This window comes from Phallusia mammillata, chromosome 1 (assembly GCF_965637545.1).
Source record: "Phallusia mammillata chromosome 1, kaPhaMamm4.hap1.1, whole genome shotgun sequence".
Classification (NCBI taxonomy): domain Eukaryota; kingdom Metazoa; phylum Chordata; class Ascidiacea; order Phlebobranchia; family Ascidiidae; genus Phallusia; species Phallusia mammillata.
This window is the reverse complement of record NC_137252.1, coordinates 25,875,195-26,009,063: the sequence shown is the minus strand read 5'-3', so window position 1 is coordinate 26,009,063 and position 133,869 is coordinate 25,875,195. Positions and strand designations below refer to the sequence as shown.

At 37.1% G+C, this 133,869-nt stretch overlaps 12 protein-coding genes, 2 non-coding genes and 2 pseudogenes across 16 annotated transcripts; 8 read left to right on the top strand and 8 right to left on the bottom strand.

Moving 5' to 3' along the window:
* Positions 1–1,893: 1,893 nt before the first annotated feature.
* Positions 1,894–4,119, top strand: LOC145208998 (microfibril-associated glycoprotein 4-like). Its single transcript, XM_080079250.1, has 6 exons — positions 1,894–2,209; positions 2,337–2,476; positions 2,587–2,683; positions 3,275–3,371; positions 3,595–3,662; positions 3,771–4,119. The coding sequence occupies exons 1-6, from the start codon at positions 1,921–1,923 to the stop codon at positions 4,004–4,006; spliced, it is 927 nt and encodes a 308-aa protein (XP_079935376.1). The 5' UTR covers positions 1,894–1,920; the 3' UTR covers positions 4,007–4,119.
* Positions 4,120–4,305: 186 nt separating this feature from the next.
* Positions 4,306–6,679, top strand: LOC145208995 (cyclic nucleotide-gated channel beta-1-like). The gene has a single exon (XM_080079248.1). The coding sequence runs from the start codon at positions 4,680–4,682 to the stop codon at positions 6,447–6,449; it is 1,770 nt and encodes a 589-aa protein (XP_079935374.1). The 5' UTR covers positions 4,306–4,679; the 3' UTR covers positions 6,450–6,679.
* Positions 6,545–8,692, top strand: LOC145208997 (iron-sulfur cluster transfer protein NUBPL-like). The gene is made up of 10 exons (XM_080079249.1): positions 6,545–6,844; positions 6,960–7,100; positions 7,192–7,285; positions 7,346–7,385; positions 7,455–7,545; positions 7,641–7,734; positions 7,804–7,889; positions 8,175–8,295; positions 8,353–8,435; positions 8,510–8,692. Exons 1-10 carry the CDS (start codon positions 6,545–6,547, stop codon positions 8,564–8,566), a joined length of 1,107 nt encoding a protein of 368 aa, XP_079935375.1. The 3' UTR covers positions 8,567–8,692.
* A 678-nt stretch (positions 8,693–9,370) lies between these two features.
* LOC145208993 (splicing factor 3B subunit 3-like) lies at positions 9,371–21,230 on the bottom strand. Its single transcript, XM_080079246.1, has 26 exons — positions 21,052–21,230; positions 20,738–20,937; positions 20,408–20,501; positions 20,104–20,324; positions 19,183–19,389; positions 18,998–19,108; positions 18,750–18,880; positions 18,275–18,440; positions 18,052–18,147; positions 17,770–17,842; positions 17,554–17,705; positions 17,057–17,212; positions 16,305–16,460; positions 15,852–15,989; positions 14,496–14,606; positions 13,967–14,133; positions 13,715–13,889; positions 13,141–13,296; positions 12,444–12,653; positions 11,897–12,022; positions 11,200–11,412; positions 10,655–10,753; positions 10,441–10,584; positions 10,213–10,317; positions 9,703–9,798; positions 9,371–9,512 (listed from the first exon to the last, which is right to left on the bottom strand). Exons 1-26 carry the CDS (start codon positions 21,152–21,154, stop codon positions 9,468–9,470), a joined length of 3,651 nt encoding a protein of 1,216 aa, XP_079935372.1. The 5' UTR covers positions 21,155–21,230; the 3' UTR covers positions 9,371–9,467.
* Positions 21,231–21,866: 636 nt separating this feature from the next.
* LOC145208994 (nck-associated protein 1-like) lies at positions 21,867–38,599 on the bottom strand. The gene is made up of 27 exons (XM_080079247.1): positions 38,341–38,599; positions 38,064–38,174; positions 37,893–37,985; positions 37,521–37,577; positions 37,309–37,451; positions 35,967–36,057; positions 35,755–35,892; positions 35,436–35,538; positions 34,467–34,572; positions 34,094–34,220; positions 32,306–32,442; positions 31,923–32,064; positions 31,270–31,401; positions 31,006–31,151; positions 30,507–30,759; positions 30,008–30,150; positions 29,579–29,710; positions 29,308–29,429; positions 29,136–29,229; positions 28,667–28,818; positions 28,123–28,220; positions 26,991–27,084; positions 26,662–26,744; positions 26,148–26,228; positions 25,506–25,595; positions 23,506–23,730; positions 21,867–23,129 (listed from the first exon to the last, which is right to left on the bottom strand). The coding sequence occupies exons 1-27, from the start codon at positions 38,464–38,466 to the stop codon at positions 22,887–22,889; spliced, it is 3,462 nt and encodes a 1,153-aa protein (XP_079935373.1). The 5' UTR covers positions 38,467–38,599; the 3' UTR covers positions 21,867–22,886.
* A 187-nt stretch (positions 38,600–38,786) lies between these two features.
* On the bottom strand, positions 38,787–40,838 carry LOC145208996 (cytochrome P450 4F2 pseudogene; annotated as a pseudogene).
* A 3,697-nt stretch (positions 40,839–44,535) lies between these two features.
* LOC145222690 (stomatin-like protein 1) lies at positions 44,536–46,352 on the top strand. The gene has a single exon (XM_080088875.1). The coding sequence runs from the start codon at positions 44,537–44,539 to the stop codon at positions 45,710–45,712; it is 1,176 nt and encodes a 391-aa protein (XP_079945001.1). The 5' UTR covers position 44,536; the 3' UTR covers positions 45,713–46,352.
* Positions 46,270–57,552, bottom strand: LOC145222673 (AP-1 complex subunit gamma-1-like). 2 transcript variants are annotated; one of them, XM_080088854.1, is made up of 19 exons: positions 57,276–57,552; positions 56,879–57,003; positions 56,336–56,477; positions 55,492–55,588; positions 55,345–55,421; positions 54,745–54,870; positions 53,813–53,992; positions 53,315–53,370; positions 53,000–53,113; positions 52,840–52,923; positions 52,370–52,481; positions 50,327–50,470; positions 50,198–50,272; positions 49,700–49,827; positions 49,200–49,455; positions 48,480–48,774; positions 48,065–48,225; positions 47,603–47,701; positions 46,270–47,165 (listed from the first exon to the last, which is right to left on the bottom strand). In XM_080088854.1, exons 1-19 carry the CDS (start codon positions 57,474–57,476, stop codon positions 47,064–47,066), a joined length of 2,574 nt encoding a protein of 857 aa, XP_079944980.1. In that variant the 5' UTR covers positions 57,477–57,552; the 3' UTR covers positions 46,270–47,063. The 2 variants fall into 2 exon arrangements, with proteins under 2 accessions (XP_079944980.1, XP_079944990.1); XM_080088864.1 differs by having other exon boundaries at positions 54,745–54,840.
* A 278-nt stretch (positions 57,553–57,830) lies between these two features.
* LOC145209751 (uncharacterized) lies at positions 57,831–73,380 on the top strand. The gene is made up of 27 exons (XM_080079942.1): positions 57,831–58,517; positions 58,677–58,780; positions 58,832–58,909; positions 58,977–59,127; positions 59,797–59,941; positions 60,578–60,785; positions 61,608–61,785; positions 63,266–63,488; positions 63,999–64,431; positions 64,784–64,903; positions 65,091–65,242; positions 65,701–65,839; positions 66,341–66,498; positions 67,043–67,295; positions 67,678–67,896; positions 68,351–68,594; positions 68,814–68,915; positions 69,335–69,515; positions 69,870–70,100; positions 70,720–70,909; positions 71,180–71,339; positions 71,458–71,623; positions 71,683–71,821; positions 71,925–72,049; positions 72,147–72,400; positions 72,543–72,639; positions 73,075–73,380. The coding sequence occupies exons 1-27, from the start codon at positions 58,505–58,507 to the stop codon at positions 73,244–73,246; spliced, it is 4,635 nt and encodes a 1,544-aa protein (XP_079936068.1). The 5' UTR covers positions 57,831–58,504; the 3' UTR covers positions 73,247–73,380.
* Positions 73,381–74,973: 1,593 nt separating this feature from the next.
* LOC145222657 (uncharacterized) lies at positions 74,974–96,808 on the top strand. Its single transcript, XM_080088833.1, has 15 exons — positions 74,974–75,118; positions 75,450–76,164; positions 76,444–76,720; positions 77,933–78,120; positions 78,916–79,094; positions 79,346–79,486; positions 79,572–79,621; positions 82,458–82,659; positions 82,927–83,043; positions 84,125–86,214; positions 86,456–86,545; positions 87,885–87,919; positions 90,419–90,497; positions 92,415–92,498; positions 93,625–96,808. The coding sequence occupies exons 1-14, from the start codon at positions 75,022–75,024 to the stop codon at positions 92,478–92,480; spliced, it is 4,326 nt and encodes a 1,441-aa protein (XP_079944959.1). The 5' UTR covers positions 74,974–75,021; the 3' UTR covers positions 92,481–92,498; positions 93,625–96,808.
* Positions 96,809–97,730: 922 nt separating this feature from the next.
* LOC145222712 (mitochondrial uncoupling protein 4-like) lies at positions 97,731–100,484 on the top strand. Its single transcript, XM_080088895.1, has 2 exons — positions 97,731–97,799; positions 97,858–100,484. Exon 2 carries the CDS (start codon positions 98,650–98,652, stop codon positions 99,574–99,576), a length of 927 nt encoding a protein of 308 aa, XP_079945021.1. The 5' UTR covers positions 97,731–97,799; positions 97,858–98,649; the 3' UTR covers positions 99,577–100,484.
* A 3,464-nt stretch (positions 100,485–103,948) lies between these two features.
* Positions 103,949–106,551, top strand: LOC145222701 (mitochondrial uncoupling protein 4 pseudogene; annotated as a pseudogene). The gene has a single exon (XR_013859372.1). The product of XR_013859372.1 is annotated as a mitochondrial uncoupling protein 4 pseudogene (transcript).
* Positions 106,263–119,489, bottom strand: LOC145222666 (DNA ligase 1-like). The gene is made up of 25 exons (XM_080088844.1): positions 119,242–119,489; positions 117,697–117,943; positions 117,546–117,615; positions 117,271–117,350; positions 116,744–117,096; positions 116,539–116,667; positions 116,363–116,419; positions 116,172–116,305; positions 115,805–115,908; positions 115,362–115,463; positions 115,104–115,180; positions 114,947–115,038; positions 114,758–114,857; positions 114,520–114,605; positions 113,444–113,583; positions 113,154–113,225; positions 113,005–113,091; positions 112,437–112,532; positions 112,065–112,209; positions 111,915–112,006; positions 110,725–110,868; positions 109,389–109,477; positions 107,118–107,223; positions 106,861–106,953; positions 106,263–106,476 (listed from the first exon to the last, which is right to left on the bottom strand). The coding sequence occupies exons 1-25, from the start codon at positions 119,442–119,444 to the stop codon at positions 106,393–106,395; spliced, it is 2,982 nt and encodes a 993-aa protein (XP_079944970.1). The 5' UTR covers positions 119,445–119,489; the 3' UTR covers positions 106,263–106,392.
* LOC145209668 (5S ribosomal RNA) lies at positions 106,687–106,805 on the bottom strand. Its single transcript, XR_013855184.1, has one exon. It is a non-coding gene; the product is annotated as a 5S ribosomal RNA (ribosomal RNA).
* Positions 109,991–110,109, bottom strand: LOC145211277 (5S ribosomal RNA). Its single transcript, XR_013856583.1, has one exon. It is a non-coding gene; the product is annotated as a 5S ribosomal RNA (ribosomal RNA).
* Positions 119,490–120,195: 706 nt separating the features above from the next.
* Positions 120,196–126,697, bottom strand: LOC145221791 (ubiquitin-conjugating enzyme E2Q-like protein CG4502). Its single transcript, XM_080088053.1, has 3 exons — positions 126,422–126,697; positions 124,853–125,058; positions 120,196–121,415 (listed from the first exon to the last, which is right to left on the bottom strand). The coding sequence occupies exons 1-3, from the start codon at positions 126,591–126,593 to the stop codon at positions 120,879–120,881; spliced, it is 915 nt and encodes a 304-aa protein (XP_079944179.1). The 5' UTR covers positions 126,594–126,697; the 3' UTR covers positions 120,196–120,878.
* Between the last annotated feature and the right edge of the window lie 7,172 nt (positions 126,698–133,869).

Sequence of the window (133,869 nt, the reverse complement as noted above, 5' to 3'; positions counted from 1 at the left end):
AGCATTGTTAGCAGCTGTAACACGACGGGTTTGCGTATTCACTCGGGGTTTGGAGTAGTGGTGATCAAAATTAATCAACTCCTTAAAGGAGTTTATTTGTTCCACAGTAACGGGTTTGGTTACTTGTTGCTCAGATCCAATGCATTGGTCTGTGGTGCAACTTCCGATGAGGGCATTCGAATCAAGACTGGAATCGATTTGTTCGAGCAGCACAAGGATGTCTTTGCTTTCATTCGTTTCTGTGCATGAAGTAGCGAGGTCAACACTGGCGCTTACGGTCAAGTTTAATTTCATTGTTTATACTTTACTACCACTCTGCTACTTCGTTTAAAAATATTGCTTTAGCTATAAATTTACAGACCTTGTAAAAAGCCAAGTTTATTATGATACAACAAAGGTACCATACATCTAACTAAAATCAAATTTCCTGGAATACCGACATGAAGAAACAACGTAAAACAGGCTTTCTAAATTATTACCACAACTCGTATACAAAGAACATCTACATAAATACGAAAAATAGTGTTTATTTACGTGCATTTTTTTTGATAACAGATCGTTTACATCCCAGAAGATATCTCTGCATACAGCAATCAACAAAAGTCAACTGTTCGACCCGTGTTCAAATTCGACATGTCATCTCATTTCCAAAATATCAGTAATGAACATGAAGAAGGATTCGTTTCCATGACTGAAGACTTTTCGATTGGTATACCTGTTTTTTTTTGCATTTGAGTAATAAAGCAAGTTTATTTGTTGTTGTTGTTATTATCTGTGGGCAGGCAACACCTGAATGGGTTAAGTTTAGAATTAGTTTATCGTCGAGCTGTTTTTTTACATGCAGTTGAATCGTATTCAGGAGTTATGTTGAGTCAACACGATAAAATGGCATTTACAACAAAACATCAAGATCATGATCAATATAGTACAAATTGTGTGGTGGATGTTGGTGGAACTTGGTGGGAATAGACACTTGACAAATTTAAATGGAAATTATTACAACGGAGAAAGAACTGGTCTGAACTCCAATAGATGGTATCCTGTTTCGCAATCACTTTTATAAATATAAAAATAGGTCCATAATAAAAATCAATTCATCAAAATTTAATAAACCATGTATAAAATAGTGTTAAAATAATCTTGATCATTTGGAACAGGTCTTTTTAAAAAAAAAACGCATGTATTTCCAAATGCTTGATTGGGCCTTTTAACATTTTAATATGAAAGCAGCAGAATGGAAATTTGGTGCAAACAATTAAGTACGTGTCACATGTATAGATTTTGCCTTGCTTATTATGACTACAGTTCGATAGTCACAAGAGGTTGTCCTGTTTTCTACTATGTTTTTTTTATAACGCATGACGTAATATCCGTGACTTAACATTAGGGCGTGGCCCAACGAGGCAAGAAAGTCAGCAGTTGTTGCTAAGCTGGAAATAGGAATGCAATGCAGTTTTTTCTGTACTGTTTACCTTTTTACAGTTGTTCATATAATGGAAATTTACATTTGGGTACCACACTATTCAAAACAGGAGAAGTGTTACAAATGTATACAAAACAAGAACTTTTGGCAACAGAATAGAACATTGAAAAGAGCATAGGCCTACTTGAGTAACAGTTAGTTATCGAGCAAAGTGTTGTTGTTATTCCAATTTATTTGTGATCATTTTGCATCAGACGTCTGCAAACCAATCAATTGACTTGGCTGTAAATGTGTTCAAAACACTGTCGGCATCAAACAAACTCCAAAGCGAAATTTTAAAAATAGCATATAATTAGCATAAAATTTTTAAAAATAGTATAACGAAGCATATAATTATAATTGAACTACAATGGTACACATTTTTTGGGATTGGTGGGCTCATTTGTTATGTATTTTTTACAGTCTTAAAATAAGCCATTTACAAAACTGTTTGCACAATGTCCACTACAATTTTAAGAGTGACAATACTGTGCATCTCAACTCTTACAATTTCCACACAATGCCAAGGAGCAAATCAGGTGATTCTTACTTGTGGTGGCAATAATGAAGATCCCATACCAGGTCCTGCTGGTCCTCCAGGAAAAAGAGGTCCCCCAGGTATGACTGGGCCTCGTGGTTTGCAGGGAATCAAGGGAGAACAAGGAGCAAATGATACTTGGGAAGATGCATTCAACAAAATGGAAACAAAAGTGAAATTATTGGAAGATAATCTCCAAAGCGCTCTGGGTGCGTAAGGTTGTCAGGTGATAATGTAACACAATTTTTAATCATAATGTATTGTGTAGAATTGCAACATATCAAAGTTAAGTTCTTTGTCATTGTTTGTTTGGATACCTTTCGTTATATTTTACAGAAACTATCGCTCGTTTGCAGTCAACAAGTTGCAAAGATGCAAAAAGTAAAGGTTTCAACAACAGTGGTATTTTTTCTCTCAACTTACCGTATCCATATCAGGGATATTGTGACATGGAAACAGACGGTGGTGGATGGCTGGTCAGTTTCCTGTCCAGTTTGTGAACTTAAATCACGATTTAATGATACATTGTAAATTTATCGTGAGCAGTATGCTTTTATGTAATGACACAATGTGTTAATAATTTCAGGTTGTACAGAAACGATACGATGGTTCAACTGATTTCTACAGAGGTTGGGATGAATACGAAAGAGGATTCGGTTCACTGACTGAAGAGTTTTGGATTGGTAAATAAGTCCTTTTTCTGGCGCCTGAAACTATTCTACAGAGTTTGCTTCGGTAGACATTTTTTTCCTCTTCCTTGTCACAATTTCCCACGGCGCCCAGCTCTTCTTAGTCATGTAACGCCTGATAATATCGGTGTAGCTGCAGCGCATATCAGCCAAATCAGTTATTCCGGGCCTTAAACCTTCCCAACGTTAAACGTATACCTGAATTTTCAGCTTATGGCTCGTTCTAGTCCAGTTGTGACGATGCGATTATTTTCACCGAGCAAAATTAACTCAACTCAACTCACACAAAAAAGTTCAATTTTTGATCTTTTCGTTTCCGCTGCCCTTTTCCGCTCTTTACAACATAGTGATAATTTACACACTGTTGTTTCCGCAAGACTATTTTCGGAGTTTATAAACTATCGACTTGCCCAAGCGTTTTCTTTTAGGAACGGGACCAAACCTACCTTAACAAACTTTCGAGACACTGTTGCAAAAAATTGACGGAATTAGTGGCTAATGTAAAGCAAACAAAGCGATTAAAGGTGGGCAACTAATCACGAGTGAAGGGGGCAAATGGGCTATCTACTAGTTTATATTCATCAGGTTTGCAGTTGATGCATAAACTCACAGCTTGGAAACCTCACGAACTTCGGATTGACTTGGAAAACTTCGATTCAACTAAAGTTTACGCAAAATATAGGTGGGATAAATGAGTTTGATCCGTCTTTGATTAAATAAGCAATTTTTTGCATCTTGTTTGTGTGTCCGTGTAACAAGACGATTTTATTGCATCGGGAATAATGTCGCAAAACAGATTCTTATGCACAGCTGCTCTGTAACTTTTCCTGCATTATACGTAGGCTATTGTTAGTCATTCTGCATTTTCATATAATAATATAATTTCATCATTTTTTATCAAACAGCAACTTCAGCATTGGATCTGCTGACACGTTTTACCGCTTGACTGTCGGAGGATACAGTGGTAATGCAGGTATGCGAAAGTTTTTGTCTGTCGAAAAATAATAATTTTAAATTTGATCATTATAGAATCTCTGATTTGTCAAGTTATTCATGCTTCAAAATATTGCTGTTACTTTAGGTGATTGGTTGGATTATCACAATCAAATGGAATTTACGACCAAAGATCAAGATCACGACCGAGGTGGTAATACGAATTGTGCGGCGCAATTCATCGGAGCGTGGTGGTACAACCATTGTCACTATTCAAACTTAAACGGAAAATATTTTAACGAACAAACAACAGATGACACGTCAAATAAATGGAATCCTGTTTCTCGAAAACGTTCAGAAATAAAAATCAGACCAAAAGTGTAAAAATTGAAATATAACCATATTATTGTATATATTGTAAAGTAGCGTTATTTTGTTTGTCATTGTTTAATTTGAAAGTTTAAATTGCTTTGTAAAAAATAAAATAACGACACTTTCTTGTCAGTCCCGCCACTTAACGCCCTGGTTGTCAGAAAGATGTAGCTGATCTGCAGGGAGTTTTGCTCCATCAAGTTAAATGATTTCGTGCGCTTGCTGAAACCAAACTCGTGGCTGAGCTGTCCAAAACGTAGGTAACTTTACTGCTACAGCATTCTCGTGAGTCAGACTTTATAAGCCGCTGCTTACAATCGAAAATACGGAAGATTCTTTCGTTACCCAGTTTTAAAAATTGCGACTCAACTTCATGTGATGTCTGTGTAACCGCGTGCAGATTTGTTTATGTCCTAAATCAGCAGAGCGTATCATGGGATTTCAATAATTCTGTAATCGGATAAAACGAAACGTAACGCACGTAATCCCACTAACGCCTGTTTAGATGGATTTACGTCCGAAACAACTGTTCATTGTACAGCAGATAAAATAGCGCAGTGCAAATGCATTTCAGATCCGTTTTTGCCGTTGGTTGGTATTGTTTTGAGCGTTGGCCAGCACGTGAATTGTAATCAGGTTAGCCAATTTTTTCAGTTTAAATTATTGCACATGCAAATAAACTACAATGGATGAGCAATCGTCGTTTATGGACGATGTGGACATTGATGTAGTGAAAAAGAAATGTCAATCTCCGGCAGTAATACATGCCTATCAAAAGTGGCACAAAAAATGTCATGTGCGGGCAAAACGTATGGAGAAACATTTGTTTGAAGATGACAGCAGTTCCGGAGAATCTGGTGGTGAAGAAGAGGGTGAAAACCATGGAAACAAGGATTCTATGTTTCAGAACCAGGAAGTTACGCACCGCAACTTTCTTTCTGTGATCATTAACTACAAGTTTCCAGATACAATTAATCCAGACACGGATACAGTATACTTAATATGGCAGTTTTTGGTGACTCTCTGCTTTATGTACAATGCATCGTGTGTACCATTAAGAATGACCTTTCCATACCAAACAAAGGATTCTCTGCTCAACTGGCTCACAATGGACTATGTTGCTGACAGTGTGTATCTGATTGATATGCTTGTATTTCAAGTTCGAAGGCAGTATTTATTAGGTGGAGTGATTCAAACTGACCAAAAACTAACTGTAAAATATTACTTGTCCACTTGGCGATTTCGAAGAGATGTGATTTCTCTTCTGCCTACTGACTTGCTTTATTTGAAGTTCGGAGTCAATGCAGTTTTCCGAGTTAATCGTTTATTTAAACTGGACTCATACTATGAGTTTAATGACAGATTTGAAATGATTTTGAAACAGGCTTATGTTTTTAGAGTGTTTCGCACAACTGGGTACTTGTTGTATGTCATTCATCTTGATGCATGTCTGTACTACTACATCTCATATGTAGGTGATTTCAAAAGTCCTTGGGGTTACAATTTGGAAGGCAATGCTTATGTGAGGTGTTATTTTTGGGCATTTATGACAACTATAACTATTGGTAACGTTCCTGAACCAGACACCACTGTTGAATATATGATACAGCTTGTTAACTACTTTGGTGGCTTGTTTATTTTTTCTGTTGTAATTGGTCAAGTTCGAGACTCAGTTCATGCTGCAACTGCAGCGGAAGAATTGTATCGATCTCAGAAAAATTCGTGTATAAATTACATGCAAAAGAATCACATACCAGTTGACATACAACGTAAAGTTCGCCTCTGGTTTGAGTACACCTGGAATACTCAAAGAATTCTTGACGAAAATGCACTACTTAAGCAAATGCCAGACAAAATGCACACAGATTTGGCTATTAACGTGCACATGGATGTCCTGAGCAAAGTTGAAATTTTTAAAGAATGTGATAGACAGTTGCTGTATGATTTGTTATTGAAACTGAAGCCAGTTCTATATCTGCCTGGAGATTATGTGTGTAAGAAAGGGGAGGTGGGCAGAGAAATGTACATTATAACTAATGGAATGGTCCAGGTGGTAGGAGATTCAAAGTCAACCATTTTTGCTTCTTTGTACCCTGGGACAGCGTTTGGAGAGATCAGTTTATTAGCTATTGGGGGAGGTAATCGAAGAACAGCAAACATCTACAGTCCTGGTTATACTACTTTGTTTTTACTGCTCAAAAATGACCTTAATGAGGTTGTGAAGAACTATCCTGCTGCTCAAAAAATTCTTAGAAAAAAAGCCATGAAAATGTTGAATAAGGACAACAAGCAACCGATAATAATCACAAGATCCTCTGCAAGTCGGTATCACTCCATGCAAAGAAGTAACCTACAAACTGGAGGTTTTCTGAATACGATGCTACAAGTAGCTAAAATGAGAAATAAGGATTTAAACTTTGTAAAAGACATGGTTTTGAAAGTAAAAAAATCATAATCCATGTTATTATTACATACTGGTATTTTTTCTCCAAAAATTAACATGCTGGTGTATTTTATTGTGTTGTACTCAAAAAAATTGCAAATCATTGCATGTTGTGCTTTTGTCGATATACGTCAGTCAATTTTTTTAAAGAGTGTTGTTTTGTGTTGTCTTTTACCTTCATTGTGCAATATCATTTTTCAGTGTTTGAGAATTCACTAAAATTTGTAATTTGTTTGTGTAGATTTAGGTTTGTAATAGACTACACCAAAGCAATATATTGTGGAAAATTGGAGCACTGTTTTATCAAAATGTTGTTTATGCGTAGTTTTAAAAAAATTACAGAACAAGTGGTAAAAAGGAATCTGATTGCATTCTGTGCCAAAAAACTTTCATCGCAAAATGGAAAGGTAACCTAACAAAACATCCTAAAAAATTTTTGTGCTATGTATATATATATATATATAAAATGGAAAAACAGTTATTTTTTTCAACAAACCGGAATTGCCTTTATGTCGTTCAAAGGATCAGCAAAATGTTATGGGAAGAGGACTGCCAAAAAAGAAACCTATACCAGGGGTTAAAGATATTATTTTAGTTGCTTCAGGAAAGGGTGGTGTTGGAAAATCAACTATCAGTGTAAACATTGCGTTGGGAATGACACAGGTTTGTAAAAATTAATTTTAATGTGAAAATTGAATAACTCCGAAAACAACATGTGTTGTAAAAAACCTTATTGCTTTTTGTAAACTTATAGAATGGAGTCAAAGTGGGGCTGTTGGATGCCGACATATTTGGTCCATCAATTCCAAAGCTAATGCAGATCAACCAAAAACCAGAAGTAAACAAAGGTTTGTAGAATGCAGTCAACCACCACTAACAGCATAGCAACTTGGTAAAATCTCTTACAGATGGTCTGATGATACCCCCCTTTAATCATGGCATGCCTTGGTAATTGAGTGCTGTACACTTAAGCTTGCAAAATGTTCATTCAGGATACATTGTTTGTGTATTTTAAAGCATGTCAATGGGATTTCTGATTCCCGAGAATGCCCCTGTTGTATGGAGAGGAATGATGGTTATGCAAGCAGTACAGCAACTTTTATGGAAGGTATCAATTTTTTCCATGTTTTTTGTGCACACCTCAGATTAATAAAATAGTTTTTCTGTGTGAGTATTTTAATGTATAAATTGCATGTTTTGTAGGTTTATTGGGAAAATATTGATGTTTTGATTGTAGACATGCCCCCTGGCACAGGTGATGTTCCGTTGTCAATCATACAAAATGTTCCAATATCAGGTAAACATAATGTTTCATTGCTCATTTATTTTTCAAAAATTCATGTAAGCAATTATTTTTGGTGTTTAGGTGCTGTGATTGTATCCACTCCTCAAGACATTGCATTAACTGATGTGCGGAGAGGAGTTGAAATGTTTAAAAAGATGAGTGTACCAGTAAGTCGCAGTATTTATAAAAATCACATGTGAATGAAAAATTTAGCGGATTAAGCTTATTTTATGTGGTTGCAATCAGGGTTTTTTTAAGGTTTGGTTTGGGTGACCGCTAAGTAGTTTTAAGAGACCCCAAGTGTTTCATTTAAATACCAAAAAATAGCCATATTTGCTTTTTGGGAAACCCCTGGAAAAATTTGGGGACACCCAAAACACCTTAAAAAAACACTGGTTGCAATAACTGTGTAAGAATGAGACTGTGCTGCAGTTTCACTAGTAAATTTTTAGGTTCTAGGCCTAGTACAAAACATGAGTGTGTATTTGTGTTCAAATTGTGGACAAAAGACTCACATTTTTGGAAAAGACAAGCTTGAGAAACTTACAAAGATCATGGACTTAGAAATACTTGGTAAGATCAAATTGGGTTTGTAACTTCAGCCAAAAAACTTATGAATGTTTTTAACAGGTGATGTGCCACTACATGAAAATATTTCCGAATTTTCAGACAAAGGAACTCCATTTGTTATAGAAAGCCCCGAGTCATTAGAGGTAGTTTAAACTTTAAACGTATTGAATTGTGTTGGTTTTAAACATTTCCTCAAAATGTTTTTTTTTCTTTACAGGCACTAAGTATTCGGGCTATTGCACAAAAAGTTTGTGAAAAATTATCAAATAGATGATGGCAACAATGGTTGCAAAATGAGGAAATATTGATTAACTGCTGGTCAGTTTTTGGTTTCAGCACACTGTTAAGCGGAGAGCTTGTTTCGCATTGGAGCGTAAAACAATAAAACTCTTTTACTCTGTTTATAAACTGTTGATTGTTGTGTTTTTTGGGGGGTGAAAACACTGAAAGGTTTAGTGGTTTGTGCAAAATAATTTATTGCAGAGGGGAGTAAAAATAAGATCAAAAACCTACAAAAGGGCAAAACAAAAGGTGTCCTGATATTACAGATGTATGTTAATCACCTAATTAAATGCTTGAGACAGAGCAAATAAAATACAATGTTTAAAAATTTCATTCAACTGTACCATCTCAGTAGCACATGTGTCTGGAGAAAGCAAAAAAGGGAGCGGTAACGGCTAAAACTTTGTAGCCTTTAAATAACATGCCTAAACAAGAACAATACATTGATAGAAATCTCATTTGGAGCAGAAGGCTTAAGAACTATGGTTTCATGAGAACCTACAAACAATTCCGCTTCTACCATTTAACATCTTTGACGAGCGTTTCTCAACCTAGGGGCTGCCAAGCACTTTTGAGAAGGACGCAACCCAACTCTAAATGATTTTATCTATATTACAAAAACCTTTTCCAGGACTGTTTAGCAAAGCAACTCACAGGACTGTTTCCAAACCTTCCAGTGACATTTGATGGTAAATTTATGTGATGATCCAACTCTGGTAGTAAAACTTCTTTTATGTGTTTGTAAAGGGGTCATGTTGTGTTAGAAAACCTCTAAAGGGCATCAACTCGATCAATGTTTACAAAATCTGCTTGTATTTGGTCATCAGCACATTTTTACTGTACACAATTTGAATCATATGATGGTTTGTACACCCAAATCACATTCTATGCTACTAGAAGGCATATCTGGTCCTGATGTCTTCCAATTTTTTGGAAACCTTTGAAATAAAAACAACAACCACCTTATCACCAACTCATAGATGTTTAAAACCTTTTCTACAGCCTAATAATTATGTTTTAGTGATCAGATTAGAGGGACCATTGTTCTTCAAGTCAAATCTGACAAAGGTCTATCATCATATTAAACAGAAATATTATGCACATTTGTTTTGGAAGCAAATGATTTACCTCGGCTGGAATTCGGTCTAGTTCCTCTGCTACACTTTTTTGCTTCGAGTAGTCCATGGAGTTGAAGAGCTCGCACAAATCGCCATCAATAACATTCTAAAAAAACATTTGTGTACAACTACAATTTGAGCATTTTTCATGTTGATAAATCACTACATGTGTAATAAAACATTCTAAACCAAGCCTGTCTTCACACAACCTAATTCTTTTAAGCACTCCAAGATAACAAGTGGGAGGCTGAAAATTCTTGCTTGCAATGAAAAACACTTCCTACATTCAGTGGTGGCATTCAAATTTTTTGTCAGACGGTTCTGTCAGAAAAGTCTTATTTTTCAGCCAGTTCTGTTACAAAAAGTACATTGACAGTAACCAGTAATGCTAACCAGTTCGCAGATCTAATAAAATATCATGAGATGGTTCTATAGAACCCGTGCGAACTGTGGCCAATAAAGGATTAGGACCTTTGTGAACAATGCCAACCACTATTTTACAGGGACTATTTAATGTTACCTTGATAGGAAAGTAAAAAGATCTGTATGCAAGATGGTCACGACCAAGCAATGGCGGATTTTCATTTCTCATGTGCATTTCCAAGTGTTGGAAAAAGTCATGATCCTTTTGAAACAAACATTTTATTTCACATGAAAAATTGTTTTCCAATTTTTATTGACAGTATTATTGTGTTAAAACTGTCACCGTGGCAATGGCAACCAAAAAAACATACACCACTGACTTTACCTCATGTGAAGTGAAAGGTACCAACATTCCAATCCCTCCAGACAAAGTGGTGTATACAAGAGATTCTGAGCCACCAGGGATAAGTGTGGTCTTTTGCAATGACAAGATAGTTTCACCCACATGATATGAGCACAGCAAGTCACCCTTAAACATAAACCTTTTAAATAATGAGGGCTATATGAATTATGTGGCCTAAGTAAGGGTTTCACTCCACTTTTTGCATGGCTCCATTTAAAATTCCTCTTGACCAAAGGGCTTTTGTTCCACTTGGGTCGTCTTGTACATCATCATTTGTGTCAGAAGGCAGACGAAGCTAAAAGTGGAAAACAATGTTTTATTACCAATAAAGCAGAAGAATGGATAGAAGGTTTTATAATGCAAATGTGTCTAACTAAAAGCAAATCACAGTATGTCAAGAGAGATGCAATATACAATCAAGTCACTTTCCTACATGGTCCAGAAAATCTAACCTGCGATGTAATTAAAACCTACCCAGGGCTTGCTAAACTAAACATGTTTGAGATTTGATCATAGTATGCCAGGCCTATTAAAAGCATTGTACCGAATCAGCCAGTCTCCCAAACATTCCCATATGGCAAGGCGATTGGGGTTTCGCTTCAGGTGTTAAAATTAAAACTAAACATTTTATTTGCCATGTTAAAAGTATAGCACAACTTTTCACACAAAAATATAGTCAATAATTGTAAACAATACAGTACTTTTTATGTCTTTTCTTGAATTCTATGACAAAACACTTACTATGGCAATATTTCCAAATTTGTCTGCCAGGGCAACAGTGTTCCAGTCAAGTATTGTCGCACAAGTCACCCATCGTGGATAAGTGTCATCAGCAAATACAACTAACTGGTTTTCGTGTCTTCTGTATCTAACCCAGTGAACTGATTCTTGCACATCACAGACCAGAATGCGGTGTCCAATTGAATGAATGCTTACTATATAGTTTGGGATGTGCTGTACAGAACAAATAGGATATTGATTCTAATTCAGTGTCATTGGACTATTTTATATTTAAGTCCAGTCAGTTGTCAAAAATAACACAAGTTTTGCATTTATGCGACACCAATGAATATCCAGAAATAAAAAAATGTACAAATCTTATGTAACGACGAACGTATTCACAAATTGCCAGTATGGAAGAGCACAAGGGTTGGCATATGTTCTTGGCCCAACATTCATGTCCTGCATGATGTCCAAGATACTTTGATTTAATTGGATTAGGACCAAATTGACTCATATGCAGTGGTGGGATTCAATTTTCTTGTCAGCCGGTTCTGTTACAAAAAGTCCATTGACAGCCACCAGTAATGCTAACCGGTTTGCTGATCTCATCAAATTTCGTGAGACGGTTCTATAGAACCGGCTGAATCCCACCACTGCTTGCATGCAAGAGGTATGACTATGCATCAACTCACCTTCCTATGAAAAAAACTTTTACCTTGTTTTCGCATTTTCGCAGAAGTTTCTTTTTTCCAAGGTCATACACTCGTATTAGTTTTCCAACTCCAATTAAAACCCGGCCTTGGAAAGCACAAATGGCAGAAGGTACCTCATCAACCATAGTCTGAATTAACATTACAAGGTTTAAAAAAGTTTTTTATTATCTAGCTGTAATTTGGATACAGTTCTAAATATTATGACTACGACAATACAAGTTAATATTTGGTTTCATTTCATCTGATGTTTACAGCATAAATGTTGAAACATTATGTATTTTACACAAATGTTGGCTTGTATTTTCTTGCTAGTTGTAACTTGATTCGCTAAACCTCTGTGCACTTAATGGTGAACAGAATTGGTAACAAAGACCAATTTTATTATTTTCCAGTAAAATTAAATTGTTTAGTTTGTCCATTTATTTGCTCCCTCAAAAAAAAAGTCGAAAACTTACAATAACTTACTGAAATGCTTGATTACCAATTATTTATTATACTTCAACATAGTATTTCACCAACTTTAAACAGAGTTATGCAAAAAACAGTCACCTTGTGTAAAAGTTCAATTTTTGTTCCTTCATTATTGATGGAATAAGTGTGAATTTCGCCTCCTCCTTTAGGCTGTCGTGGATTAAGCTGCAAATCACAGGCCACCCCCACCAATATAAAGGTCTGTTCACCATGGTTTGCAAACTTGCACATGCAGATACTGACTGCTGCCTCATTCTGGTTTAAGCACGCCTTATCAAGAGTGTCGCCCTGTGAAGTGGATTAAATGTAAGAAAATTCACGCCAGTCATTCCCTACTTGGGAGAAGTTCAGATACAGTTGGAACAGTGTTTTAAGTTCTAATAGCATTTTTGTTTCAAGTAGATGTGACATCCAATTTAAATGATATTTGTTTAATTTTCCATTTGCTACTAACTTAGTGGTGTATCAGGAAGGAAAGAAAATATTTAAAATGATGTATTTATCAAAAAAAGGTTGAAAACATTCAAAGCTGTGACAATGATGGTATTGTCAGTTAAAAGTTTAAAAACCCTATCATTATTCACACAAAAAACAGAAGAATTGGCAGCATTTTCCAAGTTTGGTTTTCAATTTATTTTGTAAAGTATACCAATATATTGAAACTGTTCTACATAGCATAGTCATGAGTAGGCTTGCAGTTTTAGCTGAAGCCCCTTTTATATGGTATATGATACTCCCACTATAAAGTTACTGTAAAAGCTGGAAAAAAACTTACAGACACAGGGTTAAGGAGCCTGATTTGGGATGCCCACATTCCAGGACCTGCTTTTGGAGATCCGAATTTATCTTCTGGCAAATTCTCCCTTAGAAAGGCAGCTGTCATTTCTGCGGCTAATTCTTTTTCATCTTCTCCTGCTGCCTCAATCATTTCCTATCAAAAAAATACCTTTATGCAAAAAACAGAGCAAAGGAAAGTTAAACTAAACTAGAAGGGTGGATTAGCACATTTTTGCCATTGCATGCTGTCTAAATTTCATTCAATTCCAACACTGTTTAAAAAAATCCCAATAAATGACCCAATAAACAGTCCTATAAAATTTGTCCACATGGGCCAATGTCAAAAATTTAGACCACTAGAGGTGTTGAGCAACAATTGTTAATCTGAAGTCAAAAGGCTGTTAACACGCAAATGTCTACCAAACACTGCGCAAACGTCTACCAAACAACCCACAAACACAAATAATGTATGTCTGGTTGCCTTAATAACACCACAGATACCTTTCAATTGAGGTGACCTAAAAATTACAGCAACACACTGTAAAAACTAGATGTTTTATTTATTGCACAACCTCTGCCATTTGTTGTTTTCTTCTCTCTTTCGTCTCGTCTGTGTATGTGTTGTGATCAGTTTCGATAATCACGACATGATTTGATTCAGCGTGCACAGCAAACCTTCTTGGTGTATACTGAAGACTAGTGGACACTTGGTTAAAAACTGTGCCCAGCTTTTCAAGTGCCAAAATCCTATCACAATAAAATATATTTGTCACAAGTACTTAAAAAACATGTGAACAAATATGTCCTGTGAAAAATGCACACACCTCAAAGTGTTGGTGGAAATGGCAACAATTCCTTCTGGACATTGTTCTGATGCAAAACCTGAAGCAAACTCGAGGCTGTCATAGGAAAGTGGAGTAAGATGGAATCTGTTCTGATATTGGTAGCTCAACCAAGTTCGACTTGACATACCAAGCACTGCATCAGAACCCTGTAGAAAAACGAAGAACATTCAAACAACATAGAACCCGAAAATTGAGTTGCAATGAATGCAAAATTTACACTGTGTACAAGTAAATTAATGAGTCAAAATTGCTGTTGCTTGTAAAAGGCAAAGTTAGCACACTTATTTTAGGATGATCAGAAATATATGCCATGTAACAATCTATTAGTTTTAGGTGTAAAAACTGTAAAGTTTAGATTTAAAACTTTAAAGATGGTATTGTTTGAAAAACTTGAAAGAAAAAAAAACAGTTGATGATTTTTGCGCGCTAAAACTATTAAAAACAATAAATATTGCAACATGTCATGAATAGCCTATTGATTTTACAAATGTATTAATACTTGGTTTACCTGCATGAGCACTTTAAATAGTTTCACAGGTCGGGTGCCAAGGTATCTGGTTCTTGTGTCGGACAAATCTCCTGTCACACTGTCCAATGCAGTTCGCAGCAAAACACCATTCTAATTAAAAACGAAACAATTTGAGAAACAAAAAACACCAAATATCCTTTTTATGTATTCTCGAAGCCAGGGCTTCTCAAAACTGTGGGGAATAGAATTTTGGGGTCGCGAAACATTATGCGTTATTATGTCAGTCCCAATAAATGGTATATGTGCGTACATTCATTGGCACCAGAGATGAGTTTGTGCGGCCGTGGACATGTTTATTAGAATATATGCACTGGCGACAGTGACGTAAATAAAAACTCAAATTATTTTGATTTTCAAAAGAGTATTACCAGCCTAGTAGCCGTATGCGCCATACCAGTAGCCGTATGCACCATACCACAAATGTCAGAATATAGATTATGACGTCATAAAAGATCAGACTGTCAATCTGTGTGTCAAGTTTTTTTAGGGGCTATTAGATGGTATATATTAGGGATGTGCCGAGCCGAGCCAGTACCCGAGTACTCGGTACCGAGCATCGCTGTTTTTAATGCTCGGTGCTCGGCCAAGCAGTTGCACAAACTGACCCGAGCGTTAAATTTGCATATTCATGCCTGCTAACATATGTAACTAGTGTTCCAAAGGGTGTCTATGAACAGATACGAATGATTTTTAAATGCACTTTGATGGTGGAAAAACGCGTACTTTATGGGCACGTACAGCTTAATAAAACACCGCCGGTGACGTAAGAGGCCTTAAAAGCTGTTTGGTAGATCTAAAACGTAGAAAGGGGATTTTTTGTGACGTCATAATGCACCGAGCCTGTTCGGCCGAGCACCGAGCATTAACGTGAGATGCTCGGTGCTCGACCAAACAGAACACTTGCAGTTTTTGCACATCCCTAGTATATATATACATATATAATATAAGTATTTCTTTACATCAGTAATTTTAAAACCAAAGCAAGCAGGCAATTGTGAAATAAAGATATGTGATGCGGCTGTCATAGCGAAAAGGTTGTGCACCCCTGGGCTATACCCATCAATGGGGTCGCAGGGAAATTTCTGTTTTGAAATGGGGTCGCAGAGCAGGAAAGTTTGAGTAGCCCTGCTCTAAGCTAAAAAAAAATGCTAAAAAACATGTCTTGCTGTCCGAGTGTTAAATTGATGCATCAAAGAAAGGTAGGTTTAAAACGCTGCAATTAAGATTTACCTTGTTTAGTTTAAAAACTGTATTTGAACAAGTCAACATAAATTGTACTATAGCTGAAACCGTTACCTAGAATTTTGAACAACCCTAAATTATTTCATCATTTACCTGAAGACCGATGTTGAGCATAAAACCTCCAGATGCTCTTTGAGCTCCAGTTTCATCTTCACCACCACCGATTTCAATGATGGCTACTGATTCTGGGGTGGCAGGCAGAGCTTGCATGCTTAACGGTTGCAAACAGTCCTACAAAGGGGGCAAAATTTTTTGTGTAGAACTTAAACTGAAAGCCATGAGTACGAAAATTTGCTGAAAGTTTAACACAATTTTTGTACCAGTTGCACTGTATTGCAGATTGTGGTTCTCAAACTTTTTAGGGTTGGTTCCAAAATAAGTGGAAATATATTTTTATACAGCGGAATTGTCATTTAAGCCCTAAATAATGCAACAAGAATTGCCTCAGCAAATAAATAGTATTTCGTAGCACTACACAGTGCTTGATAATAATCAATGGTTAACATTTGGTCAGTTTTAGAAATCAGCTTTACGATAGGAACTTGCCTGTGGGTCCAGAGAAATTATTCGTACTGTGTTGTCAGCAAGGCCAACGGCCAAGAATCTTGTGCGTTGCTCGGTGGGAGGAACTTTACCAAGGTCCATGCAAACCACTTCACTGTTCATCTCCTTTCGCTCTGTATATTCATTCAGTTGACCAGACTGTAAATATAAAGAGAATTAGAAGTGTTTCTAAGAGACTCAAAAAGTTAAAAGCATTTTTTTTTTTGTTTTTTATGGTTGCATTTAGCCTGCGCTGAGATTCAAACCCATAAAAGAAGCCTTTCCATGACCCACTCTATCAACTGAGCAACACAGGCTCAGTGCTAAGCCCCCCAAAGGCAAATGATATCATTTGGCGATTTAAAGTTTTAATAAATAACTAATCGACTTAATGAACTAATGTTAATTAAAGGTGTTTTCACAATCATTGTTAGTACAAAGTAAGTGTCTGAATGGAATCACTTTACTCACTTTTGATTTTTAAATGCATTACTAGATTAGAAAACACAGACTTCTAGGGTCTATACAACCTAATACACCACTGGTGACGTAATGACAAAAGTAGCATGGAATATGGAATGTTTGCAACGTCACAATACATCAAGCGTGCTCAGCCGAGCACCGAACATTAATGTGCGATGCTCGGTGCTCGACCAAACAGAACATTTGCTGTTTTAGCCCAGTCCTAGTACTTAATATTATATCCGATGCAGCATGTTTTGGTAAAAGTTCAAGAAAAAGGTAGCAACACTTACTGGGTCCATTTCAAAGTACACCAGTTCTCCACCACTCAAAGCTATGACAACTTGTCGTTGATTAACAGCACATTTAAAAATAGTTTTCTTTCCTGGTGTTTTCCATTCATTTACACGCTTGTCAGCTCTGATGTGTCGAATTCCATCTGGGTAAACCTTAATTTGAATAAGTAACAAATGTTTTAACAAAGTGTTACCATATACAGCAGTCAAAAATGCATTACTCTATTTCTGGGTAAAGTTGCATAAATTGCAGAAAAGCTTTCAAAAAGCAGTGGATGTATTCTTTTTTAAACTCAGATTCTTGAACCAAAACTTCTAATTTGTAGAAACTTTTACACCTACTGTTTATTAATTTATGTGAAGTAGTCGTACTCGTTGGTATTATTTATAGCACTCAGTCTAGCACAGAACACCAGGTAGCTAGTAATGAATATAAATCAGTGGCCTGATCATTCCCCTGCCAAGAATACATCATTTCAATGATTCCTTCCTACCTGCACAAGAGCATTTTCACCAAGTAAAGAGCAAGAAAGGGTTGGAGTTGTGCCAAGAAATCCAGAATCAGTAACTTCCTCAACTGTTTCTCCGATGGATAAGACAAGGGTGGCATTAACGAAAGACACAATGATGTAGGAATCATATTCCTCTGCAAGAGATACATGTTAAAAATGGTTTTAATTCTGCATTTCAAAATTGAAATCACATCTTACCATCATCACTGGTCTTTACCGTCCAAACAGCATTAGGGTTACCTGGCAGTTCAGATACAGCCATTTCAGAAACCTGTTAATAGACTCAATGTTGTTTACTATAATACTAAAACATGACAAAAACAAACATTTAAATTTTAGGAAAACTGTTTTCTGGTAGTGGTATGTCACAATAATTTCATTAGGTAAGAATAACCTTTATACTTCACGCTTTAACACAGTCCAAATTCTAAATACAAAAACTAGTGCAATAACACATATGGAATGAGTTTTATGTTTTACCTCAAGTCCATGCCTCAGTACACGAAATGAAGACCTTGGCCCTCTCCCACATGTAACATACATTTGAGGGGTGTCTTCATTTGCAAGATCAGATATCTACCCCCAAAAAAAACCTTATCATTACACAACTTAACAATATTTTCTGTTAGAACAACATGTGAGAACCAAGTTATACACTATTTGGAAATGCCAAAAAAGTAGTTTTATTGGACAATATGTTTACCTGGCAGGCCATGATTGGTGAAAGACTGTCAAGTTCATCTACAAGCACAAGATTTCTGAGGGGCCTGGGAGCATAGAAAAATGTGTCGCCTTCTTCAAGAGGCATTGCACTGGAAAATTCTGTTTCATCATCATCATCACCCAAATGAGCAATTTGATATAGGCAGCTAAAAGCAAATGATTCAATCAGTACTTACACCTGTTTTTGTGAAAGTGCACTCTTATCTGTATGTTTGGTCAATTATTTTTTTAAGGCCAATCGTACAATACAATACACAAGCAAACATGAAATATTTGCAATAGAATATTTGGTGTAAAGGTTATTACTGAATTCCATTTAGCAATATTGAAAAAACAAGACTTTGAACTTGTTTTTTTTTCCTTATGTCATTTCTTACACTGTGACAAAGGTTTGTTAACAAAACCTTTTACAACCCTACTTGTTTGTCTGGTTTGTCTTACAACAGCCAACTTACTGATTTCCATATTCAGCATTGACAAAAAGGAAACCTGTTCGCAAAACACACATTGCACATGCAACAGGTACTGTGTCAAAATATTTTAATCGAATCTCTGTGACCATGTCCTCGTCTGTTTCAAGATTCATCTGAAAAAAAATATTCATGGTTTACAAACTAAATAATACATTTAGATGTCTGTACAAAAGATGTGAATAACTTGACATTTTAATTAAGATATATCTACATCTACATGCATGGTTTACCTTAAAAATGTCTCCTTGTTCAGTTTGTATGAGAAAGAAAAACATGGATTTGGTTTTATGGGTAGCACTGCAAACAATGATCATACCACGTTCTGGATCATCAAGATCATTCTATATAACACAAAAACATATTCAAATACTTCAACAATCCTACAATTGCTGCAATAAAGAAATAAAATACTAACCCTCCTTCTTGGAATAGGCATTCTTATGTCTGGTTGGTCACCAAAATTTTTGTAAGTGACATAGTTTTCAGCACACACCAGAACACCTCCAGGGCCATCATTTCCACCTGGAACACAAATCAGGTGGTTGGCTCGGTCGTCGAGAGGCTCGCTGTACTTTCGTACAACATGATTGAGACCAAGGTCAAGTTCATAGAATGTGAGGGTCTGGAACACAAAACTAGATCAAAAGAAAAATGTCCATCCTAGTTGCATCATACATATGAACAATAAAAGATAAAAAATCCTGCTTTTTTAAGACACTGCTAAAAATCGTTTAACACTGTTAACAGTTTGTCTTTCAAAAAAATGATGAAAGCCTACTATATATTTATACAATGTTCAAGCTCTAACAAGCAACCAACTAGATTGTAACTGGTTAGCATTAGGGTTGGGACTGGATAACTAAAAACTAAATTTTGGGATTCTTACTTCCATTCCCTGGATGCCAAACTAAAAAGATGCCAAACTAAAAAGTATGCTTAAGATTGTTTTTAGCTTAATGACACAGTTTCGGACAGTGCGCTGTTTTAAATGATTATTTACTCACTGGAAAAGCATGTTTGATGAATATATCATTGTTTACCCCAAGTCTTAACATCATAGTTACTAGTAGAATAGCACACAATAATTTGTTTTATTTAAAATACCAAAACTTTGCCTAGTTTCTGCATAATTTTCTTCAGTTTAACGATGACCAACCCCCTATTAAAATTATAATCAAGCTTCAATCCCCGGATTTCAGCAAAAATAATGTTTGGGTAAAGACTCTTCTGGGGGTCTCAGCCCCAACTAGCGTCACTATTTTTGTTAATAATCCCTGACATCGACATGTACAGGAAAACAAAAAATTTAACAGACAAAAAGTCCACAGTGTTATACCTGTTGTGTGGTTTGTATAGTTTCACCAGTTGGGTCAGTGTCTGCTTCTTCATAATCCAACTCCAGACAAGCAAACATGGGGTTTTCGAACCCAACATCCATTCCAACCATGTGGTATACAAGTGTATTTGATTTATGTGCTTCAAGTGGAGACGAAATAGTCAAGCGAGCCTGAGAGTCACGATTTAAAATATACACAAGCTTTTGTTTTTCCACTGCGCCTAAAATAAGTAGAACATTGTATGATGAAACTAATTGGGTTCAAAATGTACCCTACATAATAATAACAGCAGCCAGAGTTTACCTATCATTACTGCTCGCCCTTTTGGATCAATGGCAAGGTACTGCCCAGGAACAATTCTTCTGCAACCACTCTTTCCAAATGTTTCCAAGTGCACCTTTAAAACAGTTAAAGTAAGAAAGTCATAGAATGGTAGTAAAATTGGAAGGCACAACACAACAAGTACAAAACAGCAATGGATGGAAAATGAAAACTTACATTATTTTATCAAGGTAATTTTTAATGAAACGGGCACAAAAAGTTTCAAAATGTTGCATTGATAAATAAATATTTAAAATTGATTCGTTTACATTAACAAATGTTAAATTATGCAATGAAAATAACAAAGTGAACCTTTTCAAATTTGTTTTTGTTTGGTATATATTCCAAAATGCATATTCGACCAGAGTCTGATCCACAGACAACATAGTCCTTATTGCCTCCTGTGAGGCGAAATGACATAATACATCGTATTTCACCAAAAACTTCAACTGAGATCAGAGTGTGAACTTTTCCAGTGTTTGGATCAGGTTTTAATAGTTCCAGAAGTTTACCTGTAAATGCAAAACAAATTTGCAACTAGAAAAAGTGTTATGTTTTTTTGCACGTTTAGTTATTTGACCTAGCGTTCACATTTACAGATACAAACAATCAAACATGAAATTTACCTCTTGCAACGGCAATTTCTTGCTGTTTCGTTCCGGAAAAGTTTCCATGAACAGCATGTGTAATAGTGCTGGCTCGTTGAAGAGTCAGTCCGTACAAAAACATTCTGATCCTATTTTACCTATTTTCAAAATGACGTTGCGTTAAAATCTCAATTAAAAAACATTTGCAGCCAAAATTAATGAACATTGAACAATAGCGATTTCCCGGGCGCACGTTTTGCTTACGATTTTTGATTTAAAACGGATGCTAGGAACGTTTGTTGCACTGAAATATCGCATCCTTCCAATGGATGGACACGTTTTAGCTGGCAAAAAGGTATTTAATATGTAGTTAAAATACACTTACACATGTGCTGCAAAAGAAAGTTATGCGTAGTTTAGGCTGAACATCGAAAAAGGGATTCATTTTTAACAAAATTCATGAGAAGGAATTGTCTTTCAAATTTTGTAAATTAAAAACTGGACAAAAACAATACGGACCGATCGCGGCTGTTGTAAAATGAACCATTGACAAGACAAACACTGTTTGCCAAAACTGGAAAACATGATTTGTTCCCTGACCACCCGATCCGTCAGCAAGTTAAAAGACATTCTTTAATGCTTACCTTTGTAGAGCTACAATACAAAGCTGTGTTACATGAAAAACACAAGTATACATTGTAACGGCTAGCTTCATGTTTGTTTTAGTAATCCTGTTTTATCAATCTGATTGATTTTAACTCACTGAGGATGAAAAAGCTATGTAAGAAACAAAAGTAACAGTTCACTGCCAATCCTGCAAAATGCTTTCAGTATTGGTCAAGCATAAACAGAGATAGCGTTAACTTTTATATTGAAACCATGAATAATTACGGGTATTAGCATTTCATTTTAAAGACAAAAATGGGGAACATGGTTATATAGCCAGGTGCAGCAGCAAAAGCGATTAAAGTATAAGAAATCAATTATTATTCAAATAAATGGCAAATGGATTACAGATTTTTATAAGACCAACATGTAAACATGAAATTTCAACATGACAAATTTTTGTTGTAGAAAACATAAACAATTCTGCTGCATTTTAAGCAAGATTAAGTCAGAACTTATCAGACCATGTCAATTAAATCATAAATTACACACTAAATTTGGTAACAAGCTTGCAAATGAACATTAAAAGAATAGAACAAAAATACATAGCTAGAAAGCCTGTGTGTTGGCCATTATAAAAGCCATATAACATCAAATACATGACAACAATAGGGACACATAAACGAATGGCGTTTAAGAAAAAATACTTGACACTGCAAATTTCAGCCTCCCAAAGGACTTGCTGTTGTTAGCGTCACTTTGATGTATAGCCTTAAAAAGCAATGGAAAAATTTTACCTGGTTCACACAACAACAAAACAAACATGTTAGACTTGCAAGTAACGATTATACTGGCCGTATGTCTAATGCAGTCTGTCTGTTTAATGCCAAATTAACAATACAGGTCCTGTGTCAACGACCCAACTGGGTAATTAAATATCAGCAGCATACAGCTACAACATTAGCAAAATAATGTAAACAGGTTTTCAGATGGTGTAATATTATTTCATGATAATTTGACTTGTGAAAAGCAGCATCACATATTCATATTCGTGAACAAGCAATAATATACACAAAACTAGTATTAATTCAGATGTTGCAAGTTTAATTCTGACCTGACCAAAACCCTAAAGTAAAGATCCATACGGTTAAATGGTATCCGCAAAAATACACAAACACACCAACATATTTGAAAAATATTTGAATACATTTTTATAACCATTGAGCTCTGGCAAATTTTTTCATTAACAAGATATAAGCAGGTGTTAGTTAAGCAGAAGCAGTGGCTTGTGTTGCTTCAGCCCTGGTTGCATTGGACACAGGCTGCATTCGACGAACTGCATGGTACGAGTTACGCAGAAGGACATATGGAAAGCAGGACTCAAGCAGGTCCATGGTAAGGAAGGGCGAGGATCGCACAATGTTCTCAAGCAGGAGATAGATCGATTCCCGATTACGAGTGCTTGCACGGTCAGTTTCTTGGCCAAGTTTGAGGAGGCTGGACGAAGCAAGCTGAAAATAAATATTTGAAACTTTAAGCTTTGTTATGTTTACTTCTTTTTGCTGGCTTGTCAGTTTATATAGAAACTTTTTTATTTCTGAATCTGCACAGTAGTGTACATACTATGTAATGGTTAACTATTGTGACTACACTGACAATGTCAAAATTTAACTGTACTAAGTACTAAATAGACATAACACCTTACAACCATGACTTTGTTGGTTTTAATTCTGTATTATGTCCAACATGAGAGAAGAGGCAAAACCCGGCAATGAGAAAGCGTAAACTGTTTTAGATACAGCTGGCCTATCATTTAGTGGCAAGTAGTGGCAATATTTCTTGCTTCACCACTTCCACCCTTCACAGCAAACTTAACCAAAGACTTACAGCAAGAAATTCTTTAAGCCGCTCTTCCACTTTGCCACGATGAACAGTAAAAAGTGCTGATGCAATTTGGTTGACAGCACGAGCTAGGCAGTGGCAGTTGTTTCCATGACCCACGAAATCGGCAAGAAACAAAGATTTGTCGTCACGAGCCAGCAGTGGAATAGAGACCGCTAAGAAAACCATGAGAAGACAGGAAACTCTGTATTCTTCTTCTTGGTTTTCAACCTGTTCATCACAGAGAAGAACTGTTTGTGGAAATAAATAACTTGTTTTTCACCATTTCAAACTAGAAGAGTGGCTTTTCTGATATACATTTTATATATTCTATGCGATATTTACCAATTTACTATACACATCATTTGATCTACACATATGATTGTTTTTGTAAACAAAAACTAATGGGTCCCCACACGCATGTTTGTGCGGATTTACGGTAAACAAATGTAGCGGTGATTTTTACATTCTTAAGGACAAATTTTTAGAAAGCATTAACCCAACAATAAAAAAAATTGTTCGTATTCTTTTTGCACTATTATTGTCATGTAATTACAAAAACATTAAAAAACGTAACAAAGACTTAAATCTAATCTCTTGCTTTAACCCAGATATAGTCCTCCAAGGTAGGGCAATTTTTTTTAGAAAGCTGTAACAGTTGTGTTACAGACACTTTAAATTAAAAAGCAATTTGCTACAAGTGTATACATAACAAATTGTTTTTCATTTAACTTTGTTTCGCAAAATGAGTACCATTGACCTGTAGTAACCTCTCAGGGTGCACACGCCAAACGACTGTTTGACCTTTTGACACCGTTTTCAATAGCACGCCGTCATTCGTGTTCAACAATACTGTTAAGCCTAATTTATACATGCCTTGAGTATTGACTCCTAAATTGATTGTTAAAAAAACGCTACGTTATGAAGAAAGTTCTGAGCTGTGTTTGTAATACCGACTAGTTGACCTTAAGTAACCCGTGATCATGCGGCGGCCAACCTGACAGCGAGCATTTAAAAAAACATTTATTTGGCAAAAAAGTCAAGTTAATTTTTTCATCTTAACTTTTATTAACAAAGTTTTTCTTGACATATACAAAACCGAAGCACGGTTATTAGGCTTAAATCACGTCATAGGTGTAAAACCTTCGCCAAAACTAAAAATGTGAGTGATAACTTAATAAAACGACATAGCATTGCTGTGCAAAACAGCTGATTTCTAATCACTGAAACGATGTCTCGTAAAACGTCTGTCCGACGTCAAGCTGAGCCCTCCCGCTATCGTAAACCAGTGAGTTACTCTCTTGGTACTTCTGCCTACAGTGTCTTTCTTGACCAAACGAGCGTTAGACACATTTACGTTTCGGGGGCCTGTGGGTGAATCTCTGGGTCATACGAGGTCAAAATTCACATGGACCATCTTTAGACCAATATCTGTAATGTGTGTAAAATTGAAAAAGTTTGAACCATTCTTTCTTGACCAAAACGTGGGAACAATAGCCGCGCTAAAAATTTCACGTTTTGGGGTGCTGTGGGTGAACTGAGGGATCAAACGGGGTCAAAATTCACATGGACCATCTTTAGACCAATACCTATTATGTGTGTCAATTTGAAAAAGTTTGAACCATTCTTTCTTGACCAAAACTTGGGAACAAATCCGCGCTAAAAATTTCACGTTTTGGGGGGCTGTGGGTGAACCGAGGGATCAAACGGGGTCAAAATTCACATGGACCATCTTTAGACCAATATCTGTAATATGTGTAAATTTGAAAAAGTTTGAACCATTCTTTCTTGACCAAAACGTGGGAACAAATCTGCGTTAGAAAGAAAAAAAGAAAAAAGAAAAAAGAAAAAAAGAAAAAAGAAAAAAAAAATATATGGACAAAAACAATATGTGTCCCCTTCAGGGAAGGGGACCCATAATTAGTTAGCAGGAAACACTTTATTGCTAAAATGTTATGGGAAGTTAGAAAACTTTTCAATTCAGAATAAACTGAAATAAAACTGACTTTTTGTGATGCAAGAGCACTGCACAGAGTTGGGTCGATCTCACAGGAAAGTCCAGCAGCAGAAGCAAGTTCATTCACACTCATTGTAACCTGCAATATCAATGTTTTAACATCAGTAATAGAATTAAGATATTTTTTGCAACATTTATACAACAAATTACTCTCATTAATGTGTGTACATATGAAAACGTTTTACAGATCATATAAATACAGTTACTAAACTTTAACACTTATCAATGACTTTCTCACATGAGTGTATAAGTCGGGAGAATTATGTAAGGATTTTTTTCCTTAGAATTTTACCCCCTATAGTTGTTGTATACAGTTCCGAATAAACCAAAGCCTGCTAAGGAAACAGTTCGGGATGATCACAACAAAATCAAAACTGCAATAGTGTCATTAACACTGAACAAGTACCACAAATGTCAAAACAAGCATGTCATAATAAGAGGCATATAAGTTTGTGATGTACTTATGTTGTTTATGCATAATAGTGGTTTACATCTAAAAAGCCTATTGATAAACCTACTAGCAACAATGCATTTTTGGAGTTTATTTTGTCAACTTAAAAATCATTAGGCAATGCGATTTTTTGGACGACATAATTACATTAGTATCTTCCACTTCTGTAAATAACTTTACCTTTATGTCTGTTTCCTTAGGAATATGATCTTTAAAGTCTTCGATCGAAGCAATGAGGAATGGAATACGTTGTTGCAACACCTGTAGTATGTGGTAATAATTAATTATTAATAGAACAAAATATATGACTAATTTGTTTTTCACATTGATTTAAGAGCCAACTATTGCGTAGATGCCTATTTAGACCACAACCCACTGTGGTCTCAAATTTGTAAAGTTGTATGTGGGTGATAAATAACTTGGTAAGAAGTCGGGCAGTATGTTTTACAAATTTGTGTGGTTGGGTAATTAGTCCATTTATTTGTGAAATACAGTAGACACTAAACTTCATCTAAGATATATTTGTTGCAAAATTACCATGTTGCTTAGTTATGTTTTAGTAAAAGGATAAATATTTTAACTTGTGCTGTATTATTTTTATGTAAACTTTAACAATATTTTTTAAGGTTATGGTTTACTAGCAATAACAAAACTATGGTTTAAAAAACCCCTGCTAAAGGTTCCAAACTCTTACATCATTTAATGCATCTTGGGCCACTTCTCTGAAGGACAGAATCACACCAATAATGGTCATCCGAAGAAGTACATTTTCCACTCCTGTAGTTTTGCAGCAAAAAGTCCACATAAATTGTTTTTGCAAAAACAAAATTTACTACCAACACACAAAAAATGACTGGCACCTTTATTATGAAAACAATGATTTATGTTTGCTTAGAGCTTGACATAATTAAAAGTAATTAAAACTTAAATTTAGCAAAAAGCAATCACATGTACAGCAGTAAGTAGCATGCAACAGGCTAAAGACAAATTTGGACAAAAAAGCAAGTTGTTATTGTTGGTTACCATCTAGCTTTCTGTACAGTGCATTCATTTGTTCTGGTTTGTCAAAGTTAGTTCGCAGTGCAGCAAGGGTGTCCATGTTTTGCAAGACAAGTTTCTACAAAGCATAAGGTGGGAAGGTAAAAATATATGTTGTTTAACTTTTGGTTCTGTCTCCTTTGCATGAAAAGGAATTTTCGCTCCATGCACAGTGTTAGTTGCATTGCTTTGACAGCATAGACAACATATATTTAGGCACTGCAGAGTAATATGGCAACAGAATCCAAACAAAAGCCTAATAAGCAAATATACACTAATCTAGGAAAAGGAAAACAATGCTAAAGAGATGTTACAGTTGTTTTATTACCAAATGTAAGATCAACTTACCATTTTCATTTAAGCAATTTTATATGCAGTTCATACAGGCAATTATTGGCCTCAATATGGTTAGTGGCTAATAAATGCAAACACAATGCAGAAACGAACTCATACAGACACACATATATTTGCAGCATTAAATATCTCTTTGTTAGCATCGCTTTATGCAAAAGATAGGTTGGATTGTTAAATTAACTAGTTGCAGTTAAGTGCAGGGAAGGACAGCTTTACCATCCAAATTGTTGCAGAGTTCGGTCATCATAAGAGGTTTGTGTACACTTGTTCTAACAGCTGTCAGAACTCGATTATTCTGAATCACCAATCTCTAGGGTTCCAAAATTTTTTTGATCATATTTTCTGTTTTTATACTAAATGTTGCCTTTTTTAAGTTATTATTGTTTAAGGTTGTTGTTTTTTTGAAGAAAAAGTTCTTCAGCACAGAATTATCAAACAGGATTTATCAGAAAACATTTCAAATTTTATGAAAACCACACTGATATTTTTGTACCTTACAAGCAGTGGTAGGATTCAGCCGGTTTGCACCGGTTCTATAGAACTGTCTCATGAAATTTTATGAGATCAGCGAACCCGGTTAGCATTACTGGTGGCTGTCAATGGACTTTTTGTTACACAACCGGCTGAAAAATATGACTTTTGTGATAAAATCGGTTGACTAAAAATTTGAATCCCACCACTGCTTACAAGCATATATTAAAGTAACTGGTATAGCCTAAGCATTTTGCAAATAATTAATCATTAAGTTTTAAAAACCATTTACCTTAAGCTCAGTAATCTGACTTGCAATGTGCCAAATGAGACTTTCGTTGAGAAACTTCATTCCATAGGGGCCAATTATTTGGGCTAACGCCTTCAGTTCTGCAAGCCACAAATATTTATGAGTTAATTTTAACTAAAGTTGTTTCATAAAAACAACATAATCATGTTCAATCTAACATGGTATTGTGAAGGAGGCAATGCACTGAAACAAGAATGCAGTAAACGAGTAGTATGAAGACATTAGACAGTGTACATGCACAAAGATCTTGTTACGTAACAGCCATAAATTATATCAGCATTTGCTTATTTACTAAGTTGTTGTTTAAGTCTAAAAATTGTGACAGCTTTTTCGTGAGTCTTTCTTTGAAAAATGTAAATGTTTATTGCTGTTATGTTTTTGTTTTAATGTGTGAATAAATTCAACACAAAAAGTAGTGATTATTTTTACAGAAATTAGCTGATGGTATTGGCAGCTTACAAAGCTAACACATCTTTACAAAATGTTTTTAATTCTTTTAAACAAACCTGGACTGGCAACTTCTTACCATTTATATTTGAATATTCCTCTGGATTAACTGGTGGTTGGTTGCTAGACGAGGATTCATGGTGACTGTTGGGCAGTTTCACGAAGTGACGTCGCAATTCAGAGAAGATTATACTTCCAGCACTAACTTGTCTCAACATAACCTCAAGGTACCTAAAGACAACAAATCATATCATGTTGATATTTTTTCACTAGACCATTTACCGCACCTAAGATTTCATTCAGGTATCATAATATATTTGCTTTTGATGCATCTTTGTTTTATTAATTGTCAGTCAATCACCACTCACACTTAAAGAGTTGTGTTCTGCCTTTTTGCATAAAATGTGTTAAAAAAACACTTCAATTGAACATTGTCAAGGTGAATTTGAATGTCCAAGGACCGTTCTGGCAACTAAGTAATTTGCTTGATGTATAAGAAGTTCCAGATAGTATTAATAAACGCTGAATTACAAAAATGCTCAACATACCATTGTGTGTAGAGGGTTGTAACTGTGATTTCACCATGACTGTCCATCATTTGACTTTGTTGTAGCAATACACTGTTGAAAATCCTTGTCACATCTATATCACAACACAGTAATGAATAATTAGTTCTTAATACTACCCCTATCACAAGCAAGTCAAATGAGTTTCACTTGCCAAGGTGCACATAATTTTCCACAGTTTGTAGAACAGACATATACGCTTTCAGTTTGCATAACAGCTCAGATGGTTTTGCGATTTCATTTGTTTCCTTGTTCAGGGTCATAGAAACGAGGGTCCTATAATAAACATTATAATGTTGAACACTTGCTTCAAAATATGCTCAAGATTCCATCTTACTTCTGATGGCACAGGACATAGAGCATTTACAACAGCTCACATGGCTTTTAGTGTGCTTTTTATAATGTTATAGTAGTTTAACATATACCTTGAGAAACGACTTTCCAAATGTGTTGTAAGATATTCTTTTGGAGTAAATGTATGTTCCCACACAACAATACTTGGTCTGTAGTTAATGGCACTGCAAATTTCTGCCAATGCCATGTGATACTTGTCCATTCTGTACAAAACATAAATACACATATGATCTCAAAATTTAAAATAACTTTCAAAGCCTGAATACAACAACTTATTTTGATTAATCATAAACATAATTGCCAGATAACTTGTGTTGAGAATACATCTTAGTGCAGATATTTTAAACAGTCATTGTTGTCATTATCTGTGAATGCTGGTTATGTTTTTCATTAAATATGTGTATTGTGTGCCCTTAGTTTGGGTAAAGGTAACAAACGTCCAACCAAAAAAAACAATCTATACGATGTTTGAAGATTTTACAATATTTAAGTGTACAAACTTTGTCACATATAGTCGATCTTTTCTCATGCTTTCTTCCCCTGGCTTCGGCATGTCTTGCACCGGGTTCTTGGTGTTTTTCTTGGTTTTTCCCTTCTTAGCCAAACTGTGTCTCAGACGCAAAGCAGCCATTTTGGAAAGCAACTGGAAAAATGCAAACCAATGTAAAAAAACAATGAAAACAAGTTTTTTTAGCAAGACAAAACAGTTCATTAGTTGTTTTTATCTTCACTACTACCAAATGCACTTTCCTGAAAAAAGTACACTAATATTACTACATCTGGAAGGCTTGCGACCATGTCACATCTAAGCCTCATAATCACACAATTGATGCCTGTTGGCACACTCTTACACAAGAAAATCTATGTAGCACATGAAACAGTACATACAGTGTTCTTTAGAACAAAGTGGTAACTTATGTATCTGGCCAGGTACTTGTCTGTAAAGACTGTAAGGAATATTGGTGGTGACACAGACATCACTAACAAAATAATACTTACATTATCAGCAAGCTGACTTTGTTCAGCAGCTATGTTGAACAACAAATTTCTGGCTTCTTTTGCCATTTCCTCGAGGAATTGGTTGACAAAGTTGAGAGCACGGTCTCGAACATGAGCTCTCTCCTCTGGACAGAAGTCACCAACAGCTGAACTGAAATGGCCACAGACGAGAGGAAAAGCAATGGAGAAACGAGACTGTGCGGGAAGCTCCAAACATCGCTTGAATGCCGTTGCAAAGAAGGTTGTGTAAAAGCTGAAATAGGTACAAGAGTGTTTGCATTTGAGGATAGCTACCGCCAAGAAAGTTTATTATATATAATGTTTCATGAAAAATGTGTCACAAATCCATACTTCTAAACACATTTCAAGCGAAAAGATTCATTTACTTTTACATTTTTGTGAAGTTTTAAATTTTACCAGTTTTTTCTGTGCAACCTTGGGTAAACTATTTATACTTTTTGGAAAAAAAATGAACGACAGGATATCTTTAATTCTTTACCAAAAATTGGACAGGTCTGATGTTTCATGAATCATTTCATCGAGTTCATCAACAACTCGACAGTGGAACGAGATTGTGTTCATGAGGCGGGCAAGTCCGATGTTATCTTTCAGGTAAAGAGCAGCTTTGTTTACACTTGTATATGCCTGGAACAAAACAAAAATTAAATGACAATCCTACTAACCTTTGAATGCTCAATAAAAACACTACACAATATAGGGATAAGAAACCATAAGTGTCTAGTCAAATATTACAATGTTTTACCTGTAGTCTGAACCAGTCCAGTCGCATCGCACGGAAATCGAAAATCTCTTTCTGTTCCACTTGTTTAATGCTCAGTGATGTCATTGTGTTCACCACTGATGTCATAATCACAGATTCATCTTCAGGACAAACCTACATACGAAAAATTGTGTTTGTTTAGATACTGATATTAGCAACCAAAGGAGTTTTTTACTGGATGAATAAATAGTAGTCAAAAATAGTCAGGAAAATAAGTAGTCAAATAATCAGTTTGCTTAAATACATGTTTTGAATAAGTTTTCTACTGGAAGCCAAAATCCCAGACCAGAAAGAACTTGAAAATTTTTTTCTAACACAGGTTTTACACCCGGTTTGACAATTTTGTAAACAACTTTTTCTTGAGTTCTTTTGTTTTACTGATGTCATTTAATTCAGTTTTCGATTTAAGCCTGCAATCAACCAATTTGGCATGGCAGTAAGAAACCTTGTTCAATTTTTTTAAAGCTCTAGTAAAGTAAATCAAAACCAAGAGTTGTAACAAAAAGTATATTTGTTCTGTCCTGTGGTATCTGGTGATTTCAGTATGTATAGGTGCAGTATGTTGTGGTTCAATTTTGACTGATTTGGTACAATAAATAATTATGTGTACAGTAAACAGTTTTTTTATTACTTACAGAAAGGTTTTGCACAGTTTCATTGAGAACTACTGAGTCATATCCATACATGAATTGCACATAGTAACGTTGAATCACTTCATCGTAGCGACGAACCAAGAGACGAAGTTCCTCCATGTAAAAGATCAATTCACCAAGATGCCTGTGTACAAAGCCACAATAAACCAATTCTTTATCGGCGGATGGTTAATAGGCCAAAACTACAGTAGAAAACGTATTTGTTTGAAGTGCTTTAGAATAGCACTTGTATGGTCAGCAACAAAAAAGATAAATTTTAGCATATATTTCTAGTGCATCGTTGTTCTCTTTCGTAGGCATTTTAACCTCTTTGAAATGGTAAAGAAAATGGATTTATAATCTGAGCAAAAGTTCTAATCATTCACCTATCCACAAAATCCTCTCCACTGGCCTTTTTCACCAAGTTTCCAGCATGTCTGGTTATCCACAAAACCTCATCTCGGGCATACGACAATCCCATGAAAACAAACAGTGTTTTTGGTCCAAGAAGGCCTGGCTGGTCCTGTTGTAAAAGCAAATGAAATGTGTTAGAACATTTAAAAGGCAAAATAGTTCAAAATTCTTTTCTGTTACACAACTGCAATTTTCGCAGCAGAGTTTTGAAATGTGTGTATAGTCAATTTGTGTTAAACGTCTTTTATTAGTCTTAAAATAGTTTTTGTGATGACTTCTTTGGCTTTTTCCCCCTTATAGAATGGCACAACTACTGCCCACAAAAGCATTTGTTTCATAAACATATATTATTTAAACAAACAAAAACATACAACTTTATGCACATGTAAATATGTATATATGTGTATGTGTTTGTAACAAATGCATTGATATGACACTTATACCAATACCAAGCTGGAGATGAAGAAACGGGATACTGTGGTCACGGCAACAAACAAATGAGAACGAATTAAAATGTTACAAGCGTGACACAAGATCATGAGCTACTGCTGACAAATTGCCATAATAAACTTTTACACAACGCAGTAAAGGAAATTACATCCCATGCAAGCTTTCCTTGTGTTACATAGAGCCTCGAAACTGAAAATGTAACCAGGATGGGTACCACTGGCTTTGCACAAATTAAAGTTCATTAAGCTAGAATCAACAAGAGCTCTGACCAGTCGGCTAAAAATAACATTGTTTTAACCCAGTGGCGTATCCAGGGGGGGGGGGGGGGGGATAGGCCCAAATAGTTCTGTTTACCGCTGCATGATAACAGGGAGTCGTTATCTTAAAGCCGTGAGCTTTCAATCTCTTGTATTTGCTTGTTATCTAATCGTCAATTGTGACATAACAAGGGTTTAATACGGACTTTTATGCGCCAACAATCGGAAAGTTACGTTCCGGTTAGGACGCTGGTTTTGATTTGTTTCTAAGTGTTAAATGTACTAAATGCAACGTTTTTTGCATTTTAACAATGTAAAATGAGTAAAAATGGTTAAAAACGTTTAATGTTTTTTTTTTATTGTTTCTGTTAACTTTGTTAATAATAAAATAACTTAACAGTTTCGACCCGCCAAACACGTATTAGTTTGCCACGCACAATAGATCGATGCTAATCAAGTAATGTTATTAAGGTAAACGTAATTTGTTATTGCCACAATTTATGCCTTCTGCAGTTAGTGCATTCGTGACATTGCGCAACTTAACAGTAGGATTACCGCATTCGAGAGGCGTTCAGTTCTTTAGAAATTGCTCCCCGTTTTGCTGAGTAATCTAGATAGCAGCAGCGGGATCAGAAAACTACAAAGCTTCTGCTAAAATTAATTGGTCTTTCTGTCAATTGGACTGGTAGAGAATCCGCCAAAGTCAAAAGTTGGACCGGGTTTCGGTTTGGGGCCTGCTTACAATTTCGGACAAAGCGCTTTGCCGCTTAACGTGTCGTTTAGTGGCATTTTGACGTGTCAATTACATATTCAGTCTGTGCGGTTTAGCATATTTGTGTGGGAAATTTTCCAAAGCGATCTAATGACGTATAATGACGTCATTAGGGAAATTCCCAAAATAAAATGTTGGACCCCCCCCTTTAAAAATTTCTGGATATGCCCCTGTTTAACCCGATGGCCATTGTTTCAATCCTATGGCTATTGCACACAACAGGAAGTAATGGGATTCAGTTATAAATTTCATTTGAATAAACTGATGGAAAGCCAACTTACTGTAAGCAGGGCAATGAATTCTTTAAGAGATGTTCGGAGATAGCGACGCCTCTCTTTGTGCATTTTTCCTGCATTTTGCGCTGAGTATTCTCTGCATTCTTTAATTTCTGACACTTTTTTATTGTAGCTGAAATACAAACAAGTTGCAAAAAAAGTATTAATTTGGAGAAAAACATTTAAAATTTACTCCCAACACTAGCACTAGCAGTAATTTTTAATTTGAAGTTCAAATATTGAGGTTTTACAACAACAGGGTAAAATATAAAAGCAAAAACTTAAATGCACTTTTCACTGGTCATAAAAGCCTTTTTAAATCTTTGAATTTCAAATGCTATACTGGACCACACAGATTCGCATTTATATGTGTGCATACCCTTTGATTGACGAAAATACTTCTTCAGCACTGCGATGTACCATGATGATTTCATCACGAAACAGAGTCAGACAAAAATTGGACTGAAGCACTGGTCGCCACAAACCTGAGCAAACAATACAACAGTTTTCAGGCTATAGTGTTTTAGCACATCAATAATAATCCAAGCCTAGTTTTTGCCACACATTTTAATAATTTTGGTTAAAGTCCACATAATGAACAATTGCATAAATATTATTATTTATTTCATAGAAAATAGAAAAGCATCAAATCTGCTTTAAAATGCTACATCAAAAGTATCAAGTTGCTATAAGTAATCTCTTAGACCAGGGGTTCTTAAACTTTTTCGGTCGTGCCCCACTTGACACTATTTATTTATTCTCACGCCCCCCTTTGTTACTGGCAAAAATTAATCTAATCCTTACGAAAGTTTACTGTTACGACATGTAAAATTAACATTACCGACTTTCATAGGATTGCAACGCCAAGAATTGATCCGAAGCCAGTTTATAACGTCACAGACAAAACAAAAAGTGTTAATTGTGCGCAAACAATTGCTTTATTGTGCTACTTGTGACGTAATATACAAGAATTCCTTGTAAGATGAGACTAACTATACTATTTAATAGATTTTAAATGTTTTTTTAAAAAGGCCGTATCTTGGCGTATCTCAACTGGACTTCCATTTCAGAGTAATGAAGCGTTTATTTCAAACAATATGTTCGAAATCAGCGCCCACATTATTCCAATGCATTCATTTACAATTGTTTGCAAGTGAAAACTTTGCTGCCGTAATGTGCTGCGCCCCCCTTGCGAACCCTTCACGCCCCCCAGTTTAAGAACCCCTGTCTTAGACAAACAGTTCCAAACTGGTTTCTTAATAATCTTTAGGGCTGTACAATATTTGACTTTGTTATGATAAATAACTTTTGTGTCAACTGCAATAAAATGTTAGAATGATAAACATACCACCACAAGCTTCTTGGTTGGACACCAGTGAAGTATGGCAAAGCAGATACCCAAAATATGCCCACCTTTCTATGTTCTCCAATGACACATATTCACACTGCACCTGGAAACAAATTTACAAAGCTACATCACAACTATAGATTAACTTATGTTGGAATAAGCAAAATCAGCAACTGGTTTATTGCTTTCATACTGAATGTATAGTATAGTAATGCTTGTATTACAATACAGACTTATAATGTGACAACCCTTTAGTCAAGACATCAAGTTACATCTGCAAAAGAAAGAAGCAAAACTTGTGTATTGTAACTAAGTAAACCTTTTCAGATGGAGCTGGGTTGAGCATTTGTGATGGTGCTGCAACAATGTTAAATAACGCAGCAGATCTCCATGTGTCTGCAGTTACATTTCGTGATGGATAAACGTTAATCAAGGACATCACAGCTGAATGCATGGTCTATGAAAAAATGTAGCATTTACAAATGTGTTTTTACAGAATAATCTATTCTACTACATTATAACAAGACTAACCCTGCAGTGAGCGCCAAAGTCATCCACAAGCTTCTTTAGTGGGTTTTCATAATCCACAATCATCTGGCTAAGTCTGGAGTAGTCTTTGTCACTGTTGAATGCAATAACAACAGAATGTTAAACTGAAAAAATACTAACAAAGGTTCATGATTAACAATTAAGAAGTTGTTTTTGAGCAACACAGAATAGAATGCAAACATTAGAGTTTGATAACTAACATGAAGCTTTTACCTTTCAAGTTACTTTGTAAGTATGAAAAGCAAATGCTAAAAAAGGTAAAAAAAGTCCCAAAATGTTGATCACCGCTGTGATAAAGAAGTTTTGCTCATTGACTTAAGTTTGTTCAAATTTATTTCAACTACAAGCACATATTTTGATGTTTTAGACTGCATTGGATCACTATATACGGATCTGTTCATAAGTTTAATGGTGAAAATAACGGCCCAAATAGACGTAAAAAGCGACATGCTTTATTGTTCAAACGTTTCGGCTAATGCTCATGCCATCATCAGTGATATGAAGGCCACATCAATTGCACCCATTTATATACACTTTAGTCGCATAAAAGAATGATAAAAAGGTGCGAACTGCATTGTATTTGTTTAATAAATCTGTGGTGGATACAACAGTGGTTGGCAACTGTAACAGCAGTTGAGCTATATAAACATCTGTACATGTAAGGATTGTGAAATAATCACACAGGATGTGATGACTATTGTACAATAGATTCCCATCAAGCAGTGAAACAATCCCTTTGACTTCAGGACACATGACATAACAGTGTGGGCTTTATTGAAATGTAAAATGCTTACCATTAATGTGTATTTGTCTAAGGTCAAACTGGTAAATTATAACAGGGTTTAAACTGAGATTTCAACTTAATGACCTAATGAATTGATTAGAAATGTTTGCTGTAAGATAGCTGACTGTTCTTAATTAGTGCTTGAAATTTTTGGTCTGAAATAAATTCTGGATACATTAAATTGCCAATCACACACAAAGGAATTTTACACTTTCAGAAAATGTCAAAAAGTTTTGCAATAGCTACAAAAACATTTGTGGCAACGCTAATGCAGCAATAAATTCCATTGTGACCTATGTGGAAATATATCCCAACAGGCCGCAGCAGCAAACAGAAATTTAAGTCATGTTTATCGCACATTCAGCTTGTTGTTGTTACAACTTTCAACATTCCTAGTATTCACACGGTAGTATCTTGCATAGAAATAAACAAAAAACGACTATTTTTGAAGTTCTAAACGTATGGGTCATTTATCACACTTGGAAACAAGTTTATTCTTTTTTTTTTCAGCAAAAATTGACTTCAATGACTCAAACTTACACTTTTCCATGAATCATGTCATGGGCATTTTCATACAATCCAATGATTGCTTTTCTATCATCAATCCTTGAAACAATGATCATCAAGGACACAAATCTTGAAACCAAATCAAGGAAGCCTGAAGTAAGGTCAAAGTTGACAGTCTGCAGTAATAAAAAACATTAGTAACTTTGCGCATAATGCCTATGAATGTTTAATTTGCATAAATTTACCAAGTCAAGGTACACTGACAAACTGTCAAATAGTCCAAGAAGGTCATAAAAGTGGTCCTGAAACAAAAAAGCAAATATTTAAAGTTGATTAAAAGAGCATATGTCAGTAAAAAATAATAACTGTAGATGGCATTTATTTTTGTTTGCCTTCTAGGGGAATAATTGTTATACTTGTGTTGAATTACCTAAATGGCAATTGCCAATTTTAAACTGCTTTTAACATTCTACAACATACCCACAAAATAAAACAAAGTTAGATTTGCATTGCAGAACTAAAAAATATTTGATGTACAAATTAAATCCATAACTAATTTCATAAATTGTGCATTTGAGATCATAAAGAAATAGAAAAAAAAGTATGAGACAGTTTACCTTAAATTCCATGACATCCACAAATGTGTGATAGTAAAGTGAAAGTCCTTTAAGAATGTCATTTTTTGCATTGTTCACACCAGCCAGTTGATTCTGTCAAATAGAGTGTTGGTTATTATCAGTTGTGGTTATCCTAAAATCAAAGTTACATATCATATATGATATATTCACCTGGTTACTGCGAATGTCCACTTGTGGAAACTTACGCACAATAAACTTAACACCGGATTCTAGGGCTTTGTCAGTCAGAAAAGTAGGTTTTGAACGTTGGTCACTGCATGCCTAAATAGCAATAAAAGTGAAATGGTAATCAACTCAATCTCACAAGTTCTTAACTAAGGTTTTTAACATAATTAACAACATTAAAAGCACATCATGATTAAAAAATTTGAAAACGTATAACTGGATGTTGATGGATTTCATTTTTGCAAGTATAATACACTATTACCTTCTTAATGTTGTACACTCTTGTCAGCATGCCAATGGCACGACTATTGAGAATAATTAGCTTTTCCGCCAACTTGGCCTGGCCCGGCGAAACCCTCGCCATCATGCTACGAGTCGCTGATCGCATTATGAGGCTTCGCTCGCGGCGTAACACAATCGACGAAAACAAATAAACTACCTTCTTCCCAAAAAATACTCAGGTTACAGCTCAATAGCGCTGCAATGCTTCTCAAGTCAACGCATCGTTAGCTACTTATCTCTTTCCGGGGGTTTCTCCTCAACGCCTAAACTCGTTAAATCCAATGATGGAAAGATGCAACCAAGACTTTTCTGTGCTTTGCTTCTGAACAAACTTATCAAAACGCTTGTGCTTTAGTTAATAATACTATTTTTTGCCTTTAATACGTTTACAAAAAATTTAAAACTATATTGGAATTAAGAGTCTACTTAAGAGTTTATAAAACTTTATTCGTACGAATAGGCTACGAGCATGTGAATTGCAGTGATTTCCGCAATACTCATTTAACGTTTTAAATTTCGGTACTTCTATTAAAAATAATTTAACCGACTGTTATAAATCGACACATGTATTTGTCGACAAAAAGATATTCGAAAAGCAGCATATCGAACACCAGCAAAACGGACATTTAAGATACTGAAACATGAATTTCTAACGTCTGATGGTATTGGCAACAACAGCTAGCGTTTTGTAGTGGGTATAGCTAAACAATATCTACAAATTTCATATTTGTTTTTCCAGTTAATGATCAGAAAACGCAGCTTTAATGTTGAAACTATGACCCTTTCGAAAGTCTTGAATGTTGTGCAGAGATAAATTCAATCAGTCAAATGTTTGTAGACAATCGTCGAATTTTAATGTGAATTCCATTTTCCGATCGCAGCACGAGTTTTGGGGTCATTCTCGGTTTTGGCGTTTCCTTGTCCACGAACAGCTTAAAATTTCGCAAAATCAAACTGGTAGTAGTTTTTATTTCGTTCATGGCAAATGTCTTGCCAATGCAGTTGCGGGGACCAGCTGAGAACGCGACGAACGCCGTTGGATGCATTTTTGAAATATTTTCCGGGAGGAACCTATCAGGATTATAATGCTCTGGATTTTCCCATACCTCTGGATTACGATGCAATGCCCATAGATTGACCAATATCGATGTGTTAGGGCCTACCACCATTTTTTCGCCGGGTACATGTTTACTCGTAAAAGTAATCTTCTGTTCGGGCTTCCTGCCGACAATTTGTACAGGCGAATGCAACCTCAGACTCTCTTTGATACACATTGTCAGATAAGACAGCTTGTTGAGATCATTCCATTCCATGTATTCTCTATCGCCCATTACATCCAAAACCTCTTCACGGCAACGCTCCTGGTAACCTGGATGTCGTGCCAAGTTGTACAAAATCCATGAAATTGCACTTGACGTTGTATCATGACCTTCAAACAGAAAAGTATCAACTTCATCTCGAATCTCGCGGTCATTTAGACCATTTCCTTCTTCGTCCTTAGATCGTAACAAAATATCAATAAAATCAAACCGCATCTTTTTCTTAAAGTCAAGTTCGTCCTCAAAGACTCCTATCAATTGCTCTGTGTCGTTGTTGTTTGTTGATAATCGCGATAATGCTTCTCTTCTTTCCCTAATAAGATGTTCCGCTTCAGAATGAACAAAATTTAGAGCCTTTTTAAACCGCCGTCCTACTGGACTCAACCAGAAAATCCAATCGAGCTGAAATATTAAACTGTTGACACGATAGACGATAATCTCAGCAAGCTCGTGGACTGCTTGTACGTAACCATTACTTGAATCCATTTGGCAATCAGTCTCTGCTGACATTGCGCACTGCAGCATCACATCCAACGTCAATTTGGCCACATCAGGGCAAATTTCCATGACTTCATTTTCGCCACGTAATTTCCACTTGTTAACCAATACAGACGCACATCGGTTGTTTATTTTCATGTAGGATTTCAAAACTTCGAAATGGAAGGCCGGTGTCAATAACTTTCGATGACGTTTCCACTTTTTCCCTGATGACGTCAGCAATCCGTCACCTATCCAAGGTCGCAGAAATCCGTAAAGAAACTCATCCTTAGGAGAGGAATTCAGTAAGACTGTGCTGACAGAGGTTGGTGTGTGGGGCTCCACTAAAACTTTGAAAGGTCCAGCCCATGTAACTAACATATCTCGATACTTTCGCACCCATTCAAGTTTAAGATTCATTCCTTGCTCATCGGGAGTGAGCACCTTCAGGTGACCCCAGAGCGGATGGTGGTGCGGTGACCAACCACGTTTGCTTATTTCTTTACTCTCTTGGTACATCAGAAATATAGGATGTATCCAACGCAAGCAAGCGTAGATAAGTACAAACAGCAACACAGCGTCGCCCAACAAAGAAGGCGATAGATAGCCAGTGGCATTGACAAACGACATAATCAAATTTTTAATCATTGTATGAAGTGTACTTCACCTGTGCACAGGTCATATTTAAACACAAATCCAACAAGAAAGAAATTTCACAACATATTATAGAACCTAATTAGTGTTCTATTGCTACCAGCTAGAGCAATTAACTAAACTGTTAGAAGCGCAGTACCCGATAAAATCTACAAGGCAAAACGCCATTCTGTCTGTACACAATGATAAGCAGACCCAAATTACCCTACGTGTTCAGATATGCAACTCCGAGCGAGCAGCAATTCTCAGCAAGTTTAGTTGAATACCGTTCGAGCCTTCCTGTGCAAACAAAGCGTAGTGTATGTTCTTCATGTGACTGAGTCAATTATTACCAAATGGCGCTGTAGCTAAAATAAGACACAATTTAGATCATGACTTTGGAATTACGTAAATTTCAGCACGAACTGGAAAATTTAGGCCTCGGAAAGTTTTATGGTGTATTGTGCCACGTGACCGCATCTGGTTGGAGAGACAACAACCAAACTGCTGCGTAATGTCTCCCCATTTCAGAACTAGTTTTGCCAAAACTGATAACTTTTTACAGTACCGTTTTAACTGCGAGTAGTAGCCTACTACCAATCTCGGTCAGGATTTCATTCATAGAAAACGGAAAAATCCCCCAAAAAAATGGTTAGGAGTATTTGCCCAAATCCTTTTTATGGCTTTAAATGCAACAAAATCCTATAACTATTTCTGATTAGTTTCCTGTACGTATGTCTGGTCGATAACTTCTAACTAAAATTAAGGTTGATACTGCTTAGGCTGCTGAGTTCATGAATAGTCCAATATTCGAATACTTACCCTTACCCATGACCTGTGGTGGGATTCAGCCGGTTCGCACCGGTTCTATAGAACCGTCGTACGAAATTTTATGAGATCAGCGAACCGGTTAGCATTACTGGGTAGAGCTACTAACACCATAACGCAAATGACAACCAAAGTCGATTAGGGGACGTAAAGAGCTGAATTTTTTATTTAGCGGCTATAAATGGGTTGGTTTGGGAAATAGGCCTAAGTTTTTAAAATTTTTACATTAGTAACTAATTTTTTGGGTTAGTTTTATTGAATTTTAAGTGCTAATACCTTACCCCGACCCTAATAGCCCTAACCGTGAGCATTTTTGGAGATATAACCAAATCGACTTTGGTTGTCATTTGCGTTATGGTGTTAGTAGCTCTACCGCATTACTGGTTACTGTCAATTGACTGTTTGTAACAGAACCGACTGAAAAATATGACTTTTGTGATAGAACCGGCTGACAACAAATTTGAATGCCACCACTGCCCATGGCCGTAATTGGTTCCATTTATTTGTATTTGCGGTTTAAATTTGGCACCAAAAAGCAGGGAGTCGAACCGCTTGTCATATGGGTTCAGGTTCGGTTCGGGTTCACTTGGTTTTGTTTTTAAGGGTTCGGGTTCGGTTCAGGTTTTTAAAAATATATATACTCGGGTTCGGGTTTTGTTACGGTTCGGGAAAATTATCCGGTCCGAACCGGGTTGCGGTTTTTAAACCGGTTCAAATTTTTATTCATGTCAATTTAACTCTAATTAACCATCATCTACCTGGCCTTATCAAACTCCAAAAGAATTTTGCCCGTGCACTGTAATTTTTGACACGCCCTATAAGTGTTATCTCGCGTATTAGTTTTGAATAAAATCACAACATATAAAACAGACTGCATTTTTTACTGGTTCGGTTCCGGTTCGGGTCCAACGCCAAACAAAATATGGGGTTCAACTCCGGTTCGGGTTTTTAGAAAATCGTAATTAGCGGTTCGGGTTCGGTTCGGGTTTAATGAAATAAACCGCTCAAACCGGTTCGCGGGTTTGGGTTCAGTTCCGGTTCGACTCCCTGCCAAAAAGTTTCGATCAATTTTGCCAAACAAATTCGAAAAAATAGACAAATAATGATTGTCCATGTCCGCTGTATTATTTTGGACAAAATGAAGACCATGAGGCTCGTTTGCGTAACAAAGAGTTGGATAACTTTATTTACACAGACCAAAGAGTATTGCAAAACTCTTTGCACAGATTCGTTTTCTATAATCTTTGCACAGAGGCAGACTTGCGGCTAGACTTTATGACATCACAAATTTGCGATCACGTGAAATGTTAAGCGACGCGTGACAACATAACTTGAGTTACAACAACAAAGTCTTAAAAAACAAATTTAGCTATATAAGTTAAGTTCTTTCTGCTAAATTTACGTGAACAAAAAACTGATGGTTTTGTGTTTTAATATTCAGCAATTGTTGCTTCGAAATATTTGTTATAAATTCGTTCTTTGAAGAGGATTTTACCAACAAACAAATGACAAGTTTTGTGCCGCTTTTGTAAATATTTGATTCTTTTGATCAAATGTGGATAATTTATGCTTGGATAATAAGTTTAGAAGTGGCAAATAACTGTGTCTATGGTCCATCCTCCATACACTATGTCTTAAAATTGCAAACCATACCAAGACATTGATTTTTACTTTTAAATTTGTACATGCTGGAACTTGACATGTGTGATTATGTGGATTTGATTGTAAAAGCAGAAGTTTGCCAAATATGAGAGAATTCAATATTGTGCTAATATGGTTGAAATGAATTGTCGTAAAGCACTAACATGCATGTTTTTTAAACAGTTGACAAACTCCTTTTAAAAATATGTAGTTATGGCCTAGACGCCCAGTCTGCAGAACATGGCAGTTCCGGTCGAGATATCGGGTGTGCAGGACCAACAGGTCCCATGTGCATGCATGCATGACCCGAAAGTTTGCAACTAAAATGGCATGCAAACATTTTATATCTTGCGTAGCTGCCACACTTGGCATACTGGGCAGTGCGTAGTGCCAGTGTTTTCATTTGCATATTGTAATAAAAGTGATTTGCTTTACAGACTTGTATATAAGGGTGTAGACAAAATGGCTAACCAATGTTTAATAAGAAATGTTGTGCGCTGCAGGCAGATATTTCAAAATCGTTCTGGTGCACTTGCAAGAATGCGAACTTTTCACATCCCAGATCCAAAACCAACAAGTTTATGTATGAACAAAATAGTGCTAAACAATTCAAGCTCTATGAGAGCATATTCCAGCAGTCCTGAAAGTGACAAAAATGCTGAAACTTCAAAACAAGAAATTCCAAAGCTAGAAAAGGACCGTGTAAAGCGAATGATGTTTTGGATGGTGCTATGGGGTGTGATAGCTGCAATAACAATGGTAGTTGGACGGAATTCTCTTAAAAAATCAAGAGAGAGACAAGTGTTTGAACAAAACTTGAGAAATATGAGTGACGAAAGAAGAGAAGAAATTTTAAAGCAAATGGCTGAAGAGGAAAAATCTAAATAATTTTAAAAAACTGTGTGTTAGAGAGTGTTAATTAAATATTTGAATCATCTCATCTGCAGCCAATTTTAGCAATAAAAATAGTATATATGTTGCAAAAATGCTGAAATGCTCTTATATGTTTTACAGAAAAAAACATTGCAACACATTACAAATGCTGAAATACACTGTTTGTTTAGTTTTTTTACTGCATGTGAAATTGTGTAAAAAAATTAGTATGGTTGTTAAGTGTCACTTTGCTGTGCAACATGCTTTGTTCCTTTCTAGTAAAATGCCATCTATAATTGTTTTACTATATTGCAACATTTCTGTTGCATTAGTTTCCTGAAATATTTACAATGTTTCAACTGTGTTTCTGCAGGTGGTCAATAGAACCTTAAGCTTTTTCAAAAAATGAAGTATACATCACTGAACAAAATCAACAAACCATTGGACTTCAGATCTCATTTCACATACGGTGGCATGAATAAGACAAATGACTATGATGAAACTTATGAACCCTCCCACAATCAAGAAGACTTTCCAAGGTCGTCACTAGACTGCCTCTGTACAACACTTCTGACTGGATTGTCCTACTTCATATGTTGCATCACATTTCCCTTTTCGGCTATATTCACCTTTAAGCTGGTAAATCAGTATGAAAGAATTCTTGTGTACAGACTTGGTCACTTGCTTGCTCCCAAGGGTCCAGGTTTTGTGTTCATTTTGCCCTGTATTGACAAATACAACAAAGTGGATTTAAGGACAAAAGCTTTCAATGTTCCCCCAACCAATGTCAGAACCACTGATGCTTGCATTATTTCCATTGGAGCTGTAATTCACTTCAGAATTCGGAATCCTGTGCTAATGAGCTTGTCAGCACAAAATGTCAATCATGGTGTAAGAGATGCTGCAAGAGCTTCAATGGCAAACCTTTTAAGCAAACAGAGGTTTTCTGATATCAAAAACAAAAAACAGGTGTTTGCCTATGACATACAAATGGATGTTAACACAACAGCAAAGGATTGGGGTGTGGAAATTGGCAGTGTTGAGTTATCAGATATTACTTTAATCATGGCACCTCCAGAGCAACAAAGTCCGTTTATGCCAATGTATGGTGCTGAACCCACCCCAACTGATCCAACCATGGACACACTTGGCCATCTTGCGAAAGTAGGACAGCACTTCATTATGAACCATTTACAGCAAAAAGAGCAAGAGCCTGTCCCAGTACCTGAGGTTTCTTCTGCAGACTTCAAAACTGCCGAAGAGCTATTTGAACTTGTTGAAAAGTCCATCACTTCTCAGTTAGTTGATGAGGTTGATGCCTCCTTCCAGTTTGAAGTCAGTGGTAATGGCGGTGGAGAATATTACTTGGATCTCAAAAACAGTCCCGGTGTCGCCGGAAGAGGCTGTCACCCAGGTGGCGATGTTGATGTCTTGGTTAAATTAAATGCTGAGAATTTGCAAAAACTTATGTCTGGACAAATGACACCTTACACTGCATATTCCAGTGGACGCCTAAAACTGGAAGGAGACCTTCGTAAAGCTATGAAATTGGACAAAGTACTGAGCCAAGTTGCAATTTAAAGCTGCACCATGTTTTATTATGGTGCTATTTTGTTCTCAATATTGAAACTTACATATTGCATCTTGGTATTCTAATTTTGGATAATATTTGTCTAAATGTTGCACTTACAAACTTGTTACCCACGTTTTTGATGAAAGCATGAAATATATTTTTTATTGGAATACAACATATACCTACCAATATGCTAAATTAGACAAACAGATGAATCAAAAATTAAGAAGTGACATTATAACCATATTCATTGGTTTGTAAATTTTTGTCATTTGAACAGTATGCTCTGAAACATTGTACACTTGAGTCCCAAAGTAAAGAGGAATTATTGTATAAAAGTGTTTGCTATGTAGGCTTTAACACATGTATACCCATTTTCATATCAATACAAGGCTTTTTAAGTAAAGAATGCACATCTCAACTTAACTGCCTTCACTCTTTCTTGCTATATATTCAAATCCAGCTTTTTAACAAGAAAACTGTGACTTTAATATGTTTACCCTTTCAAAAAAATGGCACTATTTCAAGCCAATCCTGTGTTTGTGCTTATCATCAGGTACAGGACATCGGTATACACAATTTATTCATGATAAATGTCACTCCTACACTTTTGTAGGTGTACATTGCCAATAAATTAGCTACCAGCAAGTCACATTGGAATCCAGGCAAACGCCCAACAGAAAAGTGTAGCGAGACACACTTCAAATAACAAGATAAGCATTTTATAAACCTATATGTCGCAGGCGAGTAAATGATTTGTACACAATAAGCATTGTTACAAGGCTCTTGCAATTACCACAAGAGTCTTGCAGTTGTTAGGTGGCCAACAATGGAAAGGAAAAAATAAAGTGCGTGAAACTCTCCACAAAGGTTTGATAGAAACAACTGCGTGGATTAAAAAGACATTACTATCCAATGCACGCCAATAATTTTGGTCCCACTGGTAAACTGTTTTTAAAAAATCAATAAACCTTCTTGGCTGGATTTATTCTGAGAGCACCGTACACGACTGGGCTTGGATGAAAAACATTGTGGTACCTTACTTAGTTTGGGCATTGTACGGAAAGATAGATTTCAGTGAGGGATACAGTCAATTGCACTGTTACAGCTAATATTCAACGGTCTACCACAAGATAATGATCATTTAAAGCATGTTACATTTTTGCACACAACATGAACAGGACCGTGGTAAGGCTAGGAAGATACAATCACTACCATGACTCCACCACTATTATTGTCATTCTAAGTTGAAGGCATGCAGCCTAGAGAGATTCGTTGAGAAGAGAGATGGTCACAACTCGCTTTAGCATAGATAAGCACTTGTGCAACAAAAATCATGGACTGTTTAAACTGACTTCATCATTGCCATACAGCTGCAGGAAAGTTATTAAATTCTCCCATTTCCTGGATAGTTTGGCCTTGGCAAGTGTATGATATCCGCATTCGTAACCTTGGCTGGGCCTGTCACAAAAATATATCTTTATGTAACAAATAATTTGTTTGCATTTTGGATCATTGATTTCATTTGACTGTCACATTAAAAACATTAGATATACTACAAGTTCACAATGAAACAGTGTTAACCCACAAAGCAAAATCTAATGCATCTGAAAGGATTTCATCTATGTTGCGCCTACTATCTACGCTATTTTTATCTTTCAAATATTTTAATATGCTTCAATTTCATTAGCCACATGCAATAGTTTGAAATTTCTTTATGATGCTTGTGGAGATGCGAAGCATTTACAATAGTTTTGTTGACATGTTTGATGGAAATATAAAGTGGAGTGTAGAAAAGGGTCAGATATAAAAAAATGTCAAGCAATAGAACACACTTTAGAAACAAAAACTTGCTAGCATATATTTACACTTTTTTTCAACAGCAAGACTTAAGTTACCTTATTTGGGTTGTTGAGACGGATAATCTGCGTGACACTGTTTGTGCCATTGGCTCCAAGACTGTTTCCACTTGGGGGCATCATTTGAAGCTGGAATGACTGTAAAAAAGAATGGTTGTTTGTTTATCTATATTTAACTTTTTCTAACAGTTCTAGACACTAACACTTGCCAAACAAAATGTCAAAACTTTTACATTGCTATTTATATCTGCACTTTTAATGTCTTACATTAAGTTTTAATATCTAACATTAAACTACACAAAAATAGCCGGCCTGGTTTTTCAAATTACTGCTTTTTTGACAGCATTGGTGATTAAAATTTAATTACAAGAACCACTTCAATATGCTGAATAAGGGTAAAGACCAAACTTGGGGTTCAACTTAGATAGTTTATTCTCTAGTTAGATGCTATCACCCTTACTGGACTTAATAAATATATTTATTCTATTGTTTTCCAAATACCTTTGGCACTGCAGCTTGAAATATGAAATCACCAAAGTCATTCATTGTTGAATTGGTGGCAGTTAACTCCACAGAAAGAACAGTTGGTGCTTCACGATTAAAAGTAAACAAAACTTTCAAACCAGCTTTATCAAAAGCTGTCACACTTTGCGCTGCTGGTTCTGCCAAAAAAAAAAAGATTCAAGACATTCAATGCTTTAATGAGAAAATTTAAAGAGAAAAATAAGAAAATTCAATTTGAATGCACAACCACTAAAAATGGTTCGAAAAAATTCCAATCTACACAATCAGAAATCACAGCAAGCCAAAAGCAGCCTTTTCCACTTGAGGCAGATTCAAGGTAGTCTAATATGACCTTTTCAGGTAGCAAATGTTGCCACCTACATACTGAAATAAGGTCTAGAAATAAACTTACTTTGAGTGAGATTGTTCATAATTAGGTTGGGAGCTGCCATTCCAGGGTTCAGAGAGTCGGTGCCCATTGCCATTGGATCACCCATCAATCCAGCAGGCATTTGGAGTTGCCCATTGGTGGCATTGGGAACACCATTCATTTCTGGAGCAATTGCAGGAGCACCCAGTCCAAGGTCAAACAAACTGTTAATATTATTCTGCGCTGCCATTGGTGGCATTTGCATTGATTGTGGTGCCGGTGCAGACGCTGTACCTCCCAGATCAACCAGATCAAGTAGTAGATCAACATTGCTTTGCTAAAAAAAAAACAATCATGTAAACCCAATGTGTTCAGTATCATTTTTAAAGACGACTTATCCCAAGCATATGCTTGTTTTTTATAATTGTATCACGAGTACGGTAGATGGTTTGGCGAAAGCAGTGAGGGGTTTATATGTATCTTAAAATATATGTAAAAAACTTAGATTATCTGGCCTTTATCTGATGCTTAACGACTGAAATGTTCAACATTCACATTCGACCATTTAAATAAATGCCAAGAGTTATCAAACTTGACAATTACAACACATTTTACATTATAACCACATTTGTACCATTGGTATCATTCCTTGACAGTTCAACATAATTTTGTCAAACAAAACAATAGAAAAAAATATCACATTGTAAACCAGACATTCAAAACTGCCTGACATAGCACATTAGGTAAAGTTAATATTCTTACTTGAGTATTAGTTGCTGGAGTAGGAGATCCAATGGTTTGTAACTCAGGTTGAACAGGTGCTGGTACAACTGTTTCCTCTTCATTGTTGCCTTCACCATTCTCAGCCTTGGATGGCCGCTCAAACTGTGGCATGCGTTCCAATACTCCAGGCCTTAGAGCTTCATGTTTAACAAACAGCTGAGTATATTCCACAGAACGCTGCTGCACTTCCATGTTATGTGAATCCATGTGTAGGCTGACAATGTGCTGCGACTCCCTGGTAAACAAAGGTAAAAAAAAGAAATTTAAAAATTTATTAAGCCTATAATTTATTGAGATTTTAACCAAGCAAAAGTATATAGCCACCAGATAAAGCTTTACAGTATTTGATTTGGATGCAATTGATAGGAAAATTTGTAATATTAATGCATGCCCTTTGTATTAAAGATTGTGTCTACTTAAGTTAACTGCTCTTTAAAAGTTATTGTTTTGTATTTATATGTGTTTGATGAGCTGCTTACCCTTTATGTGATGGAAACCTTGCACTAAGTTTCATTACAGCGTTGATTGCATAAGATTTGGTCACATGATTGGTCAATGAACTTTCCAGAATTCTTCTCAATATGTCCAGGATTTCTGCTTCTGTGACCTGAGTACACAATAGACAAAACTCAAGTGTCATTTAGGGATAGACCGATTACAAAACAGCCGGTACGTTTGTAACTATGTTATTTTTACTTGGGCAACTGTGTCTTGCCTTCAGCATTGCCCACTCACTGATTGGTATCAAGGCAAATCGACGTTGAGGGCTTTGAGGCTCCTACATGGCTTTTGTTAGTTCCGATTTTAAACACTTACGTTCGTTTATAGGTATTTTTGAACATTGGTGTTTTAGTATCAGTCTCAAAAACTCATATCGGTCTATCTCTAGTGCCATTTAGTCAAAAGTGTTTTAACACAATGGTATGATTTGCAAGACTTTTTTTCAACTTTGGTTATAACATGGTTATAACAAGTACCTGCAATGGTTCTTCTCCTTCACAATGGCCGGAAATCAGCTCATCACCATATTCCCCCAAACACCATGATGCAACCTGCAAATAGCACTGTAAGCTTTCCCCAATACCTATTTTGTTCAGGATATTTACCTGTGTTATTGGGTGAACGCTCAGGTCATTAATTTCAATGAGCGCTTGATACAATTTCTGTGCAGCATAAACATGCATTTTGTCATTTGCTGACAATAGGTGAATAAGTGTTGGCACAGAGTCATCACGCACATAGTTTCCCGCCTGTTAAAAACCAACAAAATGTACAATAAGGTGATTTCACTATTATAACCTTTTATGTTTTCATGATAGTGAAATATGTAGTATGATTAAACACAGGAACAACTAGAAGGGTGGCTTTCTGATATACTTCCATTTTATATATTCTATACAATATTTACCAATTTACTATACACATCATTTGATCTACACATATGATTGTTTTTGTAAACAAAAACCAATGGGTCCCCACATGCGTGTTTGTGCGGATTTACGGTACACATGTTGCGGTGATTTTTAGATTCTAAAGGACAAATTTTTAAAAAGCATTAACCCAACAATACAAAAATTTTGTTCGTATTCTTTTTGCACTATTATTGTCATATAATTACAAACACATTAAAAAGAACGAAACAAATACTTTAATTTAATCTCTTGCTTTGACCCAGATATTGTCGTCCAAGGTCGGGTTTTTAACACACTTTTTTCTAGAAAGCTGTAACAGTCGTGTTACAGACACTTTAAATTAAAAAGCAATTTGCTACAAGTGTACACATAACAAATTGTTTTTCATTTAACTTTGTTTCGCATTACCATTGACCTGTAGTAACCTCTCAGGGTGCACACGCCAAAAGACTGTTTGACCTATTGACACCGTTTTCAATAGTACACGGTCCTTACTGTTCAACAACACTAATTTATACATGCCTTGAGTATTGATTCCTAAATTGTTTGCGAAAAAACGCTAGGTTATGACGAAAGAAAGTTCTGAACTGTGTTAGTAATACCTACTAGTTGACCTTAAGTAGCCCGCGGCGGCGGCCGACCTGACAACAAGCATTTAAAAAAACATTTATCTTGCTAAAATGTCAAGTTTATTTTTATCTTTATTTTGATTAACAAGTTTTGCTTGACATATACGAAACCGAAGAACGCTTATTAGGTTTAAATCACGCCATAGGTGTGAAACCTTTGCCAAAACTAAAAATGTGAGTGATAACTTTATAAAACGAAACAGCATTGTTGTGCAAAACAGCTGATTTCTGATCACCCAAACGATGTCTCATAAAACGTCTGTCCGACGTCAAGCTGAGCCCTCCTGCTATCGTAAACCATTGAGTTACTCTCTTGGGACTTCTGCCTACAGTGTCTTTCCTGACCAAACGAGCGTTAGACACATTTACGTTTCGGGGGCCTGTGGGCCCCCGAACAAACTTCTGGAGGATCAAGTTTGGATCAATAACTAACATATGTCCAAATTTGAATAATTTTGAAGCACTCTTTCTTTACCAAACCAGCGTTACAAACCAGCGTTAAAAATTATCTGTTTTGGGGGCCTGTGGGTGAACCGCTGGATCAAACAGGGTCAAAATTCACATGGACCATCTTTAGACCAATATCTATAATGTGTGTAAATTTGAAAAAGTTTGAACCATTCTTTCTTGACCAAAACGTGGGAACAAATCGGCGTTAGAAAGGAAAAAAAAATACGGACAAAAACAATAATTTTGAAGCACTCTTTCTTTACCAAACCAGCGTTAAAAATTTTCTGTTTCGGGGGCCTGTGGGTGAACCGCTGGATCAAACAGGGTCAAAATTCACATGGACCATCTTTAGACCAATATCTATAATGTGTGTACATTTGAAAAAGTTTGAACCATTCTTTCTTGACCAAAACGTGGGAACAAATCGGCGTTAGAAAGAAAAAAAGAAAAAAAAATATGGACAAAAACAATATGTGTCCCCTTCAGGGAAGGGGACCCATAATGATCATTATAGGCGGCGCTTGCACACTGCTTAAAAATTCACACACAAAATGGTTTTAAACAAATTAAACATACTAAAGAATATGTGTGTAGAGTAGACTAAATGCATAGACAAGGTAAGTGCCTGTTTTGTTGATAAATGAGGAAGTAACTTTACCGTAATAAGGACTTTCACCATGGTGTCAATATGCCATTTTGTGTTGGGTGCAAACTTTTCAGCAGCCACAAATATTCCTGATGAACAATCTGATTTAAACTCAACATTACATCTGCAATAAAATTGGTTTATGTTAAAAAAAAATCCTGCACAATAATAACAAGGGTTGTCTCCTGAGAGCAAAGCAAACTTTAGAAAGTTAACAAGGCAAATTATAAATGATAGATACACTAAAATCTTGTTTTGGTCAGCTTCTTATAAATCTACTTCAATGCAGTACATCTATTTGAAACAAGGTAGCATTATATATTGTGTTTTAAAGTGCCCTTTTCCCCTTTTTGTACAAACCTATTAAATTTATGAGGCAATATGAGACAAGTTAGGCAGTGAAGTGGCTAAAACAGTGATACAAACAGGCCCCCTGTACTAAGAGACCCATACATACTTTCAACAGACTGTCAAAACATTACCTTGACAAAAAGCTCAACAACTCTCTCATTGTTCCGCGAACATTCTGACTGTTAATCAATGAGAAACATAGTTCCATGGCTCGCCTGAAAAAAAGGAAAATGTGCATAACCTTGAAGAGCTTTTCCTTGGCTACAATTAAGTGCATTTGGTTTTGCATACCTTAGTATTGATGTGTCAGGATCTTTTAAGCAATCAAGTACTGTAGTTCTGTGACGCTGCACTGCCGTCATATCAGTGTGAACAGTTTTCAGTAGTGAGTTCAAAGCGACGTATCTGTAGCCGAAAAACAAGACCACATTGTGAGTGATTTGTGTAAAGTATATAAATCTCAAACCTAACACAGTTGTAATCATCCACTTTAAAGACTGTCAATGAAATCTGAGTTTATTCTTTGAAATAGCGCCAAATGTGTTAGGTGTTGTTAGTAACTACTTAAAATTGACTTTGTCTATTGCCAATGTTTGTGTACATTACCTGATATTCTTGTCATTGTTTAGTAAAAATCGTCCGAGAATGTTCACCGCTAACACCTACCAAAACCAGTTTATATATATTTTTGAGTAAAAAAAACACACATAACAGTCAGTTGTATCTACGGTACAAAATAAACATTCTTAGCATAGAATAAAAATCTGTTGTTCTGTATTTCAATTTAAAAATCAATGAAACCACTTTATAGTAGGCATTCTAGTGGCATCTTGACTGTCATGCAGAAAGTATAGCCGTAATATATGCAAATATAACATGTGACAATGCTGTACATAAGACACAAAATAAGTTAACTGGGTTTAGTGCAATGTACTTGTACTAGTTGTATAAACAATACCTGAACACAAAAAATACTTATCAGAACAAGTTTAATACAAATTGCAAGTTAACACAGCCATATCCTATAAAATAAATTTTGTATTTCAGTTACATTTTTAATCAATATGTATGTATATTCCAAACCACTGAGTATCCTAATCTCACCCTAAGGCCACTTTCAGATTTGATATCCATGATAGTTAACACTGTCTCATACAGGATGGCGTTGCCCACATTTTTGTTCGTCTCAGTGTTAGTTGCCACTTGGGCGAGAATATCATTCATGACTTCACTCGATTCACCATCATTTCTGCCCAGGATTCTTAGCAAACGGATAATGCGAACCTTTTAAAAGAAAAAATGGAATATTTTTGTCCCATTTCAGGTAAAACTTATTGCATGGCAAGTGTTCCAAAAAGTTTTGGAGCTATGCCCAAATGTTGGTTTACATAAAACATTGTTTAAAAGAACATTGTAAAGTTGAGAAAAGGTTTACATGATATAAGTTTTTGCTTTTGCAAGATATATATAATGTTTGATCGCACTTCAAAAAAAGGGGATGTAGTACACACTAATGTTCCACTGAGTAGAAATTTGCACTAAGCCTTTATATAACCAAAAGATTTTCAATATTAGACACAAATCAAATCAATATTGGTTTGTAGGCACACAAGTAAATCAGTGTTGACAGTTTTTATATTCATTTTAACCATTTATATCTGATAAAGTTTTTTGGATCCTTATTAAACAAAACATATGTAATGTTCATGAAAAAAGTGACCACAGATCAGCGACAATGTAATGTTTTATTTGGAGAAATATTTGCTATTTAGAAGGCATTACTATTTCTGCAAACAAAAGATTACACTGACATTGAACGTTTGCCATTTATTTTGAGTATATTTTGTATATTTGATAAGTAAAGACATATCTGCCATTCCAGTAGTTTGCTATGACATTACACTTACAATTCGATGACATTATCTTTCTATCTTTAAAAATCAACAAAACTGCAATTAAACGAAGAAAATCTCTAATATAGTGTAACCAAATTTATGTGGTTTATTGCAATCAAATATAGTAAACATTGAACTCACTTGCAAAAAGGGGTCACTAATCCCACTGACATCATGTTCAGGTGAATATCCGGCCATGATGAGGTTTTTCAGGATGCGAACAAGTGAAGGGACAAGCTGAAAGCAACCACGTGTTCGAGAAAAATTCTGGTAAGTCGTTTAAACATAATTCTTTTTAAAAAACTGGAGGACAGATTTGGTTGATAAGTTGCAGGCAAATCGTTGTTTTTTTCAGATTAGCCAAACAAAATAACTTCAGCTTATTTTATTGCAAAGCAATTAATTATGAAAAATTGACAAATACCAACTGTCATGCAACAGAAGGAAGCCATGCACAACAAACATGTCCACCAGTTTCAAAACTTCTAATACACAATGCAACATGTCTAAAAAGCAAACTTGTTATATTTATAAAAATTGTTGTTTCAAATGCATGTAAAGCTTTTAAAGGAAAAATGGATAAATAAAAAAAGTTAAACTTTTATTTGAGTTCTTATGTTTTGTTCAGTAAACAGTGTTTAATTCATTTTAAACATATTGCAGTGTTCAAAATTAAATTAGATCAAAACAATTGTTATCTTTATACATGCACAAACTGTAAGCAATACACATGTTACTTACCTTTTTAAAGTTATCTCTCACTTTGGAGCTTTTCATGCACATTTCAGTTACCAACGACACAGCGCCAAGCATTACCCCTTAACAAGTGAACACAATTTTGTTTACCCTTATTTCTACAGTAATCCAAAAAAAAGTTGTCCTTCCTACCATGATTTTTGTCAGCTAAAAGAGGTTTGGTGAGGGGAATAAAGTTTTCCATCATTTCTGGAACTTTTCGCACAATTCTACAGGCGCAGAGAACAGCCTGTAAAACAATGTAAACGGTGGTTTTTGTGGTGTTAAAAAAAAATGAGTCAACTAAATATTTTAGGAAACCATGATCCCATTGTTATTCGTCCACCTAGAAACATTGTTTCCTAAACACAGTTGGTGTAATATTTTCCAGTAATTTAGTTTTTCGGAGTGAGCCACTGTAAAAGGCTGAACCATAGCCTAAAAAGCCCCCAAAAACAAAACATAAAATAATCCAACTTTCTGATTTTGAGGACAACATCTAACAATGGCACCTTACACAATTTATACTATTTTCTGTCACTACAGTGATTACATATTTTTAATTCCACATTACATTTGGTTCCTAGTTTCAATACTAAGTATTTTGTACAATATTTGTTTGTGGGGCAATGTATGCATCCAAAAACAAACCTAACTGTATTTGTGGTTTCAATTGTTTACTTTTTGCAACATGAACCTGAATATTTCTCACAACCATGCATAGGAGCTAAGTAGCAGGAGTAATACAAAATATAGTTGACTGAAACTACAGTGTCATTGTGGCATACCAGGTTGTTTATATTTTCAATGAAATTGTGTTTTTCAACTTGTGTGTTGGAAGCTGATGTAACAAGACATTACAAGAACACAACTTTATGTACCTGATGATCATACATGTGAGTTTTAACAATTTAAGAGGTTGTGTACTAAATATTAAAACTGTGCCCCCAGATTAAAGTCCTTAACAAAACAATTTGTACCAAAAACAAAACCCTACCTTTTTCTTAATGTAACCATTAGAGTTTTTCATCAGTCGTTCAACATCAGAAGCTAAATCCCTTGCCATCTCAGTAGAACAAACATTGCCAAGTGTACATAAAGCAAGACTTTGTACATACTGTGAGGGATTATCCATATCACTAGAAACAAAAGCATATAAGAGTAGAACCATGTTTTTACAAACATGTACAAACATATGGGAGCTATGGTATGCGTGAGCATGTTACCATTGCATTTTTTGTGGGTTTCATGGCCCTTGTTGCTTTATAACAACTTTGTGTTTTCAATTTATGTCATTACTCTTATAAAGGTGTCTTGTATGGGACATTGAATCAATGATATATTATAATAAAAACTGCTGGAAGAGCTCCAAATGTGTTAATATATTATGCACGGCAGAAACACTTTATTTATATGGTACAAATTTTAGACAGAAGTTGCACTCAAAACAATAACATTTTATGCAACTAGATAAGAAATATATACAAAGCAATGCCCATATTTGATGTGCAGAACAGATTGTAAACAGTGGTTTATTTACTTTTTTAGTGAATTGGTCATAAGGAGGTGAACTTCCCTGTGCTCATCAAGTAACAGCATTGCGCCCAGATATCCTATTCGCTTGTCGGTGAACCTCCCACTTACAATCAGCTTCAGTGCCTCTAGCTGTTAAAATAAAATAAAGATTGTTTGGAAATACATTGATTAACTGTGTGTTACTGTTATAATTTATCAGCACAGTCTCAGCAGTGGAAATAGATAAAAATATATGCTGATAAAATTGAATAAAAGATCCCCACAACACAACAAAAAAACTTTCAATTTGATTCACAGTTTTAAATGGCAGAAAGTTGAAATTTGATTCTTTTATTGATATATGTGCAATGGTTGACATGACAAGGGTGTACTGTAATATAAACTTATTTCCTATATCTTACCTGTCCAAAATGAGCTGGATAACCAAGCATGTATATATATAGAACTTTAGCAACATTGCGACATCGAAAAACATTGTCTTCTTCCCTAAAACCATTTCTGATGTCAGCACATTCCTTCTGAATTAGTGCTCTCTCATCTGCAGCTGTTTTGCAGCTTCTAATGTTTCGAATGAGATCCCGTAGTCTGTTTGGCACTGGCATTTTGTTAAAGTGCTACAACCTAGGAAACCACCTTACTACAGGCCTAAATAACAAAAGTAAGTTACAGTGTGATATAACAATGCTGCAGCCCGGTCTTAAATTGATTAGAGTTTGCATTTGTTTTTTACTTTAAAGTAAAATACATGAGTATTATAAAAAAGACTTTGAGGAGAATTGTAGAATCTAATATATACGTGGTTTTCAGGTCATAAATTTGCATCCACAAAACCACACCTATCTGCAAAGTTGTATCTTAACATGTAATTAATTAGGTATACTTTACTGCATCTGCTTTTAGAAAGTGCCAATATAACAGATTTAGTTGCAACAGCTTTTCTTGATGGTTGATTAGGACTAAAGGACAGCAGTTTTATGCAAAAAAGGTTTTAGAATGACCAAGTCTGGCTGTAAACCTTTAAAATTTCATTCTAGTGACAAATTATTGCACTTGCAGGAGCCAGTAAGCACATGAAATGGGTGGAGTGTATAACAATAAATCAAACACATTTAATATTTTTTTTATTGTGAAGTTAAACTTCCCAGTGTTCAATCTGTAGTGTTTTTGTTTGTTAGACTATAAAATCAGTGTTACAACACAAAATTGTTTGGATTGAAAGCATAATACTTTGGGGTTAACGTACATTTTCTGGTTTGAATGAATTCTGGCATAACTATTTCCTGGTTTGGCGTTTTATCATGAGTATAGAACGCCTTGGCATGATAATTCACTTAAAGATATACACAACAGACAGTTGCAGCAAACGTAAAAACACTACAGTAAATATGCTACAGGTGCTACATATGGTTTGATGTTTTATCAGAAACAACATCTCAAACTCAATTCAGAAATTTTAGACCGGCCAGACATTGTGACATCACAAGAACGAAATCAGTCATGCAGAACAGTAATTTTACGTCGGATGATTTGTGCAGTAATAATCAGATAAATAAAAGTGGTACAAAAAACTTAAGTCATACATCCACGTGGTACATTGAAAAGACCGAAACGATTCGGCGATTTGGCCACCATGCCCCGAACAGGTATGTAAAAACAATTTGACTTGGAAAATTGTGCTAAATTATAACAATAAAACGTTAAATTAAAATAAATAGCTGTGTTGCTTGCTGTAAAATAAATCTAACAATTTTTCAACAGTTTTTCATGGTCGTCATCGATACTAACGTACAATACATTTGCAGGGCAATCGGTATCTTTGACCGAATTTCGAGTTTTGTTGAGAGATGAAAGCTTTATCGATTACTTCAACAAGTTTGCATCCTTGCCGGTTGTAAATTTAATTTCCGTAGAGATTTCGCTAAGCATTGCATAAATTGACGAAAACGCTTTTTTGTAGGCCTTTGGTCAGTTAGTGACTTACGTAAAGGATTCTCAGGAATTTTTGTTTGATCCCTGTCTCCCATCTGATCAATATGTAAGTGCGTTTTACAGAAAAACAAAACTTACTTTTATTCATACATTTTCAAAATCCTGTTGTCCAGGTACTAAATAGAAACGGTTTGTTGGAGTGGCTGTGGAGAAAGCGTTTTTCTTATTTCGTCAGATGTCGACTTTACAGCGAATATCATTTGGCTCGGAATCTTATTAATCACGATTTCATGAAGGATGATGCTCGCCATTTTAAAGATTCTGGTAAAGCCGCGAATATAAAATTTTGGCTGTGTAGTGTTTAGGCACCACCTTCAGTAGAGACCTTTCTAGACCCTGTCAGGTATGTCAAAGTACGTAATGTAACATTGCCGCTGTACCATCGTTTATAGCAAAGGTGGGCAAGCTTTTTGCATGCGCGGGCCAAAAAGTAGTGATATATTGTGAAGGCAGGCCGCATTGATGGTCATGCAATAACATAGCAGTCTAAGCAAAGTCAAACACAATGATTTTGTCTTCGTACGTCACAATGCCTCTTTTTAGTAATAAACCCAAAACTATCAACGTTTAATGTAACAACTCTGGTACAAAAATGGGATTTAACACATACATTCTTTCTGGCCGATCAAAATAAAATACGAGTCGCGGGCCGGTCAAATGTTGGGCCGTAGGTTGCCCACCCCTGGTTTATAGGCTACTGCCTGTACTGACCGACACTACTGTTGTAAGTTTGTTTCCAGGTCAAGTCCTGGAATTTCTTAGCACTTCTAAACATTAATTTACATAATCCAGTATTGTAAGATTCGAATTTTCACACTACTTTGCTTTGCACAAATTTTCGTGCTATGAAGTCAAAGCTGTTCGGTTAAAAAAGCTTAATTATACTACTCAATACCTGTGTTTGTCATACTTGATTGTCGTCGGCCGAATCAGACAAACGAGTCTTGAAAGAAGCGCTACACTGGATCCTGCAAAAGTGCTTTGGTCGGGTCTCGGCGATGCGTCGTTTCCGCATGTTCCTACGAAAAACTGACCAAGGATACAAACTGTATCAATTTTGGTTGGACACCGAACGACTGTAAGGGAATGAAATAAATTTATGATACACCTTAAAGTAGAAACCATTGATCACTAGGTGACAGAGTGTTTTTATCTCCACATTCACAGATGATTCCGGTTAATAGCAATCCGGTTACTTGCGAATCCGCTGTCTACAGATAGCTTACAGGGACTTTCTGCAGTGCTATTAGTTACATGCGTCATCTTATCAAACTTTAAAAATATGATGTTGAACATACTGTACAACAGGGTGGTCCAAGACTTGGAGGATGCAGGGTCACATTTGCGTAGTAAATATTTGGCGGACCGCAAAAACAACTCTGTTGTATTAAAAGACCAAATTTGCTGTTATTATCGACTTCGTGTTTTGAGACACAAATATCATTAAAAAAGCAACGCGTACATCGCGAAAAGGGGCGCAAAAGCCCTTGTCACCTCACAATAGACACAGGCAATTTGAAGATTAGCGTCTCATTCAGGGTTATGCCAACTGCAATCCACAAAGGTCACCGGCGGACTGCATGCGGCCAGCGTCCCAGGATTGTGATCACCCTGTTGTACAATGTTCTTATATGCAGGCAGTGCAATTTCATAAAGCTAAACCTTATTGTAAACTTAAACCTAAGCTCATAGATTTGTTAGCTGGCGTGAATAGTCGTCTACAGATTAAACGTCGGTCGAGGACATCAATGGAGATCTTTAATCAAATAAAGGAGGCGTATTTCTCAGGATCGGGCGAACTTAGTTTTCCTCAGCACTTGCTGGACGCTGGATGGCGCCACATGCCGGCCTCAAGTCAAAAAGCGTCGGGTGACAGTGACAAAAGGTCATATGACTGCTCGTTTTCCATGATGATGCAGAAGGTAATTATCATTAACAAATCTTGAACCAATTGAGCACAAATGACTCCAAAACACATTGGAATTTGTTTGTTACTGCATTAAATAGCAATTGGAATTTATGGTATTTGAATTGTGCAAGTTTAGTAATGATTTCTGTGTGTCATAAACCCTAGTCTAAAACAAACAAGGATTAATTTTCTCTAGAAGCTGCGCAGTTGCGCAATGCTCGTGTGTTTTCAGCACAAGAGAAAATATTTGATGCACCTAAACTTGCTTCTGTACCAGAGTTGCAAGCGGGCCCGAAATTTGAGCCCGAACCCGAAAGTATAAGCCCGGCCCGAACCCGAAACGTTTTTGCGAAGCCCGTTTAGGCCCGAAATTTTGATTGACAGGATGAGAAAGAAAAAAGAGATAGACAACAAATACAATGATCAATAGTAGACCATGGGGTAAACAATACGTTTAAGAGTAGAGTGGGCATTAGGTCAAAGCCAGAGTTTCTTAGCCGAGTGATTTTATTTTGTTTTTTTAAATGGCGGACACGGAACGTAAAGTCAGGCCCGTTTTAAGCCCGTTTTCTCACAAATACCTAAGTCCGAACCCGGCCCGAACCCGGCCCGAACCCGAACCCGAACCCGGCCCGAACCCGAACCCGGCCCGAAAAGCCCGGCCCGACTTGCAACTCTGTTCTGTACACAGCGCGCTTGCATAATATTGCTAGCAGTGGTCCAGTGTACTCTGAGGGCTTATGTAATTGCTAAAAAACAAAAAGGGGGATAAATGCCCAGTTTTTAAATTACACATTTGTCTCAGAAATATGATAACTAATGTTAAAATTTGAAGCTCTGTCTTGACCGACTTCGAAACTACTGGGTTCCTCGGTATGTGGCAGTGGCAACCATCCCTGTGAGTGACATGCAAGATGAGGCTTATCACTCTCTAGCTATGCAGTACATCAAGTTTCGCTCAACTGCTTGTTCGACGTCATACGGAATAGGCGACAGCAACGATGAACCCAGTGGTATGTTGCAGTTCTTTTGTGACCCATTCTGGATTTAAATGAAAGGGACTTGATTGACTAATACCATCTGTTCAACTAGTAACATTTTCATAATCCGGTAATGAATCATGTTGCTTATCAAAACTTTTAACTTAACATGGAATTTCAAATTGACTCGGATATTATCCTATACCATGTAGTTCTCAAACTGTGCGACGCGACGCCCTGGTGCGTCGTTTCAATCTTCCAAAGGCGTCGCAGAATAGTTCCGTTTCGTGGATTTTTGTTATTGTATCAACAAACACAACTTTATTAATAAGTTTCCTCATTCACTTTTATTTGCTGGTGCGTCGCAAGTCCAGAAAACTTTTCCAGGGGCGTCGCAACAAAAAAAGTTTCAGAACCACTGTCCTATACAATAAACTTGCATTATTAAGTTTTTTCTGAGCATTACTAACACAGTCAGCTTTGTGAAAATAGCCTTCGTTAAATCGTGCAAGCCATGCCGGTTGTTCAAGCATTGATGTGTGCAAAACAAAGGATAGAACAATAAGGGTCGTTAATTTTTTTAACGCCTCGTCTTAATTTACTTGTTATGTGTCAAATTGGTTCATGTGCTTATCTGGTTAAGAATTATTGGGGGTTGTAACCAGGGAGTCGAACCGGAACTGAACCCGAACCGCTATAATTACGATTTCCTACAAACCCGAACCGGAGTTGAACCCCATATTTTGTTTGGCGTTGGACCCGAACCTGAACCGAACCAGTAAAAAATGCAGTCTGTTTCATAATTTGTGATTTTTTCAAAACAGCGCACTGAAGAATACTCGAGATAACATTTATAGGGCGTGTCAAAAATAACAGTGCACGGGCCAAATTCTTTTTGAGTTTGAAAAGGCCAGGTAGATGATGGGTAGAATTAAATTGAAACGAATAAAAATTTGAACCGGTTTAAAAACTATAAACCGGTTCGGACCGGATAATTTGCCTGAACCGGAACAAAACCCGAACCCGAAAATATACATTTTTAAAAACCTGAACCGAACCCGAACCCTTAAAAACTGAACCAAGTGAACTCGAACCGAACCTGAACCCATATGGCAAGCGGTTCGACTCCCTGGTTGTAACAGCTGATATAAATAACACCAAAAAGAAGAAAGCTCAATACGTATACATATATATGGACTTTCGAAAACTATTACAGAATAACAAACTGAAAACAAGCAATGCAATAGTTTTCCTTGCATTAACAAGATTAAGAGTAAATTCACAAACCGTAAATTCACTTCGCCTGTCAAACTGTGATCTGTAAAAATCACGCTTTGGTGGGGTTACCTATACACACAGAAGGTCGTATCCGTGGCTGGTGCTTTTGCCAAAAGCTGCATATCTCAGTTTCTAGTAAGTAACCTATTAAACAGCATCGATTTTACGGCTACTTACCTGTGTACAAAGCTTACTAGTGTAATCAATTATTGTGTTCTGGTTTATTTTTCGGCAGATATGGACGCAGGCTTAGGTCGAAACCAAATTCCAGGAATGAACATTGTGACACCAGATGGCGATGTTGACACCATTATTCAAACATCTTCGGTTGCTAAACAACGCCGAAAAGTGAAGGTGTCTTTTGAATCACATGCGCCACCGGGAGCATCCAGTACTAACGAAGAAGAAGATATGAATGATTCGGAAAGCAGAGAGACTGAGAAGCCAAAACGGCGAAGGTTCATAAATGTTGTGTAACTAAATCTTTCACCATGTTTAAGAAATCAGTTTTTACCACATCTTTAAAATCTCTAATTAAAGCAAATAATGACCTGATTGGCACATCATGCAGCCATACGTAAAGAGGTCAATGTCGACCATATTTTATTCGCATTTTATGCAAAACGTCTGTCCATCAATACAAGTCCGCTTGTTTGCATTGGAAAATTGCAGAACAGGTGTTTTAAAACTGTATTTTGGGGGGTTATAATGCCCAAAGTGTAGGTAGTTCGAATGGATGAGCCGTGCAAGAATTTACCGCTGAGCCGTTGTTTAAATGAAGCAGATTTGTTTAAATGTGTTTCCTTCGGTTGGTTTCAATCTACTCATATACCAAGTTTCTCATATACCAAGAGTTTTGTTTGATGAAGTACATGCATGGTGACATTCATTGTTATTACATCCATTTTCGACTTTCTACTTGTTGCTTGGTCAGCTGATCTATCAAACAGTTGCCAATTTTGTTTCAGACCAAAGCGCAAGAAATCGCGGGGTCGTCGCAGTCCGCGTTCTCCTAAAAATCACCGCTCTCCTGTACAAGAAAGTGAAGATGTTGAAGAATCACGTCCCGAATCGCCACGTTTCACTGAATCTACAGGAGAGGATGCAAGTGATGAATACGAAAGCGCTGATGAAGAGGACGATGAAGGCAAATCCGGATCCTCCGATGACAGTGCTGGTAGTTCTGAGAGTTGGGAAGGAGTCCACGACAAGTTCAGAAAGGGAAGCAAAGAAGAAAAGAGTTTCAATTTTAAAGAGAGACATCGACATCGATCGCAGGTGGCGAGAAAACAAAGATTTGAACAGTTGCTCCAGACTGCCACCAACCGACGAACGAGCGTTACAGCCAACGACCCACAAGCTAAAGTGAAAACCAAAGGCCGGAGGAAGTCGGAACAAACAGTAAAATTGTTACAAATACTTTACCACTAGTAATGTTGTAGCAATTTTAACTTTAAAGAATTTAAATTGTTGCAAAATTTATTGTTTTTAGGTACAAAATTTATTATTTTTAGGTGTTTTTAGGATTTTTATTTGCCAAATTTGTGCTTTTTGATTTAGTACGTTTTTCTATGAAAGATTTTTGAGACTAAAGAGTAAAGGCTGAAAAAGTTACGTTTTTGTCTGTTTCGTAACTTACTGTTATAGCATCCACATTTGTACAGCCAAATACTTGTATAAATGTACCGATTTAAATACAGTTACGTAATATTTGTTTCACTATAAGGTAAAGCGATAAATGTTTTTCTCGTAGGTGATCGACAATGCCTTAGTGGATGACATTGAACTTGGAGGTACCTGGGAAACAACTGGACCTTCAGCAAGTACAAGCCCAAGTGCACTTGAAAACATTGGCGGAAAAGCATTGTTAAAGGTATAAAAAATAAATAAATAAAAGAGCGTTTTAACCAGCGTAGTTTTTTCAAAATATTTAGTGTCAAAACTTCATCCAAATTAGATAATTAGGTAAATTTCAAGTTTTAAAATTCCTCTCTCTCCCCAGTTGGGAACCACTGCCTTGCACTTTGAGAATAAAGTAACGTTTGTCGATTTTTATCCAGGCTGCGCTTCGAATGAGCGGAACGTCAAGTCCAGGCGGAGAAAACGAAGGTTTTCTTGGAACTCCAGGAAATATGTGGGATGCACAATCTGATGACGCCAGCTCGAAAACTTCACGAAAAAATTCGGAAGCTTCCGATTTCAGTGGAAGCAGGTATAACGTCCTAGTTTTAAGTTCTTTTCTTGGTATAACTTTTACAACGTTCACTATTCTTGCTTTCTGCTTGGTTCGTTACTACATTTGAAAATGACGTAAGGATTGTCAGATACCAGCAGGTAGTTTGTTTCTTGTCAGAATTGTCGAACCGTAATTTGTGTACCTAAATCTTACCAGAATATTATAAACATAAATTCCTATCCACAATAGACACGGAGGTGACATAATTTTTGCTGTTTAGAAAATGCTCCCGTAACATCTGTGCCAACTGTCTCAATCTGATTCTTAATAATAAAAAAACAGTGTTCTGTAAGTTTTCCTTGTCAGAGATTTGTTTTACTTCAAGAACTAAAATAGTTTAATAGAACTGGTCAGCCTTTGTTTAAATAATCACACAATCAAGTCTTTAAACAAGCACTTTGGGTCGACCACCAACACAATGTATTTTTGTGCAGAATTCTTCTTTCCAAGTTATCTGGAGCCAGAAAAACCAGTCGCAAGGGTTCACAAGACTCACTAGTTTCTACAGCAACCGCAGTAAATTTGCTGAAAAAAAGACGACCAACAATTCGATCAAAGCCCAGGAAAACAAAGGCAAGATAACTTCAACGAGTTTAGCATACCGACGTCTGACTTGAAAATACAAAATAAATGCTCAGTTTTTGAAACAAAAAAATTAACGCTAAAAAACTTATCATTTGTTTGTTATTGCGCCAACATTCCAAATTACTACTGCGGTAGTATGTACAGTTACAGACAGTGGTGGGATTCAAATTTTTTTGTCAGCCGGTTCTATCACAAAAGTTACATTTTTCAACCGTTTTTTTTTTTGCAAAAAGTCCATTGACAGTAACCACTAGGCTAATGCTAACCGGTTCGCTGATGTCATACAATCTCGTGAGACGGTCCTATAGAACCGAAGCGAACCGGCTGAATCTCACCACTGGTTACATACCTTAAAGATATAAAGTTAATGTCGACACAAAACTAAAGGTTTGTAATTACCAAAAGCTTATCTTGCTTGTTATGGCAACGATGTACCGAAAGCTTTTTTTGCTGCAGGAAATCCATTTTATAAGTTACGCGTTCGCACAGGTGACAACACTAACGTTCAGTTTATCCGGTGAGGGTCCAACGGAAAACACGAAACAGCAAACACAGAAAGAAGAAAAAACGGGGAAGAAAGAAGAAAAGAAAAAAGTACCATTAAGGATTACCAGGAGGAAAACGGTCTTTAAATCCATCGACAAAATGTAATTAAAAAACTGATTTTAAAGTATATGCACGAAAGCGATATGAAATTTGAACTCCAAAAACAAAACAAATAATTTTGCCAGATAGTTATAGTGTTACAAACGTGAAAGAACAGATGTGGCGAATGTGATCATGTCGTGCTCGAATCAAGGCTTTTTCACTTAAACCTCAACCCGAACCCGACCCGAAAAACCCTGCCCGAATTAAGACTGTGAAATATATTTTATATTTTTAAATCACACGTTTACAGTAAAATCTGAATGCCAAAGCCTTGTAAAAACTAGAGTTGTTAATATCCAGAACACTTTTGTTTAATACTTCTTATTCCATTAATCAGGCGTTTTTACTAGCACTATTTTCTTAGTCATACAACAGATCAGATCAGTTTTAGTGGTAAAATTTGATTTTAAGATGGCGTAAAGTTTGCTTGGGCAAACGGAGAATCCTGACCCGAACATCACATCACATGATTTACCTGCCTGATATATCATCGCGCAAGACATTTGGATTTCGTTAACAATACAATTGCACTGTTGCATGCAGGTCAACCTTAGTACAGCAAGTGACCAAAACTTACACTTTGAGAGACGATCACAACTATAGAAGCAAACCTGAAAACGATCGGGTGATTTTGGCGCTGCAGTCTGATCACGTGGCTGCCAATCCGTTCCGTCAGTTTCTCGTGAACACAGACAATGGCGAAATGACCGACTACTTAAAGTTCTGGCAAGATGTTGAAAGTATTCGATGGGATTACAAATTTGGCAATTTGTCATTCAAGTCCTTTATTGCAGCAGTAAGCGCACGAGACATGTATTATCGTATCTAATGATATTTTTATGAACATATTTGTGTTTTCGACACTTGAATTCTGGACAAAGTGTCAAAAGTAAACAAATATGGCCTTCTGAACAAAAACGTTTATTCTCTTGATTTAAGATAATCAGCCATCTCCATAATTTTTACCAATTTACCCCTGAAGGACTTTCAAAGAGAACATTTAGCTTCAAGTTTTATTTTACACTCTTATCTCGCGTAGGACAATAAAATGTTTTTCTAACTTTTATCTGCCTTCCGAATTATGTCAAATCTTTCCATATAACAGCGAAGCTAACATACCCCGCTTCAACCTACTTCTGGCTCAAACGCTATTTACTATAATATGAGATCCCATTTAGACCCGTTTAATCGTGCACAACTACCTTCTTCCGCAATCTCCATACCGCATCGAATCCCCTTCCCGGCTTCGTACTGCAATCATCAAGGAGGTGATGTCACCTGACCTGCACGAGATGCCGTGGGAAATGAGAAAGTTGCAGATGGAGGTTCTCGAGGACTTAAAGTTTTGCTACGACGCTTATAAACAGCAGGAATTGCAGTCTTTCTACAACGCAGCGGTATATATGTTTATAATGGTTAAACTTGGTGTATGTTTTATTATTAATATCGCTGTTTGAAATCAGAGACATTGATTAGATTAATACATAAAGGTGGAAATTTTAAAGTCTCTATGTTGTGATCAAATATAACGAAGTGTGTAAACGGACATGCACTGATATTTCTAATTGTGTTATTTTATACTTTCGATGTCAGCACCGATGTTAAAACTACAATGCTACACTTTGGTACATAAGATTTCAAATTTTCTTGTTGTTGCCTGCCCTAAACTACAAAGGGCCTTTAAAACAACATGCTAAACTCAATATTTTTTAAGTTATCACCTTGACTGACAGAAAAATCGTAGGCTGAGTTGTGGTGTAATCTAACATGTTGACAAAAATGTTCAATGTTCTCACCAAACCGTGTGCACCAATAGAAGCGGGTTAAAATAACCTTTTCATTAATTCCAAGGCATTTAAAACCGATGTTGTGGTGCCCACCAGCAATCCTCTTCAGTGGCATCTTCCTGGTCAAGTTAACTTCCTCTCTGCCAACATCCACAAGCGGATCCCGGATACAGCTCCTCTTGCTCCTCGCCTTCCAGGGAGGGAGGACTTAAAGCGGAAGACAGAAGAAGACGAGGAACGGCTGAAACAGGAAATGAGACGGCGCATGCTAAGAGCACAAAAACTTGCTATCGAAGGACATTTGCCAGGTTGGAACATTTTTTACTGGTTTGGGTTTTGGAGAAACATCCGTTTGGAATATTTAGTTTTGTTTTAAAACATTTTGCTTAAAATCAGACTAGACTGACATTTTATGCGATAAATCAGCTATTCGATTGACGCAAGCGCCTTATGTGGTCACGTCTTAACGGTTATGAGTGAAATCGTACAATTCGATTTAAATAGTCTTAACTTGTATCGACGTTTAGGATGTCGAACGCTTCCACCACTTGAAGAATGTGAAAAAGATTCCGGCGACAGTGACATAGATGGTAAGATCAGGACGCCATCACCACCAAAAGTTGTCATCGGTAAGCTGGATGCGCATGTTATATATTTTGCTTAACAACTGCGCTTGTCGTCGCATACATACTATACAGCTGCCACACCGTCCTTGTCTTAATAGACAACGTCTTTGAAAAATTGATTGCCCCCATTGTTTAGAAATATTTCGTTTTTGGCTTTAGAAATGTTTCCGTTTTAGGTTTTTGAAACGATGTGCATTTGTTTAGTGTAAGGCGACAAAATTGATTTTTAATCTGCACCGGTCGAAGATGTAATGTGGATAAAACAGAGCCCTTTACAGGTCTTTCATGTTTAATCTGTAGGTCGGTATTCGCGTTAAGTGAAACGACTTTTTTAAACATATTTTATCATTCATGCACGTTTACAAGGTAGAACAATAGCTGTTGCGACTTTTATCACAAATAACAGATTTTGGTGTTTTCAGCTCCCCCCGTTGACATGAAGGAGCTGGCTTCGCGATCGTTGCGTCAGTATCCGAATGGTACATGCACAGTGACGAACCAGACCCGTATGAAGGTAGTGGAGAAGCATCCACAATCTGCCACACTGTATCGACCCATCAAAAGAGGCGGACACTTCGTACGAAGACCGCTCATTCGACCCACGTAAGTGATTAAAGTAACCTTGTTGAAGAAATTATAAATTTGCCTTGAAAATTGATACGTTGCAAATGTAGCAGTGGTCCTATATCAGCCACATTAGTGTCTAAAGATGGCCGAGTGGTTACTATAACCGCCTTGTGCTCACTACGTTGTGATTTCTAATCCTATCCTGCTCGTTAGTGTTTCTAAAAAATGATTCAACTGACTTGCAATAAAACAGACACCTCGATGGCGGACTCATTGTGAGCATAACGCATTTAGGCGTTGCCCACTAACCGAGGATAAAAATGAAACAAACAAACATATCACATGACGCTCCCAAAAGTTGGAGATTAATTGGTTCATCCCGATGTACAGTAACTTCAATGACGTCCTACGCGAGCAAGCCCATCTCGAATTTTTCAAGCGTTATCTGAAAGCCTACAGAGCTGACACTCCATTCATTTTCTGGATTGCCGTGGAGGCCTTGCGAAACTTGGAAAGTCAAAAGGAACGTCAAAACAAAGCGCGTGGTATCATCAAACGATATTTCCACAATGCTAAGGTGCCAGCTATCAAGGTGCTACAATGCAGCGCTGACATCATCAGGTGCTCATGTGCTAAACTCTGCTTGTGTAAAAATACGATGGGCAAGAACTTGGCCCAATGGCTCGGCGCACCTGACCCACATGCGAACATTAAAAAAACTCGATCCTTATTCGTCCCCGAGAGAGTCATGGGTTCGAGCCCCATGAAAAAGAAGTGATAATTGTAATTAATAAATATAAGCGTGAAAGGCTATAAATGTGAAAAGCTATATGCTCGAGTGTTTTTTTTATATGGCGAGTAACTAGATTTTATTGTTTTGCCTTCCATGTGCAGCAAAGAAAATTCAGTGATCAGATTTAATCACGATACCTGATAACACATGCTTTGTCTTTACATCTTCGTTTGGTTTGCCATATTAAACAATGCAATGAGTCAGTTGCTCCATAGTTTTAACCAATTTTCTAGCTGTCTAAAACCTTTTGTGTTATTTTGAAACTCACTTACAAGTTATGAAAAGAAACTTTCAAAAGTCCGTGACAGTGTCGTTTTTGTTGAGTTCTTTACGAAAATGGTCACATTTAACCCAAATGTTTAAAATAAACTTTGAAACAAAAATTAAAAAACAAATAAACCCTCAAGCTGTACAAAAACCTCTACTGAAAAATATACCTTTAAACAGGGAAATACCGTATCTGGACGTGGTGACGACATCGATGTTGTATTCGGCTCAATCTGCTGTTGCCAAGATGTTAGAAGATCGATGGTACAGAAAATATGCTGACACTTTCACCGATTCGATGTTCAGTGGCGCTATTGATGACTCGAATGAAACTAATGTTAAAGCAAACAAGATGAAACAAGGACACTTGGTAGGCTCAAAACACATTAATTTGAATCTGAATCTAACCGAATAGGCTCGAAACTGCACCAGAAACCAAATGATTCAATTTAAAAAAAAAACTAAAAAAATGATTATATTGGCTATATAGCCTATATATATATATATATATATATATATTGGCTATACCACGTTATATAGCGCTCTTAGACATTTCTTGAGTTTTAACTGTATTAGTTTAATATGTTTATCGTATATTAGCGAAATACAGTGGAAGATTTAATCTAATATTAAATTACAGAAACGAGCTTGGACGATCTTTAACGATTTCATTAAACGAGCAGCGATGTTCATGCGTTATATGCGGGAAGAACGATTTGTAAATAACTTTCGCGAGTTTCTGAAACGTGAAATAGAAAGAGACGATGTCGTCAGGCCAGCAGACGACAGTCTACAGTCAGGTAACAACTTAAAAATTGATGCAAAGCAAACTTTGTTCGTTCGTTCGTTTGTTTTTCATACAGCTTGAAGCCGCAAAAATATGGTTGTAGATATTGTAGCAAATGTGATGCTCTTTAGATGTGGTGGCAAAACGCAGCAACCATATGCCACTAATTGATCTCTCGAAGCCAATGGGCGACAACACCGATAAAGAACGAAAATCCAAACAGCGAATCATCAACGGGCAGCTGGTGACCTTTGACCTTCTCGAAAACGACTTAAGATTCTGGCGAGAAATAGAATGGTTTGTGGCAGCGCAATATCACTGTTTTGTGTATTTGATTTAACAATTTTACTGCATAGCTTTAAAGCGATGAGTGATTGTCATTCGGCGAAGCAAAGCATCGGAGGCTATTCTCAAGAAGACGCCACTTTGCTAAAGTGGAAAGCGAAGCTGGTCGTAAACTGTTATCTCGACTCATCCATTCTTCCAGCCGTGAGGGTATGAAAAATATGCGAAACCAAAATCTTATGTTACTTGCTACAAAATGTTTTTGAATGGCTCGAATTGTCAAAAAAATGAGTTGCTTCATGATCCCTTTTAGGTTAATGTGCCTGCTGAGGTGGCTGAAATTACATGCGAATCTCTTCACAATGGCCTCATAGATCGAGCTTTGTTTCACGAAGCCACCATATACGTATTCCCGCTTTTACTCACTTTTTGGAAAAGGTGTGTTATACAATATAAAACACAAAAAACGATTCAGACTTAAAATCTTTGTTAATAAATTTGGAGTTTGATGTTTTCATCCAAATTTTTTGTTTAGATTTTGTGATGAATATTACAAATACTCTCCAGTGCTTTCCAAAAAGTTCCGTCGCATTTACGGCCTGAAAATGACACCGGTCATTGCCGCTGCCATACGACAGGAGGGTCAGGGAGCTAAGAATCAAAAGACTAAGCAGGATGAAGACGGACTTGTCCAAAAAAAGTCGAATCGTCTTTGCACCGCAGATTTTCCAAACTATTTAGATATGGATCCAACGAAGTTCAAAAAACGGCGCGGTTCACCACACGGAGGTTGGTATATTAAATTGTTTTAGGCTGTAGGCCTATGATTAAATATAGAGCATATATGCTATAGCATATTATAGAAAATAAAGAATATTGAAGTTCATGGACTTTAAACGAATAATACGTTGATATTTTTTCCCCTTTTCAGATGAAATGTGCCCCCGTTTGACGTTTTCAGTCAGCAAGGGAGTTACCCTCGTCGAGCCAGTAAGGGGGCGCAAATATCCCGTTATGAAAACTGTGAGGTACATGATACCTATATAGGCCTAAAAGATTTATGGAACACAACGTTATGTTCGTTAGCCTAGGCTACTACAAGTTAGTTAAATTTGTTTAAAAGAAATATTTAATCGACATATGTGCTGAGTTCAAAAGATCTAACTGTTTTGGGTTTAAACGTGTATCAACGTCGTTTACCTCCTGTAATGCGAAATTGGTTCCGAAGAATTTTATAACCCGGTCCAAAAAACTCGTAATAGATATTTTGTTTTGTGGTAACGCCTTTTGGTGATTTTGTGAACTGAGGCGTCAAAAAAGTATTTGACTGGATGAAACTTCTGCAGTATTACGGCGTTGGTGTAACAAAAATGCGACTGTTAGAAAACACCTAACGCGAAATATACAAAATTTAGAGACTTGATGTAGCCTTCTGGGAAACACATTTGTTTAAACTTTTTCAGTCGTAGTCCCGACATTCGAGTTGTGCTTGATTCCGCCTCGTTGGGATTCACTGCTAGAAGACCGACTCCTCGAACAACAACCGGCAAAACTCTACCTCGCGTAAATCAGAGACGAACAGGATTGATTGACACCGCTCTACTCGAACAATTTGCAAAAAATTCTTACAACTGAAACCGCGGGATGTAATACAAATCCTGAACTGGCTTTTTATTATTTTAGAAATTGTTATCACAAAAATTAATGAATATTATCATAACAAATAAAATAAATTTTATTTAGGAAATTCGATTAAAGGGCATCGCTTTTTCAAGTTCAATATTTTGTTCACTAGAAAAAAGTGCTATCCGATGATTTGGTACAACTAATATTCATTCTTTCATTGCCAGCATAAAAATTTCTTAAATTTAATTTCGGTGAACAAATTACTTCAGCGCTTTGGATAGTTACCAAGTTATGCTTTTTTCGTTTTTGTCTCACGTAGTCAACACCTTTTTCTCAGAAACATTGCGAAAAACTTGTTACTTGTTAGGTTTGTTTAACGGAGTAGTGGGAGTTGGACTGTAGAGCATTGAATCTGTTTTGTCGTGGTAAACAATCGTGTCATTAAATTTCAAACGAACAAACATATTTACAAGTATCGTAACGATCGTAAGTAACAGCACGAAGCCACGAACGTGTAAAATATAACTAACGTTTCGCCGACTGCAAAAAATGTCTATATTAACGGAAAACCGATCTAATAGTGCATCAGTTAAGTGTACTACATGATACAACTATTGTCTATGTGTTTTATGCGGTTAAATTTATGATGTTAATAAACCTCCGTGTTCCATTCCCTTGCCTCATTCATTTTGCAAAATACTTATGTGTCATGCGTTTCTCTTCTTTCCAACCCTGGTGTGTGTGCAATTTTGCATGGTTGCTACTTGCTACTTGCTAGAATGAGAGTGCATGGTTGCTAGAATGAATAGTACTCATCTTTTATTTGATAGTAGTAAAAGAAAAACAAAATAATCTGGATGAAAAAGTAACGCATTGTGTAGTGCAACTTGTTGTTATCAATTATATGCAATAAATATGTGTGAATTGAATTTAATATTGTTAAGAATTGGCTTATTACAAGTATTGGACTAGGTTTACAAATTCAGGTTCTTATAATATTATACTTACCATGTCTGCCCTTGTGAGTATGATAGTTGATGCTTTTACTTTTAACACATTTTTGCATTACTACAGGCCACAGGGGAATTTGGTAGTCTTTCACTAATGCATGTAATGAGACACTTTGAACCTTTGTTGATCCAGTAGGCAATATCTCGGATGTAAAATAAAACAAATACTGAACAATAAAGTAGTCCACAATACCAGGCAGCCAAATATAGAACATATTCCCTGGGAAAGTACCTGGGCAAATCTCAAACAGGATGTCCCAGAATATTTGCATTCTTGAACAAAACTCTCTGCATTTTCCGAAAATTTATTTATTTGATCAGCATTTTTCGGGGTTATCACAATTAAGTGAAGAGCAGAATTTCTAATTACAATGACACATTTCCTTGTATATATATACCCAGGGTTTTTTTAAGGTTTGGTTTGGGTGACCGCTAAGTAGTTTTAAGAGACCGCAAGTGTTTCATTTAAATACCAAAAAATAGCCATATTTGCTTATTTGGGAAACTGTCCCCCAAAACACCTTAAAAAAACACTGTAATATACCAATTGACGTAATTATCTCTGTTTCTTCCTCGTGTATGTATAACATAATAATACTGTACTCTGCTGCCTTTTAATTGTTTTTTTTTACTAAAAGAATAAATCAGACTTTTTAGTTTGGGTTTAAAAACTACTTGGCTGCATTTTTGCATTTATCTGCCATTTGAATTTAAACTACAACTAAAAAAAATGTTAAAACAATTTGTGTTTTAAATTGTTAAAATAGGTAAATTATGTCTGGTCACGAAAATTGGAATAACCCTCAACCTGATGGAGTCAGTAATGGGACGAGATCTTCCCAAGAAACTCTTTGCAATGCCGATAACTTGGGTAAGATAGGTTTTTAGCCAAAACTTTGTAATCTTTACATACACAGAATAGAACCAAATGAACCAAAGTTTTTTAGTATATAACTCTAAATAGCAAAACATCTTGCTGCAAAAAAAAGTGTGGTTTTGTCAGAAATTTGTATGCAAAAATAAGTGGCAATGAAAGTTTTGCAGACTATCAAAACAAGAATAAAAACCCAGCCTGCAGTTAAAAACATCAAACATTTCAGGCCATTACTAAATATGAACATCAAAATCAGTATTGAACCAGATTATTAATACACATGACAAAATATAAACATAAAAATCTTAAGTTTGTATTTGTTTTTTAGGAATTGATGGAGAGGGCCAGCTGGAAGGAGCTAACATGGCCCAGCAGCAAACGGAAAATTTTGTTTCCGTATTATCAGTATCGGACACTGAAGGAATGCCGGAGAACATGATCCTCACTACAGACCCTCCTGCTCCGAATGCACATAGTTATTCTTCAATGTACTTTTCGAGCCCTGTGGATATAGATGAAGATACTAAAATGTGCCCTGAGCCAGGCTCGCTACTTGGTAGTCGTGCACACAGTCCAAACCGAGGTGATATTAGCAGCTCCTTTGAGGCAATGGAGTCAGATGACACTGGGATGGATTCGGAATCTCTAAATGTAAATACACGATATCGCCCTGTGTGCAACTGGCATCCAATTCAAAGCACCACAACACCTGGTGGTTCTTCTGATGAAGATCCATATTCATCAACTAGCAGCCGTAAAAAGCGCCGCAAGACCAAACGTTACAGTGACTACCCGAAGCAGGCTTTCAGTTTCACTTCTCCACAAAGTTCACAAATACCGTCACCTAGTGGTGGTGAAGCAGGTGCAAATGAGACAGAAGACTCAAGCACACCATTTTCAACCGGCCACAGAAGGTCAATTAACAGTTTGCCTTACAATGCAAACTTTAACAATTCAGACTCTAACCTGCCTGCAGCTTTTGCAAACAATTCCCGGAGACTCTCGAATGCATCAGAGAGCAGTCAAAACATGTCAATGTCCAGGTAAATTTCTTGATGTTAATAATTTGCCTAATAGAAACTAGTTATCAACCTGTGGCCCCAATATGCAAAAATGTTTGTTGATGCTACATGCCATATTTGAATTTGATTCACAACAGTTTAGGTTGCACAGTACACAGATGTCGTTTGACTAAAGCTTGCATTCAACCCAGTGTTGCCAAAATTATATATGTATTATAAATACTGCATTACCAAATATATACCATAACTGCAAAACAAGTTTTGGATGGATAGTAGATAGTAAAGTGTTTTAATTCAAAGGGATGCTCAAGGGGTAGTAAGCAACGACAATTTACCACCACACAATCAGGACCAAAGTAGGTCTGGCAGTACACGTCAGCACCGTTACCACCATCATCACAGGACATCAACCCCGAACTCTTCAACCGCATTAACGGTTCAACACCCTTCAGCAATTCATAACTTAAGCCTAAGCATACTGGTTCAACCTGAGCAGCAGCACAGAGCAAGATACCTGACTGAGGGCAGTCGCGGCCCTGTGAAAGATGCATCCCAACAAGGGTATCCTAAAATTGAGGTATGCATTGTGTTTGGTTTGGCTAGAAACCATAATCACTCACTACTTTGGCTTGTGTTCAATGTTAAGGCATGTTAAAATTATGCTTTGCAACTAAAGGGGCCTGGACAAACTTTTACACAATCCAGCTTTAGTTGAATAGTTTAATGTTTTCAGTAATTTGGTCAGCGTGCAGTTGATTTTGTTGCAGTCAAAAGTGTTGTTATCAGGATTCATCAGTCAAAAGTTTGTAAATTGCTTTGAATGTAAGGCATGCAGTTCAAAACAAGTTTATTTTTATGAAAAAAAATTATATTAGCATCTGTGATTGTAACAGTGACAACCAGAGCAGAAAAAAATAGGAGCAAAACGAAGTGTGAATGCTAGAGTGTAATTGTAGCATGACCTATTAAGATAGAGCTGCATAAGCAATACATAATTTAACTGCAGTAACTAAATGTTAAAAGTAAACAAGATTAGCATAAAACATACAAAATTTATGTTAGTCTTCAGTTAGTTGTGAATGGAGTTCGAGTTAAGTATAGAACAAGTTAAGAAAGTCTACATTTATTAGTTGTCTTTGTTAGGAGTTCTCACTATTTCATGTCTTCGAATTTACTGCGGACCAATGGTTTATATTGTTCTCAAACATTATAACTGACTTGTCTAACTTAATGCGAATAACTTTTGTAAGGTTTGCAGACTACTGTGTGTTTGAACTGCGGTGATCGCTTTTTGCAATCACTCGTTGAGGTTTTAAATATCACGGAGCATTCAATTTGTTATTGATTCTTTGTAACCGTAGTGACCGGGACATGTAGCTCTGCTACTCTAGCAAGGCCTGCTGTGCGGTAAGTGCTGGCCTATAGTTTTAATATGTTTTGTGACAACTTTTTCTGGGTGCTTCTATATGACAATTTGCTATCACAGATAATGCAAAATGCAGTAGTAGCAGTGCACTATGTCTGAAGCTTGTCCACTGTCTTACAAAACAACTTCATAATCTGATTCTAATTTTATAAACAACATATATATATAATTACATTGCCATGCATGCAAACTCAGTGAACTACTTTCTTTTTGTTTGTCCACAATTTTGTCATCAAAATGGTTAAATGGAAATAGAAACGTAGTCAATCTTTCCGATGTGTTCTATTTTTCCTCCATGTAAACTTTCAGTTGTTTTACACATGTTCAGGACACCTACGTTACACACCTTTCTATTTTCACTAGTTGAAGGGCTATGCCGGCAAGACCACTTTACACGTTTACGTAGGATTGGAGTCGGAGGACAAAATTCGCCCTCACGGCTTTTACCAGGCTTGTAAAGTCACTGGCAGAAATACTACACAATGTGAAGAGGAAAATGTCAGTGGAACAAAAGTGATCAAGATTCCTTTTGATGCGCGTGAGCCAATAAGGTTAGTAGTGGTGATAGGTTTAAGCATCAAATTTATTCAACCCAACTCAGCAGTACTGTTCCATTGGCAGTAAAAACTAGAGATGTACCGAATATTCGGTTTGCCGAATTTATTCGGCCGAATCGTCCACTTGTGCAAAGATTCGCTTTCGGCCGGATAATTTGTTGCGATTCGGCCGAAACCGAATCTTTTACGAGCACACATTTCAAGCATTAAACATGTCTTCTGCTTAGTACCAACGAAAATCGCGCCAATCATTATGTTTTTAACACATTATCGTTTTCCCCACTGCAGACAACTAACCAGTAATTCATTGTCGGGTTGGCAATCATGCTCAAGGCAATGTTAAACCCCACAGAACTAAAATACTGACGAAACACAACCATTCTGCACTAATTGCCTGATAGGTAAACTTCTATTTCCATGTCAAACGCGTAGCGTACGACTTCGCGTGACATCATGGATGATTCGGTTGATTCGGCCGAATTTATTCGGCAAAACCACCGAATATTCGGTTGTGGCCGAATCGAAATTTCGTCGATTCGGTACATCACTAGTAAAAACCAACATGTATCTTTGCCTCTTGTCGGACTACAGTAATGATTTTGAACAATTCTATTGTATGTGGTTTTAGTTCAATTCTATTGTATGAACTAAACATAGTCCATATATATCAACAACAAATATTGTCACATATAGATAATCATTCTGCTTCAAGAAACAAGGCAAATTGTGTGCATGATTAATACAAATGGTTTTGTACATTGTAAATTACCATCAAATTAAAAACTGCAGTGTTGATTGTGTTGGAATATTGAAACTTCGAAATGCTGATGTGGAGGCGAGAATTGGGGTCAGGCAAGCAAAGAAACGAAACCAAACTGTGAAGTTAGTCTTTCGTGTTGTTCTCGATGATGTTCCCAATGTTCCAAACCCTGTCATTTTGCAAGTGGCATCCAACCGCATTAACTGCAGTGAGTACTAACATTTGTTATGCTAAACATATTGCATGTAATGTTTTTCAAAAAAGATCGCACATATGTTTGTAGACAATAAAAGTTACAAATGTTTTTCTATAAGTTAGCATATGGTTGATAAATGAAACCCTACATGTTTTAACATTGAGCAGCTATATATTTCCGACTTCGTGATAGTTTTAGTGCTTTTGTGTCACTATGTTTTCTTTTAGTATGAAAATAAACACATCTCAAATCTTGTACTTCAGCCCAGCCTCCTGGTCAACCTGAAATCACCAAAAAGAGTTTAGAGCGTTGTCCTGCGAAGGGCGATGTAGAAATGTTTATCATCGGCAGAAATTTCCACAAAGGCACCAAGGTCATATTTCAGGATCCAGCGGAAGCAGATGGTAAGGATATTATTGCCAAACCATTGTTGGAAAGCATTAATTAATTGCTATTGCAACGTATCAAAAACATTTTTACCTTTTTTAGGCAGTCATTGGCATACAGTGGGCACACTTGACAAAGACAACTTTCATCAGGTATTGTCAGTAATATGCCATGTTTAAAAATAATTTAAATATGATGACATGAAGTTGTTTTGTTACACTGAAAACATTATTAAAAAGGCATCAATATAATTTAGCGGGTGTGTTTCGTAAACATTGCTCAACACTTCCTATTTTGTCAGGATGGTGTGTTTAGAACTGTCATAAATTACTGTGTTTAATTAAAAACTGTAAATTTTGCCCTGAACAAAGGAAATGAAAAGACAGCCTGTACAATGACAATGCAAGTTTACAGCTAGTATTATCCTTAAACATGTTTATGTCTAGGTCCATTGCAAAAACCTATTTTGACTTGACTTACCTAATGTTTGGTCTATTTGCATATATTGTCTTGTGAAATGTTACATTTTTATAGAACGCACAAGTGTTAATCATATTGAACTGTGTTTAACAATTGTCATCTGGCCGCATGTTTCACTAAAATCCTTTAAGTGCAAGGTAGTCATCAAAAAGTCCACATTGAGGATTTGCCAAACCAAATCGAAACTTTCTATTTAATACCAGCACATCTTCAGTCTGATTTACTTCAAAGGTGTTTTCACAGAGGCATACCACAATTTCTCCCACCATATAATTCTATTCAAAACTGTTCAAAAAATGCCTTATGTAATCAAAGGGGAGCATAGTCAACATTAAACCTTTTATTGAGATGGTTCTTTACACCCCACTGGAGCGTGCTCTGAAAACAAACAGTATTGAATGTGCTGTTTGTGCTATGCCATTATGCTGCTTTATAACGTAAGGTGTTTCACCTCACGGTTGTGAAATGCCTGGTGCTCAACTCTGAATGCTCATATAAGGCTCTTTATCTATCCTACTTGCATTTGTAGCATTAGATTACAATATGTAATAGATTGGCCAATGAAAAACCATCCTGTAGTAAGAACTATAGCCTGAAACTATGTTATAAAAATGTTGTTTTTGTCGGAAGTTTCATTGTTTAATAGTAGTATATGTCATGTCTTTATTGTAGCAACAATTCAGTTGTATGTGTTTGCTGTATATATGCATACATATCTGGTTTAATGTGCCAGAATAAGGTTGGATAATTGTGAATGGAGCGATTGACCCAGTGCATGTGCCTAGCAAATACTTGTCATTCACTTTAAACTCATCAAAGCATTGCTGAAGTGTGCTTGACATCAAAAATGCTTAAAACCCAGCCTGAAGTTTTAACAGCTGACAGATTGCTAGCTCCTGATTCTGTAATGTTACCAGTGACCACAGTCATATGTCTAAACCACATTTGCCAACACAGCATTATTCCAGCTCTGCATGGTTCCACTAGATATGGTTTTACTCCTTTTGGTAATTGATAACGAAACCGCCTAATTATTATGCTGAACCCAAAAACGTAATTCCTTTTCTAGCATAATAAACCATAACTAGTATCCACACATTCATTATTTTAATACTGAGCAAAAATCCAAATATGTTTGTAGTTATATGAGTTAAAATCAAGTCCCAATTATTCTAAGTTTCCTGGAAAGCCTGGTATCAGTTATGTTATCATTCCTTGGTATGTGTGTGTCTGCTTAAATGGAAGGCTTTACCAACTTCTGTGAAGCTTGATTTGATTTGGAAGGGCCTCTCTATTCTTTGCATAAATTGCCATCAATTGTGTTTGTTCTGCCTACTCGACTTTGTGCAGACGAACCCGGAAACAAGTTTCTTTCATAACAATATATGCCTCAGTCAACTAAAATTTATTGCATTTTGATGGTTTGGCTTGTTTAGTGTTGTAACATGTTATACATCCGGGATTAAGGGCTATGTACTCCAGTAGAATTCCCCGTTTAGGGCTTGTTTTCTTTAGTATCGGGGAATGTGACCCTCAACATAAAAAGTGCCCCCATTGTGAATTTATCCAGTAACCTGAGCCATGCTACTCAACCGGCCGGGTATAAAGTAACACATACCTACCCCAGCAAAGTTTTTTGGGTTCTGTTACATCAACACCTGTGTTCTCTGTAGAGTTTACAATTCATCACACTGTTAAGTTTCAGAATTACATTGTGCCTTTAGAGATGTTCAAGTGGAACTACAATTAATCCTGAAATGCTTTCAAATGACATCAGACCTCGTCATGAACATTTTCAAGTGCATTTAATGTAGAAGTATTTAACAATGACTGTAAATCATGTTTTTAATACCATTGCAATACTTTATCCTTATAATTGTTGAGAATGACTTTTTCAAGTGCAAATTTTTGGAAGTTTGTAAATAACTAAGTTTGTTTGTATCACAGCGTTGACATGTTGACCTTGGCTTGTTCTACTGAACCCCATGCACAGAACTTTAATTTAATCTTATTGGACCATCTCATGAATTTTTAATTGCAAATTTAACTGCATTTCCATTCCCTAAAGCCTTGTTGCCAACATGTACACCCGGAAGATACAAATTGTAATTAAATGGTAAAAACAGCACTGCTAATTAGGGTCCAAAATGTATCTTGTATGAATGTGTGAGAGCACCATTTGTACAAACCCTCTGTGGACAGCCTGTTTCCTGTCAGCTATTTTAGTCCGTCGCCTGTCAAGTGTCAGGTTTACTGTTTGGCTCTGTCATAAATTTCAAAAGACTTAAAACGCAGCCTCAAAGCTTTGATTGAAATGCCTAATTGTTTTTTTACATGGTTTGTTGTTGTTAAAGAGATTTGGACACATGATATGTGTTAGCACCCAAAAAATCAGGTTGTAATATGTTTGTGTTAAAATAATACATTGGTTCTTACAGACAATAATTGCAGCCAGTAACTTTTGTAACACATTGAAGTATGCTAATTGTATTTTAATGTATTTCACAGACACATTTAGTTGTTCGAGTGCCACCCTACCATGATCAGAACATCACAAAGTCTGTCAATGTGCAAGTACTGGTTGAGCACAATGGACGCAAATGTGACCCACATAGCTTTACATTTGACCCCAACCCCAAACCAGCAAAGACAAACAATGATGTTGCCAATTCCCAAACCGAAGAGACACCTAAGATAAAACAAGAGACAGGTGCATGATTATCAACTAGTTCCACACAGTTTTAAACTCTTTGACTTACTTTATAAGATAGTTTAAGGTTTTTAAATTTTGTTTTTTGAATGTGATATTAAGGCAGGTTAGTAAGAATGCATAGTTTGTACATAAGCATGGATTAGTGCATGTTGTGTGCCTCAGGATCACATCTTAGCTCGTGTACAGACCAAACTGGTATTTATATTAAGTTGCAGCTATCATGAATGTATGTGGCTATTTTAACACTAAATTTTTCCTGCACAGAAAACCCAGTCACTAAAGCATTGTTGAGTGGAAATATTGATTGCAACTTTCTTGAAGCGCTGATGAAATTACTCAAGCCAGAAGCGGATGCCAATGACATTAAGGCAACTGTTCAAGGTAATTGGATGCAATTTACTACTTTTGAGGACAATGAATGCCAATCCATTTTCACTGGTCAAAAAAAGTTTTAACAAATATTTTGACTAAGTTATTTCAGATTGATGAACTGACACTGGCTTATTGTTGGTTTTTGTTCATACAGTCAAGTTTCACATGTAAATGTTTGTTTGTTATAATGACTTCCAATTGAAATTCATTAATACTAACTGACTAGGGTTGTGTGGAGCTGAGTTTCAAACATGTTTCCTTTACTGTTTTAAACTGTAATAACCTCTGCTTTGTTGAGCATTTGTTGCTTGTCATTACTAGAACTACACTTGTGTAAAAAACATGTATTTGCAAACCTAAATCCTAAATTCAGGAAAAAAATATTCTTATGAGACATGATGACATTAGAAGAGTTTGCATTAAGTAGATAAGTAGAAAAAAAATAATGCACAATGTTTGACTAACAGTGTCCAGGCATCAAACAAAAACCCATTCCTGTCCCAAGAGACTTTGAAAGGAAGGAGTCATTGTTAAATACTTTGATGCCTTGACTCCTTTGCAGCCTTTGTTGTCTTGGTATTGATCGTACTATATTAAGTGCTGAGTTTTCAATCAAAACAATTGTGTTAACCTTGGAGATTGACATTAAAGAAATGTTGACATAAAATGTATGGTAACAGGAAAAACACAATGCTTTTGACAAATGCATGGGTCATTTAATCGGCCCAAATTGAAGATATATCATTAAATTAGCACCATGGCTTGATGTGTTGTAAAAAAATTACTGAAGACCACTTTACCCACGTTTCAAACTCCTTTGTTACAAAACATACAAAACACGGTATGTGTTGCATATAATGCTGTTTACCACAATATCTGCAACAATAGAAAGCCTAAAGTAAAGGTCTGCTCAGTAATAATAAAAATGATTTCTAGCAATAAAGATTTACGAGCTGACTTATATTTATTTAAACTTTAGCATTTTGTGAGTTCCTTTTTTGCAATTTTAATTTTTAATTAGCTTAAATATCCTTAATTTACAACAGTGCACTGGATATTGATGCCGTGCATATTTGTTTTACTTTATCAGTGGCCCAAGCAGTGGCAACATCTCAAGCAGCTGGCATGGTCAACAACAATAATCACCAGATGGTGTTTCCCCCTCAGCAACCCACTCAACCCATTCAGTTTGTTAGTAATAAACAGCCAGCATTATCCAACATTGAAAAACCAATTCCAACCCATACACCTGCCAGTGCCCAGTTTATTTTTAAACCTACTGTAAGCGGAAATCAAATGACCCTGAAGCAAGCTGGGCCATTTAGTTCCATAATGAGCATTTCTGATCAAGCTGTTGCAAATACTAATGCTCAGACAGTGCAAAACATGCAAGGTACTACCAACCCTGTTGTCTGTGGTTCAGCACCTAACAATGCGGGCTTGCTGGTGAAAACAGAGTCACAGGCGTGGGCTATTGGACAGCAAAGCGGGTTTCCAAATTCTGTGCCAATGCAGAATGGAAATGCTTTCAATAAAGATGGCACTGGTACTATGGTCTTTTCTGCAACTGGTCAGAACCCACAGGTTGCAAGTGGATCAACCCAGTTTAACCATACCAGTGCACAACCAAACCATAGTAATCTGGCCCAACAAGGCATTGTATCACAAGCACCAATGGAATCCAGCACACCCATACATGAAAACAGCCTTTATTCAACGTTTCCAACCAGCATGTTCCAACAGGAAGTGGTTAAATCTGACCCTACGTTTGCGTTCGGAAATCAGCCTCTTGCCAGTACTTGCGGTAATGCAGACATGATGGGTATGCCATCACAGTTCACTGCATCAATGTCAGGAAGTACACTTAGTGCAATGTCCAGCATGGCACTGCCAACCAACATGGGAAATTACATGACCAGCAGCACCAGTTCATCTGTTGTAGCTCACCAAAATGACATGCAGTTGTCTATGAATGCCTCCCAAGACATACCTAAACTGCAAGACACCTCCTCTCCGCAGCTGGTTGCTTCACCACAGAATGTCATCTCACCAGAAGCAAATGCAAGTTCTGGTGTACCAGCAAATTTTGTATGGCCGACCATGCAGCAAGCGCAAAATGGTCAAAGTTTTACACCTTCACCCAATCAAAACGGTGACAACTTGCCTTTACAGGTAAGCACCATATGGACAAAGCCAGAACAGGGTAACAATGAAGTTTTGTTCACTCATGGCACTGTAAACACTGATGCCAGTGAGCTTTCGATGAGTGGTGAGCAGCAGCTGTTTACCATAACTGAGTCTATGAGGATACTTGACCAAGAGAAACCTGTGACAACAAATATAAATTTGTTAAACAGTCCAACCCAGTTGCAGTCAAGCCACAGTGCCGGAAGTCTTGCCCAAATGGTTCTGAAAAGCCCTTCAGAAGTTGCACAAAGCAGTCCAGGTACTGAAAACAACAGTTTGGTGCAAAGCCCTATGACTGAAACTGGTTTGTCTATTGGCTTCGACAATGATTTCACTCTAAGCGACCGTGATGTCATATCACCAAGAAAGTCCCTTGAATCTTCAATGATGAATGCAGACATCATTCAAGAGATCATTTCCGACTGTTCTAATGCCCAACCGGCTACAAGCATCCCCTTCAGCAGTCAAATTAACCCAGTGATGAATAACATGGCAAGTGGCAGTCATGCAATGCATAACGACATGTCACATGTCCTTGCCACAAACTCACCTGTCCAAGCAACTCTGTTTAACAGTGCTGAACAGACAAACACCACACAACAGTTCGTCACCACACACCAGCCCCAGTCACAGACGTTCTCTCCTGGCCAGACTGTTAACATGATCCAAAACCCATCTATGGATCCGATGCAGCAACAAGGCATCATTAACCACCAACAGCAGCAGCAGCAACAACAACAGCAGTCACAACAACAGCAGCAACATCAACAGCAGCAGCAGCTCCATCATCAACAACAAGAACAACAACTGCAAGAGCAACAACAGCAACAACAGCAGCAACAGCAGCAACAGCAGCAACAACTGCAACAACAACAACATTCACAACAACAACAGCACCATCAACAAGAACAACAGATGCAACAGCAGCAGTTGTCAAAACCTGAAATGAATCTTGTGGATGATTTAAACACAATTTTAGAGGATTCAATGATGGTATGTGAAATGGCTCATGTTGTAGAAATACTTATTGACCTGATGTTGGCAATTGACTGTTTTAGGGCACTTGCTCTTATTGCACTTTCTTTAATTTTAAGTTTTACACACGAAACATTCACTTTTTTTCACTTTACTAAAGGCACCTTAAAGCATTTTTAGTAGCATTGGAAATTGTCTCACGTAATGGCCTTTTAGTTGATGCAAAACAACATGTATAGAAGATATTTTTCTCTTGCAGGACACAAACATGTATTTGGTAAATCCTAATATGGTGCAACCACAAGATTCTAACACCAATACCAATTTCCAACATGAGATGGCCCAACAGGTAAATGTACCAGTAAGGTCTTGTTGAACTGTTTTATTTAAAAAGTATATTACATTGACTGCTAAGAAACAATACTTTATTCAAAAAAGGAATTAGGTGTGTATGTTGCAAGCTATTCTTTTCAGATAAGAGTTTTGTCACTGCCAGTTCTGTGCAGACTAAAAGCTGATTTAATGTTTATGTATCCTTTTATTACCATCTTATTTTCACACAATGCCCTTCATTCGCCCATTTTTTCTTGCTTTGAGAACCACTAATCTACACCTATATGTTGTAAAGGTGGTTTCCTATCTTTGTTTAGCCAGTTTTAACCTGCCCTTTTTACCTTATAATGAGGCAATGGCAACATTTTTCTGTGAAATTTAAGGTTTGCACCAACCTTTTAGACTAGCTAAACTATTTCCTTTTTATACAACAAACCATGACAGCAAATTCTCATGTAAGGAGATATGTGCCACTGGTTTTAAATGTCAGATAAAAACAAGAGTATTGAATTTCTTGCCGGAACTGTTTTCTTGAATGCCCTGACATGACATGTCATTGAAATTCAATTTCTGCGTCACATGACCAGTAGATCGCAGCCCAAAATTGTTGCTTATAATCACAGGAAAGGCAATTCCAAATTACTGCTGTGCCACAAAATGCTGATCAGGTCATTGTTGTAAGTACACAGACTAGCTCCCATCATTAACTGTGATTTTTGTGTGTACATGCAACTTGACAGGTGCCAATAGTATAACTACTGCTAACCTACATAAAACATACTTAATGTATTTTTGTCCAACCATAAACTTTGGTAAACTTTTGGTGTACATGTAGTTAAATAAACACTTTAACTCCAGAAATATATTCTGTGAAAGTGATAAAGATCCAATTTTCAATGATTTTTGTATGATTTACCATCTACTATGTAGTCTATTGGGGAGGAATGAACATATTTTGAAATTTTAAGGGAGGAATTCCTCCAAAAAGTTGGGAACCACTGGCCTAATACTATCCAAATTTTAACCTTCATTCCAACAAATAAAATTTAAACATAGCTTGTTCATCATTTTGGTCTCTGTTAATCCATACATACTATTTTATACTTAAAAATTCATTTTTCATACATAATCTAAAATGAATCATAGTACGCCAGGCCTATTAAAGGCGTTGTACCGAATCAGCCAGTCTTCCAAGCATTACCATATGGCAAGGCACAGGCTAGAAAATCTAGCTTCAGGGCTGATCTCAGTATGAATATATTCATCTGAACAATCTAAAATGCTCAGAATATGTGTATTTTTGTCACATAGTTATAGGTTATCAAATTTCAAAGTGCTTTGTTTTTCATATCTAGGTGCAGCAACAGGTGGAAGGGTCAGACTTAAAAAGGTGAGTGGCTACTGGTGGAAACCTGTTTGTGCCAAGTTATTGACATGCCTGAGGTTAAATGTGTCACAAGACACAGACTAATGGAAATCAGTCTGCGCTGCGGTTTGTGGTCAAAGCATGTTTGCCCAGACACCCAGGATCAATGATTAGCAGATATGTACCACTATGTCAGGCATTAAACTTTTATTTCCCATGCCAAGTGGCTATAACTCTTACCCTACCAGATGCTAGGTTTGTTGTGCTGTTATCAGGTTAAATTATACCACTCTACTATATGTATTTTGCCCATAAAGAGCGTTAGGGGTATTGATTACAAAAATTCCCATTAATGGCTTTTAATTGAGCTTGTACCATTTTTGGAACCTCAACATTAAGCAGTATTGACTGCATAAATTTTAAACGTTCACACACACCTCCCTATCTTAGCTGAAACAGTACAGGCATTACACAGCGTGGTATCGTTGGGGGAGTGGGACGCATCATGGATGATTTATTGCTTTCTGTTCCTGAAAGGGATGGTTCGCTGCAGTAAAACTATTGTGTTATGCTTGTGTGATTAGGAATGCGTTTCGGTATCGAATTAATAATAATCGGTTTAGCCTCTCGTAGCGGATTTATACCTTTTTTGCGCTCATTCACTTTGAACGTTCATAGGATTTTTTTGTTTCCCCTTGTCTGCGATGAATGACAAAAATATAGCAAATTGTGGTAAATTGCATTGAATTTAGAAGCAAACTTGGAGCATTTTTGTATCTTCCGTGACATAATTTTGAAAATGCTATTCAAGAAATGTCGTAAATCATGCTGAAACTCAAAAATGCCTAAACAACTCTATCTCGTACCCCTCTTTAAATGGGTAGACGTACTTTGGTTAAGAAACCCTGCTATAGTTTTATTGGGCTTAACTGTTGAATGGACAGTTGTTGCAAGGTAAAATTTAACTTTATAACTTTTACTTAAACTAACTTAAACATGAAAATAACTAACACTTTGTATGTTTACGTATATTTGAAACGTCGAAATGATCACATTTGCGAGATTTCTGCGTTTCAAATATTTATTTCATCCACATTAGGATAGGCGGTGGTGACGTAGGGAGCACATCATTTCGTGTAATCCCGCTTAACGAGAAAGTCCAATACTCCCAATCGATTTCCTCACGACCCCAAAACAAACAATCGCATTTGGCAACAAACCCTTTGTAGCTGGTTGCGCAACACTCGAGCAAAACCGCAATTCAACGACGATTATTGCAACATACACAACAATCACCCGTTGGTAGAAATCACCAATTCCCGCTCGGTGTTTTTGCTGCTAGTCGCAGCGAAGTCTATTTTTGGCAGGTTTTGTCAACGCTCCTGTCGCATATAAGTCCTTTAGGGGATTTGTTCGTTAATTTACACGATCTTGTGATCCTGCTGGCATGAGATTTCAGAAAAATGTCGTCGAAACGAGCATCGCGTTGCGTAATCGGTTATCGGTTCTGCTTTTTGTTTTGTTGCCTACCGTGGGTATTTGATCATTCCATCGCCTGTTGCACAATGTAAAACATGGTACTTTGAACCTTCTTGTAAAAATGGCAATTGGTTTAACATAGTCCAAATGAGGTAGGAAACATATTTAAAATGCAGATAGGATTACATTTATATTTTAAAACACTATACGTACACGGATCTGTTTACAAGTTTAAGCAGGAAAATAACGGCCCAAATAGACGTAACGGTTGTAACTGAAGTGGCCTCTCATTTCACTGATGATGGTATATAACGTTTGAATTGTAAAGCATATCGCATTTTACGTCTATTTTCGCCGTTATTTTTGTCATTAAATTTATATTTTATTCATTGCAAAAAAAGTTCCCCATTTTTTTACACAAATTTCGTTGCAAATGCAACAAGCAAAAAACGCCGTAGCCAAATCCTGTCCATTGCGTTCCTATTTGTAACCTGTATTTTCGTTAATGCAAAGCGACGTGTGACCACTAGTATGTTTAAAGCAAACGACCCTTGGGCATATTAGTAACATTTTGTAACTGCGGTCAATAAATAAAACTCATCTCTGTTGCAAGGAGTTTTAAAGAGACAAAATTATTCCCAAGGGGCCACATTAGGCCCTCTTATACCTGCCGAAAATGGTTCCCTTTAGGACAATTGTATCGATTTTTAAAAGGCTTTGTTGACATATAAAGCATATCCATGCTTTAGCACAAAGAAGTTTGTATTCTTCTAGATAAGATATTGTTTCAAAAACTTTGCATAATTGACATAGTTTTCATTAGTATTTTTTATGTATAAAAAAATGCTTTAAAAAATCTGGAGGCTACTTTTTAGCTTTTTTACACAACAAAGGCAGCAACAAGTTTTTCCGACAAACAGTTGTTTCCATTAGGACCCGTTCAAATTTAATTTCTTTTGTCGTTACCATGTCGACTAAACGTTCTGCATTAGGAAGCCAATCAAAACCAGGCACAACTAATTGGCTTCTGAATTTCTGTTTTAGTTTCGAAACGATTGATGGATCAGTGCTGGGCCTGCGGGCTGACGACACTGCCAGTTTTGTTCAACCAAATCCACAGCAGGTATGTGCAATGTACCAGTCTTTACCCATCGTTTCCGAACCTTAAACAAGCCAAGATGTTACAAAATGTTTTTTTTTCTCACCCTGAAATAACACAAAGTAGTAATACGACGCTGAACCTAACAATCCATGTCCAATTTAGGACCCCAAATCGGCTTTAGGTACTCAGTAGCGAAAACTTAAGACTTTGTTAGAAGCTGCACGCATAGCGAATATATTCCTAATTCCTTCCTTAAAGTTTTAAAATTTCTGAATTTCGAGAGGAATTCCCCTTAAGTTGGGAACCACCCAGTCGCGCCATATTGCCCCTTAATATGGTCGCCCGAAAGTGCGCCCGGCTTATAGCGTCGTTCTGGCAATAAGCGTCGTCCGCGTGTGCAAATCTTGGCAGTTGCATTGCACCAGATATGTATTACTAAAAAGTGCAAAAAAACTTTCTCAAATACGACTGCGGACGAAGTCCTAAAACCTAAACGGAGCGGTCACATGTCAAGTGTTATAGCCTAGAAAACATCGTGCGGTGACATTTATGCGAATAGTTCGTTAATTGTCAGCATGACAGTAATAAGTAAATTTTGTTGTTGTTTATTTAAAGCTGAAAAATATTGCAATCAGTTTGGTTCGCAATTTGTGATACAAAAAGCAAGCATCTTAATTTAACTGATGTTTAAAAGGACCCAGAAAGTGTCTCGTATCAGCATATTTTTTTCCTCCATTGCTTACTCTGTGTATTGGGAACAGTCATGTATGTAATCATAGACATAATTAGCTTTGTGCATAATTGTGGAGAATAGCTTTCTTGCCAAATTAGTCACAACGTTTTCTCACAAAAAAAATCGGAATCCAATAATTCGTGTTGTGATCCGCCGGTTTTACGTGATACCGCTAGATGATTCATCAAAATTTCCAAAGACTTTCGAAAATGAACGTTTGTTCCACTACATCGAAGCTTTATTGAACAGTGAGCAAACGAAAATGATGTGCAAATCAAAATTGAAAAAAATTCCATACTCTACTGAATAACTAAGCAAGCCAAAACTATTTTAACTGGCTAAGTTTTAAGTGGCCGGTTTTTAAACATGTTTTTTGTGACGCGCTAATTCCTTCGTAGGGACCGGCTTGTTGTGACGTATTTGACCGCGGAATGTGAAACCGTCAATTACGATCTAGCCTTAAAGCTATTTGCTATTTCTCAAAATTCCAAGTAAAGTAGGTCATGGCGGTAATATTATAATGACCTGGAAAACGCAAAAGCCTAATTCGCAATTTTTACGTCGTAACAGTTTTACTTAGTGACTCATCACTACTGCGTTAAGTGTTATGCATAAGTCAATAGAAAACGATTTTCGTTGATTATTTCTCGGTAAAATCAAACTTGGTGTGATAACATGTTTAGAATTGGTATTTTGCATTAACGTGAACCCCATTCAAATTGTAATAACTTCGCGTTATTGAACAAATCACCAAAATAGTTTTTGTTAGTTATCACTACAGTAATTGAATGAGGATATTTAACACATTTGCTTTTAATTAGCCGTAATCAATACAATCAGTAAACCATTTGGCCAAACCTGTTAATGGGCTGCGTTAAGTAGCATACTTTCTGTTCACTCAAGCGGAACCGCCTCGTGACTTGTCTCTTCGCTATTTCAACAGATACGTGTTGTTTTGACGCGGTATTGTTCCCAAGTTACTATGAAAACTCAATACGTTAGCTCATGTATTAATTTTATACAAGACTTTTTTTCAAATCCAAGTTACCTAACATTGTTTAAAATATACCCTTAACATTTGTGTAAAGGTTTTTGCATTTACAAACCGATGTGTCTAAATCTAAAATACCCAGAGGCAACGCGCGTTGAGTATGTAGTGGCTGAGCGGCGCCACCCAGTGGAGTAATTTGTGTTTTGTTGTTTAGGTTTTCGACTCATTTTCAACGGGTGGTAACAAGCCAGTGAGTTTGGAAGAGCAAAATCGACAGTAACATATCCGATATATTGAGGTAAGCTCCCCAAAATATATCACACATTAGCGTATCGTGTCTGTACATTACGTGCCAAATTTATATCACACTACCTAGCTACCTCACAACACCCACTATTGGAATGTGATAACTTATGTGCATCCAAGCGCAAACAATATTTTCGTGGGGAATTCCATTTGAAAATTGAAAAACACATTTTGTTGCCAACTGAGGGAGGTCATTAAAAACCCGATTTTCTGTATGAAGATGTAAAAAGCGCAAAACCTGCCACGAAGTCGTTTGGAATGTGTTTAACTTAATAGGGCAAATATTTTTTCTACACCATGAGCAGAATAATTGCGCAACGGCGGGGGGTAAACCAGTTATAGCGCAATAAGCAATAAAAGCCTAGCTGTTTAAGAGCGCTATAAAGACCTGTCATTGCCGCTTTTCGTAGCATTCCTTCCAAACATTTACTCAACAAAACTATTTCCTTTCGTAACGCGAATCGTTCCGGTTGACTGAGTTTCAGAACATACCGTGACGTCACATGTTTGGGTAAGAACCAAGTAATAGGGAATTAACAATAGCCGACAAGGGATATCCACAATTATTATCCTTCGATCTAGTCTAAGCGAATGCTGTTGTTTTGATACTGGCGTAGCTCCGACCCTCTTATGTGCTTTTAATGTCCTATATTGGTCACTTAAAAGATAGCGTTCAAAGAGTATGATTTTCCAAAACATATTAAAATAGTTTATCAGGCAATAAAGGAAAAAAGAAGTTCCTGTTGTTTTACTGTTGAAGTAGTTGCGGCCTTATTGTGTGCTTTTAATGTTCTATTGAGGCAACTTGTTTGAAAAACTTGAAAAACACATTCTAAAATTATTTGTCATGGTCCAAAATATTCGCATGACGTGCTTGAAATGAGAAAAGTATGACAAGAATGAAATGAGAAAAGTATGCGTTTTATAGCCTTGTTTGCCCCGTTGGTGTGTTTATACAGTACCACCGTGTTTCTCGTAACAGTCAGTGTAACACGTTCAATATTTTTATTTGTTCGCAAAAGCAAGGGTTTTCTATTCCATGCATCTTTTCTTTTGTTTGCAAAACCACTGCTGACATATGTGGTGTTCTTTGTTTAATCAATATCTTTTTATTTCAGAAATACCATCGTTTTCAGCGAAAGCATCAAATTTATTTATTCTTAAGGACGTTGTCCCTTCAGTGTTCAAACTCAATGTCTTGTCTACAACGGTTTAAAGTAATTCACGCAAATACAACAACAACAGCAACAACATTGGAGAAAGTTCATTTCTGTCCTTCTGATCAGAGCCGCGGCTCTACCTACGGTAAAGACAAACACGCTTGTTGAACATTGTTAAAGCCTTGTACATGAGATCGTTTCTATAGTAACAGTTCAATAGCGCATTTAGACAAGTACTCGCTTTACACGTCGTTTATTGCGTACAGCCAGTTGAGCTTGAATATAATATTGCTCTACGGGGTGTTAATTGAGATCTATCAAAGTTCCCAACAATGCAAACATCGGCCCTGGAGTCCGAAAATCGCAAAGCGCGTTAAAGTAAACTAACGGTTCGCATGGTACCCGCTCGTTTACCGCACTGTACACAAACATGATTTTCTCCCGTGGATATGTTGATTTCAGCCGACGGCTTGTCGATTTTCAACAGGACACTGTGGTAAAGGTAAATTTTTGTAGTTGTATGCATACAAATGCATGTGTGCCGTCAAATCTTTGTTTTTTTAATAAAACCGCTTTAAATTTTATTGCGGCCCATGGCACTATTCAATTTCCTATCTAGAGCCAAGTTCCTACGCTTAATATGGCCTATCGTATAAAGCTTTCGAGAAAGAAAAAAGTCTGTTTGGTGCGTTTTTTGAAAGTTTATTACGTTTAAGTTTCATTTCCGTTTTTTTTTAATAACTTGCGATATCGTTTCGTCATCGCAGAACCGCAGTGTTTTTGTACCTGTTTTCGTTCGTTGTACTTTCCCTTTACGCGTTACACGCATGACTTTTCAAAAACATGTCGACCACGGTCTAAATACATGCCAACTACGTCATTGTGGAAAAGGGGCTGTAACTACAATGGGCTAAAACGTGATGAACATTACCAAGCCCTTAAGTTGTTCGATGGGCATCTAAGCCAGAAATAGGGAACCTAATGTACCTAAATTTCGAAATATTTTGATATCCAAGCCAAAAAAACATATATAACATGTTTTTTTTCTCCCTGGACTTACTTCTACCAAATCGAGCTATTGCAGAAATGAGTATCAGCGCATATAGTGGTGAAATGGCTGTGCTAGGCCGGGTGCCAAATTGCGTTTGTTTTTTTGTACATGTTCATCCTGTGAGAGACACGTTGTTTTCGATCTTGGCGTTTTTTATAACCTTTTGTCGTTTGTCTATTTTCGTGAGTTGCCAATTTTTCCATCGCCCGCCACAATTTTTCAAAAATGTTCCATAGCGCCCTCTGGTGTTACACTTTTTAAGGCCTTTGCCCAATTTTAGAGGTCACACAAGTCACAAGCAAAACGACATATTTCTTTTGGCCCGACTACCAATGCATTGATGAAATAATTATGTTGGAATCAAATGACAAGTTGGAATCAAATGAATATATATTATGGGTGAATAATAGGTTATACATTAGTTCAAAACCCCCTTGTTACTGTGAAGCCAACATTTTTGTCCACGCCAACTAGTTAGCCAAAACATTCAAATGTGCTGTGTGGTAAAAATATTATTTTGGAAAAAGTAACTTTTTTTCAGCTCGAGCAGTTTTAAACTGTAATAACGTAATTTTATCGAGCTGTTAAAAAAATCAAATACAGTTAAAACTTTAAGCAGGACCCTATCCCCCATCCTTTCTTAAACCCCTCTACCATTCAATGTAGGGCGCAAAGCGTTGGGAAACACTGGTTCTTAGCTATCACGTTATGAAGGGTTCCACCGCCTTAAACATCTCGTTTCTTGCGTGGTAAAATCTCATTCGAAATGTGCAAGCTTATTGCTTCTCGCATTTGCATCACGTATACACACACGTAGATAATAATGTGATCAACACCCCCGACCACGCCCTATGCATGCAAAGCTACCATCGGCTACTGTAGACGTTGACTTACCAACCTTAAAAGCGAACCAAACACCAACCGATGTGTAGATTACGCCCGTTTCTTAATGTCAGTATTGCAATCTGGAAGCAATGCTTCGCTCCATTCTTGCCGCCGTTTGTATGCAGCCGCTTGCATGTTTTATCAGTATGCGTGTGCCCCGCTTCCTTCAACGGTTGTCTATGCTGTTTGGTTATCTCATTTTCAAGTCAAGTTTGGTAGTTTCACCAAGCAATGCACGAGTACGCAAGGCTTTGTTGTACGTGGGGCGGCGATGTAAAAGTACCCGAACTTCTTACTTTAGGTCTCCAATTGCAAGTAAATTCCACAGTTTTTTTGCAAGCTTTTTCCTGTTGTACATACTTGCTTCCGTACCCCTGCATTGATCGGCTCTTCAAAACAAACGGCCCTATGTATTACCTATTTATATATTTTCAGTTGCCTAACTTTGTGCGTGGAACCGTTTTAATTGCAAGACCCGGAATAGTTAAATCATTAACCTTCAGTGGAAATAAACTACAGCAACATATTTAACCCTAATTGTCAACCAATCTAGTACCCCTTTAATATCCACAGGCCGTTACACCCTTATTGCAGTATTACAGACCACAAGACGAAGTTTTCCGGTCGCTTTAAGTGTATGCTTTCTTTCCCAACGTGTAACACACAAATAATATTGTTTTTTTCGTATTTATTTACCAGTGGTCCAATATATACCGACTTCAGCCGTTTTAAAGACTTTCATTTTAATGACTTTTTGTTTGAAGGATTTTATAGCAAGGTATAGGTGCTTAATAAATTACACTCAATACTTAATGTTCCTGAATGCGTTAATAAAGCGTAAGCATTTGGTGCGTAAAATATTCTTGATTCTTTTGAGCTATTTTACCTTTACTAACGCTTTCAACGCATTTCTAATCCAAAAATTTCAACAGCAATATCGCTATAGACCCTTAAGTTTAATGCAAATGCATTGCAGCGTTCTGTTTTTTTTTTTCACAACTGCCCTAGAGTCTCCCAACAGTGCACGAACTTGTCCGGCATGTAAGATTTGCAAGACCAGATATTTTCGCCTGGCCAATTCCACTGTAGTTTCCGTTTCTCGCTAAGTTCCGATTGTGCGAATTTATGGAGTCGCGTTCTTTCCTTGTGTACAAACCGTGAATTTATTTCCTTGCATCTATGTGAAATAAACTTTAAACCATGTAATCCGTGTTCCTTTAAAATCTTCATATTAAACGGTCCTGTCCCGAGAGACTTGCTCAAAAAAGCTAAACAAAGAGCAATATTTCATCAACGCCTTTGGTTGACGCCACAGGAAAGACAAACTATGTTGTCAAGTTCATTTTACCATCACATGTGTTGTGGGGCGTCTTAGGAGGTTTATGAAAAGTGCGCCTGTTATCTCTTATAGTGCTGATGTACAGCGTTCTGACAATTTTCGTAGATGGTACTAGGCATGCATGCGTTACAAATAGCCCATCGCAAGGTAGTCTGAAGATAAAGTAACTAAAACGAAAGACCCTTCAAAAGGCGTGAACACTAGACATGAAATTTACACACAAAAATGGGCGATGCTATCAAGGATATTAACAAAGACACCAAGATACATTGGCAGGCACACGGCGGGACAGATCAAACACGCCACAAAAGGAAGCAGCGAAGTTTTAATCCCCAACACACATGTACAACGAACAAATGAGAACAATAGTTGAATTTGGAGAAAGAACCTAAAATTATGTTCAGTTTCTGAACAATGCTTTTGTAGCCTATATTAAGAAAAAAATGTTGTTGAAAACTGTATGCAGATAAAATGTTGAAAAGAATTGATTTTTACAATGTTTCAATGGTACAAGGACCCACTTCTTGACAGCGCCAATTTGCAAAAATATATTTTGATCTGACAATATTGCTTCAAAGATCACCACACAAACTTGTCTTTGTGCCTGCGTAGTTTAACCTTGTTGGCCCACAATATTTACCTTGATATTAACTTTAGAAACCACTTGAGCTTGCCATCAGTCCTCTGTGGCGATTAGCGTACGGATACAACATTTCGCTGCATAACAGATCGATAGCATTTGCGTTTGCTCTTATTAGTGTTATTACATGCATTAATCTTACCGCAACAATCCTGCGACAGATGGACTGGATTTTAAAACTTGATAAAACCGGTTTCACTACAATGGCAAATCACGAGGTAAAGACCTTTGTTCATTTCTTTTCCCAGTAAAACATGTGTCAGTTTTGTGTCGTAGGTTGAACATCTCCTCTTCATGGCATTTAATTTGAGCATAGTTCTGATGCAGCCTTCGGTGAGGGTAAAGACACAAAGGACTTTGACCCAAAGAAAACTGCAGCGTCATCATTTTAATTCCCTTCTACGTGCGGCGTTCCTTTTCTAACAGTTTTGCCAGTCATGTGTCTGCAGACTCTGCACTCTGCTGTCTACCATTTCAACTTTTACAGTGTATCTTAAAATACGGGCGGCCGTTTTATTCATTGTAGTTTAAAAAGTGCCCTTTACTACCATTTTGTTGCACATGGATTGTTAATCAGAGTGTTTGTTGTGACAAAATAAACATTCGTCGCTATATCGCTGATTGTGATTCAGTCAATCAGCGTTTTCTTACTGGTTGCAAAAGTGGGCGGTGTCCCGATGTGTAAACAGTCCGCATACAAAGACAGGGGTCAGAAATTCAGAATTCACTTTTTAAAGGCATGTTATAAGGTGCATTCTATAGTTTTTGCTGGAGTTTGTAGGCAATGCAGATTTTGAGAAGGAGTTGGTAATATTCCCACCAGTGCAGCAATGGGTTGTCATAATTGGGTTACTGGTTACTCCAGCGAACGTACATTTGAAAAAAGTAATGGCATCTTTTAGGGCTTAAATATCATGTTTGGTTTTAACTATTAATTTGTCAGACTATTTTACTTGTTTCAGCACTACCTCAGCGTATTCTAGTGTTTAAATTTCTGTACAAAATGTGCCTTTGGAATGTGTACAGTAAATGACAGTTTCTTGCAAGGTTCACCCACTTTAAAAGAGTATGAATGAAAAATTGAAAATTATTGGCATAAATTATGCAACTTCTGCAGCTGCTGCTACTGTGGCTGAAACTGTGACATTTCCTTTGGATCTCACAAAAACTAGATTGCAGATTCAAGGAGAGGTAGCTTCTTATGGAAACTCTACAGCTGTTGTTAAGCGAGGAATGATACGAACTGCTGCAAATATTGCACATCAGGAAGGTTTGACAAAATTATGGCAAGGACTTCCTCCAGCTGTTTACAGACATTTGATATATACTGGGGTCCGAATGGGAGTTTATGAACAGTTGAGGGATAATGTTTTAGGGCGCAATGTGGATGGGTCTTTTCCAGTCTGGAAAGCAGTTGTTGGTGGCTTAACAGCTGGGTCAATCGGTCAATTTGTCACCAGCCCAATGGACCTGGTCAAAGTACAAATGCAAATGGATGGAAAGCGTGTGATGGAAGGAAAGCCACCTAGAGTGAATGGTGTATTTCATGCCATGCAAACAATTGTTTACAGGGGTGGAATTAGGGCATTGTGGGCTGGTTGGGTGCCTAATGTGCAAAGAGCTGCCCTGGTGAATATGGGAGACTTAGCAACTTATGACACAGTTAAGCAGACAATTCTTCGCAATACAAATCTTACTGATAACTGGTTTTGTCACATGTTGTCCAGCGGCTGCAGTGGTTTAGTTGCAGCGACTCTAGGGACGCCTGCAGATGTCATAAAGACCAGGATTATGAACCAAGCCAGGGACAAACATGGAAATGGTTTGTATTACAAGTCATCTGTGGACTGCCTAATGAAAACAATTAAAAATGAAGGATTTTTCAGCCTCTACAAAGGTTTTGTACCAATTTGGTCAAGAATGGCACCCTGGTCTCTCACATTTTGGTTGTCATGGGAAGAAATACGAAAATTAACTGGAACGGCCACATTCTGATATGTTTTGAACCAATTTTTAAAATTATTGTGATAGGACCAACAACCTGTGGTTCTGAACACCACTTAATAGACTTCCATGGTAACGCATTGCATAGAAATAAATATGGCTTAAAAATTAGCATGGCCTAATGAGAAATGCAATGTTTCAGGGAAAATATCCTTACTTGCCAAAAATGTTATCTTGCAGACTTACAAAACTGTTGGCAGTTACTAATTTTAAAAAAAATACTAGGCAAATTCCGATTAAGTCCATATTCCATATTGTTCCAGTGTTTAGTATCACCTGTTGACAATAATACAATCCAGCCTCTGCCAGGTGCCCTGTTATGAATTGATCAAAAGTTCCAATAGGGTTATTGACATATTGTTTTGTTTATATTATTAATTGGCAGAGCAATACTGAATTAACTATGTTTTCAGAAGTAGTTTTAATGAAGGACTTTGGATAAAAGTTAATCTTGCAACAATCCATTATTTTGACATCTGTGGGTTCGTGCAATTGTATTGAAATTCCTTTGAACAAAAAATAGCCCTATGTACAAAATGGCAATCTTTTAGTTACTGTAACTGAAAACCGTGCCAGCAGTTTTTTCACTCACTATGCATATTGTTATTATTCAAATGTTACTTGAGTGAAAAATCAAAACTCACTTTGATGATTTTGTTTCCAAATGTCTTACAGTGGTGTGTGTTTGATGTGTTTTTTTTAAAAAAACCTTTGCACATTAAATGCTTGTTGGCTTTCAAACAAGAACAAACAGTTTTTTAGTAACACGCTTATAGGCTGCTAGAATTTAAGCTCACTCTTTTTACATTGAGTGAAATATCTGTTTTATGACATGGTTTGTCGATGTATTTGGTGCTCTATGTACTTCAATGAGTGGCAAAATAATAAGTCATATGTGACATTGGTTGTTTTATTTTATGGAAATAAGTAAAACTTAAAAGAATCAAATGTTATGTCGTTTAATGGGTCCTATACCTGAAGGGGGAACATATTGCTTTTTTTCTGTATTTTATGGGTTTATTTCATCCAAAACCCAGTGGTTCATCCACAAGGGGACATGTATTGTATTTGTCCGTGTCTTTTCCTGTCTAAAGTTGGTTTGGTCTAACAGTTTGGCCAAGAAAGAGTGCTTCAAATTATGTAAATATACAAACATGTCCCTTAGTTGTCCAAAGTCTGGCCCTAGATGACTTAGCAGTTCACCCTAAGGCCCCTAAAATGGATTAAAAAAAACAGTTAAACCTCATGAAGTATAGAATCCAGGAGTTAGGTATTTTTAATGATTTTGTTCTGGATTCACCAATTTTTCACCCCTTTACATCAAAATAATCGTTTTTAGGTTTCTAGTCATTTTGGCCAGAAATGAATGAATAAGTACAAACAAAACTATCGTGGGTGGTTGAGGACCTTGAGGTTTAGGATGTGGGGGATGGCCGTTAGATTGTACAACATGGCCCAGTCGCGATTGCAGACTGAGGCCAGTGTGTTTCCAGTCGCAATCTGCAGAGTTTAGAGCGTAGAGTACAGTGTGTAGAGCAGTGGTTCTCAACCGGGGTCAAACTTCTTAATTCGCGCAATACGATGTTGACAAATCGCGATAAAAAAACGTTTCGGGGTTTTGAAATAGCATGAAACTAGTTTGAAAACGTTCTTCTTCACAGGCAACAAACAAAAATACATTGTGACATTTTAATCCCATTGTGATGCACCAGAAGTAAATTGTCAGTAGCAAACAATTAACGATACATCACAATGTAATTGTGTTTTTTTGTTGATTAACGATGTCCCAACCCAAACAAAAGGATTAAACCTTGGTCCTGGACCGAACGTGGTTGGTATTTTATTCACCATTATTACTAGCTTGTTAACAAAAAGTACAAAAAATAAACTTTCAAAGGGGTCCGCAACTAGCCTACAGCATCGAAAAGGGTCCGCAAAGGCAAAAAGGTTGAGAACCACTGGTGTAGAGTGTTTTATTAAACGAAACGCAAAACCTAATATAGCGCAAAACATGTGGTACAAATTTCAGCAGGGAACACTAAAGCACATTTGCAGGCACACGGATGGAAACACAAGCTTCCTGAATCCGTAACAAAGGGAAATTACGACGACCTAACCCCCAACACACAAACACGTACAACTATCAAATTTAGCAAACACAAAAATAAGCTATAAGTTTAAATAGCTTATGGCTTTGGGCAATTTAAGAGGTTTGTGGGATTAAATCTTATGCTTTCGCATGTCTACCACTACAAATACTTGTTTTTGAGGTGGGTGGTGCGGTGATCTGGATCGAGTGTTTTCCCAGCGTTTTATATTATTCTTGCGTGCATAAAACGCAATTTTCAGTCGGGCGCAAACTGCTGTCCCAAAACAGAAAAGTTTTGTTTGTTAAGTTTACACGTACCCCTTCAGTGTTAGTTAAGCCCAGGGACCGGGGTTCATGCTCCCGAAGAAATTTACCATTTTTGCAAAATCTTTTCCACCTCATCGGAATGCACAGAATTGGCGATTTCACTTCGGAATGCACAAACGGACCGCGGGCTGCACACCCCTACATTAGAACAGGCGTCACCAAACTTTTTTCACTGCGGGCCGGATAAGTTTAAAAACAATTGGCGCGGGCCGCATAGTTTACATGTCCTAGCGCCGTCTTTCCAGACTAAGGCCGCTGGGCGATTTTTCTAGGTGCACCAAGATATGGCCTTTCTACAATCCCATATAAAATCTGGTGATGCGACTATAAATTGTATAGTTAGTCTCATCTTAAGGGCAATGCTTGTATATTACGTCACCTCAAACAAAATAAGGCTATTTTTTGCGCACAATTGACACTTGTAGTCTTGTCTGTGACGTAACAAACTGGCTTTGGCTTGGTCCTGGGCGTTGTATTCCTATGAAACTAGGTAACACCAATTCTACAAATCGCGACAGGAAAACTTTCGTAAGGACCAGATTAATTGTTGAATGTTACAATGGTATCAGTACGGTTTGGCAAACCAAAAAATGTGGGTCGCGGGCTGGATGAAATAACCTCGCGGGCCGTAGTTTGATGACCCCTGTTATAGAAGAATCAGATAGAAGAATAGGTTTCATATGACACAAATACGATTTCAAATACGTGAAGTTAAGTTCGCCTAATCTTGCATGTTCATTCCTATAAGCATCGTCGCGACCCGCTTTCTATCATACAAGAGAAACAAACGAAAACACAAGGCCTATATTCTTTGGAGTTTATCCCCCAAACCCCACTTGTAGCAAAGTGTATGTGTACAGTTTAAACATACGTGGACGCATAGCCTATACAATTTAAACTTACACGGCAAATTAAATCCCTTGATTTGTTGTAGATCGTTCAATAGTTTATGAGTAGTTCATCTTGACCTTTTTGTTCAAAAGAAACTTTAAAATCCTTTAAATCTACGGCACCTTGGCCCGCGAACCCCTAGCTAGAACCAATAATGTGCGGACGACGAATATACGCGCTGCTCATAACAAATGTCAAAAAAGTATTTTTTCGTAGCAAACCTTTTTTCCACACTTGAAAACCTCCATAATGCAGTGACGTCATCAACCGTAGCAGGCAAGAATTTTTGGTATTTAGGCTATAAAAAGGTCAATTTAAGGCAGTGGTTCTCAAACTTTTTTGACCGCGACCCAAATCTGAGTTTTATGAATATCTCACGACCCAAGCCTCAAACATCAAAAAATTTAAATATTATTATTAACGAGACGAACTGCAATTTCGAGGCCACGCCGTCGCCGCATAGGAGTCTGGCAGTCTGCCCATGTCTAAATGGCTGCAGGCTTAACGAGGTCGATTCGTTTGATAACACTGCATAACAAAACACACATTGTGGCTTTGCAGCACCATGAAGTGAATCCCAAATCTAAAAAGTTTCCTTGTATGAATATTTAATAATCCTTAAACGCTAACTGTTACATCTCCAGGTCTAGTTTCGCAAGATTACCTTGTCCTATTATTCCCCGTGCTATGACGTTACAATCGCTATGTGCGTAACAGTAAAATTGGAAGGCTATTGTCGGTATGTTGTAATGATTGGTTCATTTACTGTACAACGTGTCAAATGAGGTGACTTTACTACTACCACTAGCGTATTTAGAGGGGGGGACAAGGTGCCATGCCCCCCCCCCCTCAAGAAATTTTGACCGGCTGTTTTAGTATTAAATCTTGCAATTTCAGACAAAACTGTGAATAGCAATGTGCGCTATTTTGTTTAATGTGCGTAACGCATTGATGCTCGTCACACATCTCAATAAACAATGCAAGCCAATCCAGGTCACTTGGCGTCCAACTGCGCGTATGACGTTACAATGGATTTTATAATAGCTTTGTTAGGTCACACTCAACAAGTGAAGATAATTCACAATATGATTAAGAGGCAACCACTGTTAGAAACAACTGTGTCGAGTGTTGAAAAGTGTTACATGTATACGATCGAATCGTGACTATAATGTTCGTTACTTGCAGCAAGAGTAAGGGCTTCACAGGGCCTTAGGCTAACCAGCATTTAGTTGATATTGCGAGTTTAGTAGGCACAACAGGTGCTAACAGAGAGGTCTACTCAGTCTACCGCCAGATAGCGCACTTGTTCGTTTGGGCAGAATTGAATCACTGCAGCGCGACCCATTTTTTGACCCTGCGCGACCCATGTTTGGGTCGCGACCCATGTTTGGATCGCGACCCATACTTTGAGAACCACTGATTTAAGGGATGCAACAAAAACTGCGCAGGTTTCATATAATTTCGAAGCTGCAAAATTCCTAGCTATAGCATCGATAAGGCCAGTGTTTAACAAATATTTAATTCAGGTACAATAGGTAGCCTACGGTACGATTTTACACACTCACTGAACACTACAACAGCATGCAAAAAGCACACGTGACCTATTTGTGTAAATGTTTTTTTTCGTCACAATTTATGTACGGAGTGTTTAAAATACCGTGGATCCGGCCTGTACAAATTCTTTTCCAATTTTATGTTCTATTTACACACTTCATTTATTTTCTAGTGATTTCGAACTGTCCTTGTTAAGGGACTTCCCCAGTTCCCATCGTGTTGAAGGAAACTGTTTGTCCAGACTTCGGTTCGTACAGTTACAGTACTTAACAGTAGCTTGGTTTTACATAGCTTGATGATCGGCTGAATAGGTAATATTTTTTTTGTGTTGGTGTAATCCTGCATTGAATTGGTGAAGTTTGAATTCAATGATAGTTTTTGTTCTTAAGAAAAGTTTTGTTTTGTGTCAATACATTGTGCAGTACTGTTAATCTGTTACCTTTTTCTGCTTGACAATTTAGGTGTTATTACCTTAATGAAGGCTGCCTGATTAGGACGTAGAAATGCCAGAATAAGGTTATTGTTTTTTTACAGTATGCCTGGCAGCAACAGTTTATGCATCTCTCTTATACAGAGAGCTATAGATATTGTAACATATAAATTAGCACTCAAAATAACAAAACTTTTTGTATGTGCAACTTTAGACTATGTTGTGATCTTAAATCAAATTTTTGTTTTGATAGCCATGCCATGAGTAATGAATTTTTACTTAAGTTATGCGCTTCTGCTAGTGCATCAGCAGTAGCCGAGACTATAACTTTTCCACTTGACTTGACGAAAACTAGGTTGCAGGTACAAGGGGAAGTTGCCTCCAATACAGGAAGTACTGTCATTCGTAAACATGGAATGTACCGGACTGCGTTTTGTGTTGTTACTGAGGAAGGGCTGGTTAACCTCTGGCGTGGATGCAAACCTGCTGTATACAGACAAATTGTTTACACAAGCATCAGAACCAACTTATATGAGCAGTTGAGAGAATTTTCTGTTGGAAAAGAAAATGGTTTGATTTCAATGGGAAAAGCAGTATTATGTGGTGCAGCGGCTGGAGCTGTTGGACAGTTTATTGCCACACCCTTTGATTTGCTTAAAGTTAGAAGACAAATGGAAAACCAAGGTAACTCCAGTCGAACCTCTACGACACAATACAGAAGTGTTTATCATGGTGTGACCACCTTATATAAAACTGGTGGTCTCCGGTTGCTGTGGACGGGCTGTGGCCCAAGTGTGTCCCGAGCTGCTTTGGTAAATATCGGCAACCTTACAACATATGATCTTGCGAAGAAGAAAATTTTAAAACATACCTCCTTGTCTGACAGCTGGAAATGCTATGGACTTGCCAGTATATGTAGCGGTTTTGCTGCTGCTGTTCTTGCAACACCAGCAGATGTCATAAAAACACGAATGATGAATCAGGTCAGGGACAAACTTGGCAAAGGCGTTTTGTATACCTCATCATATCATTGCGTAAAAAGAACTTGTAAACAGGAGGGACTACTTAGCCTCTACAAAGGTTTTTGGCCAACCTGGTTTAGAATTGGTCCATGGTCTGTAATATTTTGGCTGCTAAATGAGGAGCTACGAAAACTTTCAGGCTCTTCAACATTTTAGCTTGCATAACATTCTGCCCATTGCCAACAATAAAAATGTGGGTCATCGTAAATGTACATTGATTATGCCAGTGGGATGCTCTATTTAGCATCCTAGTGAGCAACGGTAAACTAATATTGATTTAATGCTGTCCTGTGATTGATTTCTGTCACTTACAGACAAAAATGATTGACATTGACCTAGTAAGACTTTCTTTCATACATGTAGATTTGTGCAATAGATACATCATTTATTGCTTAATATGGCAGTTTAAATTTTGCAACTGAAACAGTGCGTAATTTCTGTAAAACTAACACCGAAAAAATAGTTTGAAACACAGGAAGCTGTTTTTTATACAATTAGTAAAAGTCTGTATCTTTGTTTATTTCTTTGTCCTTCAACTGGTTTTGTATCTGCTGTTGTCTATGATACAAGTCTGCCACCTGTAATAAAATAAACATGTTTTTCAAAAAAGTAGCAAAATGTCAGGGGAGCAAAATAAAGATTTACACAATGCATTGAGTTTTTTTTTTGTACTCCATGCATTTTACATTACGAAGGTGTTAAATAATCAACAAAATTAGCTAAAAAAGGCCAAAGATACTTTTTCGAAATGATATTTGGCTTGTAATCACTGAAAAAGAAAAGGCAAAAGCCTACGACACCCGGTATTCCCAGGCGGTCACCCATCCAAGTACTGACCGGGCCCGACGTTGCTTAACTTCCCAGATCGGACGAGATGGGGTGTTCTCAACGTGGTATGGTCGTAGGCGATTGCTCGCGTGAAAAAGGCGATTATATGTTACGTAACAACAGCTTTAGCTCACCTGTGCGCTATTTGTTGCTTGTTCGGGCTTTTTGTCATCGCGGATTCGAATAAAACGGGGAAATCGCAGCGAGATGCCTTTCTCAGGATCAACCTAGGACATTGGATTTTTATACTGATACGACATAAGCGTACAGGCTTAAAGATCGAGTTAAACAAATCATGTAAACATCACAACGATCGAAAATACTTAGATATTTCGCAGACATTTGTTTGTAAACACAGCAATTTTCTGAAGATCACGTTTCCCAAACTTACTATTCCATTTGCAGCGGCATAAACCGGAGACACGGACAAATCGGCAGCCTTTACCTCCCACACTTGTACAGGCTCAAACCAATGGTCGGCTTCACTGCCGTTTATCCTGAATACAAACATTTACTTGTTTGGGTATTTTACAAGCCATTAACATGTATGTATCAATTTCACCATGTTACCACAATATATTCACTAGGTTGTAAGTCTTTGACAAAGATACAACCAACAGTGCAACTTCAAGCTAAAGATATGCCCACCATAAAATGTCAACAAACTTGAAAACAGGTACCATTAAAGATATTAGATTTTAGGCGATGTAGCTAAGTCACGAATGCATTTCTAACACAGTGTTTACGAAAAGCAAAGTCATTGTGGTTGTGTCTCAAACATGCAAACAAATAGTACATTAGGTTCGCGTTAATAGCTACACCGTAAGGCTATACCCCTTTCCCACAGTACGCTTGTTAACAACTTTGCTACATATCAAACACGGTTATTTTTCTTTTAAGCAAAGTGGCGAAGGTCCATTAGACATATACACTGCCTAAAACGAACCACACCAATAATTATTGTTTAATCGTTAATTATTTTAAATTATAATATATAGGTGTGGTCATAGGCGCCGAATAGGCGGTGGCGCCGCCACCTTGGGTTTTTAAAGCAAGGTGGCGGCCACCGTGGATATTTTGGTTAGTTTGTAGCGGTTACATACGAAATATCGTCAAATCTGAAGAAAATTAGGAACAATTTTGCTTTAAAACCAACGTGCTGGCGATACAGACACAAAACGTGGCTTAAAACTGCAACCTGTTAGTGCTTTGTTTATGACGACAAAAACACAATTGTCTACCAGTGAATGTTGGGCCATTGTTGTGTACAAACGTTGCTAAACCAATGATAAACGTTACAGCAACGTGTTGCATTTGCGAATTAAACGTTATTTCTATGAAACGTTTATTTGGCTTTGAATTTGAGTTCTTGTGGCTGCACGCTTTAGTGACGTCACATAAAGTGACGTCATATTTTATGTCCGCCACCTTGCATTTTTGTAAAACTCGGCGCCTATGGGTGTGGTAGTAATACATTGTTCAAAAAGGACCCACGAATCTAAGGTTTTTTGTGCAAATATTGAACTAGAATAAAATCTTATTTTGTAACGCAACAATGCATTGAACAAATTCTTATCGCAAAACAAACCAAAAAATGAAAGATATTTTTTTAAATACATGAAATGTAGAAACCCCACAAGAAATATTGAAACTAGCCCGTTTTATTGATTCTATGTATAGAAGTGTATTGCTGAACAGATGACAACCTTACATTAAGAAATGACTGCTCAAAGTTTAAAACGGTTCACATTAAAAACATTAAAGTAGTACAGTATAACATAACGTTCTTATTAGTGATGTACCGAATCGGCTAAATTTCGATTCGGCCGAAACCGAATATTCGGCGGTTTTGCCGAATAAATTCGGCCGAATCAACCGAATCATTTATGACGTCACGCGAAGTCGTACGCTACGCGTTTGACGTGAAAAAATGTTTATCTACCAGGCAGCCAGTGCAAAATAGTTGTGTTTCGTCCTTATTTCAGTTCTGTGGGGTTTAAAATTGCCTTAAGCATGATTGGCAACCTGCCAATGAATTACTAATTTTTTTGACTACCGTGGGGAAAACGATAATGTGTTGAAAAAGATAAACATTGACGCAATTTTCGTTATGTTTGGGCTTTTCAAAGATTGCGTGGACCTTAATAAGCAGAAAAGACACGTTTAACGCATTAAATTTGTGTTCGTAAAAGATTCGGTTTCGGCCGAATCGCAACAAATTATTCGGCCGAAACCGAATCTTTGCAAAAATGATCGATTCGGCCGAATAAATTCGGCAAACCGAATATTCGGTACATCTCTAGTTCTTATGTTCCTAATTCCACAATTCAAAGGAACTATAGTCATTCGAAACCCTTGAGTGACTTGGTTGCCAAACGTTACATGCCTACAGTAGCATGATTCGAGGTTCCCTTTCGAAACCACGTCCGTGCTGTAAAAACGTTTTTTTAGCAGCAACGAACTTTGAATTTTGTGGAATACGTGCTGCATCACGCACAGTAACATAAGACATAAGGTTCATTTGTTTGCATGCAGCATTTTTGGAAATGTATTCTTAGCAAACAAGAAAAAAATTGGCGACCAAGTACGCGAAAAGTAACCTCGCTAAGATTAAACCGCTCGCATTTTTTCATAGCATTTATTAGTGTAACACCCAATGTACCTATAATAGGACTTCGGTTGTTCTATGAGGTGCTCCTTAAAGAAGTTGGCATGGTCAGCCAAACTCTGGTCTGAAAATCCAGTTCCTATCTGCAAATTAAGTTGCATTAATTGTTACAAGTTTGGAAACGGATACATAATATGAAAGGTAAAAATCGGTACAACAATGATAAGAGAATAGGGAATGATTCCCAAAAACAACTCACTACATCTATTGTCACATCTGCTTTCGTTTATTAGTACATAGTTAGTAACTTTTTTACACTCTTTTGCCAAACGATTGGAAAGTGCTACAAAAAATGCTTATTGTATTTTTTCTGAGGCGCAACATGATACAAAGTTATGAATAATTTAAGGTATTTGTGTGCATAGCTTCTGCCGTCATCACAACAAGAAACACCTAAAAATCAATAAATCGGCACATATAGCTGTCAACTTATTAAAATTACTGTGGAAAAAAATAAGGCTAAAAGAATAACGGACAACAAAAATGACAATCGGTGAAGTTTAACAAAATCAAAACCGCAAAAAATTGGTTGCAAGGCCATAATAACTTCATCAAAAACTCTAAAGCTGAAAATGTTTGCAATGTTTGTAAGCAAAAGCCTACGACACCCGGTATTCCCAGGCGGTCACCCATCCAAGTACTGACCGGGCCCGACGTTGCTTAACTTCCCAGATCGGACGAGATGGGGTGTTCTCAACGTGGTATGGTCGTAGGCAATTACTCGCGTGAAAAAGGCGATTATATTTGTTACGTAACAATAGCACACGTTTTTTGAACTTTACGTGGCGGTCTTGGACCCAGTGATGTTTATTAAAAAAAAACCATATAGCTACACATGCATTGACAAAATATGCCATTTTTCTTGAGCACCATTGATATGAATGCAGAAAAATACATTATGAAATTTAAGGATAGTACAATACAAATAAACTTTTCGTATTTAAACTTTTCGTTATTTATGGACCTCCAGTTTAATTAAATGAATATCGCCGATCAGTCCATTGTTAAGTAAAGATAAAGAATACATTCACAACAAGTATTTTGGCTTGAAATATATTCTTTCAATGCATAATTTCGAGGAGTGATATCAAACAACTGACAGTTGACAAAAAAAATAGCCAGCAACTCGGACGAGCTTTTTCGTACTGAATAATTAATAAACTATATGCAACTACTTCCAGTCATCACCAAAGATAATTAACGTCTTGTGGACCACCTAAAAAGTCATGATGGAACACCAGAGAACCACTGTGCTAGGATATGCTGATACGCCCGGTGCACCATTTGAGAACCACTGTCATATGTAGTAAACTTGTCTTGTCTAACCCACCTTACAAATGCTTTGATATTCCTCTGTTTCTTCATCATAACAGGCCAGTAGAAAACCCCCGTAAGTCCCAACCCGTTTGCCTTTCCCTTTGTAACCTCCGATCACCACAAGATCCAAAGTATCACCCATGCCTTCCAGGTAGTCCTGTTCACAAGTGCATAGATTGTCTGTTTATAAGTTTGATAATAAAACAAAACAGCATGTTTTGTTTTGATGTATGGATATAAAACTTGTAATACGTCTTTTCTTTGGAATTACATTTAATGCATAAGGAAATAAATAAAACGAGGAACTGTTGATTGTGAACCAAAATAGGATTTGTACTTTTCGCTCAGTAATGTCCATCTAAAGTTTAACTACGTCTTTTTATGTTCGAAAAACACGTCCATGTAAGATCCAAAATAAATAAATCGCAATAACTTTTTAACGCCGTCCTTGCCAAGTCTTGGTCACATTTGTGTAAAACCGTAATTCCCCTTGTTTTGGATTGAAGGCAGGCAACTACGAGGTAGGTTTACACTTATTCACACATTAAACACATCTAAAAATTAAAACCCCAAAGAAAATTTTTATTGAGTATATTTCGCGACACACTTCGGAGGCACATAGTTTAAAATCGTTGCTCTGAAGGAGTAGTCCAATTTGCAACTTTAATGTGATTGGTGAGACTGCTATTGACACTAGGGATGGGCCGAGCCGATCCAGAACCCGAGTACTCGGTACCGCGCATCGCTGTTTTTAATGCTCGGTGCTCGGCCGAGCAGTTGTACAAGCTGACCCGAGCGTTAAATTTGCATATTCATGCCCTGCTAACATACGTAACTAGTGTTCGAACGGGTGTCTATGAACAAAAACGAATGATTTTTCAAATGTATTAGATAGTGGAAAAACGCGTACTTAAAAGGGCATGTACAGCTTAATAAAACACCGCCGGTGACGTAAGAGACCTTGTAGAGCTTAAACGTGGAAAGGGGATTTTTGTGACGTCATAATGCACAGAGCGTGCTCGGCCGAGCACCGAGCGCTAAAGTTAGATGCTCGGTGCTCGACCAAACAGAACATTTGCAGTTTTGGCACATCCCTAATTGACACATCCCTCATTTTTTCACTAAGCCATACAACATGATAATAACACTGTGTGGTACAGTAATTAAAAAATACTGACCTAATAATACATGCAGTAGATTTACCTTTTTCACTTTTAGCCAGTTATGAGACCGCTTTGCAATCTCGTACGTCGCATCGACATCCAGTGTCTTCACCATAAGACCTTCGCAGCTTCCTGAACGACACATGATTAAGCTGATAAAACATGCACTTGTTAACAGACGACAACAAACCTTGAACGGATTCTTCCAAAAACTCGGCAATTTCGTCCGTATCGTTTGTATCTCGGTGGGTTGCGAACACCAGCTGTCCTTCACACTCCTTCAGGTTGTCGTGGAGAAGTTTTCGCCGTTTGCGGAATGGTTCACGAACCAAAGACTAATAAATGAAAATATAAAGCAAAACTTTGTTCGTACATATTGCAAACGGCGGTTTATTTAGCAAGTGTAATGTCGTTAAGGTTTATCTCAAAATACATTTACAGTAAACCTCGGTTTATCCGGACCCGTTTGGACAAAAAAATGTCCGGATTAGGTGAAGATCCGTTTTATCCGATGTCGGTTAGTTCAGGCCTCAGAAAAAATGTTTTTGTGGTTCTTGATTACCTCGCCGTTGATGAACAGAAGATCGAAAGCATAAATGCAGACATGAACTTTGATAGTTGAAACTTCAGCGTCCTTCCGTTTACGGGTGGTGAGAATCTAATAAATTTTTGTAAAGTTAGGCGGTTCTAATCACTTTATTATTGTTGCAAACATCCCAACTCACTTCACATCCAACTTATTACAATACGACATCCACAAAAGAACCACACATATGTAACACAATTTTCGTTTATAAATTCCATGACTTTTCCAAAACTTTTCAAGAAAAAAACCCCAAATTTCCATGACCTTATTTAAAAAAAAATCGAGCAATTCCCATATGAAAACTAGTAAAGAGGCTTTGGTATATGCAGCCAATTTACCATACTTGCAACGAATATACAAACGTTACGTAGTTTGAAATTCATATCTCTATCTGGCATTTTCAGGGTAAAACAGGCACCAAATTCCATACTTTTTCAAACTTTTCCAGGCCTTAAAAATACAAATTTAAATTCCATAACTTTTCCAGGTTTTCCATACCCGCGGGAACCCTGTATGTTTGTTATGTGAAACAAGTGGATCACACCTGAAAGGGTAAAATCCTTTTCTTTTCCGGATCCCAGGCGACTGCTTCCGAATCAATGACGCATGATTTGACGTCATCACCAAGCGCCTGGTATTACAAAAATCAAAGAGTTTAATGCAAAACTCAACAAACAGTAAATATTTACTTACGTTGGGAATTCTGGCAACGATGTCTGGATATTTGCTTGTGTTGTTCTCCTGATTTCTGCTGTAGATTTTTACCTACAGAAACACAATGAGGATTTTTTGTATTTTACGCACATTTTTCATAACGTAGTTAGCCCGTAACCCTTTTTGTGGACACAAATTGGAAATCAATAACTATTTTACACGACTTCATATGTACAGGAGAGTAACACTTATTTCCTAATCCTTGTAAAACAGCATACTCATGACAAGTTATGAAACCCTTCAATGCACAATATATCAATTAAACTTACTTCTCCGCCCTCAAGGACGTGAATCTGGGCACGTTCTCCATCATATTTAAATTCACAAGTGAAATCACTTTTTTCAAATCTGCTCAGAACTTCTGAAACGCCTTTGGTTGGATGAGCCAACATAGGTTTGAGTGGAATACCTAAAAGAGAAATAAAAAGATTAGCATGCCATTGAACAGGGGCGGGCAACATACGGCCCGCGACGGGATTTTGAGCGGCCCGCAGACAGTTTCTGGTCTTACATGATAACGTGGCCCGCGTCCACGGTCTGCCAAATCCCCCACTACTTGCTTACTACGTCAAATTATAGTTGTAACAAACAGTAACGCTCCCCAATAACAAAAAAACTTTCCCGCCGTTGTTACCATTGCACCATACATCCATTGTTACGACATAACTGCCAACTTGCGTGTGGCCTGCTTTCACGGTTTCCTTTGTTTCCACACGTGCAGTGTGTTTCAGCAGTATCTAAGTCTGTGGTGTATGCATTAAATTTGCTGTGGTGAATAATTTTATGTTATATCAGTTAGATTGTTTGGACTGTATTGTAATCGCGACGTTCTTGCTTGTATTTAGTTTAGGTGGTCAAAAATCCGTTTTAAATCACTGGATAAATGCGCGATTAATGTATCGATTCACGAATCCGGCCCGCCAAGTACTTCATTTTCCCATATCAGGCCCGCCGACTGGAGAAGTTGCCCGCCCCTGCCATTGAAGATAGGTAGGGGTGGGTCAAAACTGCAAATGTTCTGTTTGGTCTAACTCTAACACGATAGGCGCATTGTGACGTCACAAACATTGCCAGTTTCACGTTTTTCATTCTAACCCACTTAAAAAAGTCATTTTTGTTCTAAGATACCCATTCTAACACCAGTTTCGTATGTTAGCAGGGCATCATTATTCAAATTTAATGCTCGGTCAGTTTGGGCAACTGCTCGGCCAAGCATCCAGTATCAAAAACGGCGATGCTCGGTACCGGGTACCCGGGTTCTGGATCGGCCCGGCCCATTCCCACAAATAAACATGACATTTACTTGTGAAAAGCTAACTGTTTTGCTAAATTTTGTGATGTATACCTGGTGTGAGCTTGCAACGTTTTGGCAGTTCATCTAAACCAAAGTTTAGCAGGTTTGCAATGATGATATCATAATTTGGAAGCTCACTGTCAAAAACAAAAATTAAGTTTTCAAATATATTATCTGTAAATACGACATTTTTAGATGTTTTAACAGATACAGCATGACATTTAAGCTTTTTGTGGGAAGAAAAAAATACAAGAATATTTTTTACAAGCAAAAAGTGCTTTTTTCTTACCAGTATGTAGTTTTTACAATCAATGACTTTTCATCCATTTTAGACTTCAATGTTTCAGCAGACATTCCTTGTCCTGCATTTAATACCGGTGGGGGATAATCTTAAAAAAAGAAAATTAACAGGTGATTTGTGTTGATATAACCTAAGAAAGTCACTGTAAACATAAAAGCTTTTTTACAAACTTTTTACCTTGGCCTGGCGGAGTAAGAAAAGCAGCATTGCCAATAGCAACAAGCACTGACTGTTCAGCAAGACCAATTCGCAACTTTCCCCCAAGAGACCTAAACAAGAATGTATTTAATATCCATGCCCATCAATGCATGTTACCAACAACTATTTTACATACCTTATGAGGTACCTTGCTTCACACTCTCTACATGCCACAAGCAAACTCTTAACCAGTTCCACTTTTTGGTTCATTGACTAAAACATAAATTTAGTGCAATTTGTACAATGAACCTCAACTCAAACTCAAATTATCAAAAGTTGTGCAACACAATGTAGTGTTATTTAAAAATGTATGCATAATTTAAGATTGTAAATCTTTTCTTTGAGCAAACCCCAAAGGGCTAAAAACAATTACAAACACACAACAATATCTTACCGAGCCACCAGTGATTGCAGCAATCTGCTTTAGCTTTTTGAACACTCCATTCAATGTAAGTGGGGCAGGAGTAAACATCATTCTTTGATTGCTTCGGCTGTTCTGTAAAAAAATGAGTCATGAAAAGCAAAGTATTGTACATAAGCTCAAAAGTGGTAAGACAAACGTGGTAAGAAAGTGTTACAAAGTTGATACTAGGTAGTTAACATCAGCTTTTTCAGTGAGAACAATTAAGGACTTGCTTTAAATAGGGGACTTTGTGTTTCGTTTATGGGTAGCTTGTTTTAATCACATTTTTGAAGCTTTGTGTTTTTTGCTAATAAAAAAATATTATTTAAAATACAGTACAACATATAAATCATCACATGGGGAACATATGATATTTTAGGTAATTAAGTGGGAAAGAGCCATAGGGTTTATGAAAGAGCCATAGGTTTAATTACTTCTGCAACAGTTCCCAAGTCACCACAGTTGCCAGCATCTGTTTTGATTTTTGCAATATTTCTTCCTGTGGCCTCAGCAACTGCTTTAATTAAAAGGCTTTCACCTGAAAAATAAACACGAGTTCTATGAGTTGAAAAAACAAACACAAAAATGATCATGTAAAAATTATAATTGAAAAATAAGTAAGTGCCAAATTTTTTCAATGTTTATTTAATAGAAATCTACCAAAGAAATTTTATGAGTTAATAAATTTTGAAGCAACAGATGAACATTCACTATTGTTATTTTAACCATACACATATTTTTTGGCAGTTTTATTTTATTAAACTATAATCAACACAGTATCATAACTTGATTTATATATACCTATTCCCAGCTCCATTCCCTCATATGCAGGCCCCAACTTGTTCAAACTGAGGTAAACACAAGTGACAAGTTCGTCCGGAGATAAAGTGATGACACTTCTCAGGAAATTGCACAAGATTTCTATAGTCCTCAACCTTTGAAAATATTTTTAATGAGTAAATACTTTTTTCAAATCTAGTTATATAACAAACCTTCCTGAAGTTTCTTCAATAAGACTGAAGGTTTTAGCCAAAGCTAAATATGGTATTCTGTTGAAGAAAAAAGTTTGATAATGCTTTAACATCCATTTGTAGTCCACTATAATGTCTCATAATACTTAAAAAACATAAATAAGATCAATTTCAAATCTTATCATGAAAGAACTTACTTTTGACCATGTTTCCAACATGCATCTTTTATGGGGTCATAATTTTTTGCTCCAGGATTGTAGCCATCACTGATCTTAGTCTTACTTGCTTCTTTTGTGTTTGACTTTGGTGTAAAGAATGGATTTACCCTAAACAGTAGTTTTCAATACTATACTATACCTCACAATGTCAAATGAACAAGAAAACTAAGATATTTCATCTTACTTTTTAGCTGGGGATTTTTTAGGAGAATTTTTAACTTTTTTCTTTTCTCCATCAGATTCTGAATCACTCTTTTTTGGTGATTTGGTTGTTGGAGACTTCTTTGGAGATTTTTTGACTGGTGCCAATTTTGGTGATTGACTCTTTTTTACTTTGGACTCAACATCAGAATCAGAATTATGTTTTTTAGTTTTCGGCGATTTTGACACTTTTGACAAGTCAGCTTTGGCTGAGAGTTTCTTTGGGGACTTTGCAGGAGATGTTTTTGTCGGTGATTTACTATCTTGCTTTGAAGTTTCATTATCGTTACTGTCAACTTCCATTTCTTCTGTAGATTTGGGGCTTTCTTTAATTTCCTAAAATGTGTATTGTTACCTATAAAATCACTATCACCACTATTGTACCAACAAAAAATATAAAACCTATTTTACCTTGGTAAAATCCAAAACACACACTCATACTGCAGTACTTAGTCAATTTAACGTTAAAGCATTATAACAATAAAAAATATAATTTTAGGGAGAATATACCTTGCTTGCATCCACACCTGCTGCACCATTGCATTCAGAAAACAATTTCTTCTTTTTGGCTGGAGGAGCAATTTTTCTTGCTGCCGCATAAACAAACACACTTTAACACCATGTTTAGTACTGTTGATATTACTGTCTTTTTAATTTTACTTTCGTTTTCGGAAAAATGAAGCAAAATTAACTCTAACTTTACACCAACAAAATTAGTAGACTTTTTAATGTGATGAGTAAAGTTAATCAAAATAAAAAAACATAAATGCAGCAGAAAACATTACCTGTTTTCCGTTTTACTGATCCATTCGGTGTTATAGTCACATCCCTTGGTTTATTGGGGATCTTTTCAGACTAAATAATAAACATTTGATAAACACCACATTGCATAAGATAGAACATTAAATTGGTAAATATAGCAACAAATAAACATACATCACTGTCCGGTGTATTCTCTTTCTGAGATTGTTTTTCAGGAGAGTTGACTTTTTCAGACTTTGTTGTAACAGCATCAGTACAGGGAGATTCATCTTCAGAGGAATCCGATATTACTGCTCGCTTCTTTTTGTGAGATGGTTTTATGGGTGAATCTTCTGTTTTGTCAGTAACACTAATCTTCTTTTGTGGCGATTCTGCAGTAACCTTTTTTCTACCTTTGCTTGCTTTTGAGGCAAAAAATGCTCTGGAACACAAACATGGTTCAAGATCATAAAGTAATTGTATTTTCTGTTGTGAATTAAATGTGTTTGCTTCGTAAATGTATAAAACTATATTCGTGTTATAATTTAAATGTTTTTGCTATATAAATATCAACATGAGTAAAAAAGGATAAATAATTTTTTGGGTAATATATATAACAGAGCTAGGAAATTGCCAGATTGAAAAGAAGAATGGCCTGCAATATTTTGGATTTCCCCTTGTAATCCGCGCAAATTTAGGCTTTTTACATGTTATCTGCGCAACTTAGCACAGCTTTCGTAGGTAACTATTATAAACTTTCTTTAAAATTTTATATTTTCGTTGCACAATGACGTTCTATGTCGTCACAAGCCTTATTCCGCGAACAATCCACGTAAATCAGTCAAGCACATCGAAACTTACCGATCGTCACGCTTGAAATAACATTGCTATTTCACTAGCGTAGTCGTTAAAAGTACATTTATCTGTATTTTTAGGACATAGTTTGACTATTAAAGTGACTGTCGGCTGGGCAAGTTACATAAAATAATGTTATATGTATTACAAATGATTGAAAACGTTGAAGAGCAGTTTTTGCAATCATAAAATATCTCCATGAAACAATTCAGCAAAATGTCTGAATCGTTATCAAAATAAAAAAATGTAGAATCTAGCAGAACAGCTGCGTGCGCAATAGAGCAAAACTTAAGATTCGTCGTGTTTATTACTTTATTTAGTTGTTATTTTTGTCAGTTGGATAGTCTTGCAGGCGTTACATGCAAAGTGCGTTAATCGGTAAATCCACCTGTCAATCAAAACTCTATCAATCCGCACAGAAATTTGTAATTTCGCGCAAAAATCCGCGCAATTATTTTGACGAAAAAAATATCCTCCGCGCAAAAATAAAACTTTCCAATCTGGGGAAATTGGAGTCAGAAAAGTTTTTTGAGAAATGGGAGTCAGTTAAAATTGACTGACACCGATTCCTAAATTTAATTGGATTAGTGGAAAATAAAACACTCTTAAATATTTCATATAGCACAAGGCACTTTGTAATTATATGCCTAAACAATGGTAAATTCATCTGATCTAAATATGCCCCTTTTTACAAAACTTAACCAAAAGATTTTGTACATACAAGATAATAGTTTTTTTCCTATTACAAGAAAGCAAACCATGTAAGTTTGTTTTGACATCTGTAATCTAGTTTAAGGTAATTCTATTTTACATAATATCCTGCTTTAATCACGAGTCACTGCTAAATCTTTACACTTATTTACAATCGCAAATTACAATACTTACACTATTGACTTCTGCGGCATGATTACTTGTTCTGATTGAACACTTGATATTTGTTGTAGTGCGAAGTTTGAAACGTTCTTAGTGGATACAGAAGAAGCAAACCACAACTGCCATTTACTGGCAGTACATGTTTTGTTAGAAAAATTGAGTGAATATAAATTTGACAGAGATTGTCTACCAGCCAATATAAACCTACCAAGCATTCACCAAACAACAACCAATTGAATTAAGCTTGACAACTGAAAATAGATGCAAAGTTAAGTAAATTGTATAAAATTAAAACGTATTTGTAACGCAACCGTTTAACTGTTTCAATGAAACTCAGTACTCACAAAAGACAATTCACAAAATCAACAAATGCTTTGCCTGGAATTCCCGCCAAACAAAAGTTGCTGCATTTTTACGATTTCTATGATACAATGGAAAATAATGTGTTTTTGTACTTTCGATGTGGGTTTTAGTCTAAAAATACTCACAAAAGACAGTTCAATTAAAATGTTGTGCAAAGCTCAACAACCCGTCTAAAAATGTGAGTAGCTTTAGTGTATTATGTTGCCCAGCCAAGTTGGCTATATGTAGCGCAGCGGGGATACAACGTATTTGCATTTGCAAAACAATTTTAAATCCATCTCTGTCCGGACAGGCACATCATTCCACAGACCACGATATTCTTTAAATTTAACTGGCGATCAACCGCCTGAAACGAGTTGAGAACCACTGAGCTAAAAGAAACAAATCTTTGTCAACAAATATAACAAATTTCGTTCTTTTTTTATGCTTTTTTTTCTAAAAGAATTTTTTGATTGTCTTCTGAACCTCCTCATGTTACTAAGAGGCTAACTCGAGGTTTTACTAACCAATGATTTTGCATTTGCTAAATGTATCGTTTTTACTTTACCGTTTCTATCTGGCTTTCTTGGTGTAACTATCTTCTTAATCACAAGTAAACAAATGTAATAGACGCGTTGAAGCATGTTTGTTACGGTAAAAGAAAGGAAAATAAAATGCGAAACGGTGAAAAACACTTAGCACTCACACAATAGTAGCAGTACAAAACTTCCATCTGCATTCCAAATTGCAAAGCAGCCAGGTAACAATGTGTTGTAAGTTACAACTTGTAACGATACTGCTGTACAAATGGTGCAAAGTGAACGTTATTGGCTTTAGCCGCTGTACACCAACAACAACACAAGCTTAATCGGGGTGTAAAAGAAAATGGTCTGTATCAAAGGAAAACCGAACTCAAAATTCCGACATGGCGCCCATGATTATAATGCTTCAGTATTTAGTAAGCTTTGAAAAGAACAATGTAGTCAAATGTATGTTGCAGGCTTGGTCAAGTGGTATGTTGAGCGCGTTTACTGAACGAAGGAATGTATCGTCTATACAACACCGGGGAGGGATAAATGTTATGATGATGTTCAGCGCACAGTGGGCAAATAAATAGTACGAAAATAAAAACTCCGGCGCAGTACAATGGTTCAACTGTTGCACACTCAGTGCATAAACAAAAAACAATTGACTAACGCATTGTCATCACTCGTACCATGTACCTACGACAACTGCACATCAATTTTGCGGGCAAGCTAGAACAAAATCAACGCGCCTTTCACAGCGTCCGATCTTTGCATGGGATCTTAACCTTCGCCCTTTTCCAGCTTCACCCAGCCGTATTTGTTATGGATTTTCACAATACGACGAAATTCCACTTCAGCGCGCTTTTTTGTTAGTTTGTGCTGTTTGCGTTTCTGGTGTTTGCTTATAACCGCACCGCCGTGGGACAAGGAGGCCGCCACTTGAACGAGCAAAGCCTCCACGGTGTAAGCGCTGGACCAGCCTTGATGGGTAAGGATCTCAAGGCAAATGGCCCCGCCGTTCATCACGAAACCATTTTCGATGTATGGGCTCACCAAACGCACGAACGGTGGGGAAAAGGGAAAGTCGGTTGGAAACGTAATTCGAAAGGTAACACACTCCACGCCGAAGTCCTGCATCGAACGCCAGAGTTGCGACGATTCGTCAAATTTGTAAAACCGAACTTCCCACTCCTGGAGATCGCTCCCCGGCTCATCGGAATCCGCATTGCCGCAAGGCTCAACTTCAAATGTCCCGTCACTTTCTTCGCTTGCTTTCAACAGCTGCCGCAGCTCTTTCATCAGACGTTTGATGCTGCTCTGTAAACGAGAAAACGGCACTGGTTACTATAACATGTAGGTTTACTATAACATTTGCCGAAACGTTTGAACAATAAAGCATGCCGCTTTTTACAGCTATTTGAGGTGTTATATTTCTCATTATGTTTCAAAAAGGTTTATAAAAATCAAATTTTCGGTATATTGATAAATAAAAACCGAAAACAAAAACAAGTACAACTGTTTCGCGCACGTAAATATGATATCTGTTTTGTGCCTATTCCAACATAACACATTTAGACAGCAAGAAATCCATTATTTTGGATAGACAGGGCATGTTAAATCCATTTAGGTTCTTTAATGTTCTCGTCGGGGTTATTTCAGTTGAGAAAGACGTCAAACAAAACCCCAGGCTTGTCGCAAGGAAAAGGGGGAAGCCTTTGCAGATTAAATTACCCAGGAACTCGTCGAAGGTTTTTCGAGACAAGGTGATATGTAATTATGCGTCGCACGTGTAAGACCCGTAGCACCGCTAGAGCCTGAATTATTTATAAGGGGGGCTCAGGGACACTTCCCCTGTGCCCTAGCTTGACATCTCGACTGACAACGCTGCAAGCCAAGTCGTGCGTTAGACAAGCGGCCAAAAATAAACTAATGCCTTTTGTAGGGTCGAATATGGTACAGAGTACAGACCAATTGATCACGCACTAAAGCAACTACGGTCATTCGTGCAATTTGCGTTTTGTTCGTTTGGATTTAACGTTATATGGGTACTAACGCGGTAGGCTTCAAATCGGTCATTTTGGCGTGCGGAAGTTAAATCTAATGTGACATATTAAATTTTTATGACATAAAAATGTGACAATAAGTGTAATACACGAATCCTTTACGGGAGTTCCTGCGTCAATCGATTGTCGCAATGTGATGTAAAATGAATTTATGTCAGTGTGGTAGAGTATAATCCAAATTTGACGCCATTACCATGCGGAAACTCAATGATACATGACATGCATTTGACAAATATGTAACCCTTCCAGAGATGTACAAGAAAACAGGAATTCTAGCAGTAATAGTTTTATAGTGACATCAAGTAAAATACATTTGTATTTGTAAAAAAGCACATTTAAGTGCTGCACTGATGAAACGAAAGTTGACACTGAAACCGTGTCTAATGGATGGCAAGTAAGCCCAAGATCGATTTCCTGAAACCAATTAAAGTGAAGCCGCAACAGAGACAAGCTGGATCACTTTCGAAGTTAGAAAGCAAGAGACAAGGGACGTCATTATATTTAGAACATAGATACCCAAGGCGACTCAATTAACGTTTTACTGCAAAACTAAAAACATTTCTGGGTTTACACACTGTCACGAGGGTATAATCACTAAACTTAGCAAAAATCGATTAGTCCAATCAGAAAATTTACATCAGAAATGGCAACGTTTTGTTAAAAATGAGTAAAGTAAATCACACACCTTCAATCTTTACGCAGATGCTTTTTACACTTGAATGTAATTATCAAAATCATGTTATGTTCAAGAAAACAACGTGACCTGTTGTGTACGAAAGGAGATTTGATCGCGAACCTTAATGCCATTACAGAGATTGACAAACACGATCATGTGCTGTTTAAAGGTCAGTTGTATGCTTGCAGGGAAACTTCAACGCAGTGAACTCCTTAATTAACCTACAATCTGCATACTGTTATTTCGTACTGGACGGCTGCACGGTTTAAGAAAAATGTTAAAATAGCACCAAAACTCTATTCAAAGTTGAAACCTTTCGTGATTAATTGAAGTAACCTTTAACATTCATTTAAAAGTTATTGCCACAGTCGCCCAAGTCGCGTAATGTGGTGCTATTAAAAACGCAAAACTAACTAGAAGGGTGGCTTAGCACATATTGCCCTTGCACATACACTATGATCTATTTTAAAACATAAATATAATTCCTTCACTTATTTTATATTGGGTCCCATATTTGCCACCGTCTTTTAAAACGTTAGTTGTTTCTGCAGGCAGAAACTCATGGGTCCCCACACATGCAAAGTTGTAAACACTGCATTTCAAGAGATAACCATAAGAAACTTTGGTGTTGTAAAGTAAAACACTGTGATTGGTACTAGGATTAAATAGTCATGCTATGCAAAGTTCAAACTATACAAATCGACTCAATTCAAGCATTGTTTAAAGTTTGTCTAGTTTAAAACAAAGAAGTAAAACACAACAATCGATACCTATAAATGGCATAACATTTCCAACAATTGCCCACTGTTTAAAAACTCACCCATTTTAGGGGGCTAGCAGGGTGACTATTGGGGCTACAGGGTTTAACACAACAATCGTCATTTGTAAATGGCAAATTGTACAAGCTATCCAAATTTCAGCCAATTCCGACCCTGTTTAAAAAATTTATCCTTTTTAGGGGGCTAGTGGGGTAACTGATGGGGCTACAGGGTTTAACACAACAATCATCATTTGTAAATGGCAAATTGTACAAGCTATCCAAATTTCAGCCAAATCCAACCCTGTTTAAAAATTCACCCATTTTAGGGGGCTAGTGGGGTAAATGCTGGGGCTACAGGTTTTAACACAACAATCATCAATTGTAAATGGCAAATTATACAAGCTATCCAAATTTCAGCCAATTCCGACCCTGTTTAAATATTCACCCATTTTAGGGGGCTAGTGGGGTAACTGATGGGGTTCTTCACCCTAATGTTGAAAATATGAAACTGCAATGACCCAAACAACAATCCTGTAAAATTTTGTCCAAATCGGCCAATGTTTCAATTTCGACCACTAGGGGGCGTTTTAACCAACAACCGTAATAACTTATGACGTCACAAGATGACCCAAACAACAATCCTGTAAAATTTTGTCCAAATTGGCCAATGTTTCAATTTTGACCACTAGGGGGCGTTTTAACAAACAACCTAATGACTTATGACGTCACAAGGATGTGAACAACCCCCTTGACTGCTATCCGCAAACACGTTCACCAAGCAATCCTTAAACATAAGTACCATATGTAGTTGTCTTTATAACATCACACAAAACTAACGTTTGTGGTGCGCACAAACCACATTTTACATTTTGGGGTCTAGCGGGGTAAATACTGGGGTTATCATGACAAACGAAGCAGATGGCACATCTACACAACTATATCTACCATCTGTGAAAGTTTCATCCAAATCCATCAAACATTTCAGGGCAAAATGGGGTGGACAAACTTCAGGGAAGAAAAAAAAAAAGAAGAAAAAAAAAGAAAAAAAAAAAAAAGAAATCGAGTAAAATCAAGATGTGTCCCCTTCAAGGAAGGGGACCCATAATGAGGGGCAAGTATTTGTTTTTAACGTATTGACGCACGAGTCAAATTAAGAAATATATTTTGTAACACGAAACAATCTTATCAATAGCACACTGTGCCACAGTGATTTGAAAATAAAATATCAAGAAAGATTAAAAATAGTTCAACTTACCGAACTTCTCGTTTCCCGAAATGTCTCCTGGATCTTTTTTGACTCCTCGAGTGCCTCTTCGATTCTCAACGTCTTTAACGTCTCCAACTCCCGCATGACGTCATCGTCAACGTCATCGATGCACTCTAGCGTGTCAAGGCTGCTCAGCGAATGCGGAGTTTCACTGTTGCTTAGTTGTGAATTGAGCTCAACATCAATGGTTTGACCTGTACGAAGGGTAATGTATAGAGTAAGTTCGGGAAAGTCCGAACGTTGGTGCGTTATAATACTATTAACTTCGTTTGTGACGCAGAAAGGTGTAAATTCGATTTAACCAACGACCAGACCTTATAACGTAAAGGCACAGGTGCTCGATTTAAATCTCGTTACAGAGCGGGTGACATTTGTCACGCATGGGCCTGCAAACGCCAACAATAATAGCATTTCGACGCTGGCGTTGTGTAAAGCTTGCTGCAGCCTATATAAAATCCTTATTCACAATTCTGAGGATATCCGTAACAAAATCCATCAAAAAAATCCCACTATGTGTTCATTACATTTTCATTCACATCAACCATGTTGAATAACATTCCCTCGATTGTGCAAATTTTATTTTGTGTAACCGCCGTTGTCCTGGCGACCCGGGTGCATCTTTGGGTTCAATAAGTCATAAGCAGCAATTTTGCATAAAAAAGATAGTTCTAATAGAGTTACGATAATGAAATCCATCAGTGCACTTTACAGGAATCTATCTCACCGCTAACCACATAATAGTACACGATGAGTGCTTATTCAAGTATGGCAACATCCATGCAACAACTTCAAGAACCAAATGACACGATGGCCCGTCTTATTACCGACAATCACGACGTACACTTGTCAAGGGCGTTTCCTTATTTCAAGCCCCATACCTACAATTAACCATTTCACAACGTAAAAGCTACACCCATGAGCTCATTGTAAACGTTGCTAATTCACTTTGATCGTTGGTTTTTCGTTTAAGTACGTAGCCGACTTGTTTTGTTCACAGTGGTAGGTAGTTGGCATAATTATAACAGCTGGGCCGAGTCTTGGTTTCGGAAATATTTTGTCTTCAACACGTCTTTAGTGTACTTAGCATAAACCTAATAGTACATTTTGAAAATGAGAATCGCTAGCTGCGCAAACATAATTTAATGGAGTTTTTATTTAAAACAAAGAAACTATATTTTGCGAGTAAAGTAATATGCAAAGCGTATTAGGAAATTCCTCGGTTTACTAAACGTAAACTTGCTGAGGGTTGTGAGGTGAATTAGCAGGGTACTTCCGCCATAACTTTTCCCCTGCAGGCTTATTCGTTGAAAAAATCATCACTCAAAAAACCCAGTGCGCAGGTTTTGATGCTTTACTGCCTTCTTGTTTTGTTGTCTTGATAATAATTTTACTGGTTAAAACGCGTCTTATACATCACAAAAGCTTGTATCTTACAGAATATATATGGGGGGCCGGTACACCACCTTGCTCATGGGTATGTTCTTCATGCCCAAAGCATTTTATGATTTTAATCCACCTGATTTTTGGTGTTTTTGTACATAACATCAAACAACATACCTTGGACGACGATTTCCAAGTTTTCTGTTCCATTTGGGTCGAATTCTGTTGGTATAGTTTCGTCTGGAACGTCACCGGTTGGCCTGATCACCGGTGGTGACGACGTAGATGATGCAACTCGTTGCAGACGTTTCACAAACCGCCTGGCAAATCTTTGGACCACGTTAGGCATGCTGGTAACTTGATGTACGAGTAACCTCGAGGTTCGAAAGCAGAAAACATAAACCTACACGTTATATTTTATTTTCTGCAAAGAAAGAAAGTTATTATTATATATTCGGATGTGCTACATTGGTACCAACTAAAAACATATAGCAACGCTTGTTACGCATGGGCTCTTGATTTTTAGTTGCGTTTTCTAAACTGTAAACACTGTAGCATAAAACTGGACTTGAACCTGCATTTACAATGACAAACCGATGTTGACATAAGTTTTTTGCAAATTTGTTTTCATTCTTTCAGTTTCGAAAACAACATTGTCACAATTCACTGCGAGAAAGCTGTCCAATAGAAAGGCCCCACACGGTAACTTTCCTTTAGCTTCTAATTTTCCTAGTTTATACATATTCGTTTTGACTGTCCATTGGTATAAGCCTGTCCTTGCTACGGTTTGATGCGCTTTTGAAAAACCTCAGAACCAATTTTGTTGAACAATTGACAGTGTGACCCAATTGTTGCAGCCGGGCAAAGAAAACTGCTATCATAACAAAACTAATTTTGCCTCAAACGTGTCCTGAGCAATTGTCTACATAGCCACTAGCGATTCGCCAGAGTTCAGGTTTGTCTTCTGGGATAGGTCTGAGCACTACTTGGCTGGAGGCTATTGCACTCACTTCTAATTGACTTCCAGTTACACCTGGGCATTCAAAGAAGTCCAGTGCGTCGGTCGCCACATTGTCTTGCTCAGTGGCGACTGGGCTCATCAACAGCGCCGTGCGAAAGTGCTGATAGGCAACTAAATTTGGCTGCAGGACAAACTGATTAGCGGTTCGGTCTCGACATGGCAAGTACGCTGCCAACTACTCACTTCCGCGATGACACAATACTTCCCATTTTAATCAACGTGACGGGGTATAAATTGCAGGTATACACTGCGCGAAAGGTAAAACCCGACCCTACGGCTTAGTGCTGGTTTATAGCCACTGGAATTGACAAGCAAAACATGTTTGGCCTCATCACACTACAATCGGCCTTATCGTCTCCTATGCAATTGAGTTCAACGGAAACAAAGCAATACATATTTCGGTTTGTTGCAAATGAAACCTTTGTTTCCATTTCCACATCCCGTCGTTGCGCTTTTCACAACTTGGTGTGGTTAGCATATAGGAAGCGCCCTCTATTAGGCAATATTGGCCAAAGGCTATTTGCTGTCATTATTTCCTCTTCGTGATGTACCAATACAATTCCTTGCGTCAGCACTCTAATTGACAATCTGACATCAGCGTATCAAGTTACACGCTAATTTACAAAAAAAGAGTTTTGTTGAGAGGACGTGTGCAGCCGCCAGATAATTGATCGGTCTGAAATATTTTGAGCCCTAATTGGAAATGTATTAATACTTTCAAAGAAGTTTTTGGACATTGATTTCATTCATGGAATTTACATACAGTTGACGCACAAAAATTGCATCACAGCTCTAAGCGACCAAACTGCTTCATTTTACACCAGAGGAAAACTGAGACAAAGGAAAGGTATCATTGTGGTCGGCAGTCATTTCCGAAACCTTTACTTTGCCGCCGAAGCGAATGTTGTAATTAATGTGCGAACGGAAATTGACCCGACAACCAAGGTTGTAAACTTATCATCCATTATGTGCTAAAAGGGGGCAATGACTGTGGATCTTCAATCGTTGCTTGTGTCTACTTCGCAATAAGCCATCACTTCTTTATTTTTGGTAATTGCGTAGTGAAGTCAATGACAGATAAATTGTTTTCGTTTTGGCCTCGTAGCCAAGAGTGCGGCGACAGCAGATTCATCACTGCAACATAATCAAAACAAAAGAATGCTGATCTCAACCTTACTGTCTCGTCACAATCTAGCATTGTTCAGCAACTTTACACATCTCCTTGGCGTCTTATGGCATGCGCCTGACATCAGCACAGGCGATCAGTGCGGAAATATAGATACACTGCGGGAAACCACTTCGGTCTGCACGCCTGGCAGCGTTTGTCGCCAACGCCAACAGTAAACCACTTGCCAGTCATTTCCTAAATTTGGCTGTGTTAAGGCGTGCGTGCCTGATTTTAAATTCATTCGCCCAGGTAAACAACATACATAACACAATAGTTCTTTTAAGTTGGCTAGTTTGGTGGACAACGAAGCACCAATAAAATCAAATGCCTACTGATACTGCATGAACTTTATTCAACGTTAGTTAGCGCCCTGTCAGTAGCGCAACTAAGGCTATTTGCGTCAAAACCCAATAATAAATATAACTGCCTCAGCTAAAAGTCAACTCGTGTAATTAGAATACTAATTAGGCGTGCATAGCAAAATTACATTAATGCCATCTAGTACAGAGTTGCTAATGATACCGCGAACGAATCTGCTTAGCTTTGTTGATTGATTTTTTTTGCCAGTTCACGCCTCCGTCGATTTGTTATGTTCCGTTAAACACAATAAACATTCTATTACCCACTACGCGACGTAGAGGAAACGTACGAAGTGACGCACAGTTAATATTCCTGGTAAAAAACAAACGCCTGCAGTTCGGCCTTTAGCTGAATAACGATTTGGCATATCAGAATTGAAAATGATTCTGGTTTTAAAGCGAAATTCGACCAGACGGTACTCGACTTTTATACAGGCCTATTAAAACGAATAATGGAACGCAGTCCCAGCGGGAAGCCCATGCGTTCCAGAGGGCATTGACGTCATTACCGTAATAAAGAGACACGGGCTGCAATGAAGCTGCAACTTACAAAAACAATAGGTGTCCTTTCCGAACGGTATCAACTTGTTTATTTAGATTAGTTGAAAATTCTTTAGCCAGCATGCTGCATAAATTAACTCACAAAAAGTGACAAAATGTTTGTGAAATAGAACATACATTACCATACCAAGGTATAAAAGCGTTATTTTGGCTGTACTGCCACGGCAAGACATTTCCACTAATAGTAGTAAGTTTTCCTTTGAGATTTCAATCAGTGACTCTCATGTTACATAAAACCAGGTGCAACAGCTGTCCTTCTTGCCTTTTAACTTCATAAGCATCTTCAATCGCACATATGCGCATTTATTTTTAGGTTTCGTCGTCTGCCTGGCTTTGCGTATGTGTATTTTCAACAATATTTCTTCAGGATTTTTTAAAGAAATAAACTAGAGTATTATTTGGGACAAACACGTGTTATAACTTATCGAACACGCCATCTACGGGTGCGTACTTTGCATAAGTTGAGTTTAATGGCTAGCAATTTAACCTATTACCCAATTTAACTGTAATCTTTGTTACATTTTCAAAACGGTTAGCACAACCTATCATAACTGTTCAACCGCATGCCTCAGTGAAACTCGGTTGCCTGCGTATTCAATTTTCACACTTCGGCAACTGAATCGTTTGGAAACCACAACACAACTGGTACTTCCAGCGCTTTCTTTTGTCGCAGGAGACGCACTGACTGTGAGGACAAAAAAATTCCCCGGACAGAATCAAAAGGAAATCCCTAGGCCAGACCACGCGGAAAAGCAAGCAAACGACTGGCATCCGAACGGGATGGTGTGCTGTCGAAAATTCAAACAAATATTGCGGTCTGACCTGTTATTTAATCGTCCAGACACGTGCATATATCAGCTACGTTTTGTTTGCGTTGTGTTTTCGATTCCGGCGATCAGGCTGCTGCAAGATAACTAATGTGTGTTCTGGACAATTGCTATGCCGTTGTGACATCACATAACCTTTCCTGATTAAGAATTCTGACGATAATGGCGAAACGTTAAAGGCTTGTCACTGTTTAAACATCACATCTAGCTCGTATTTCTTACTTCAGCGGCACCTGCAAAAATTCGCTGTGTCACTGAACCTCGACCAGTGTTTCGGGTAAATCTGTTCGAGTACACCTCCAACTTCACTTTCGCTTGAGGTTAATGGCAATTGAGAAGTTTTGCGCTTGACAGGATTTCTAAACAGTTATCACGGGTACGACATCGGTCTCGACCTTGCTACACATCATCGCCTTTCTATTACAGGCCGTCGTGGAGGCGTCGCCACTAACCAGCTGACGGGTAGACTGTATGGAGCAACTGTCGGCGGTGAGATCAAACCACTGTGCCGCAGCTAACAGACTGTGATGACGGGCAAGGGAAGGACCACAGACAACACGTCAGTTGGACAGTCGGGTGGCTAACCAGCGGTATCAAAGTACAACGGTGGGTTTCGCTTTAAAGAAAGACCTCATCAGCATTGTTTGAAGAAACGTTTAAAAGGCTGTCGTGTGTTCTAACGACAGCTGTTACCATGACGCACTGACCCGCTGTGTAACTTTTTCAGTGTTTTAAGACCAAGCGAAACATGATGCCAATCACGAAAGGTAACAAACTCTACACCCTTTATCTTTAGTGAGCCCTTCATCTTATTTTTTATTGATACACATGTTTAAACAGCATTAGTCTAGACAACTTACATCTTTAACGCATCGTTAGAAAATAGCGAAGGTGGTCGTGAAGTTTAATGGCCCTCGTATCTATCATTCGCGGTGTTTCCCCGCATTTGACTGGAAGCTTCAAATCACAATGGAAATTCGATAGCTCCCCTCCGGCCCATTTTGCCACAGACCGACTGACAAACCTTTCTTCTCTCGCCCAAAAACGGTAATAAAGTGTCTGCTAGGCCAATGATAAGAAACTGACCGCAGTTTTCTGCCGCTTTATGGCCACAGCTCGAGCACACTCAGCCAATTTGGTGTGACTAATACTGAAACAGAACGCAGGTTTCGATAATCTGCACAATGACGCTTTCGGCACTAGTTTCCAATGTCCCGCAATTGACAGTAGGAAATGAAACCGAGCCGCCTTTGAAACACAATAGCAATATCAACACCGTGTCGGAACAAAGAAGTACCGAAAACAGTCGCTGTTTTCTATGCGAGAAACCTTGCTTGGGTAAAAAAAACCTTGCACAAATAAAAAACTCTGCTTGTTTTGGATTGAAAATGTTATATTGTTTAAAAAAAACGAAACGAAGGTTTGACCAAATAGAAAAAACGCCGGTGATTAACTGAACAAAAACGACGACAACAACGGTTCAGCCCAAAGGTTCACACCCTGCCTTAAGAACAACATAATTTTTGACACATCTTTCTGGGGTTTACTTAGTTTAACGTTCAATTAGTAAACTTGCAGCCCACACATTACGCTTTATCAGTTTTGCTATGCTAATGCTGCTCAGGCCATCTTTCAATAGCGATTAGCCTATTGCTAAATCTAGGCAGCTCCACGCGTTGCACAAGTGATTTGATAAAACTGCAATGTATCACTTGGGCAAAGTGTGAGGGATATATATATATAGACGAGGTAATCACAGTCAACTATCGAACGGAAATACGTTTTATTCACAGCTATCACATTAACTCTTTTCGATTAACTCAGTTTAGATTGATTGTTCACGTTAATAGACTGTTTCGTTTCGTAATGAAAACCTGTTACAAAACTGTGCGGGTTTTACATTTTAGTCAGGATGTATACAAAATTGCCCGTTGCAAGTAGAGAAGTGCGTACATAAACAATACCCATTGTAATTTGCATGTAAATTTGCGCTTATACCATTTTCAGCCACTAAACAGTAAACACCTAAAGCCCTTACCAGCCAAAAAGTCCATGCCTGAAAAATAAGTATTTCTACTCTATAGGTATAATGCACCAAGTCTACAGAACAAGTAAGAACGTGCAGTGCGTTGAAGATGACAACAAAAGCTATACGTACGGTGCAGCAGCAATTTTCATAGTCAAAGGCTTAACTTCGCCGCTTTGTCCTTGCCATAGGTTACATACGCGTTTTCTGCAAAAGTACCTAAATACAGCATACCTTTCTTTGTCCAAATTCAAAACCATACTTGACCGTTCGATTCTTAAACCTCATAATACCAGTGAATTGTCAATAGGAGGTAAGCCTAGATGTGCGCCATCATAAAAGCCTTTCATAACTGGCAACTGGGGGCGTTAATACACAAGCGACGGTATTACAGTAAGCTGTTTAAGCAGTTGGTAAAAGAGTCTTTTCAAACTGGAAGTGCGCGTTACTTAATCCCGAGTAAATCTACTTTCCGTCACCAAGGGTCGATTAAAAAACGGCCACAGCACTTCACTTCAGCGACTCATGGCGATTTGTCACGCCAAAATCTGTCAGTACTTCTACTAAAACCAACTTAATTAATTTTATCCTTTTTCATACACAATCACTATGTTTAGGTGGCTAATACACAAAAAATGTATTACTACACCTTGGTAAAACAATTTCACCTCTGTGTTGCTTGTGGCACAAACCAACCAAAAGTAAATCAACACACGGTAAAACAGCTGCCGCAATAATGCTATTGTTTTCAACTGAGAAGATCACTGGGCAAAATGATCGTCGTTACAACAATTTTCTCTCTGCCATCTGCTACAGTTGACACCAGCCGGTTGGCATTATTAGAGTAACAAACCAATAACTTATTGTCTTCTTAAAACAATACTCATTGCCAAAACTTTTGATCAGTTCAACCAAAGCAAATTTACTTGTTCTAAGCTGCAACCAAAAAATTCTTCGTTGATTTTATAAGTTTGACTTGTAGCTGCCACCCTTAAATTTTTCAATACTGTACAACAACAAAACTCAGATCAAGTTATTTTATATCAACTCAGATGGGTGCTGACGACAGTGTGCACGTAATTACAGGCTCTGTGATTGAAAACAAATGAACGTCTGTCTCTGTTTTGTGCCCCCCTGTGACGTAGATAAGCAGAACCTGGCGCCTGAGGCCTACTGAGTGGGGTCTGATCATGAATTAATCATTACACGATTTGATCCATCTTCGTGTGACGTCGCTTTTACCATAGCAACACAGGGTCGTGGTATTTGTGTGCACTTGCGAAGTGGTGAATTTCAAACACGCAAAAGTTTTTGCTGATGATAAGCTAGCACCAACATTGGGGAATTGCAATAACATTACAAGCCTTATGTGGCGATTTTGGCCCGAGCACGACGCCATGCAATTCGCAATGTTTGTTTATATTAGAAGTAGATAAGCAACGTGAACACCGCGTTGAGAGATGACTTTCATGTTGATAACTTTGCAGCATATATCCCTCTATGTTATAGCTATCTCTATCCATTTTAGAGAACACAAAAGCATGATAGGAAAAAAAGCATCTTTGGCAATAAAAAATCTAAGCTAGTATGACACGTAATATTAAGCCTAATCCACAGTCAGCAGCCAACACCAGACTGCAAAAAGTGTCAAGTACAGCCATTT

What these genes read in the sequence shown, in the direction of transcription:
- LOC145208998 (XM_080079250.1), top strand. Translation starts at nt 1,921, where the DNA reads ATGTCCACTACAATTTTAAGAGTGACAATACTGTGCATCTCAACTCTT. An exon ending in GACTGAAGAGTTTTGGATTG is followed by an intron (nt 2,684 to 3,274) that starts GTAAATAAGTCC and finishes TATATTCATCAG; the next exon opens with GTTTGCAGTTGATGCATAAA. An exon ending in AGGATACAGTGGTAATGCAG is followed by an intron (nt 3,663 to 3,770) that starts GTATGCGAAAGT and finishes CTGTTACTTTAG; the next exon opens with GTGATTGGTTGGATTATCAC.
- LOC145208995 (XM_080079248.1), top strand. Translation starts at nt 4,680, where the DNA reads ATGGATGAGCAATCGTCGTTTATGGACGATGTGGACATTGATGTAGTG.
- LOC145208997 (XM_080079249.1), top strand. Translation starts at nt 6,545, where the DNA reads ATGTTGTGCTTTTGTCGATATACGTCAGTCAATTTTTTTAAAGAGTGT. An exon ending in TTGCGTTGGGAATGACACAG is followed by an intron (nt 7,101 to 7,191) that starts GTTTGTAAAAAT and finishes GTAAACTTATAG; the next exon opens with AATGGAGTCAAAGTGGGGCT. An exon ending in TTAAAAAGATGAGTGTACCA is followed by an intron (nt 7,890 to 8,174) that starts GTAAGTCGCAGT and finishes GTAAATTTTTAG; the next exon opens with GTTCTAGGCCTAGTACAAAA.
- LOC145208993 (XM_080079246.1), bottom strand. Translation starts at nt 21,154, where the DNA reads ATGTTTTTGTACGGACTGACTCTTCAACGAGCCAGCACTATTACACAT. An exon ending in CTTTTTACTTTCCTATCAAG is followed by an intron (nt 9,799 to 10,212) that starts GTAACATTAAAT and finishes ATGTTTTTTTAG; the next exon opens with AATGTTATTGATGGCGATTT. An exon ending in TAGACCGAATTCCAGCCGAG is followed by an intron (nt 9,513 to 9,702) that starts GTAAATCATTTG and finishes TTTATTTCAAAG; the next exon opens with GTTTCCAAAAAATTGGAAGA.
- LOC145208994 (XM_080079247.1), bottom strand. Translation starts at nt 38,466, where the DNA reads ATGCGATCAGCGACTCGTAGCATGATGGCGAGGGTTTCGCCGGGCCAG. An exon ending in TGGACTGGTTCAGACTACAG is followed by an intron (nt 31,152 to 31,269) that starts GTAAAACATTGT and finishes GTTTTGTTCCAG; the next exon opens with GCATATACAAGTGTAAACAA. An exon ending in ACTGTACAGAAAGCTAGATG is followed by an intron (nt 26,745 to 26,990) that starts GTAACCAACAAT and finishes GCAAAACTACAG; the next exon opens with GAGTGGAAAATGTACTTCTT.
- LOC145222690 (XM_080088875.1), top strand. Translation starts at nt 44,537, where the DNA reads ATGAAGTATACATCACTGAACAAAATCAACAAACCATTGGACTTCAGA.
- LOC145222673 (XM_080088854.1), bottom strand. Translation starts at nt 57,476, where the DNA reads ATGCCAGTGCCAAACAGACTACGGGATCTCATTCGAAACATTAGAAGC. An exon ending in TTAGTGACCCCTTTTTGCAA is followed by an intron (nt 53,993 to 54,744) that starts GTGAGTTCAATG and finishes TTCTTTTAAAAG; the next exon opens with GTTCGCATTATCCGTTTGCT. An exon ending in CTCCAGCAACTAATACTCAA is followed by an intron (nt 48,775 to 49,199) that starts GTAAGAATATTA and finishes TTTTTTTTTTAG; the next exon opens with CAAAGCAATGTTGATCTACT.
- LOC145209751 (XM_080079942.1), top strand. An exon ending in TCCGATTTCAGTGGAAGCAG is followed by an intron (nt 65,243 to 65,700) that starts GTATAACGTCCT and finishes ATTTTTGTGCAG; the next exon opens with AATTCTTCTTTCCAAGTTAT. An exon ending in TTCTGGCGAGAAATAGAATG is followed by an intron (nt 71,624 to 71,682) that starts GTTTGTGGCAGC and finishes TTTACTGCATAG; the next exon opens with CTTTAAAGCGATGAGTGATT.
- LOC145222657 (XM_080088833.1), top strand. Translation starts at nt 75,022, where the DNA reads ATGTCTGGTCACGAAAATTGGAATAACCCTCAACCTGATGGAGTCAGT. An exon ending in GGATCCAGCGGAAGCAGATG is followed by an intron (nt 79,487 to 79,571) that starts GTAAGGATATTA and finishes TACCTTTTTTAG; the next exon opens with GCAGTCATTGGCATACAGTG. An exon ending in TTTTAGAGGATTCAATGATG is followed by an intron (nt 86,215 to 86,455) that starts GTATGTGAAATG and finishes TTTCTCTTGCAG; the next exon opens with GACACAAACATGTATTTGGT.
- LOC145222712 (XM_080088895.1), top strand. Translation starts at nt 98,650, where the DNA reads ATGAATGAAAAATTGAAAATTATTGGCATAAATTATGCAACTTCTGCA.
- LOC145222666 (XM_080088844.1), bottom strand. Translation starts at nt 119,444, where the DNA reads ATGCTTGGTAGGTTTATATTGGCTGGTAGACAATCTCTGTCAAATTTA. An exon ending in TGTTGGAAACATGGTCAAAA is followed by an intron (nt 116,420 to 116,538) that starts GTAAGTTCTTTC and finishes TTTCTTCAACAG; the next exon opens with AATACCATATTTAGCTTTGG. An exon ending in CAACCGAAGTCCTATTATAG is followed by an intron (nt 107,224 to 109,388) that starts GTACATTGGGTG and finishes GTTTGTATTCAG; the next exon opens with GATAAACGGCAGTGAAGCCG.
- LOC145221791 (XM_080088053.1), bottom strand. Translation starts at nt 126,593, where the DNA reads ATGCCTAACGTGGTCCAAAGATTTGCCAGGCGGTTTGTGAAACGTCTG. An exon ending in CTTGGAAATCGTCGTCCAAG is followed by an intron (nt 125,059 to 126,421) that starts GTATGTTGTTTG and finishes CCCTTCGTACAG; the next exon opens with GTCAAACCATTGATGTTGAG. An exon ending in TTCGGGAAACGAGAAGTTCG is followed by an intron (nt 121,416 to 124,852) that starts GTAAGTTGAACT and finishes TCTCGTTTACAG; the next exon opens with AGCAGCATCAAACGTCTGAT.